This window comes from Heloderma suspectum, chromosome 3 (assembly GCF_057233095.1).
Source record: "Heloderma suspectum isolate Gila_16-S chromosome 3, 16-S_ref, whole genome shotgun sequence".
Taxonomy (NCBI): domain Eukaryota; kingdom Metazoa; phylum Chordata; class Lepidosauria; order Squamata; family Helodermatidae; genus Heloderma; species Heloderma suspectum.
This window is the reverse complement of record NC_139460.1, coordinates 56,476,585-56,585,000: the sequence shown is the minus strand read 5'-3', so window position 1 is coordinate 56,585,000 and position 108,416 is coordinate 56,476,585. Positions and strand designations below refer to the sequence as shown.

Here is a 108,416-nt window from a genome sequence, read left to right as displayed (position 1 = left end):
ATTTGGGCCTCAGGAACTCAGCTGACTTGCACCCCTGGTTTAGCAAGTCAACTGAAAGGAAAAGGTCGAGCACAGTTTTATCAGTCCAGCAAGAAGGCAGTTCAAAGCAAGCAAAGTCAGTAGGCAGGCAAAGGTCAAGAGCAGAGTATTATCAGTCAAGAAAGGAGAAGTCCAAGAGCAGGGTCTGAGGTATGGCCAAGGTCAATGTACCGGTAAGCAGTCTAACACAAATGCAGTCCAAAGAGCAGCATCCAGCAGGAGTCCAGAGGTCCGCAGTGAGAGATCAGGCCCAACAAGAAACAAGGTCAAGGAAGCAAGGTTTCAAGGCACTAGGAGCTGATGTCCCACCAGCAGTAGTTGTTAGACTGGACATGAAGGCTTATGTGGCTTGAGCTCCAGGAGCCCCACCCAGGGTTCGGCTACTCATGAGGAGGGCCGTGCTCACAAGGAGGCCTTTACTGTTAAGAAGTCCTTTTCTACAAGTGGACACTCCTTCACCTGCCCATGGCCTGAGACTGTACCTTCAGGCACTGGCGTTCTCGGGGGCTGGGTGGTGGCTCAGTATCCCCCTCTGACTCAGAAGAACAGCTGTCCACCTTTCAAGGGGGAAGATCTGAAGTCCTTTCTCCCAAGGGCCCAGGATCTTCTTGATCAGTGCCAGGGTCCCCTGAAGCGGTTTGTTCCCTGGGGACATCCAGCTCAGGAGGCTCCAGATCTGAAGATGCAGGGCAGGGGGGTGGGGGGATGACATGAATAGAAATGCAGTCCATGAGAGGCTGACTCCCTTTATTATACTTGCTTAATAGAACAGCCTTCATTCTGTACATAAAGCTATTGTACAGTTACTAGTGGTATAAACAGGAAAAGATCTCTTAGTTGCAGGTCCTGTTGGAATTGTAGTGCCACCCCTCCTCTTTTAGCTATGCCCACTCAGCATGATCCTTTGTCTCTGCCATTCTTTGCAGAATACAGATAAAATGCCTCTAAGCTTGTATGAAGTGCCCTTTGGATGCCAGGAAGCCATGGCACTGGTGTCTAATCTCCATATATTTATAATTACAGGAGCAGAGTTTCCTTCCCGAGGTGATGCCAGAGCCCTTCAGAAATTAAACACTGCTTCACCTCTCATGACAGCATTCAGCATTCTCTGACCCGGACTTGCATTTCTAAAGAAAGAGAAGCTACACTTGGGGGGGGGGGGAGAATCCAGATCAGGACTATGGTGCATGTGTGGGGGGAGTCCAACTTGGACCCGCACACACACTTCAAACATTGTCCTGTCCCCCTGCCTGCCGCCCCCGTCCTGGTGTACTGTTTTCTCTCCAAAAATTATCCTTTCCCAGTTCTGCTGTGCATGAGCCTTTAACTGGTGATGCCAGGAATGTATGCAAAATGAATGCTGTACCAACACAAATTGGTACAGCAGATGGGCGATTAATAAATTTAATAAATAAAATAAATAAATAAATAAAAATTCAGTACCAACACAAACAATCTATGTGTCCTCCCAATGGGGCTGTGTTTCATGCAAAGAAGTTCCACTGTCCCTACATGAAAACAGTGTCAAGAATTCAATTGTTCCATAGCTTCAGCCAGATGTTATTAACCTTCCTCAGGGCCAACCCTACCATTAGGCAGAGTGAGGCAGCAGCTCCTGGGAGGGGGAGCAAGGTGTGTCTCTGTGCACCGCACAACCCACCCTGTACCCCCTGCTCTCAGACACAGTGGAGAATATTGTCCTATCATCCATGTTACAGTAAGGTTCAACTTCAGTACCTGGAATGCAGTGGGAGAGGGGGGAGTTTTGTCCTTCACCACAGGCAGTACAATGTTTGCCATTATTCTGCTTTGGAAAATGTTAGAGCTCCTTTTGTAGAAGGGATGAGCAACACTATAAAAACAGCATGACACTGTTTCGATTTTTATTAGAGCGGAGGAACAAATAGAATAGTAGAGTGTAAAAAGGTATTAAAACCTGCAGTATATTTCAAAGGTGTGAATATATGTTTCAGTATTTTTCAAAGTATGAAGGACAACTTTCAAAAAAATTCCAGTCTATAGAACAACGTGGCCTTCAAGCCAGAAGTGCCATTGAAACAGAAATTACTTTGTGTGAAGTACAAATAAAGGCTGTACAAGAAAGACTTGAGCATCTTCGGGGGGAAATAGCACAATTGCTATTGAAAGTTCATCCAGTAAGTGCTACTATTTTATTCTAATGTTAGATGTAATTCAGGGTGCAGTCCCATGGGGATGGCCGTAAGCCTTCGAACTCAGAGGCTTATGGCCATCCAAAACAGAATGGGAGGGGCAGCATGGGCAGTCTTCACCTCCGCCACGTCTCCCGCTTTATATTTTTGCTAGACAGGCTTTTTGGCCCATCTAGCTGAGGCATTGGGGAGGGGGAGGGAAGGAGGCCTGGGGATATGGTGCAAGCCATTCCTTTCCCCTCTCTGCCCACTGGCAAGGCCTCTTTCCCCTCCCACCAAGGTCACCTTTGCAGCCTTGGAGAGGCAGCTGGCACAGTTCTCTCTGCACAAGCTACAAGGGGGCAGGGAGCGTGGACTCCTGGGTCCAAGGTCAGAGCACTGTTTCCAACCTTGGATCCAGGAATCTGAACTATCCTTTTGTTGTTCAGTCGTTAAGTTCTGTCTGACTCTTCATGACCCCATAGACCATAGCATGCCAGGCCTTCCTGTCCTCCGCTCTCTCCCAGAGTGTGCTTAAGTTATTTCATTATTTCATTCTTTTCTAACTTTAATACCAGTATTCTTTGATGACTGAGATGGGGTGTTCAAGAGCTCCTAAGCATTTTCCTGTCAGAATTCATGGGACAATTGGATTCAATAAACTGGACCAGGAGGCATGAGAAACTACATGTCCCTTGCAGCATGGCAGGAAATTACATCCCCTGAGCAGGTTTAGGAAAGTCCAGGCCTACAAAGTGATTGCTATATCCATCAAAGCCCCTTTGGAATGGTATGTTTGTTTGGGAAAAGCAGGAAGGGCTGGGTGCAAGTTCCTCCAGGCTTGTTTTTTCTAAGCTTCCTCAGAGAAAGCTCAGAAAGACCCAAGTTTTTCTGCAAGAATTCTCTAAGAAAGTTCAGAAAAACCAAACTCATTAAAAGACAATCTAGAGTATGCTTGCCTATCACTAATAGAAAAGGTCTACAGATCAAACACAAACAAAAGGACATTCATGTGCATAAAATTTTCATATGTGAATTGATACAAATTGATGCAAATTTAGAATTTTAAAAAATAATTTAAATAGAAATACAGCACATCTCACCATAGTGTGGATGACTACGATCAGGTGACCTGTATGCCTTGCTCAGTCTGCTTGTCCAGGTGCTGTTGATGGGCAACTTCAAGAAAGATTCTTTATCTTTAAACTGGACTTGGACCGAAAAGGCCTTCAAATAAATGATACCTTCAAAACAGAGGACAGTCCTCTGGCTGCCTTTCAAATAGAGGACTGTCATCTGTAAAAGAGGACACATGGCTGCCTTAAATGCACCAGCAGTTCTTAAGCCTGTTGACCACCTTTCTGATGTGCTTGGTGACAAATTCTGGAGATAAAACAGGATGGAAAAGTCTTTTATGAACAGAAGCATTAATTTAACAATTATTTTCTTTCATTTTCCATATGTAACCTGAAGTTAGTAGTGCTTTCTTTTTAAGCTGTGCCCCGTCCTTTCCAGTTCCAAAAAATAAAATTGCAAGGTTTATTTTCCAACTGATTAACGCTACTTGCATCTTTAAATTCACTTTTCCTTTCCCCACCCCCTTCAGTCATCCCTTGCTGATGGAAACATCAGCAACCCTCTGAGAATCTTCCCCAAAAGTAGCTGAGCTGCAGTTAGGGATGTATGGATTGTGTGAAAACTGTTCTGTCTGTGTTTCGCAGGTTGTCAGGTGCCTTTCATTCCATTGTCCACCCATCCATGGAATCGGATTTTTTTGTTTTTGAATGTGCGCAAATGCACATTTGCATGAATTCCCGTGTGAAAATGTGCAAATTCCCCCCAAATGCGCATTCTCACGCTTTTGCCTATGGGGGAAAATGCACATTTTGGCTGTGGAGTTTTTTTGGCATATTTTTCAACTTTGAAATTTGTGCAAAATTTGGGAAGTTAGAAAAGCGGTCCATGGAATCTGCTTGACAGGGGATAATCCATGGGTTGGATTCATGAAAATCTGGATTCATTTGGTCCCATTGCAGATTTCTCCAAGATCCCCAGCTGCAGTACTCAAACTGCTTATTCTGAAATAAGATTCCTGAAGCCAGTGTGACAATACCACAAGCTAGCAGTGTGAGGGTGACAGCTTAGCCACTTTGCCAACTACTCCATGCTTTTTTTTTTTCATAACCTTCTCTAACCATCAGTGTAAGAAATATTCTTTTCTTAGCACTAATAGTAGTTTCCCTAATTTCACTTTGGCTGTTTCTCCTGTGTGTTTCCCTTCATTTTGTCTTAATGAGAACCTATTCTCCTTGAATATAAAACTATGTACCCGTACTTACAAAACGATATAAGCATGCAAACACATGTTGTAACAGTGGCCCAATGGCCCTGTCAGAAAAGGAAAAGGTGAGATTCTTAATAGAGAGGGGGCTGGGGAAGGGCATTTAACACTTTCCCCAGCTGCCATTTCCCTGCTGCAAATACTGCTGTTTCCCCAATGGCTTTTCCTGTTTGCATATGCTTGCTGTACTACAGCTACTGGGCTACCATTACATACAGTTGTCTTTGATGTGCAGTTTGGGTCTAAGGAACTGATTGGCTGCTTACTCTCCCTGAGAGAGTTAACTCTCCCTGGAGCCTATTAATGTGTAACGTTAATGCCTTTATGCTGCCTTCTGTTTCAGCACCTTCTTATAAATAACCTGGAAGACATTGATAGCTTCCTAGAAGAGAGCCTGAAGTGTGAAAATCTAAGTACATTTGTCCCTGAAAATACAAGCACCATAGAAATAGGAGGACCTGCGTTTCTGGATGGAGAAATTGGGGAAGAGTTTTAACACTTGTGTGTGTGTGTGTACGGACGGACAGATTCTGCCCAGAATTGTCCTGCATAAGTCTTATATGTTACAGTGGAACTTGCAGAGGAAAAGATATCAGTAAACATTCCCAGATATGGTTTTGTGGTTTTATTTTTTACCACTGTATTTCAGTGATACTGGAACCAATCTCATACACACTGCTACTGTGCAATGTCCCCTTCATTTCAGTCGAATATTTCACACAAGTCCCATTGAAATGCAGGGATGTCATTCAGCAAAAAAGTGTGTGTTGAAATGGTATCTGTGTTCTGGTGAATATTCTGTTATGGAATTATTGAAAAATTTAAATTGAAGCTTTTAAAAGCAGCTTCTGTTTGTTTTGAAATAATACCCTCAGTAACCATATTTTGTTAGCTTGTAGCAGTATAAATACTGGATTATTTGTTTTAATTGTTGATATCGCTTACCTTGCATAATAAAGGAAGATAATTTACAGTTTATTTGACTAGCCAAGTGTTATGGATTGAAGTTAATTGACATGCACTTCTAAACTGAAACATTTAATCTGCAGGGATTAGTTTTAGTGCCTTCCCCAAGTAATAGATGCCAATTAGATATTAACAGTTCTAATCTAGGATTTTCATTACAAGCAAATAAATGCTTAAGATGAAGCGTTTGGGATGCTGCACCAAATCACTATGTTCTCATGTTGAGACTGGAGCAATGTTAATTTGGAATTTCAGGGCAGATGTGTCAGCATGGACATTGAGGGTGAGACATGCCAAAAAGTAAAAACAGGAGTTGCAACATATATTTCCCCACCATGCCAAGCACATATTCCCCATGCATTCATAATGCTAATTATTACTAATGCTAAACTACTAATCACTAATGAAATGCTAATTCAGTTAATTGTCTTGCCCTTCTCCCATATGCTTCAGGTGGCTGTCAATCAAAATCAATGCTTTTTTGGTTGTGGTGGTTGTTTTAAATGCAAATTCTGTGTGTGTGTGTTCACATGTTAATTCAGTAATATGCTCAGTATCACTTTATTTGTTTTGGGGGGGGTTAAACAATTTTTGTTGTTGTTTTAGAAAGTAAAAAAAAAGAAAAAAATAACTGTTCTAGAAAAGGGGGAAGAGGCCGCATGGCAGGATCATAGGAAACTGCCTTATAATGAGGCAGAGCATTGGTCCATTTAGCTCAGTACCGTCTACACTGACTGGCAGCAGCGCTCTAGGGTTTCAGGCAGGGATCATTCCCAGGCCTACCTGGAGGGGCTGAACCTGAGAATATCTGCATGCATGTACCACTAAACTATGGTCTTTCCCTGATGTCACTGGAACCAGTCAATCAGTGCTGTGCACAGCCAGGTTTAGTTGCAACCAGGAAAAGCAGGTTCCCCTAAGCATGTGTCTTAGGAACAGATTTTGCATTTGAACAAAATGCAGTCAGTGCACTTCCTCAGTGGTGTCTGTCAGGGTGGACACTGAGCCCATAGAATCCCAGAGTAGTTCTGATTCTGAGGAAGAGCAGGCGCTCCTGGGAGAGGAGCGCGCTCATCCTTCCCAGGGCCAACAGCTGGCAGAGATTCCTCCCACGGGCATTCCTGACATAGATAGCGCTCCCGGGAGTGAGAGAGCACGGGAAGAAGACTTACTGGACGCGCAACGCCGACGCAGGGAGCAGCACCAAATGGAGGGCACAGAAAGGAGGCGTAGTGCCCGGTTGGCGCGCAAACAATGGTTGTGCCCAGAGGATCCAAGGGAAAAGGGGAGGGACTCTCCCTAGCCTATAAGTTCGGGGTCTGCCAGTGATCCTCCTTCAAACGGGGACCAACTGTTCCAACTTAGGGCATAGGTACTCTGCTGATCATAGCTAGTTGCTAACAGTAGAGTTGTTAAGTTATAAAAGAGGAATAAAGCTTTGAAAATAATCCCTTTGTCTGTGTCTGGACTTGGCTACTGGATTCTAGGGATGGACGAAAGGGACTTACCTTGTCCCGCAGCTTGCTTCGCGATGGGGGGAGGCGCTTCGGTTCTCCCCCCGAAGTTCAGGCAAGGGGGGGAGGCTCCCCGCCTCGTCCGACCAAAATTCAGGCTGGGGGGGGAGGTGCCCCATCCCTCGCCGGCGAAATTCAGGCCGGGGAAGAGCGCCCCGTCTCCCCGGCCACGAAAAAAAAAGGTATAAAAAACCCCACACACCCGTGATAGGCTACGTAACGATTTGCATAGCCTATCACGGCTAGATTTCCAAAGTCAGCCATGATAGGCTACGTAAATCGTCACGTAGCCTATCACGGGTGACTTTGAAAAAAAAAAGCGCATATGCAAATGCGTTCCTTATTTGCGTTCCTTATTTTGGCATGTCTAGTCTACGTAAAGATTTACGTAGACTACGGCGAAAATAAGGGCAACATAAATAGCGTTCCCTTATTTTTTCCGTAGTCTACGTAAATCTTTACGTAGACTACCCGGGCCCAAATAAGGAACGCAAATGGCGGCGCCCATGGGCGCCGCCATTTGCATGCACGCTTTTTTTTTTCCAAAGTCACCCGTGATAGGCTACGTGACAATTTACATAGCCTATCACAGCTGACATTGGAAATCTAGCCGTAATAGGCTATGTAAATCGTCACGTAGCCTATCACGGGTGTGTGTTGTTTTTTTTTACTGTACTTTTTTATTTTGTAACGGCGGCGGCGGCAGCCGGTCGGGAGACCGGCCGCAGCCCCCGCCCCCGCCGAAACGCCGCCAAAACGCCGCTGGGACCTGCCGCCGAGAGGGACATTCGCCGAAGGTAAGTCCCATCCCGGGGGGCCGGCGGAGAATTTCCCCAACACTTTCGGGGGCCGAATGCATTGGCACTCGGCCTCCTGAAGATTCGTGGAGAAATCTCCGCCATCCCTAGATTAGACTGAAAGAGGCCGCCAAGGAGCCCTTGACAGTGTCACAATTAAAATATATGAATCTGGATGCACCCCTAGGATTGGTACACCATTGATTTAAGCCCCCAACAATGCAAACTTAAGCATGCATGTTTCCTCAGGAGTAAGTCCCATTGAAATCAATCCCTAATAAGTGTGCTTCGGGTTACAGCCCAAGTCATATTCAAAGGCCAGTTGCAGATATGGCAGTGCACGGATCCCCCGCTTTGCTTCATATGCCAATTCGGACCTTCCGAAGCAGCTCCACTTCACTTCAGACTGATTTGGACCCCATCCTCTTTGCTTCAGATTCAGATCCGATGCGAGATTCGAATATCCAAATCATTCAGACTTGACATTTTCCCATTGACTTGCATTGGAAAACAGAAATGGCCATACCTTTTCAGTTTTCATGATAAACAAATGCAGTTTCGCAACCTGTTGGCCCCCATGGAGGCCCACCCACAAAATTTCAGACAGTTTGGCCCAGTAGTTTTCGTGCTAGGTGAAGGTGAAATTTTATTTTTTCAACAAAAATTCTCAAAGCAAAGAGCTATAACTTTTCACTGTTTCCACAGAAGTACATGAAATTTGGTGACCTCTCAGAGCCCATAGAGGGGATCTCACCTGCCGAATTTCAGACAGTTTGGCCCAGTAGCTTTTGTGCTAGGCACAGATAAAATTTGCTGTTCTCAGAAACTCAAACCAAATGGCATAAAGGGATAATCAGATAAGTTTGTTGTTTAAGCGGTGATTAGGAGGAGGTCACTGTCCCTAATCTCTGCTGTAGATTAGGGGTGCACGAAAGCCACTTACCTGGTCTCGCAGCTTGCTTCGCGGTGGGGGGGAGGCGCTTCGCTGCTCCCCCCGAAGTTCAGGCCGGGGGGGGAGGCTTCCCTCCTCGCCCAGCCGAAATTCAGGCCGGGGGGGAGGCTTCCCGCCTCGCCCGGCCGAAATTCAGGCTGGGGAGGAGGCGCCTCGCCCGGCCGCGAAATAAAAAGTAAAAAAAAACGCCCCTGTGATAGGCTACGTGATGATTAACGTAGCCTATCACGGCTAGATCTGCAAAGTCAGCCGTGATAGGCTACGTTAATCGTCACGTAGCCTATCACGGGGTAGGGATGGCGGAGAATTTCTCCCCGAAACTTCGGGGGGCTGAGCGCTAACGTGTTAGGCCCCCCGAACAAGTTTCGGGGAGAAATTCTCCGGACCCCCCTGCCCCCCGCACCCACCCCCCGAGACGGGACTTACCTTTGCCAAATTTCCCTCCCGGCGGCGGGTCCGGCCGGCGGTTTGGCGGGTGTTCGTGCGGGGCGGGAGCGGCAGCCAGTCTTTCGACCAGCTGCCGCCACCGCCATTGCAATAAAAGAAAAAAAAAACGCCCCCATGATAGGCTACGTGACGATTAACATAGCCTATCACGGCTAGATCTGCAAAGTCAGCCATGATAGGCTATGTAAATCGTCACGTAGCCTATCACGGGGGCGTTTTTGTTTTTGTTTTAAACTTTGGAGTTCGCGGCCGGGCGAGGCGGGAAGCCTCCCCCCCGGCCTGAATTTTGGCCGGGCGAGGCAGGAAGCCTCCCCCCCGGCCTGAACTTTGCGGGGGGAGCAGCGAAGCGCCCCCCCCACCGCGAACAAGCTTCAAGGACAGGTAAGTGACTTTCATCCACCCCTATCACGGGGGCGCTTTTTTTTTTTTACTTTTATTGGAATGGCGGCGGCAGCAGCCTGTCGAAAGACCGGCTGCTGCCTCTGCCCCTGTCGAAGACCTGCCGAACCGCCACCGGGACCCGCCGCCGGGAGGGACATTCAGGAAAGGTAAGTCCCATCCCTGGGGGGGGCGGGGGGGCAGAGAATTTCTCCCCAAAACTACTTCGGGGGCCGAATACGTTGGCACTCGGCCCCCCGAAGTTTCAGGGAGAAATTCTCCCCCATCCCTACTGTAGATTTCTTCGAAGTTCAAATAACCTCTTTCCCCATTACTTTCCTATTCAGAATTAGGGATGTCAGAGAATTCTGCCACGAACCCCAATGAGGCCGGATTCTTGGAATCCAGCCCCATTGGGGTCCGTGGCAGAATGGAGCACTCACCTCCGTGCTCCTCTGGAATCCGTCCAGGCCGGCTCCTCCATGTGGTGATCCTGCGGAGCCGGCCATTTGCGTCCCTGTTTTTTCACGCAATAGGCTACACAAATATCCATGTAAATATAATTTGCATAGCCTACCGCGTGAAAACAGGGATGCAAATGGCGTAGTGGACGCCATTTGCATCCGGACTTAGCACAGCAATACGGCACAGCAATGGTGGCCGGCCATATCGCCAGCGCTGTGGAGCCGGCAGCCGGCTCCGCAGGATCACCACAGAGTGGAACCGGCCTGGATGGATTCCGGGGAGAGGGAGGGATTGCCTGCCCCCCCCACGGACCCCCCTAGCTGGAACGGGGTAAGTGATCCGCCGATCCCTATTCAGAATCACAGTTAATGACCACAAGCTCTTGGTTGTCTTGCTGACAAAGGCAGGAAGCAAACACAGCAACCCTGCCAGGAGGGCACATTAACTTCAGCTGAAAGCAACGACAGTTGTCCCATCTCACAGAGGCAGGAAGACGCAGCAATCCTGCCAGGCAGGCACATTGACTTGAACTGAGAGCAACAACGGTCTCCCCTCTTCCCCTACAGAAAGAGATGCTGCTCCTTTTGTAAGAGTGTTACCGCTGCTGCCTGCACCAGCCTCCTCAAACAGTGACCTCCGGGCACTGCGACTGGCCTCCACACTCTGCTGCCCTACACCAGGATGCACTATCCGGACTGGGGGTGACCCAGCTTGGCTACCAGTGCTGCTGGTCCCACCAGCCCATCGCCCACCTCTGACCCTGCCAAGACCTCAAAGATGCCTCATATTGGGCTTGCTTTGCCGCACAGTGTTGTATAAAGTTTAAATAATGTACGTTAATGTGTGTAGCACTTTGCCCACTGTTTTTTGAAATGTGGACTGTGTAGTGCTTTGCCCCACTGTTTGCTTGTCCACAACACAAGCACGCGTGCACACACAGACACACAAGAGCAAAACAAAAGCAAATATTGAACTACCTACAAGCAAAGACGGGGGTGGGGGGACGATCTATGATCCTAACAGAAGAAGAAAGAGCTATTTATTTATTTTAGAAAACCCTCCATTCTCCTCTTCACCCCCTCCCTGATCTTTTGCAAGTTGATACATTGAGAGACAGGCTGTCTTGGGTGGGAATAGCTTCAATAGCTCCAAGGGGCCTCAGCAACAAGCCACTTCGGCATGCGTCAGTGCTGTTCTGATCCGCTTCGGATCACGCCAAGGCAGCTCTGAAGCAGCCCACTTCGTTATTTAGAATTCAGACCAAAGCGGTGCACAGCCCTAGCTGCAGACATAAAACTCACTCCCTGCAAACCAGGTTTGCAAATCTAGGGATGGCGGAGAATTTCTCCCCGAAACTTCGGGGGGCCGAGCGCCAACATGTTCGGCCTCCCGAACAAGTTTCGGGGAGAAATCCTCCGGACCCCCCCCCCACACCCCGCACACACCCCCCGGGACGGGACTTACCTTCGCCGAATGTCCCTCCCGGCGGCGGGTCTGGCCGGCGGTTCGGCGGGTGTTCGAGCGGGGCGGGAGCGGCAGCCGGTCTTTCGACCGGCTGCTGCCCCCGCCATTCCAATAAAAGAAAAAAAAAAGCCCCCGTGATAGGCTACGTGACGATTAACGTAGCCTATCACGGCTAGATTTGCAAAGGCAGCCGTGATAGGCTACGTTAATCGTCACGTAGCCTATCACGGGTGACATTAAAAAAAAAAAAGCGCGTACGGATAATGACGGCCCCCATAGGGAGCCGCCATTCCCGTTCCTTATTTGGTCGCTGTAGTCTACGTAAAGATTTACGTAGACTACAGCGACTAAATAAGGAACGCGAATGGCGGCTCCCTATGGGGGCCGCCATTAGCGTAAGCGCTTTTTTTTTTTTTTAAGTCACCCGTGATAGGCTACGTGACGATTAACGTAGCCTATCACGGCTGACTTTGCAGATCTAGCCGTGATAGGCTACGTTAATCGTCACGTAGCCTATCACGGGGGCGTTTTTTTTTTTTTTAAACAATGGCGTTCGCGGCCGGGCAAGGTGGGAAGCCTCCTCCCCGGCCTGAATTTCGGCCGGGCGAGGCGGGAAGCCTCCCCCCCAGCCTGAACTTCGGGGGGAGAGCAGCGAAGCGCCTCCCCCCCACCGCAAACAAGCATCGACGAAAGGTAAGTGCCTTTCGTCCACCCCTATGCAAATCAGGATCCTCCCTTCTCTCTAGCATGCATTGTTAGCCATAACTATAATTTAGCATTACGTCTGCACCAGTGCTAACAATGGTTAATGCTAACCTGGATTCCTATCTGAACCTGGATTTAAATGAGGTTTGCAAACTCTGCTTAAAGTGTAAACTGGTTAGCATCAGTGCAGGTGGTAATGCTAAATCATGTTTAAGGCTGACAAGGGAAGGGAGGACAGAATTTGTATCGGAAAAGAGAAGGAAGGAGGGTGAGCAAGGATGGTTGTATATTTTTAAGCCGTGGTCCGTAATCTTTTCTATTCAAATCTACAAAATCTTTCTACTGCTAATTTCCTAAAGATTCTTCACAATGTATATACATTTAGAACTTCATTATTTTATTTCAGCACTACAGTTTCCTATTTTATGGCATTCAGTTTAAGTTTAAAATCATCAAAACATCAATACCTAGTGCTTGTGTACAGTCACCTGCCAACTCTGGAAACTCTCATATTCTTGATGACACTAGACAAGAATTGCTCCTGCTGTCTGTTTCACCTGCTCACTTCCATACTTCTTGAGGATATTCTGCTGTTTTTAATCTCTTTTATAGGCTTACAGTCTGTTGAAACCACATGGCACATGACAGAGTGCTGTTTTCAAAAGGATGTTGAGGTCAGAGTCTCAGAAAGACACCTTCTGTTTTTTGGCCTTACAATTCATTATTCCCAGAGGGAAACAGTAGGAGTGAGTTCCACTTGGGGCTTAATTTTTGAGCAGGTAATTTCACCTCAGTCTCCCTTTTAAAGATCAAGCCTACATCAAGCCAGTTTTCTATCACACATGGATCGTGCCGGGGGCAAAAAAAAACACATTTGTACTTTGTGCTGTTCAGAGTATAGGGGCTAACTGGCTGCCCAAATCCCAAGCATGGTGGCCTCAGCTTTGTAAATGAAAAAGACAGAGAACAGGAAATAGTGCCTGCAGTTTTGAATCCACTTTTTAACTATGCTTGTTGTGTGTGTCATTCTGACTTCTATACTGAAGGCACACTGAGGCTGCAAATAACATTAAAACTAAATGCAACCCTTGAAGATGTAACCCCAATCAGCTAAGCGGCAGAACCACACTGAAACGAGCAGAAGGGAAAACCCGGTACAGCAACTGGAGAACAGCTCCTTCCACAGACCCCAAATGCCTGCTGAAACAGCACCACTTCTGCCTGGTGTTGGAAGGCCAATGTCAAGGGGCTGGTTGTAGTGGAATCAGCTTCCCCAGGTTGTTAATCATAGAATCATAGAATAGTAGGGTTGGAAGGGGCCTACAAGGCCATCGAGTCCAACCCCCTGCTCAATGCAGGAATCCAAGTCAGAGCATCCCTGACAAATGGCTGTCCAGCCTCGTCTTGAAGGCCTCCAGTGTGGGAGAGCCCACCACCTCCCCAGGTAATTGGTTCCATTGCCGTATTGCTCTGACACTCAGGAAGTTTTTCCTGATGTTCAGTCGGAATCTGGCTTCCTGTAACTTGAGCCCATTATTCCGTGTCCTGCACTCTGGGATAATCAAGAAGAGATCCTGGCCTTCTTCTCTGTGACAACCTTTCAAGTACTTGAAGAGCGCTATCATATCTCCCCTCAGTCTTCTCTTCTCAAGGCTAAACATGCCCAGTTCTTTCAGTCTCTCTTCATAGGGCTTTGTTTCCAGTCCCCTGATCATCTTTGTTGCCCTCCTTTGAACCCTCTCCAGCTTGTCTGCATCCTTCTTAAAGTGTGGTGCCCAGAACTGGACACAGTACTCCAGATGAGGCCTAACCAGTGCTGAGTAGAGGGGAACTAGTACTTCCCGGGATTTGGAAGCGATGCTTCTATGAATGCAGCCCAAAATAGCATTTGCCTTTTTTGCAGCCACATCACATTGTTGGCTCATATTCAGCTTGTGATCGACGACAATTCCAAGATCCTTCTCGCTCGTAGTGTGGTTGAGCCACGTATCCCCCATCTTGTAACTGTGCATTTGGTTTCTTTTTCCTAGGTGCAGAACTTGGCATTTGTCCCTATTAAATGCCATTCTGTTGTTTTCTGCCCAGCACTCCAGTCTATCCAGATCACTTTGAATTTTGTTTCTGCCTTCCAAAGTATTAGCTATCCCTCCCAATTTTGTGTCATCTGCAAATTTGATCAGCATTCCCTGCACCTCCTCCTCCAAGTCATTAATAAAAATATTGAAGAGCACTGGGCCCAGGACTGAGCCCTGCGGTACCCCACTCGTTACCTCTCCCCAGCTTGAGAAGGTCCCATTGATAAGCACTCTTTGAGTCCGATTCTGTAGCCAACTGTGGATCCACATGATCGTTGTTTCATCTAGCCCACTTCGAGCTAGTTTGCTCATCAGGATATCATGGGGCACTTTGTCGAAAGCTTTGCTGAAGTCGAGGTATATGATGTCTACAGCATTCCCACGGTCTACAAGGGAGGTGACTTGATCAAAAAATGAGATCAGATTTGTCTGGCAGGACTTGTTTTTGACAAATCCATGTTGGCTTCGAGTAATCACTGCATTGTTGTCAAGGTGCTTCCAGATGGATTGCTTTATGATCTGCTCCAGAATTTTCCCAGGGATTGATGTCAGACTGACTGGTCTGTAGTTCCCAGGTTCCTCCTTTTTACCCTTTTTGAAGATAGGGACAACGTTAGCCCTCCTCCAGTCATCTGGCACTTCCCCGGTCCTCCATGATTTCTCAAAGAGAATAGACAGCGGTTCTGAGAGCTCTTCTGCCAGTTCCTTTATGACTCTAGGATGCAGTTCATCTGGCCCTGGAGATTTGAACTCATTCAAAGTAATGAGGTGTTCCTTGACCATATGCCTGTCGATCTCAAGCTGCAATCCTGCCCCTTCAGCCTGTACTTCGCCTTTGCCAGGGGGGTCATAGACCCTCTTTTGGGAGAAGACTGAGCCAAAGTAGGAATTGAGCACCTCTGCCTTTTCTTTGTCATCTGTTATCATTTTGCCATCCTTATTTAATAGCTGAACAACCATTTCTTTCCTCTGCCTTTTACTATGCACGTAGCTGAAGAAAGCCTTTTTGTTGTTTTTAGCATCCCTCGCTAACCTCACCTCGTTCTCCGCTTTAGCCTTCCTGACGCCATCCCTGCAATTCTGTGCTACCTGCCTGTACTCTTCCTTTGTTACTTGGCCTTCTTTCCACTTCCTATATGTGTCCTTTTTTGTTTTCAGGTCATCCCTAAGCTTTTTGTGAAGCCACATTGGCTTCTTCTGTTGTCTTCCACCTTTTCTTCTTGTTGGAATTGTTTGTGATTGTGCCTTGAGAATTTCCTTTTTTAAAAGTTCCCACCCATCTTGGACTCCTTTTCTCGCTAGCATTGCTTGCCATGGGACCTTACTGATCATTGTTCTGAGTTTATTAAAATCAGCTTTCCTAAAATCCAGGGTACGCGTTTGAGTACACTCGGCTTTTGCTTCCCTTAGAACCAAGAACTCAAGTACAACATGGTCGCTTTCCCCCAGAGTTCCTGTAACTGCTACTTTATCCACTAAGTCATCTCTGTTGGTTAGGATCAAGTCAAGGATAGCCGATCCTCTAGTTCCTTCCTCTACTTTCTGTAGGAGGAAGTTATCCGCCACACAAGTCAGGAATTTCCTGGAGGGGCCATGTTTTGCAGAATTTGTCTCCCAACAAATATCGGGGAAATTGAAGTCCCCCATTACTACTACATCATGCTTCCTTAAAACATTGGCTATTTGCTTTTCAAAAGTTTCATCCTTGGCTTCTCCTTGATTGGGTGGCCGGTAGTAGACTCCGACCACCAGGTTCCTTTTATTCTTTGCTCCATTTATTTCAACCCAGATGCTCTCGATGGGGCTACCAAGCTCCTCCTCCTGTATTTCTGTGCAGAGATATGTATTTTTCACATACAGTGCAACCCCGCCTCCCTTTCTGTTCCTCCTGTTCTTTTTGAACAAGTTATATCCTTCAACTGCTGTATTCCAGTCATGAGAGTCATCCCACCAAGTCTCAGTTATACCTATCAAGTCATAATTTCCCTCCTGTATTAAGAGTTCAAGTTCGTTCTGTTTGTTTCCCATACTCTGGGCATTAGTATATAGACATCGAAGACCATGTGCTTCATAGTCTGGCTTTCTTCCTACATGTGTCTGAAGACTATTATTGGGCGCTATCAGCGCTGTTCTCTCCATTGCAGTGCATGCGCCTACGTCCATTGTTACCCCCAACATTACATCTCCCTTCCCCATGTTTTCATATTTTCATATTATGAAATATGAAAACATATTTTCATATGACATCTCCCTGTTGTTGTTGTTCAGTCGTTCAGTCGTGTCCAACTCTTCGTGACCCCATGGACCACAGCACGCCAGGCCTTCCTGTCCTGCGCTCTCTCCCGGAGCGTGCTCAAGTTCATATTCATTGCATTGGTGATGCTATCTAGCCATCTCATCCTCTGCCGTCCCCTTCTCCTTTTGCCTTCAGTCTTTCCCAGCAACAGGGTCTTTTCCAGAGAGTTTTCTCTTCGCATTAGGTGGCCAAAATATTTGAGCTTCAGCTTCAGTATCTGTCCTTCCAATGAGCACTCAGGGTTGATTTCCTTTAGGATGGACTGATTTGACCTCCTTGCAGTCCAGGGGACTCGTAAGAGTCTTCTCCAGCACCACAGTTCGAAAGCATCAATTCTTCGGCGCTCAGCCTTCCTTATAGTCCAGCTCTCACAGCCATACATTACTACTGGGAAAACCATAGCTTTGATTAGACGGACCTTTGTCGGCAAGGTGATGTCTCTGCTTCTTACTATGCTGTCTAGGTTTGCCATAGCTTTCCTCCCAAGGAGCAAGCGTCTTTTAATTTCATGGCTACAGTCACCATCTGCGGTGATCTTGGAGCCCAAGAAAGTAAAATCTGTCACTGCTTCCATTTCTTCCCCTTCTATATGCCAGGAAGTGATGGGGCCAGATGCCATGATCTTCGTTTTTTTAATGTTGAGTTTCAAACCAGCTTTTACACTCTCCTCTTTCACTCTCAACAAGAGGCCCTTTAGATCCTCTTCGCTTTCTGCCATTAGGGTGGTATCGTCTGCATATCGGAGGTTGTTGATAATTCTCCCAGCAATCTTAATTCCGACCTCTGATTCATCCAACCCGGCGTTTCTCATGATGTACTCTGCATATAAGTTAAATAAGCAGGGTGACAATATGCAGCCTTGTCGTACTCCTTTCCCAATTTTGAACCACTCGGTTGTTCCATGTCTGGTTCTTACTGTTGCTTCTTGACCCTCGAACAGGTTTCTCAGGAGACAGATAAGGTGGTCTGGTACTCCCATCACTTTAAGAGTTTGCCACAGTTTGTTGTGATCCACACAATCAAAGGCTTTAGCATAGTCAATGAAGCAGAAATAGACGTTTTTCTGGAATTCTCTTGCTTTCTCCATGATGCAGCGAATGTTGGCGATTTGATCTCTAGTTCCTCTGCCTCTTCGAAACCCAGCTTGTACTTCCGGTAGTTCTCGGTTCGCATACTGCTGAAGCCTAGCTTGTAGGATTTTGAGCATCACCTTGCTGGCATGTGAAATGAGCGCCATTGTGCGGTAGTTTGAACACTCTTTGGCGTTGCCCTTCTTTGGAATTGGAATGTAAACTGACCTTTTCCAGTCTTGCGGCCATTGTTGAGTGTTCCAAATTTGTTGGCATATTGAATGCAGCACGTTAACAGCATCATCTTTTAGGATTTTAAATAGCTCAGCTGGAATACTGTCATCTCCGCTAGCTTTGTTGTTAGTCATGCTTCCTAAGGCCCACTTGACTTCACTCTCGAGGATGTCTGGCTCAAGTTCAGTGACCGCACTATCATGGCTATCAGGGACATTCAGATCTTTCCTGTATAGTTCTTCTGTGTATTCTTTCCACCTCTTCTTAATCTCATCTGCATCTGTTAGGTCCCTGCCTTCTTTATCCTTTATCATGCCCGTCTTTGCACAAAACGTTCCCATGAGATCTCCGATTTTCTTGAAGAGATTTCTAGTCTTTCCCATTCTGTTGTTTTCCTCGATTTCTTTGCATTGTTCATTTAAGAAGGCCTTCTTGTCTCTCCTTGCTATTCTCTGGAACTCTGCATTCAGTTGGATATATCTTCCCCTTTCTCCCTTGCTTTTCGCTTCCCTTCTTTCCTCAGCTACTTGGAAAGCCTCATCAGACAGCCACTTGGCTTTCTTGCATTTCTTTTTCTTTGGGATGGATTTAGTTGCTGCCTCCTGAACAATGTTACAGACCTCTGTCCATAGTTCCTCAGGCACTCTGTCTATCAGGTCTAATCCCTGAAATCTATTCCTCGCCTCCACTGTATATTCATAAGGGATATGATTTAGGTCATACCTGAATGGTTTAGTGGTTTTCCCTACTTTCTTCAATTTAAGCCAAAATTTTGCAACAAGAAGCTCATGATCTGAGCCACAGTCAGCTCCAGGTCTTGTTTTGACTGACTGTATAGAGCTTCTCCATCTTTGGCTGCAAAGGACATAATCAATCTGATTTCTATATTGACCATCTGGTGATGTCCATGTGTAGAGTGGTCTCTTGTGCTGTTGGAAAAGAGTGTTTGCTATGATCAGCGTGTTCTCTTGGCAAAACTCTATTAGCTTTTGTCCTGCTTCATTTTGTACACCAAGGCCATGCCTGCCTGTTATCCCAGTGATTTCTTGACTTCCTACTTTAGCATTCCAGTCCCCTATGATGAAGAGGACATCTTTTTTTGGTGTTAGTTCTAGAAGGTGTTGTAGGTCTTCATAGAACCGATCAACCTCAGCTTCTTCAGCATCAGTGGTTGGGGCATAGACTTGAATTACTGTGATGTTGAATAGTTTGCCTTGGATTCGTACTGAGATCATTCTATCATTTTTAAGATTGTACCCCAGTACTGCTTTTCCCACCCTTTTGTTGACTATGAGTGCTACTCCATTTCTTCTAAGGGATTCTTGCCCACAATAGTAGATAAGATGGTCACCTGAATTAAATTCGCCCATGACTGTCCATTTTAGTTCACTGATGCCCAAGATGTCGATGTTCAATCTTGCCATCTCATGTTTGACCACCTCCAGCTTACCTTGATTCATTGATCTGACATTCCAGGTTCCTAAACAATATTGTTCTTTACAACATCGGATTTAATTTTCACCACCAGACACATCCACAGCTGAGTGTCCTTTCGGCTTTGGCCCAGCCGCTTCACTCTTTCTGGCGCTACTTGGAAATACCCTCTGCTCTTCCCCAGTAGTATATTGGACACCTTCCGACCTGAGGGGATCATCTTCCGGCGTCATCTCTTTTAGCCTTGTGATACGTTCCATGGGGTTTTCTTGGCAAGAATACTGGAGTGGGTTGCCATTTTCTTCTCCAGTGGACCACATTTTGTCAGAAATCTCTGCCATGACCTGTCCGTCTTGGGTGGCCCTGCACGGCATAGCTTATGGCTTCACTGAGTTATGCAAGCCCCTTCGCCACAACAAGGCAGTGATCCATGAAGGGGTAGGAGGGAGGGAGTTCTAAAGGTGGGTAGTCTTCCACCTAGGGCCAGTTTGGGGGGGCAGGTGAGATGGGCACTTGCCCAGGGCACCTAGCTGAAAGGGGTGCCATTTGTATTGAGTCTACTCTGCAGTGAGCTTGGGCAAAGGAAAGTAGCAGGTGTCTTTAACCATTTTTTTTCAAAATTCTACAGGCTGCTTGGGTACTAATGATAAAAATGAATGTCCATCAGTTAGCTTTCAAGTACATTCTGTTTTCAATTTCCAGTTTAATGTCATTTATTTTAGATATTAAAAAAAAACCCGAGCAGACTTCAGCTTTACTTTGAGACAACATTATCAAGCACTATAAGAACTACTGATTCTATAAAGGGCTGTAGATAATAATAGAAGAAATTGTAATCTGACCAAGGTGGGGTGCTTGTGAGAGGCTTCCAAAGATCTTCAAAGACAGGGTAGGGGGTGGAGGCAATCCTCCCAACCTGATGCCCTCCATATGTGTTGGACTATAACTCCCAGCATCCCCCAGCCTAGATACGCATCCTTATAGGGGAAATCTGGGTTCAAAACTATGTTTGTGATGGTGCCTAGGAACCTGAGAGCAGAATTTAGTCTACATTACCAATTGTGGAGCATAATGCTGTGCTTGTTCTTGAAATTGAACATAAAAAGAAGAAGAAGCTGGACAGCTCTTGATCAGTAAGATGCAATCCTATACACCAGGGGTGGGGAAGCTTTCAGCTCAAGGGCTGCATTCCAGTGGTGGGTAGGATGTTTACCTGGTCTCGCAGCTTTTCGCGGTGGGGGGGAGGCGCTTCGCTGCTCTCCCCCCGAAGTTCAGGCCGGGGGGGAGGCTTCCCGCCTCGCCCGGCCGAAATTCAGGCCAGGGGGGAGGCGCCTCGTCTCGCCCGGCCGCGAACTAAAAAGTAAAAAAAAAAAACGCCCCCGTGATAGGCTACGTGACGATTAACGTAGCCTATCACGGCTAGATCTGCAAAGTCAGCCGTGATAGGCTACGTAAATCGTCACGTAGCCTATCACGGGTGACTTTAAAAAAAAAAAAAAGTGCGTACGCAAAACTAAAAAACACACACACGCCCCCGTGATAGGCTACGTGACAATTAACGTAGCCTATCATGGCTAGATTTGCAAAGTCAGCCGTGATAGGCTACGTAAATCGTCACGTAGCCTATCACGGGTGACTTTAAAAAAAAAAAGCGCGTACGGCTAATGGCGGCCCCCATAGGGAGCCACCATTCGCGTTCCTTATTTGGTCACTGTAGTCTACGTAAATCTTTACGTAGACTACGGCGAAAATAAGGGCAACGCAAATAGCGTTGCCCTTATTTTCGCCGTAGTCTACGTAATCTTTAACGTAGCCTATCATGGTAAATAAAGATTACGTAGACTACGGCGAAAATAAGGGCAACGCTATTTGCGTTGCCCTTATTTTCGCCGTAGTCTACGTAAAGATTTACGTAGACTACAGTGACCAAATAAGGAACGCGAATGGTGGCTCCCTATGGGGGCCGCCATTAGCCGTACGCGCTTTTTTTTTTTAAAGTCACCCGTGATAGGCTACGTGACGATTTACGTAGCCTATCACGGCTGACTTTGCAAATCTAGCCATGATAGGCTACGTTAATTGTCACGTAGCCTATCACGGGGGCGTGTGTGTGTTTTTTAGTTTTATTGGAATGGCGGCGGCGGCAGCCGGTCGAAAGATCGGCTGCCGCCCCCGCCCCTGACGAAGACCTGACGAACCGCCGCCGGGACCCGCTGCCGGGAGGGACATTCGGGAAAGGTAAGTCCCGTCCTGGGGGGGGGCGGGGGGGCGGAGAATTTCTCCCCGAAACTTCTTTGGGGGGCTGAACACGTTGGCGCTCGGCCCCTTGAAGTTTCGGGGAGAAATTCTCCGCCAACCCTAAATAAAACCAGCAACAATGATAACAGCACTAACAGCAACAACAGCAGTCATATCAAGAGAAGGCCAATGTAAAACAATATGTCTTCAAGGCCTTAAGAGCCTGCAATGACGGAGCATGGTGGACCTCCGATCACAGCTTGTTCCAAAGGCATGAAGGTCTTCTTCCACTGCTCAGCCCTGCCTTCAGGTTTACAGTCTAAAGGTAAATATATTACACATTAGGGAGCAACATCTAGAGGGGTTGCCATGAGCAGCTGTTGCATCATCCCAGGAAGGGGCTGCCCCATCCCTGCTGGTGCAGGGATAGCACAGTGCTTTGAAAACACAGGTTGGCACTGAGCTAGGCGGGTGATGGTGGTGATGGAACAGCGGGCAGCTTTCTTAGCAGCACTGTCAGCGGCTGCACAGCACCAGGGGTGGCACTGGCTGAGGGGAAGAGAGAGAAAAGGCTGGGAGAGCAAGGCACGGCTCCACACACTTTGGGCTCTGGCTCTGCCCACCACTGGATGTGGCCATTTTCCCTGCGGGTTATTGGCCCTTCCTAGAAAAATGGTTCCACACCCCTGGCATAAACTTTCATGGACTAGAATCCACCAGTCCATGAAAGTTTACCCCATAAGAAATACAGTCGTCTTCAAGATGCTGCAAGTCTACAAGGTAGGCATTATGCACCAGTTGCTACATGCCAAGTACAAGCAATCACATAACAAGGCCTCATTGTTCAACGAGATGTTCTAACAAACCGGGTTAGTTGATTTTATATATTTATATGCTGCCCCTCAGCATAACAGTTCACAGTATGGTCTACAAGAACATACAATCATAATTAAATCAGTATAAAATCTCTCTCTCTCTCTCTCTCTCTCACACACACACACACACACACACACAAATCTACAAGCATTAAATAACGATTACAATAAAACTCAGAACTTCAAAAGCCTGGGAGAACAAGAAGATGTTTGCATGGCACCAGAAAGATAGCAAGGGAGATGCCAAGCAAGTCTTTCTGGATAGAGAATTCCACAGACAGAAGGCGACTATTGAGAAAGCTCTTTCCTGGTCAGCAGACACCTCACTCAGATCTTCACTTCTGAAAGATACCAGTTTCTGCAATCCTCATGGCTAAAACACAACAACAACTAAGCAACATCCATCAAAAAGATAGCTGCAATTGCCATACAATACACTGTGGCAATGTCAGACTGTTTTTATCCTGGTTGAGGAAAGACTGCCACCCACTGATAAAAGCTTTCTGCATTTAAACTGGGGACTGAAGGTAATCTTGCTAGGAAGCTATATATACATAGCCTATCTCTGCAATGATCTGTAAAGAGGTTTATGGTAGCTCTTTCTTTATATGGCAAGTTGGTGTTTGCATGACAGCTGTTCACAAAGCCATTGCAACTGGACAGCACAATTGTTTGGATTAAATTATACTAAAAAAAAAAAAAAGGATACTTGGAATGTTGGACATTATGGGTGCCAATGGGTCAGCAGATGATATCAATGCTATGGAGATCCACCACTGGTATACAAAATTTATGAGGGAGTGCCCATCTGGGCAGCTTTGTCTACATGAATTTAAATCAGTCTTGGGTCTACAGGGACTCACTCCAGAAGCCAATAACTACATTGACCAGGTCTTTCATACTTTTGACATGAATAAGGTAAGGAGTAAGTCTCTTCTATGTTTGCATTGTTCCCATAGTATTTTGGCTATAAGTATCACCTTTAAACAATTCTTAATGCATTGTAAAGATGCATTAGCTTATTCCTGTAGCATTGAAAGCAATGCTTGGAAATTAATGAACAAAGTGCCAATTCATAACCAATGTTCTTCCTAAATAGAATTTCTTACTTGACAACAGACTTTCTATGGCTCTCTTCTATGGCTGTCTAATCAGATCACGCAAGCTTTGTTCAGTAATTCCTAGGAAGTTGTCCCAAACACTAAAGGTTGTAAGTGGCTTCTGGTGTGGAATACAACACTGTTGTTGTTGGGTTTCCTTGCTGGTTGTTGTTGGGTTTCCTTGCTGGTTGTTGTTGTTGTTTTTACTCTGATAATGAATTTTATTGATTAGATAGCATAAGAAGTTCAGGTATTATTAGTCTGCAGCACAAGATACAAAGTAATTTACTGTTTTATCTTGGTTGTCCACCCAACAGCTCTGTGAGATAGACAAGTATTCCACTTTAGAAGAGGAATGGGGGCTAAAAGATAGTGCTTTGCCCCAAGGCCCCTCAGCAAATTCTTGGCCTAAGAGGGATTAGAACCCATATCTGCTTAGTCTATATTTGAGAGATGTGTGGTATAATGGTTAGAGGGTCAGACTAGGACTTGGGTAGGACCAAGGTTTGAATCCCCACTCAGGAAGTTCACTGGGTGACTTAGGGCTAGTCACTCTCTCTAACCTTCCTCACAGGGTTGTTGTCATGATAAAAAGGAGGGACTACGTATGCCACCATGAGTTCAATGGAGGAAGTATGGGATGAAAATGCAAGAAATCCATTTGCTTCATGTATGGATCAATAGATGTAAATGTTTTATGGAAACCATGCATATGCTTTCAGTACAACCAGGCTACCTTTGTGACATTTCACACATTAGAAAATTTGCATGTACCCCCCATGTATCATATAGTGAATAGCGACAGGGCTACACTGCTTTGTTAGGCCACCTATATATGACATACACACTACCGGCATGGTCGGACCCCTTTTGTGTCCTTCCCAACCCGTCTTGCATACACCACTCTGCATGTAGGCATTTCCTACCACCAACCCCACCACTTCTCATTGGCAGCCAGCCCCCCAACGAGCACAGCTCTCCACTTGTGGAGGGCTGCCAATGGAGGAGGAGGATGGTGGCAGGCAACTCCTTATATGCAGAGCATGCATGTGGGAGTGGGTGGGGAGGATGCAATGTGGGACCGGATTTTGCCCCATATGTCCACAGTGCAGGGAGCTGGGATGGGTCCCAGCTCCCCATGACATGGATATGCAATATTAAAAAGGCAGCCATACATCTCATACTCTAAGGGGTGTGCTGCAGTTACCTTCTCATTTTGTTGAATGTGAAGCAGTCCTAATCAAACTTTAATGTGGCTACTACACAAAAACTTTGGGGAAAAGCAGGGCCAGAGCCACATGAATAGAAAGGGGGCAATGACTCTTGTCTTCCCCAGGTGTATTTGCAGAGAATTGAGGAAGTTCGTTTTATGATGGGAAAGATGAGAAAGAAAGAATACAAACTGCACTCTCTTATCTCCCTTGTTTCCTTTCCAGCTCTCAAATATGTGGGATCCCCAACCTTTTGGGGTTAGTGAGCACATCTGGAATTTTGACAGAATGTTGGCTGGTACTCTCAATAAATGGCTGCCTTTGAAATAAAAGTTTCAAATGTGCCTACTGACTCAAAAAGGTTGGGAACTCCTGAATTGGATATTAGGAAAACAGAGTACACAGGCTGTTTCTCCTGGACCATGGTTCACCCTTCCTTTTATAAACTTGTGCAGTTATCAAGCTATGGATATTGGGACATTGGAACAGTGTCAGAGTAGCAGTAAGGGGGATATTACTCCTTGTCCCAAGCAGTATTTCTTGCAGATCAATCCTTACCAAAGAAAAATGGAACCTTGATCAGTCCCCCAGGCTTACCCTGTACTACCATGTGTTTGGAATGGAAAATATAACCCTTGAACAGGCCCAGCATCAACACGAGGTTGGCCATGTGTCCTTTTTTACAACATTTGAAGGCATCCTCTATTTGAAGGGCTGTCCATTCCAAGTCCAGTAGAAAGATACTGGGCTTTGAAGCTGCCCATCAACAGCACCTAGAAAGCAGACTGAGCACATAGGTCACCTGGTCACCAACTTCCACACTATGGTGAAATGCAGTGTATTTCTATTTAAATTTTAATAATTATGTCTAACTTTGGATCCATACATATTAATTAATATATGCAAATTAATATATGCAAGTCTGTGGCCTCTTTTGGGGTGTTGCATTTCAAGTTTTTTGATGATTCTTAAGTGGCTACCCTAATCATCATACAGCACCCTCAGGAAATTATCAGGTCACAGCAGGACTCACTACTGATAGGGATGTTAGAAAAATCCATTGCGGATTCAAATGAAGCTGGATTCTTTGGAATCCGGCCTCAGGAATCCGTGGCGGATTGGCTCCACTTGCCTCCTCTCCTGGAGGATTCTGCACGGGGTGGCACAGCTGCTTGTTGCACCAGGAGCCATTCGTCTCCACGCCGATCGCCATTTTTCTTTAAAGGTGATCGGCAGGATGTCCCCATAGACTTATACACAAAATAGAGCCACCATGAATCTTGCGTATAAGTCTATGTAGACTTATACGCAAGATTCATGGCTCTATTTTGAGTATAAGTCTATGGGGACATCCTGCCAACAGCCTTTTTTTTTTTAACCGCAATCAGTGTGGAGGTGAAGGGGTCCAGTTGCAGGTAAGCAGCGGCCCTGAGCTCTGTGGAATCCTCGTGGAGAGGAGCCGCTCCGCGAGGATTCCAGGGGGGAGGAACAGATCGCTCCCCCCCCCCGCGGATTCCCCACCAGAACGGGCGGTGGGAATCCGTACATCCCTAGGTAGGCATGGCTGGGTACCTGAGGAGGGCCCACGCCCCAACAGAGCCCCCTGTACTTCCTCCTCTTCACTATTACAGCCTGGTTGCTCACCTGCCACTTGCTCCGACCCAGACAAGGAAGAGCAGTAGATGCCGCTGCCTACTTGTCGCTGGGTCTCTGCCTGTCAAGCAAGCAAATGGCAGCAATGATGAGAAAGAGGAGCAGCAGCAATAGGCAACAGCAGCTTTTGACAATGGCAGGGAGAAAGCAAACTCACTGAGGGAGCGGCGCTGATCTCCGTGTCCCACTGATAACTCCTGAACACAGCAAGGTAGCAACTTCTTTATTAGGCAGACATGTTGCTTGCTTGCCTGCTCACCTGCTTTGTTCTGCACTAATATACACACAGCATCTCTGCACCAGCCTAAAATCCCGTGTTTAAAACGGGCTTGCTGCTTCCGATTTACATGCAGGATCATGACAGACTCCCTTTACATGCGGACTCTCTTTACAGACTCCCTTTACATCCCCTCCTTCCCCTCTCCTTTTCCCCCTTATCTGAGTCTGCCAAATGTTTCATTGGTCTAGCTCCTCTTATTGCAGCTTTTCCTTTTTCATGGAAGGAACTCAAGCAGAACTCAAGCTATAATTTAATAGCTCCCTATCGCTGATCTTTTAAAAAATGGAATAAAGGTCATTTAGTGCAGGAGACGCCCTGGAGGTTCACGACGTCATCTAAAGGACCCACAAACTTCTGTGAGTGAGCAATCTAGTAGCATGATAAAAGCCCTGTGTGAAGAAGCCCACAGAGGCAGCATAAGCCCCCTAGAGGCTTGATATGGAACATGCACAACAATATGGACCTCTGTCACATCATGTCTAGTTTGGTCCTGAGAGTATATAATGCACCATTCTACAACCTGGAGCCAACCAGATGTTTTGGACTCCCATTAGCCCCAGCCAGCATGTTCAATGGTCAGGAATGCAGAAGTCCAAAACTTCTGGAGGGCACCAGGTTAGAGAGTCAATCGGAATTACGGTGCCTATCTAAAAGGTGACCTCATTGTTATAGAACAAACCCTTCCATGTTCATAGGATGGCCTCTTCATAGGATGGCAATGATTGTTCCCATATGAGGGCTTCTGTGCACAGCGTATCCTCCTGTAGGGGAGTTTGAACTTTTTGGTCTTCCCATTTCTATGGGGCAGGAATTGGAGACAGCAGTGCTAGCACTGGACCTGGGGGCTGAAATCCAGGGCCCCACAGCCCAGGGGAGCCCCAAATGAACACCCAGAGAGGAGCAGGTAATGGCAGCAGAGGCAAACAGGCCTCATGTTAGCTCCTGGTCCAGCGTGGGCCTGCTGGGGCCTACCAGAGCTGATGCTGCTCACCACAGAATCCTTTGTTTCTTATTCTTGAAGACATTTTACAGTTGGGTGGGGGGCAGCCTGGTGGGCAGGTAGATGGTTACAGATGGTCTTTTTATTATTTTTATTTTAAAAATAAATTATCATTTTCTTTAACAAAATGGTGCCTATTCACAAGTAAATGTCACTCAGCATCAAGGCAGCAGAAGAAAACTCTGTTTTATTCTTGTTCTCATCATGATGCTATGATTTAAGTGTGTATTTTAAAATGCAAAACTGCACATGCTCAGAGTTATTTCTTTTTTTATCGGGGTGGGCCAATGGTTTTTTGCTTGCTTGTTTTCCTCTAACATATCAGGATTGGGAATGTAGAAGCCATTGTAAAGCACGGAATGATGGTGGGGAGAACAGAAACGTTAGTTGTGTGCTTCATAGAATCATAGAATAGTAGGGTTGGAAGGGGCCTACAAGACCATTGAGTCCAACCCCCTGCTCATTGCAGGAATCCAAGTCAGAGCATCCCTGACAGATGGCTGTCCAGCCTCATCTTGAATGCCTCCAGTGTGGGAGAGCTCACCACCTCCCTAGGTAGTTGGTTCCATTGTCGTATTGCTCTAACAGTCAGGACGTTTTTCCTGATGTTCAGCCGGAATCTGGCTTCCTGTAACTTGAGCCCATTATTCCGTGTCCTGCACTCTGGGATGATCGAGAAGAAATCCTGTCCTTCCTCTCTGTGACAACTTTGTGACTGTAGTAATACACATGGCCACCTACTTACCAGGCTGCACTACTTGGAGTCAGAATTCCCCTTGTTTTCTTCTATTTTGCCCAAGTTATAACCCTGGAAACTGAGCATACTGGGCTAGAGCCAGACTTAGTTCTTATAGCAGACCAGTCTGAAAACAACAGGACTTAACTTAGACATGATGAACTTAAGTCCTATTTCTTTCAGTGGATCTGCTCTGTCTAAATTGGGATCCAACCCACTTCCTTATGAACAGCCAAAGAATCTGATCATGGCTTGTGATATGCTGCATCCAGCTTGGTACATCGCCTACGCAGACCTGGCATATCACCCATTTCCATGTTAAAATCAAATTGAGTTCATGTTTTTACATACCAGTGGATGGGGTTTGTTTTTATCCCTTCTCAAGCAACATGTGTGATACCTTCTATGTTAGGTACCTACTACTTTATTTACTTCTCTGAGTCAAGAGGTATGTTGTTGCTGTCGTTGTAGCCACTCATTCTCCTCTAGTGACTGCTTTTGCTTTACCTCATACACCTGGAATTTCCTCTAGACTGGTTTCCTGATCCTGAGTATAGAGGAGCTATTGGAAGCTTCATCTGGAGTTTCCCCCAGATCCTCCATTCAAACTATAAGCTTGGGTGGGGGGATGACATCTATGTAAAGCTCTTAAATGCCACTTAATTTGTAATTTATGGTGCAGAAATAATGTTCACAGTGGCTTTGAGTGGCTTTTATAGCAACAGTATATCTCACAAAACCATGCAAGAGATTACAACTAGCTGTAACTTTTCCCCCAGGGTGGGATGTGCAAGACTTCATCAGGAAAATGGCAGCAATTAAATTCTTATGAAACGGTCAGCAGAAATGGTAACGGTTGAGACAGTTACCACAGTAGCTTTATTGAATCAAATGAAGTTGTGGAAATATACAAAAGGAGGTATGGGTAGATTTTTCCATTTGTGTGTGTGCAGTGGGGATTTAGGTCTATGGTAGTGATTGCAGGCATCAAGAACCATGAGATGGAAATTATTCTGGCTTAATCCAGAACAAATATATATGATGATGTTATGTAAGCACCTATTGTTGCTGTAAGATCAAGGGAGGATTCTTGGTACACTCTGGTCATTACAATACAATTAAGCTGGGATTGTTCAATAGATTTTACAAAGACATTTCAAATTAAAACTACATTTGGGTGAGCCAAATGGGAGCATGCAAGACAGAACGGTCTCTGCATGGGAGCATGCAAGGCAGAACAGTGACAATAATACACTGAAAACACCATTCTTGCTTTCTGAGGTACTTTTCTACCTCTCTTCTTATTTGGAACCATGTCAAAGTGGCAGTGAACAGTCTCTCTTGCTCTCTCTCTCTCCTCCCCCCTCCCTCCCTCTCTCTCACACACACACAAAGTGCTTTGCCAACAACTTCTTCCACACTTTTTTATTATTATTATTTTGATCAATTTGACAGAAAAGAAATTGCTTTTAAAAAAATCAAAGAAGAATTAAAAAATAGTAAAATTCTTGCAGGGTGGCAAGGTTCTTGTGTTTATCTTGGTTACAAGGTGGCTGAGAGGTTTGTGTTGGTGTCCCCTCTTTAATTGTACAATCCTGCCCTTGGTGGTCTGCAGCCTCCTCAGCTTCCCACATTTCTATTAAAGCCAAGGTGAAGATGTCATAAGGTAATTTTTCCAGGGACTTTTTCAGATCAGGAAGCAGCCCAGGGGAGCGCTGCAGAGTGATGGAGAGATGTGTCAAAGAAAGGGGGGAAGCAGCATGCTCAGCCCCCTTGCAACAATAGGGTAAGTTCAAAAACTCCAAGAGCAATTTAAAAGAATGAGGGATTTTCCACACAGCACATTGCTCATGCACAGTTCCTTGCTCATGGTTCTTTGGGGTTCTTCATATGTTGTCATGACCCTCCAGTTTCACTTCTGTGTCTAACCAACACTTTAAGTAAGTTTTTTTAGAGCAGGGAAAATGCAGTATTGTTTGTGAAAGTAAGCACGGTTTCCTCTTGTGTATTTGCGCTATTCCGCTATACCATGATGCCACCTAGAGGTTATGTAGTGGAAAAGCAGGAAAGGAAATGCTCTTCGCATAGTGCTCAGATCTCAATTCTGAGACAAAACTGAAAGTAGATACAGTGAATTAACAACCTCATGTAGAAAAACTCTAAGATGGAAGCCTCTGTTATGCAGGACAAAATCTTCCAGGAAATTGGAGGGCAAATTTTGGCACAGCACCATCAGACACAAGCAACTCAACAGCTATTGAAAAAAATATAAAATATAGTTAAATAATAGTTGCTAGGTTCATGACAGTCTATGAGGGAGCCTTTCAAGTGACCTTTCATTTCCCTGACCTTCAGCCATCATTCAAGGCATGGTATGGGAAGAAGGGACAAGATGCAAGAAGTAATGATGTGCAGGAGATTCAGGGCTAGTTTTCATATTTTCATTCATCCACTCCACATAATGTGCATGTGTTTTAGAATGTTTATCCTCTCCAGCAGCTTTCAGCTTCAACAATCTACGCAAATGAAAATGGGAATGTGAGTGAAATGGGAAGGGAGATCAAAACACAATCTGACAGCCAAACAAGAGTCTTATAGATTGCTGCCCCTCAGAGAAGGGGGAAAATTGTGAAAGTTTTGATATAGAAATGTAGGTCTTTTATATGAACTGCAGTCTGACAGAGGAGGGGTGGGGGACACATTAGAGGATTGTTTCAATTTTAAGCAACCAGGAACTAATCCTAGTAATGTCAATAGCAGCTCATTCCATTAGTCCATTATAAAAAAAATTAGGGAGCCAGATGAAAAATTTATTACAGCCAAGAGTTAAGGGATTGATTTCTCCTTGTGAAAACTCAGCAGCTGGGAAAGCAATATAGTGGCACAATTATTTCCAATTTCAATACTCATTACTTTCCTTATGAAGACCCAAGCAACTCAGTGACAAAAAATCTTAAGGGCTTACTGGAATGTTACTGGGACAGTCCAATTTCTTTCTCTGACCATACTAAATATGGACATAGTAGAACATCTAATGATCATAATATCGATTAGATGGGACATCAGTTTCCCTTTGATCTGAACTATGCAACTTTTAACAGCACCACTTTTCAATTTCTTATAGCAGATTTTCTGGTATTACTGTAACCCAGAAGGGTTCGTCTATTGACAAAATCCATCTCTATTAAAATGGAGTGCTGATGATAATCCCACTCGGCTTCTATTTTTACTCAGCCTGCATCTAAAATGATCTGTAAGAGGTTTACAATAGATGTGGTCTGTAGTTTCTCTTTGTATCCCAATTGGATGTGAGCCATTTATAGTGAAGGTAGGTGCTTATGTGGAAGCAAACTTGAGTAAGGAGGATGAAGTGATATCAACAAGATGGGTGCCAATGAATCAGTGGAGGAGATCACTGCTATGGAAAACCACCACTGGTATGCAAAATTCATGAAAGAGTGCCCATCTGGACAACTCAGCATGTATGAATGCAAGAAGCTCCTTGGGTTTGAAAATCCAACTGCAGAGGCAAACACCTATGTTGAGAAAGTGTTTAATATATTTGACGCAAATAAGGTAAGAGTTCTTTCTAGAGTGCATTGCTTTGTTTAAATTGTATCTTATTTTTTAATTATCTGCATACTGAATAAGTCAAACATTTTAATTTGAAACCATATTTAGATTTACAGTTTCATTTCGGGATAACTGCATCTACATGAAATAAACCTAAACAGTAAAGAATCTGTGCCACCTTAAAACATTTTCAATATGCTGGCGATTAAAACAAATACTTTTTTAGACCTCTGAGATATTTCTCCTGATATTTCAGGCTGTGCGAGTCGAAAAATGCCATGCCAAGCATTAATATTTTATACTGATGTGCTTGGAATGACATTTCTTAGCAATGAAGCAGAAGAAAAAGAAAATTCTCAAGCTAAGAGAATCTAATAAAATCTATCAATGTTCCCTGCCCCCCCCCCCCACACACACACTAATTCTCAGCTAGGTTTTCTGATTCTATAGACATCTGGAAGAACTAAAAAGAGCCTTGCTGGTTCAGGCCAAAGGCCAATCAAGTCCAGCATCCTTTTTTCACAGTGGCCCCAACCAGATGCTTCTATGAAGCCTAAAAGCGGGACATGAGAGCAAAAGCCCTCTCCAACTGTTGTTCTCAACAACTGGTACTCCAAGGCATGCTCCCACCATTCTCAGGAAGGTAATCTTGTCCTCTATATGGAGACTTGTTTTTGTCCATCACTTAGAAAATTCTTTAAGTGATTCATAAATATTGTTAAATAAATAAGTCAATAAATATGTTAGCGTAACACTTTTTCTTCAGTGTCGCTAAAGGGACTCACAGCAAATCCAGTTCCCCGCTTACCGGGGAGCTGCCATTGTGAGCAGGCGCAGGTCCTGTAGCGGGAAAGGGAGGGAGCTGGCAAGAGCCGGGGCAGCAGCGGTGGAGGCACCTCCCCTCAGCATGAGCGCCAAGCCAACCAAAAGGCTGGCTGTCTCCACTGGTGGGAACAGTGGCAGGTAGTTCCCCTCTCTCGGCCGTCTGCTGGCGCCTTTGCTGTTGCCGGCTTCCCCACCCTGGTAATTAGCCACACCTGGTAATAGTAGATCTTGCAACGGACAGAAGTCAGTCACCAGTAACGGGGCTGGGAAGGAATTTTGTGTGCCTTCTAATTCGCAAGAAAGGGAGGGGCAGGGTTTTTGCCTTCCTCGCTGCAACAGTAGTCTGCATGAATATGTAGTAAGGTGAGCTGTTTGGCAGTGACAAGTAGCCTTAAAAGAAAAAACTATGCACATTTATTCAGTTGAAATAAGATCTTACCCATCAACAGAAAAATTAATTCAACAGTCTTCCAAATTCAGAAGAAACCAAGATGTCTGAACTAGTAACGTGTCACTCGATTGGAATCTTGCCTTATTTAAGAGATTAAGGGCACAATCCTATGCGTGTTTAGGCAGAGAAAAGGCTGGAGAGAATAGCTGGCTCAGGAATGCTGGGAGTTGTAGGCCTTTTCTCTGCCTACGCATGCATAGGATTGCGCCCTAAAGAAAGTTGCCTAGAAATGTAAATAGCTTAATCTGAGAGTTATAGTGTAGATGGTGTTTTGTTTTTGCCTTCATTAGGGGAAAAAAAGTTATTTTGAAGAGAAGTTTGAACTGGTTCCTCTTTTCGAAGACGGTGTAGCAGACCGGGGAAGAAAAAACAGAGTTGGAATAAAGGAGAAGTAAGCGTTTTTGATTCAGGCTTTACTAGGCCGCATTGTTGAAATCAACAAGCTTGCAAAGGAAAATAACAAGAGATGAGAAATACGCTTATCACTGAGAAATGATGGAGACTAATAATATTTTTAGAAGCAGAAAGTACAGATTACAGTTAGCAGCTTGGAAGTCTGTAACAGTCAGGAAGGGCAGTCTTGTGCTCATTCACAATTTTCTATCATTGTTGCTTGACTCTTCTGTAGTTGCTGCTGACTCCTCATTAACCCTTGCTAGTGAATCAGTAATCAGTTGATCAATAAGTCAAATAGGTCTATGATTCATATGTTAATTGCAAACCTATATAATCTATTCCTTGAGAATGGAAGGGGTGGAGCTTTGTACCACAGCCGGACTGCTGTGGTTGCATTGGTTCCCTCCCCAACCACTGTAGAGATGTGATTTTCTTTTGCCAATAAAAGTCTCTGAAGGAACTGTACTCCGAAATACATGAGTGGATTAATTTTTCTATGACACCATGATGGTGTCCAGGTTTGGACGACATGCCAACCCATTGTGGGTAAAACAACCCCTACAACAGCCATGATTTATCAGGGTGGGTTGTTTCCAAAACATAAACCACCCTGCGGAAAGCTGTCTGGCTTTGGACGACACACTTAACCCACCATTGGATGTTTCAGACCACAACCCATGATGGGTTGGCATGTCGTCTGAACCCAGTCACTGTGTGTGTATCTATTTTCCAGTGGAAAAATGCATTCTGTTAAGTAGTGGCTTTAGGATTCCTACATTCCTATGGAACTCTGTGTATAAGAAAATAACTCTATAAAATTATGCTGACTCTAGGAACCAGGAATATCTCGTAGCACTTACTGAGTTGTCTGCTGCTTTTCTTTCATTGTTTATCAAGTGAACAGTAGTGAAAAAGATGGCCCAAATCTTTCTTGCATTCCCCTCCCTAACCTTTGACTCTGTGATATGTGTTGACAGAATTTGGGGAGATTCCAGAAAGAAAATGGATGTGTCCTTCATAGGGTGGCCCACTTTCCAGAGGACAGTCCTCTATTTGATGGCATCTTTTTTTTTGAAGGGCTGTCCAGACCAAGTCCAGTCTAAAGATAAACCATCATAAGAAGGGAGAGCAGAGGCCTTGAAGTTGGCCATCATCAACAGTGACCACCTGGACAACAAACTGAGCAGGCACACAGCTCACCTGGTCACGGTAGGGATGTATGAAAGTCACTTACCTTTTTGTAGATTGATTCACGGTGGGGGGGGAAGCACTCCGTCCCTCCCCCCAGAATCCTCAACGGTGGGGAGGCGATTCAGTCCTCCCCCCTGGAATCCTGCCCAGCTGGCTCTGCTCCGCGGCGGGTCCGCAGAGCAGCCGGCCAGGGCCATCCGCAGCCAGAGTTCCAGCTGCAGACTGGCTGCTGCAGATGCAAATGGCGGCTGCCATAGCGGCCGCCATTTGCATCCAGCCAGGCTGCTGTAATAGGCTACGTAAGTATTTATGTAGCCTATCACAGCAAGCAGAAAAAAACCAAAACATTGTACACAAATGGTGGCGGCTACGGCGGCCGCCATTTGCGTTCCCTATTTTTTGCCGTTTTAGCCTACATAAATATTTACATAGGCTATTACGGCGAAAAAGAGGGGAACGCAAATAGCACAGTGGGCACTATTTGCGCTTCTTTTTTTCCCGCCATTTTAGCCTATGTAAATATTTACGTAGGCTAAAATGACGAAAAATAGGGAATGCAAATGGCGGCCGCCATAGCCGCCGCCATTTGCCTACGCTGTTTTTTGGAGGGGGGGGTTGCTTGCCGTGATAGGCTACATAAATACTTACGTAGCCTATCACGGCAAACAGCAGATGCAAATGGCGGCCGCAGCAGCCAGTCGAAAGACCAGCCGCCACCGCTGGAGCCGCCGCCGCCAGAACATCCGCACCAGGTGGGGGGAATCCACGGGGGGGGAACGGGGGGGGAGGCCGTTCCACCACGGATTTTGGGGGGCTGAATGCATTTGGCCTCACTGAAATCCATGGCAGAATTCTCCACCATCCCTAGGTCACGGTCTTTCCCACTATGATGAGATGTATTGTATGAACTGGTTCACACAATCAAACAAACCATGGGTTGTTTGTGAGCACACAGGAGTGAAAGAGTGTACTGGTTCCTGCCTGCTCCTGCTTTTCTAAATAACCCAGGAATGCCCCATTCCTGGGTTGTTATCGTGACTTCCAAACCCCGCACTCTGGGCTGCTGTCAGGATGCCCCTGTTGCCTACTGAATACTCCAATAGCCAAAATGAACACACAGACAAAAGGGCTGCTTTCCAAGGCTTTAATTCCATTTATCCTAATGAGGCATACAGATGCTAATTGCTTGAGACTCAGAGAAACTACAAAGGAACAGCTATCTAGGGGCTTCTAAGGGTTAGGACGTCAGTTGATTTCCATTTGGGAAAAACGTGGCAAATCTCTGAACTTAAGGGGTGGGAGGGGAAGAGCTCTCCTGTGATGCTTCTGGGCACAGCTTTTGACATCGAGCCAATCAGGCTGAGCGCCGAAGCTTGGCCCCTGTGATATCTCACTTGTGCCTGCGTCTGCGACTCGCGTTTAAAAGTTCTGGTTGTCCCTCCCTTTCCAGGCCTGGTTCACTGTTGCTCCCAAGGATGTGAGAAGGGGGGGGCTCCCCCTCCAGCTGCACCTCTGAAGTCTGAGAGAGTTCCTCCCCCATGAATTGTCTCTTCTCCTCAGAATCAGAACTGCTTTGGGACTCTATGGGCTCAGATACAACCCTGACAGCTATTAAGCAACTCTGGGTTAAACAACTCTAGGTTAAGCAGCTCTGGGTTATTTAACTCTAAACAACCCAGACTGCCAGGTTCAGATGTGAAATATGGATTTCAATTTACCCAAGACCACTCAGTTGATCAGGCTGAGAGATTTGGGATCTTATGAGGTGGAGAAGAACTCACAATGTAGGTGAAAGAAAAGATTTATTGAAATAAAAGAAATAAGCAAAAGTAGAACCTCCTCAGAGAGTTGCACGCTGTCTGAGGCTTAAGAGGTTGCATGCCTCCTAGGTACAAACCTAGTTACAAAGAAATCTCAAAGAGTTTCAGGCTCTTTGAAGCTTAAGAGGTTGTGCACCAGGAGGTAAGAGCTTAACACAAACAATCCTCAAGAAGCTGCGCCCTTCTTGATCAAAACGTAGTTATCCAATTGTGGTGCATTAAATGACTAAATATATTTAGTCATTTGCTCAGCTCCAGATCGGTCCACGCCGCAAATGGCCCACTAAGGCAACGGTGATACTGTCAGCCAGGCTTAAGCCTGCTGTCTTATATCCCAGACCCAAATGGTTAAGTATGTCAGAAGAAAGTTAACTGAGCCTTATCTAAGCCCAGACAGTAAAATCCTTTTCCTGAATTCTACCCAACACATACTCACCACACGCTATCAAGTACTTGGCCAGAGCACTTAATAAGTGTCCCGTGGATTGAGGGTGCTGTTAGTATGTGTACATACAAACGATCCAGATGCAACCATGCCCGTCCTGAACAATGGAGAGCTTGGGAGTTTTATACCCTTTTTCCCTCATTGGGGTTCATGAAATCAAAGAGGGGTTCAGTATGTTCTTTGTTGATAATACCCATGTCCTAAATTCCAGGATTGCCGTTGTTACTGACAGATTGACATCCCCTTCTGACTCCCCAACATTTCTCAAGGTTGTTTCTGTGGTCATAATGTGCCGTCCTCCTCTTTTATTGCCCATTTCCATCTCCTGTAACTGATACTTTGGCAATCTTCAGCACATACCAGAGCATCCCCATTTGGCCTTCCCGCAATAAAGCCATTAATTCTCCATTCAAACCTCCCCTTCCTGACCTGGGTTAGAATGCTTCATATGCACATGACATGGAATGGTTACAAATTAACCTTTTCACATTTCATTATATTCTCAATGGACACTTACATGTTTTGAGTTACAAAAGACATTTCAGGATGTTTACAATTCAGGCTTGTATTTAGGGTCAAACTGCATTCTATTTCTTTTCACACCACATTTGTTACATTGCAAAGAATAGGGATGTAAGAGAAATCCTCTGCGGATTCAAATGAGGCCGGATTCTTTGGAATCCAGCCTCAGAAATCCGCAGCGGATCAGGACCACTTACCTCCGCTCCAGGAGGACTGGAGGCGGAACAGCACTCGGCTGCTTCTTGCGAGCCAGAGCCAGTCGCCTCCTCCCTGTCCCTGCCAATTGCCATGTCTTTAAAAAAGAAAAAAAAATGGCAATAGGGAGGATGTGCCCATAGACTTATATGCAAACAGAGTCATGAATCTTGCGTATAAGTCTATGTGTCCATAGGCTTATATGCAAGATTCACGGCTCTATTTTGCATGTGAGTCTATAGGCACATCCTGCTGAACACCATTTTTTAAATAGAGCTGTGAATCTTACGTATAAGCCTATGGACACATAGACTTATATGCAAGATTCATGACTGTATTTGTGTATAAGTCTATGGGCACATCCTCCCAATTGCCTTAAAAAAAAAAAAAAAAAGACATAGCAATCGGCAGGGACAGGGAGGAGGTGAACGACTCTGGCTGGCAGGAGGGAAAGTAAGCGGCCCCCAAGCCAGTCCCCCCTCCCCCGGAATCCGAGCGAAGCGGAACCACTCTGAACGATTCCGGGGAGGAGGAACGGATCACCTCCCCCCCCCCCGGATTCCCCACCGGAACAGACGGTGGGGAATCTATACACCCCTAGCAAAGAAAAAAAGAGTACATTTTGGCACCTGAAGTCTACAAGGTATTCTACTAGGAGCAGGGAGAGAAGTTATAGAGGGAAGCAATCTTCATTGACAAAAATCAAGTAAAGGTGAATTTAAGAAATGAGAGAAATTAATAAAAGTGATAAGACATTAGAAGTAAGATATAAACTTAACTATTTAAGGGAAATATATGTAGATATAAGGAGATATAGGGGAGACGAAAAATTGGATGAAAAAATTGGAAAAATAAAATCACACTGTGTCACAGACGTCATGACAACAACCCAAGAACTAGGTGTTGCTGAATTGTTTAAGTAAGTCAAAGCAATGAGCACGCAGCATTCGCTTGCTGCCACATGGCCCCATATAACTATGGATTAAACAACCCATAGTTATCATTACGTGTGAACCAGGTCTATGTCTATTTAAATTATAGTAATTACTTCTATTTGCACAAATCATGCAAATTGCAGCTGCAATTTGAGCAAATATCAATTTAAGGGGGAAGAAAACCAATTTTTTTTTCCAGATTCTGGGAAACACCCAGGACTCGGCTTGTGAATGCAAGCCAAGCCATGTTGGCAGCGGGGATCCATCAGGCCCCAAAAGGGCCAGATTTGGAAACAACAGACATCCCTACTTCTAAATGTGCATTTTTATATATGAGTTAGCAGATGCAAATTTCATGCAACCTGTGTCCCCTTTTGTCCTCTTTTTTGGTAATGTGTTCCCTCTTTTAAGAGGGCACCCTAGCCTAGTTGAACTAGAACTTGTAGTCTGAGAGACAGATTTGTGCTTCGTTATGTGCCATGCTGTCTCAAGAACTACCCGTCTCAGATTTCGCATATGAAAATTTTATACAAATTTATGTCCTCATTTATCCTCTTCTTTGGGGGATGTGTAAGTGGCCATGGCTGCCACAACCTTTCAGGCAGTGGCACTGGGAAATGCTGTGATAATGCTAGTGAAAAGCCTAGCATTACATGGGCAGGACCAGGGCAAGATTTACAACTTGTGTCATATTGATACAATCCCATCATGGTGACGCTATATCCCTCTTGTGCACTGATACCTCATAGCACATACAATGACATCTGTTGCGGCAACTTAGATCATATGGAAGTGGGAAATAACACTAGAAAAGCGGTATACAGAATGTGTAATGTGCCCCAACAGTTATCAGTGCTCTTCAATACAATAAAAAGCACTAGCGTAGTTCTAGCCCAGTTGCACATCTCTTTTCCATCCAGCTGTTGCTTGTCCAATGTCAAGGTGGAAGGACACATACAATTGGCCTTAGGCCTTTAAGCAGGAAGGAAACACCGTGGGTTGCCACTGGTATAATGAATGGACAGTACCCAAGTGTAGAAATATCTAGTGCAAACATGTTTCTTTTCATTTTCTGGAAAATAGTATTAAGCTCCAAAGTTGGCTCGATCTACAGGGTACCACACAGAGAATAAAACTGCTGTGAATCTAGGCTTTCCAGGTATTATTTTGTCTAGCAACTGCAATTTCCACTGATCTTATTCTGGTCATCATTACTACTATTCATACTATTCCTTGCCTGGTCATGTTTCAGTCTTGCATGCAATACAGCTTGTAATCTCCCGTAACTCTGAGCTAGCAACTTCGTCATGATTTCTTTGTCATATTGCCATGACGTCTTCCTTTTTATTGGTTTTCTGCCAGCCATTGAAAACATTTCTCTTTAAACAAGCATTTGACTCTATGGTTGCTTAATTTCATTTCTTCATTTATTCCTTCTCTCTTTTGTGTTTTTGTCTTTGCTATTGCTTTTAGCTTGTTATGTACATTCATAATTGATCATTGTTGATTTTCTGTTTTTATATTTTGTAGCTGCTTTGAGCAACTCTTTCTTGGGCGGGGGGGGAGCAAGATAAACATTACTAGAATAAAATAAACTAAATCTTTACCTACCGAACCAATGAAACTCTTTTGGGAATCTAATCTATGATATGCTGTGCTTACTTTTATTTTAATATTTCCAAAACAAATCTAAAATGTTAATTTTCAAAATGCCTTTGGAATCATCTTCACAGCTCATTGTTAGAATCATGTCCCAGAGTTACAATCATGTCTATTCACTGGGTTCACACAACGTGATGTCATGTCATGCAAACCCAGACCAATTCCTGCAGGTGGCTTGTGCATGGGGAACAAGCCACTCTAACAACCTGTAGCTTTAGGGGTTGTTGTACGCGTGATGGGTTGGCATGTTGTCTGAACCTGGCACTGCCAACCCATTGTGTGTTGCAGACATCGGCAAGCCAAGCAAACTTGCCCATGTCACAGTAGTAGTGCCTCTACCATGCCCAAATGGCACTTTAGAGGGACTGTCACTCATTTGGTAAGCCCTTTTTTAAAAAATGCACCCTGCCACTTGTGCAAAATGGGCTGTTTCCCCCCCCCCGAGCCCTGGGAATGTGCGCAAACATCTTTGTAAGTTTGCATTTGTTTATTTTTGGTCAGTTTTTTGCAGTTGCAAAGGTGTACAATTGCAACAGTCAAACTATATATAGCCTTGTCTTGTCTATTGCCTTGTATGTTTCAGCTGTCAAAGGGAACAAAGTGTACTAGGAAATATACAAGGTAATTGACAAGATGGGGCTGCATATAAACTAGTTTGAAAGCCTTTGACATCTGACAGGTCTGGAGAGAAAGGGGACCAGATAAGCCCCTTAGCAAAGTTATCCTTGTGTTTAAAGTGTGGGATTTACCCTTGGGTAAAACCTCCTTCCATTCCACCTCTCCCCTAAGTCATTTTAACAGTGATCTAGGGTCCACCCCATTTTCAGAGTTCCCTTTTTACTGCAAATAGCAGCTCTGAAAATGGGGTGGACCCTAGATCACCCTTAAAATGACTCTGGGAAGACTCAGAAAGGGGTGGAAAGGAATGGGGACACCCAACGTAAGTTCCATACTTCAGAACGTGAGGATAACTGGGACTTTCAGTTGGAACCAATGTTGCCCTCGCAGCAGTCCGAGGAGCCTCCACGGGACACTATCTCAAACAGCTTTTTAAAAGGTTGAAAAACCTTTTCATCTCCCCCCTGGAATTAAAAGGGGGGGCAAGGCAGCAGCTGGATGAGATCTTGGAGAAAAGTACTCTCCGCGAAGAAGTGGGGGGGCTGGATTCCGAGACTACCCTCCCAGAGCATAAACATCGCAAAAAGCTGTTTTGAAACTCCTTTCTAATAGGAGAAAACAGGGCTGATATGTTCCATTGTAATATATGGATTAAGAAATATCAACAACATCTGAGGGATGGTTTAAGAAATATCAACAATATTTGAGAATATCTGAGGACCTGCAAGATTTGTTTGAAGAGAAACATGGCTACAGCGAGGAGAAAGAAAGGAACTGCATCCCCCTGAACTCACTCCCACCGTACCTCCATTGGCAAAGCTTCCGAGAACCGAAGGTATAGCAGAATTATTTACTTTGATAAAAACTTTATCTTTGTAATTTGCTGAGCAATCTAAGAAGTTGGATTCAATCCAAAATTCCATCACTGCCCTGCAAGGAACTGTGGATTTAATTAACACTTCTTGGCAAAAAATGGAGGCGAAGGTTAATGAGCTGCGAGATAGGCTGACAATGAATGAAACTATGACACAAGCTTTTTTCAAAAATTTCTCTGTCAGAATTTCCCAGCTGGAGGCCTTCACGCGCAGATACAATGTGCGTATTATTGGTATTAAAAATCTGCCTAGAGATGTAAATTTGCCTACCTTTGTAGACAAGTTTTTGCATGAGATACTCTCTGTGCCATCTGATTATTTATTTGATATTGAGCAGGCATTTCGTGTGCCAAATGCTAAAGGGACTGGCTATACCATTATAGTCCAATTTGCAAGAATCTCCACAAAGAATTATATCCTGCGTTTGGCAAGAGATGGAGGAAATCTTTTTTGGAAACAAGATAAAGTTATGTTATTTCCAGATTACATCAAAGAGGTGGCTGATAAAAGAAGGCGAAAATATGGCAAAACAAATGAACTTACAATGTCACTTAAAATATCCTGCTACATTTTCCATTGTTTCTGAAGGTCAGATGAAGAAGTTTCTAAATCATGAAATGGCGGAGGCATGGCTGAACGTAAAAATGAGTGAGACTTCTGTTCCAGCCCCATGAACTGGAATCTTTAAACAAGTTTTGTTAATTGTTTATATTTAGTCTGCATGATTCAGGCTAGGTCAGAGATAACTCATTATACATACATTCGTTTGCTCTCTTTCATTCTTCTTTTTTATTTTTCTTTAAATTCTCGTTATGATATGCTGCATTTAAATATATTGCTTGAGGGTGTATTGTGCACACTCACCTAGTATAAAATATATTACTGACTGTTGTAAGATGGCTTTCAAGCTTTATTATTATATAACATTATAATTTCATCTTTTTTGCTGTTGTTATTATTATTATTACTATTATTATCATTACTATAAGACTACTAAGTAAGATGTTTGGTTGGTTAAACTGTTAAGCTTTATTATTGCTATTATATTCTAACTTAAGGGCAATATATGGTTGCTGGGAATGAATTGTAGGCCTGCTTCCTTGCGATAAGGCTGATGATATGATATTGAAATGTAAGGCTGATTATTAAATTGTAATATTGCTAATGTTATAGGTATAGTTTCTAAATTAGGATGGGATTTGAAGCCCATGTGTACTGGAGTTTAAATTTAACCCTTTAAAAAAGAAGGGGGGATTATTTTCTTTTCTTTTTCTTTTTCCTTTCTTTTTTCCCCTTTCTTCTTCTTTTCAGTATTGTTGTGTCGTCCTAAGAATATTGTATTGTTGGGAAATAGTAGTTATTGATCAGGTTGTTGGTATTGTTTATTTCATTTATAAAGTCAAAAGTAAATAAAAAGTATTCTAAAAAAAAAAAAGCACTTGAGGATAACTGTGCTAAGGGTACGATCTGGTCCCATTTCCCCAACCTGTCAGTGGGTAAATTTGCACACAGTGACAGCTGTCAAACTCAGGAAGGGGGATCATATCTCACCCTTTGTAACCTCATTCCCAGGGTTTGAAGTGTATAACATACCCTTGGGGGTCCCCCCTTCCATTCCATCCTCCCTAAGTCTCCCCCAAGTCATTTTAAGGGTGATCTAGGTTCCACCCCATTTCCAGAGCTGCCCTTTGTTTTAGACTGGGAAGTCTTTGAATGCTAGCTTTGTACAGAGCTCAGCAGTTTGGAAGCACAATGGGGCCGCCCAAAATTAAGGTAATGGCTTCACTCTGAGTACAACTGAGGTATGAAGAAATATATATGTTTGTAAAACATAAAAGAAAAATAGCATGTTTAAACTCCCCAAATAGCCTAACAAGAGCTCTCTTCTGGTACTCTGGAAGTGTATGTGTGGAGGGGCTATGGGGTTCCATGCACCGCCCCCGAACCCTCAGCCCTCCTGCATGACAAGAAAAGTCCAAATGGGGATTGTGACCGTGTTCAGCTGAACCCAGTTTGCACAGCATTCCCAGTCCTATGGAGGGCTGTAAGCATGTTCAGTCAAACACACTTACAATCCCTCTTCCGACCTTCCCAGTCAATGTGGGGTACAGCCCCACAGCCCCTCCACACATACATTTTCAGAGCCAAGCTACACATTATGCCAACCACATAGCATGTAGCAGCAGGGTAGCTTTTTCTTCACTGTAGTGTAAGCAATTGCAGCCCTGATTCAGAGCCGGACCACTGCACTCCGGGAGAGGAAGATTAAACCTTCACCACCACCATTTGCTTCCCCAAATCCCGCCCCCATCCCTATTCTAAGCTGTTTAGGAGAGAACGGAAGTCTTTAAAAGAGGTGGTAATTAGGCCACTCCTGCAAAAGCCTAACCTGGCCCTGGAGGACGTTAATAACTATAGGCCAGTCACCAACCTCCCTTTCCTGGGCAAGGTGCTTGAGTGGTGGTTGCCAGACAACTTTTTGAATGAAATGCATAGGCATGGCGGAGAATTCCGCCATGGATTCCGGTGAGGCCAAATGCCAGCACATTCGGCCCCCCAAAATCCGTGACGGAACGAAGCCCCCTGCCCCCCTACTCCGCGAAATGGGCCCGGAACGGAGCCTACCTTTGTCGGCTGTTCCGGTGCTCCTCAAATCTTTCGAATGGCCATGATAGGCTACGTAAATACTTATGTAGCCTATCACGGCTAAGGCAGGGACGCCATTTGTGTCCCTACGGAGGCTGTGATAGGCTACATAAATATTTACATAGCCTATCACGGCAAAAAAAGGGAATGCAAATGGCGGAGGCTACGGCGGCTGCCATTTTTGTTCCCTTTTTCGCCGTGATAGGCTACGTAAATATTTACATAGCCTATCACAGCTAAAAAAGGGGACGCAAGTGGCAGCTGCCGTAGCTGCCGCCATTTGCGTTCCCTTTTTTTTTTGCCGTGATAGGCTACGTAAATATTTACATAGCCTATCACAGGCCGGCATAGGGACGCAAATGGCATCCCCTACACAGGACAACATTTGCGTCCGCAGCAGCCCAGCAGCGGCTGGAGGCCCCGCTGCGATTTGGCCCGGCCGGCAGCTCCGCGGCCTAGCTGCAGCCAGGCAGGATTCCGGGGGGAGGAACGGATCGCCTCCCCCCACCTGCAGAACCTGGCGGAGCCAGGTAAGAGGGGTTTCGTACACCCCTAGAAATGCATTATCTAGATCCATTTCAATTAGGCTTCATGCCTGATTTTGGAACGGAAACTGCCTTTGTTGCCCTGTGGGATGACCTTAGCCAGGAGAGGGACAGGGGGGGTGCGACCCTGTTGATTCTCTTGGACCTCTCAGCAGCTTTCAGTACCATCAACCACGGTATCCTTCTGGATAGGTTGTCTGGGATGGGAGTCGCAGGCACTGCACTGCAGTGGTTCTGCTCCTACTTAGATGGCCGATTCTAGAAGGTGGTGCTGGGGGATTACTGCTCTGTGCCATCGCAATTGTGCCATGGGGTTCCACAGGGCTCTATTTGATCCCCCATGCTGTTCAACATCTACATGAAACCGCTGGGGGAGGTTATCTGGAGGTGTGTGCTGAAGTGTCATCAATATGTGGATGACACCCAGCTCTGTCTCGCCTTTTCATCAAATCCAGGTGAGGCAGTGGCTGTTCTGAATCAGTGCCTGGGCATGGGAATAGACTGGATGAGGGCCAATAAACTGAGACTCAAGATGGAGGTACTGTTAGTAGCTGGTTCGTCTGCCCAGCTAAATGATGTTCGACCTGTTCTGGAGGGGGTTACACTCCCCCTAAAGGTTCAGGTTCATAGTTCGGGGGTGCTCTCAGACCCAGAATTGTCACTTGAGCCACAGGTGGACTCGGTGGTATGGAACAGCTTTTATCAGCTTAGGCTGATATACCAACTATGCCCTTATTTGGACAGAGATAGCCTAGCTACAGCTATCCATGCTCTGATAACCTCTCATCTGGATTACTGCAGTGTGTTATATGTGGGCTGCCTTTGAAACAGTCCAGAAATGTCAGCTGGTCCAAAATAGGGCAGCAAGACTGTTAATGGGGACTGACTGATCATATTATGCCACTACTTGTTCATCTGCACTGGCTTCCATTTCCGGACCCAATTCAAAGTCCTGGTATTAACATTCAAAGCCCTAAACTGCTTGCGGGGAGGTTATCTGAAGGATCAGCTTCTCTCATATGTATCTGCCCAGTCCCTAAGATCATCTGCAGATGTTCTTCTCCAGGATTCCCTGCCAAAGGAAGTGAGGTGGGTGGCTACCAAGAAGAGGGTATTTTCTGCTGTGACACTCCGGTTGTGGAATGAGCTCCCCAGAGAGGTTTGCCTGGCACCTATGTTGTGCTCTTTCCAGCACCAGGTGTAGACCTTTTTATTTTTCCAGGCATTTTAGTCTTTTAGCTCTGTTGTTTCAAATCTGTTATTGTATTTTAAATCTCTGCATTACTGCTAGGTTGTATTTTGTGTTGTACTTTTATACTGTAGTTTTACACTTTTACAGTTTACACTGTATTTTATTATATATTTTGTGGTTTTAATTGCTGTGAACCGCACAAACAGCTTCAGCTATTGGGCAGTATAGAAATAGAATAAATAAACTAATAATCACAGTAATTGTGAACTCAGCTGCTGAGTGCCAAAAGGATTGTAGCCAAAATAAGGCCACTGAGAAATGGGAAGAAAATATCAGGGAAAGCCCAAGGTTTGCAGAAATATAAAAAATATTTAGGGGGAAAAACATACTTCCCATAAGATCCCAATGAGGACTGAACATACTCAGTGGCACAGAATGCTGACTGACTAGGGGGCGGGGGAAGGGGAGAGATAGAAAACTGGTTGAAGGGGAAATGGAACGGAGTATCTTTCAAGAGGGCATGGCAAGGGATTCCACTGCGGGGAAATCGGGCCCTTTTTGGACTCGCCAGATATCCTTGATCCCCGTGGCTCAGCTTGTATTTGTGAGCCGGCCAATGGGCTTTTCCCAAAATCCAGGAACTTCCCTCATTTTTTCCCCATAAATAGCAATTTGCATAAATATTGGTCACAATTTGAGTAATTTGTGCAAATTTCAGTTGAAATTTGCACAAATCGCTATTTATGAAAAAAAAATACCCAAGCAAAGTTCTTGGATTTGGGGAAAAGCCTCCACTGCATCTGCCCCCACCCCATGCACTGCCGCATCTCCCAGCATCCTGGGGTGCTTCTCTCACCACATTTCCCTCCCACCCACCCCCGCTACTTCCCCCATTCAACACTGAGTCTGCCCCCGCCATATCTGTCAAGCCTCCATCATGTCTCCCCACATCTCCCAGCAACACACCACGTCTTCCAGCAATCTGACGCATCTCCCCCACACACACACACCCTGCACCCAATTCCCCACCAGGTATACCAGATCCCAACATGTCTCCCAAGTCCCAGCTCTGTTTACAACAACAACAAAAAGGGAACATCTGCAAACTGGCCCAACTCAATGCGATCCTGTCAGACCAGTTTGCAGGGAGGTGAGCCGAAGTCTGGGGGGCCAAACTTGGAAGTTTGGTGATCTTCACCCCCTGGACGGATTCCTCTGACATCCCTAGGCATGACTCCGTAGTTGAAACCCTGAGCAAGAACACTCCATACTGTAACATTTTGTTGCGAGCCCCACCTTAATAATAGTTGTAGCAGTAGTAGTACTAGTAGATGGGGGGGGGGGGAGATTCTGGAGCCCAGTCCTGCATGAAAGTAATGCCCTCTGATGTGAAAGCCCTTCCTTTAATCCCAAGTATGTACAGTCTCATTTGTTTACTTGGTGTGGATAAAAAGCACTTTGCACATATTCAGAGGTACTCTCATATTTCTTATTTACCTCATGCATTCCATGGCTAAGCATTTGAAAACAAATTCTGGGGCTAAGGCCTGGTAAGCCTTGCTAAACTAAACCCTGTTTTAGCAGCTTGAGCTACCACAAGTGCTAAAAGAACACTGTGGGGATCTCTAACTCAGCATTTGCCTTCTTTGTGGATGAACTGTTATCTTCTCTAACTATTAGGGTCAAACTATACGTTCCGTTAATTGTGCAGCGTGTGGGTATTTTTACTCAAGACCAGGGGTGAGCAACTTCAGGGTCAAGTTCCACACACACCCAGAACCCCTACAGGCCTCACTCCTGCCTAGGCCACCTACCACAGGCCATAGGCCTGCCTGGATCCCCCCCGCCAAAGTGGGCCATACTCCTGTCTGGGCTTCCCCCCCCCCCACAGGCCACACTCCTGGCTGGAACTCCCCCCATGGACTGCACTCCTGGCTAGACTTTCCCCACGGGCCACACTCCTTCCTAGACCCCCCAGTACCTACACTCCTGCCTGTCCCTCCCACGGGCCGCACTCCTGCCTGGATCATCTCCCACAGGCCACACTCCTGAAATGTGGTGACGCAGCATCGGCAAAAGAATCAGTGCTTTGCCACTGAATTTCATGGCAAACCACTACTGCAGCTTAAAAAGGACAAATGTAGCTTGTTTTCAAACTATCATTATGCTTTTGAAGCCTCCGGAGCAGTTTACCACCTAAATTTCATCGTAAACACCTTTTTTTGTGTGCTGCTGCTGCTGCTACTGCACCACTTAATTTTGGCAGCAGGGCAGCAATGGGGGCTGCACCAGACCACGGGACTGTGTGTTGCCCACTCCTGCTCTAGAGTAAATGTACATGCTCTGAATTGGATTGGCACCACTCCACACCAGGATGGAAGGATTAAACCTTCCCCCGTTTTTTTACAAAATCCATCCACATCCACAGACACATGCACACACACACGGTGGTTAAAAGGAGGGAAACTCTCCATGAGCATGAATAGAGGCTTTCCCTTCCCATTTTTTTAACCTCCCTCCTCCCCAGTTGCAGAGGAGATTTCAGGGGAAAATGGAGGGCAGGAAAATTTAATCCTCCCCTCCGTGTGTGTGTGTGTGCATGTGTGTGTGTGTGTGTTGGTCCTGCTCCATATTAGGTCTGCACAAACTTACTCTAGAGTAAAAGAAAAAAGATTATCCTCAGCTATATATGCTACACAATTAATGTAACATGTAATTATTTGACCCTTAGTTAAAGTAACTAAAAGAAAATGTGGTTTTATGGCTCATCTGAGCTTGATCTAAGAGCAGGGATGTCCGTCGTGGGAAAATCTGGCCCTTTTAGGGCCCAACAGATTCCCGCAATGCCCTTGGTTTGGCTTGCCTTTGTGAGCCAAGCCAGGGATTTGATCCCAAAATCCAGGAACTTTTCTTTTCTTTCTGTAAACACAATTCATGATTGCATTTACGGGAGGGGGGGGAGTTCCCACCGCCGCACAACTGTACCTCTCTCCCTGCTGGTGCCAACAAGGAGCATGGGAGGGGAGTGGGAGACGAGCGCCGTTCTGCTCCTCTCCCACACTGCTGCCACCTCCTCCATGCAACCGTCCCTCTCTCTCTGCTGGAGCCAGCACTGGGAAGGAGAGAAGGACGGTTGCATGGCAGCAATGGCAGTGTGGGAGGAGGGCACCATGGTGCTCTTGTCTCACACTGTTGCCACCACCACCACCACCACCACCATGCAATTGTCCTTCTTTCTCTATCAGAGCCAACACTGGCAGGGAGAGAGGGACAGTTGCATGGGGGGGGGGGCTGGCAGCACGGGGGCTGCAGCGACAATGTGGGAGGGGAGCAACATGGTGCTCCTCTTGTATGCTGTCACTGCCACTGCACAACCGTCCCCCTGTCTCTGCCGGGGCCAACAGTGGCAGGGAGAGAGGGACAGTTGTGTGACGGTGGGGGAAGCGTGGTGGCAGCAGTGACAGTGTGGGAAGGGAACGCCATGATGCTCCTCTTCTACATGGCGCTCCCAATTGCATGGTGGCAGCATGGTGGCATGCCGCTCCCCTCCTACGCTGTCGCCACTGTGGCACAACTGCCCTTTTTCCCTACTGGTGTTGGTCCCAGCAGAGAGAGAGGGACAGTTGCACAGTGATGCAGCAGCAATAGCATGGGAGGGGAGTGCCATGGGCCATGGCACTCCCCTCCCACCCTGCTGCCACTGTGCAAAGGCAGAAAATCTGCCAGCTGGTCCAACTCACTGTGGGCTGAGTCAGGCCAGCTGGCAGATGTTGGATTGGAGTTGGGAGGCCGAGTGGGTGAAAGGTTGCCGAGCTCCACCCCGCAAACAGCTTCCTTGACATCCCTATCTAAAAGCTGTCAGTGTTCCTCAAAATATCTGCATCCTATTTCTGAGCTCAGTGTCAGAGGCTGGCTTTCTTGCCAAATAAAATAGCGAGAAATCAAGTCAACCTCTCACCAATAGAATCTTAGACCTGGAAGCAACCTCAAAGATCATCCAGTCCAATATATGGATGTACAGATTTTGATAAATCTGTTCCATATGTGATTCATGGATTGTCAGGCATCTTTCGTTCCATCATCCTCTCATTGATGGAATTGGATTTTTTTTTTACCAGAATTTCATTCTACTTGTGCTAAAGTGCATTAATGCTAATGCACATTAGTGGTAATGTGCTAATCTGCATTAGTACTAATGCAAATAAGCACAAATCCCCCTCAAAAATTAAAAAAGTTCCACAAGAATCTGCATGACTTGGAAAAAGCCAGTCCGCTGCAGAATCCACAAGTCAGATTTATAGAAATCCAAACTGATTCGAATCCATTGTGGATTTCTCCAACATCCCTAGTCCAAGCCCCTGCCAATGCAGGAAATCTGCTGCTGCAGCTTCCGTCATAGATGGCCATCCAGCCTCTGCTTAAAAACCTCTGATGAAGGAAAGTCCACAACCTTACATGGCACGCTGGTCCACTGTCGGACTTCTCATACTGTCATGAAGTTCTTCCTAATGTTTAGTTGAAATCCTCTTTCTTGTTATTTGAACCTGTTGGTTTGGGTCCTCCTTCTGGGGCCCAACAGAAAACAAATGTATTCCATCATCTATGTGAGAGCTTGTTCGCTATTTGAAGATAGCTATCATATTGTATTTTAATTACCCCTTCTCCAGGCAAAACATACCCAAATCCTTTAAGGACTTGGTCTCCTATCTTTGTCGCCCTCCTCTGGACATAGTCGAATTTGTTACTATCCTTCTTATACTGGCCAGAACTGGACAGAGTACTCCACATGAAGTCTGACCCAGGCAGAATAAAATGGTATTGTTATTTTTTGTGATCTGGACACTATACTTCTGCTGATGAAGTTCAGCATGCTTGAACTGAATTTGCCTTTTTAGCACCACATCAGACTGATCAAAGCCCAACAAACCTATATAGCATGCCTCCAGACAAGGCTTTTATTGTGCAATCGCCCTGCCACCTTCATGGAATGTTATGGTGAGTCCAGATTATCTCATCTTCATTTTGTAATCCTCCCATGATTTCCCACTGCTTCTTTTCAATCTTTTGCCTTTTTTTTTAACCACAGAAAATCTGTTAGGGAGGGAAAGAGAGAAAGCTGTACAATTTCTTCTGATTGGTTGCACAAGGAACCATCCCTCTGGAAGCACTCATAGGCCATAAAGGGGCATCATCCACCTACAGTTTTTTCTCTGCTTCACCATCTCACTCTTTTCATTATCACTTCTTCCCTTGTCACTACAAGCACATGCTCATTGCTCTCTTGATCCTTCTCTTCTTAGTTACCGCATAGATGGTAGCTATTAGCTGCAACCACTTAGAGATCTGATTTTTGCCAGAAATAGTTCCAGAGGCCATCCAAGGGCAGGCTCCTTCTTTGAAAGGATAACAACTGCAGGTGGGATGGGGGTACAGAGATGCCTTCAAATTGCAGTGCACCACTTCAGGAGACTTCAGGAGAAATGACTAACATTTCATTTCTCCCAAGAGTGGCTCTTTTGACTTTAAACATGTTATAAAACTCTTCCAGTACAAAACTGGGGGCTGAAGATAATCTCTCACTTAAGATTCTATTCTTACTTAGCCTGTGTTTGCCCCCATCATGTAAGAGGTTTAGAATAGTTGTTAGCACAACATTTATGTGTGCATAGGAGCCATTGAAGATGAGAAATAAGGTGCACGAATAAGACACCGGAATTGAGGGTACCTGCTTTGTGATACAATGGGTGCCAATGAATCAGCACCTGGAGGTGATCTCATTAACCAAGAGGCCCATCACTGGTATACCAAATTTATGAAGGAGTGCCCATCAGGGCAAATGAGCCTGCATGAATTCAAGGCACTTCTGGGTCTGCATGGTATGAATCCACAGGCAAATCACTATGTCGATCAAGTGTTCAATACCTTTGACTTGAACAAGGTAAGCCCAGTTTTATTAATTGCATTTGCACTTAGCCACAGTAGCTCACATTTAATTCAATTCTAAAAGCAGAACTTTGCTTTGAGTGGCTCACATACCTATTCTGTGTAGTTAGTACTTTACTATGCTTAACCTGGCTGCATCTAAAAACATCTTTACTTATTGTAATTGCCTATTTCTGGGGAGTCATTTCACTTTTTTAAAAAATATTTATTTCAATGCATCTTTCGATTGACTGGGCTGGAATTCTTATACATTACACTTGTATTTATTTTTAAAGTCAGATATATATAGAAACCAAGTCTGAAAATTATATTAATTGCATTTTTTTCCTGTTAACCACCACCCCAGTTTCTGGCACTTGCTAATGCAGGATTGGATCCTCACTCATACTTAGAGTAGATGCATTGATTTCAGTGGATCTACTCTGACTAAGTCTAAACCCAACCTATAGTTTTAAAGTGCTTCAAAAATATCTAAGAATATATTCTAATTCACAATTCTAATCCACAGAAGTAGAGGGAAAAGATTGATTTATAGCCTGACTGATATATTGATTAACTGATTGCTGTTGAATTGAAGCACTGGATGAGAATTGCATGACCTGCTCAGAGCTACATTGAATATACAGAATCTTCACTCCTGCTCCATTAAAATTAATGGGAACTTCACTATTGTCCTGAAGTAGCCTTTCCCAACCTGGGGCCCTCCAAACTGAATCCCAGACAGCATGGCCAGCTGGGAGTTGTGGCCCAACTCATCTGGAGAGCACCAAGTTGGGGAACTCTGGCTAACATTGTCTAATGTCTTACGGTCTTACCCACAACACAGCAACTTTATTTGAAGACATCTTTTTTGCTGTTTTGATTCATTCCCACTGTCAAGTCAGTAGTATCTTCTATAATGGATGGGGAAGGTTTGGCCCTCCAGATGTTGTTGGACTACAAGTCCCATCAGCCCTAGCCAGCACAGCTAGCAGAAAAGGATGGTGGGAATTGCAGTCCAACAATAACTGGAGAGCAACACATTCCCCATCCCTGTTCTATCAGATAATCACATTTCAAAAATGTCGCTAAACAATGAGAAAATGTAGTGTTACTAGACAAATACATTTTAAATAAGCTTTTCACAGCCGTCTGTGGTGTGTGTGTGTTGTGCATGCACTGACTGTAAGCTTTCTTTCCACCAATAGTTATACCATGGTTTTCTCCATCTAAAAAAATATTAAAATGAAAATATGATACTCAAATACCACTGGCTTGAATTTCAAAACATTTTACCAGGATAATAATAGCACTAAACCTGCCTTCTACAGAAAGACTTGTAGAGGCCCATGCACATAATGCGTATCACACATATCAAGAAAAATTACACCGTTGTTTTATACAGCAGTCGGTTGACTTTAAGTTGCTAAAATCAGAAGTCACATCTTGCTCATCTTCCTATATAGAGATATAATAATACATAGGGCTGGATGCGCCTGATCTCGTCTGATCTTGGAAGCTGAGCAGGGTCAGCCCTGGTTAGTTGGATGGGAGATCGCCTGGGAATCAGGGTTCCTGCATTGAGCAGGGGGTTGGACTCGCTGGTCTTGCAGGCCCCTTCCAACACTATGATTCTATGATCTATGATATATAAGCAAAGTACAGAACACCCATATGCAAATACGAATAAGGCCAGATCTACACTTGTGTCATATCATTACGATCCCATCATGGTAACACTATAGGACACACAATGACATTTGTTGTGATATTTTGGATAATATGGAATAAAAAGCAGGAAAATAACACTACGATAGCAGTATATTGAATGTGTAATGTGCCCCAACAGTTATCAGTGCATTTCAATACTGCTATAAAGCAGTAGCATAGATCTAGCCTAAGAATTCACCTGCAGAACAAAGAGAAATGTAATAAATTTATGACTTGTAGCAAAACGTGACGGCAGTTAGGGATGTCAGAGAATTCTGCCACGGATCTCGGGGAGGCCGAATGCCAGCGCATTCGGCCCCCCGAAATCGGTGGCGGAACGGTCTGCCCCCCCGCCCTCCCCCGGGACAAGACTTACCTGGGGAGGATCTTCCTGGCGGCGGCGGCTCCAGCAGCGGTGCGGCGGCTGTGGCAGCTGGTCTTCCGACTTGCTGCTGCCGCTGCCATTTCCAGTTAAAAAAAAAAAGTGATAGGCTGCGTCAAGATTTACATAGCCTATCACAGCTAAGTTTAAAAAAAAAAACGTGATAGGCTACGTAAATGTTTACGTAGTCTGCTACGCTATTTACATTCCCCTTATTTTCACCGTATTAGTCTACATAAATCTTGACGTAGACTAAGACGTGCCAAAATAAGGAACACAAATGGCGGCGGCCATGGCCGCCGCCATTTGCATACGCGCGTTTTTTTGTGTTTTTTTAAAGTCAGCCGTGATAGGCTACATAAACATTTACGTAGCCTATCACGGCTGACTGAAGGACGCAAACGGCGGTGGCTACGGCCGTCGCCATTTGCGTCCCTGCTAGCCAGCGGCCGGATGTCCGGCTGCTGGCGGAGCTGGCCGGCGGCTCCGCAGAATCCCTGCGGAGCACAGCCGGCCGGCCAGGATTCCGGGGGGGGAGGAACGACGGCGCCTACCACCCCATCCAGGATTCCGCGGGGAGGGACGGAGCGCCTCCCCCCCACCATCAACATAATCCGCGAAAGGTAAGTGCCTTTCGTACATCCCTAATGGCAGTTTTGCTGTCATATACAAACAAGTGGTGTCTGAAACAAAATGTTGCCGCATGTAGTGCTGTTGTCCAGGATTCCAACCACTACATTCTGTTATCTCTCCCCCTTCCTTGGTTTACTGTTGTTTCCACTAACAGTCAGCCAGCATTCCATAATCACTGATCATGATCAGTTCTCATTAGGCTATGTTGGGGACACCTAGGTTTTTTCCTTTAAAAAAATTGTACTTTTGCAAACCTAGGAGTTTCCCCAGGCCTGATGAGACTTCCCCCCTTGTGCATGCATGATGCCATTTTGTCTAAATAGGCAATGGCACTCACACAACCAGAATACTGAAAATAGAGGGAATGATATTCTGAAGTACAAATGCAACTAAGAATAATTAAGGGTGCAACTCTATGCATGTTTAGGCAGAAAGAAGTACATGCTGGGAATTCCCAGATCCTGAACACTTGAACACAAGAAACTATTCAAGGCTATGAAACCAAAATGACTAACTAATGTAAGAGTTTTATTTAACATGGAAACCTGTAGTGCCCATGGCTTCCTAATTCCTTCTGAATCACACACGGCATTCAAGCTTATGGTACACTTACACCTTTTAAAATGGTTTAGAAGATTTCAAAGTGATTCATCGCTGCGGCTGCTTCAGTTTGGGGTAATCCACTTATCAATGTGCACCAGTACCTTAAGGATGTTTGAAGTAGTATTTCAGCTCAATCACGATTTGAAGAAGGGCCAATTATTTCTCCCTCCAAATAAATTCCAAACAGAAATGCAAGGGAAATTATAGATTAAAAAAATCAAACAAAGTATAAGGAAAAAAAATACAAGCTAGAGAGCAACCAAGTGCCAATTTAGTTACCATTTAATACAGACATACTCCTACTGACTGCGGTAGTACAATATTAATGTAAGTGACCATAGAATCATAATCATTCCCCTTGTTTTAGAAGCTAGGGTTTTTGTTACATTGCTCCCAAAGAGGGACGCATGCATCTAGAGCATTAAATAGAGAAAGCTAATGGCAAAGAGCATGTTCAGGAAGCTGGGAAGTCCTTAGTTCAAATTTCAGCTCAGACAGGAACTCAGTTGACAGGCCTAGGTGGACCACTAATTCTCAGCCCCCAGTTCCACAACCTGTAACATGGCAGTACTGGCTTGTTTTAAACTAGGGGTGCAGAATCTCTTTCAGCCCAAGGGCCAAATTACATTTGAAGGAGTTCTCGAGGCTGCATTCCAGCAGTGGGTGGGGCAAAAGGGGCAAGGCAAAAGACAAAAAGTGGGTGGAGAAGAATGTATGAATGGCGAAAGGGGCAGGGACAAAAATACCAGCATCTTTGAGCTTAAAGCTCTTACTGCCAGTAAATAAATTATATGGCAGGCATTTCAACCTTTTAGAATGGGAGGAAAAACTGCACAAAACCTGGGAAACCATGAACTATTGATGGTTGGGAGAAAGGGGGCATGGCCTTCGGGGGACCCCTAGAGGCTAGATTGGGACCCCCAGGGGGCTGAGTTCCCCCCCCCCGGCCTGAGAGTCTACACCCCTGCTTCACATGATTGTTGTAAAGAATGCTGAGATAATTTATGGCAGGGGCATCGGACATCTTTCAGCCTCATGACCAAATTGAGTTTGGGGGAAGCTCTCTGGTGTCACATTTCAGTGGTGGGTGGGACTGAAGAAGAAAGCAGGCAGGCCAAAGGCAAAAGCAGGCAGGGCCAAAATAAATTAACAAACACCTAAGTGTATTTTAACTCAAAGCTCGTACTGCCAGTAACTAAGACTTAGGACGAGAGGCATTTCAACCTTTTAGGATGGGAAAAAAATGTGCAAAAGGCAAGAAACCACCAAATGTTCAGTGGTTGGGGGAAAGGGTGGGGCCAAGGGAGGGCTGTGGCCAGGCTACACGTGATGTTAAATGTGCCTTTGCATTTAACATGCAGGTATTTTAAAATGCTAATTTTAAAAAATGCTACTTTCAGCTGATAATTAAGAGGATCAGAGCAAGCACCCGGGAGGGTTTTGCTGAGGAAAATCGCTGCACTCTTTGGAATTCCAGTAGTAGGAACAAGGAACTCCCCCGCCCCAAGCAACAATAAGCTTCAGGAAAGGGATTTTCCTCAGGACATCAGCAGGGGAAGAAAAGAGAGGAATGTCTAATAATTATTCCCCCCCCCACCAGCTGATGCAAGTTGCATATTTAAAATCCTGCTTGCTAAATGCAAAGATATATTTATTGTCATGTGCAGTTTGGCCCTCAGTGTGACAGAAGCATGCTTGCTTTCTCAGGCTTCTGTTCTCTATTTCTGAGAATGGACTACCAATGTCCTTGGTAATTAACCAAAGGATGTACTGGGCTCCTCAACGAATTCCCCCACAGCTACGTTTACCTCGGTAGTCTGCATGTTGTATTTTTTTCATACATTTGTCTACCTAAGTCCTTTTCTCATACTTCCTTTTGTTTAAGGAAACAAACAAAATGTTTGTCTGAATGTAGATTCTTCAGTCGTGTTCCTTTAGTTCCGCATAGGTCTTCTGCTGCTTGGTGTTACCCTGTCTAGGGTGTTGAGTTGAGATCCTTGGGAATTAGGGATGGACAGATCAGCCTTTTTTGATACGTGTCATTTTTGCATGTGTTCATTTAGAAGTCTGTTCACTTCTGTCCCGTTTCTGCAATGATCTGTGTTTTTACAGGTATATATCTGCATTTAAATATATGTCAAAATATGTATTTTTGAATGTATTTTCTTTCAAAATATGCAATCCAATACATGTCTACTAAGAACTAAATCCCACTGAGTTCAATGGGACGTACTCCCAGGTAAATGTGTATAGGATTGTAGCTTAAATGTATTTTCCCTCAAATATGCATTTTTAAATTATGTTGATGCATATTTTGAGCTGAGAATTGCATTGCACAATTCAGAGAAGGATAATGATCTTACAGTCCGCATATTAGGTTAGGTGTGCTTCCAGATGGAGGGATCCCAATGCTACCCCTCAAAAGGTATTGATTGGTATGCAGCTATTGTGTCTTTTCCTCCTTAACAGATTTTTTTGTAGAGCAAAAAAAAAGATGGAAGAATCAGTGGGAAAACACAGGAGGGTTCAAATAGAAGGTGACATTGTCTGGACACACACCCCATAAAATTCTGTGAATGAGGAAGGGCAACTGTCTGCATGATAAAAACCTCATCTGGAATCACCCCGGGAGGTACAGATCAGGAAATGAATTTGGAACGCCCCATGTTAACCACTGAAATGGGATGTATATAGATTTATTTGTGAGAAGTGCTCTGAGCATGTTGCAAAACAGCTTCAGGTTTCCCAAGCCTGTTTTGGACTTCAATTTCCATCATCCCCTCCAGCATGGCCAATGATTAGAAATGCTGAGATGTGTAGAGGGTCTGGAAAGTACCAGGTTGGGAAAGTTTCAGCAATATAAATACTAAACATTATTGGTAAACCTATTATTTCAGAGAACTCACCCCACTCCTAGCCCCCTCAAATATGGGAATAGGCGGTGGAGATTGGATTGAACTTGAAATGCTTAATTCAGTCCAAACATGTGAACCAACTTTCATTCCAATGCCTCAGTCTTAAAGGAAGACATTACATTTTTCCTGTCCCCAATAAAAATAGGTGTTGGGGTCTTGCAGAAGTTCAAATTTGAAACGCAAGATGTTGTTCTGAACATGCCCACCATATTTTCTTCCAATATCTCAATCTTCAAGGGAGATATTGCATCTTATTGCATTTTGAATTTTTCTCCCTGCATGAAAAATGGGTCAACCTATAGTCAACCTAGCATTTGAATTTGATATATAGAATTGTGTTCTGAACTTGTGCACCAAATGCATTCTAATATGTCAAAAAGAATTATTACATCATGCACAAAGAAAATTACAAAGAAATGGAATGCTGAACAATTCCATTAAACTAAAGGCCTTGTTTTGCTTGACTAATTATGCTCTTTAGTTCCAGGAATTCTTATGCTTATGTACCTAAGTCTGTTTGTTTGTTTATTTATTTGTTATTTAAAATATTTTAGGCTACTTTTTAGGGTACAGAACCTTCTCAAAACATCTAACAAAATAAAAACAATACACCATATATGGTAGGCAGTGGTATAGTAGCAAACTTTTAAGCATTAACATAAAACCTGGCAAGCATAATCTAGGACTCGGTCATGTAAAAAGCGTGTTAAATTCAGCTAGTCCAACCCTGTTTTGTATCATGAGAACATGGAAATGTAAAAGCCCTATTCAGGGGCTCCTTGCCATACTCTTCTCAATAATTTTTAAAAAATGGTCCATGAAAAAAAGCCAAAATCCATAGTAGGACAACACCTTTATTAGGACCAGCCAAAATACCACAAAAAAGAGTGCAGCATCTTTGTTGGTTCTGTTATTGTACTTCAAGTAAGTACTTCTGTTGAGGGGAGCTTGCAGTGCCAGCTCCAGGTTTCTGAAGGCCTGGGCAAGACAACCTCAACGGGGCCCCTCCCTAGAGCATCCACCTTTTCACTGCCGTTGTCACCAGCTGCTGTTGTTCATCCTCTTTTTCACCATTGCTACCACTTGTTTGCTTGACAGGCAGACAGCCAGTGAGTAAGTAGGTACCTCCTTCTCACTGCTGCTTCTACTCACGACGACTGTCGTTTCGGCCAGAGTGAAAGAAGGTGAACAAGAGAACTGAAATGGTGAAGAGGAGGAGCAACTCCACAGGGCCCTTGTCAGTGGCCCTGACAGAGGTGTGGGTCCTCGGCAGATGCATGACCATGCCTAACCTTGCCAGCCTGCTTTACACATATAGCCACCTTGAATGATTTTGAACCCAGAGCAATCAGGGTTCTAAACCACAGGAGGGGACTACACACGTAGAACAGACATACTATACAGTAGGGATGGCGGACAATTCCGCCATGGATTTCAGTGAGGCCGAATGCACCCCCCCCCCGCAGGTTCCCCCCGGGACGAAGCTTACCTGGGGTGGATGTTTCGGACGGCGGCGGCTCCGGTGGTGGCTTCAGCGGCGGCGGCTGGTCTTTCGACCAGCTGCCGCAGCTGCCATTTCCATTCTGGTCTTTGCCGTGATAGGCTATGTAAGTATTTACATAGCCTATTACGGCAAGCCAAGCAAAACAAAAAACAAAAAATGGCGTACACAAATGGCCGCCATTTGCATTCCCTATTTTTCGCCGTTTTATCCTACGTAAATATTTACATAGGCAATTACGGAGGGAAAAAAAGGGAAACGCAAATAGCGTAGTGGGCGCTATTTTTTTTTCTTTTTTTTTTGCCGTTTTATCCTACATAAATATTTACGTAGGCTTTTACAGCGAATAAGAAAAGAAATGCAAATAGCACCCACTACGCTATTTGCGGTTCCCTTTTTTTCACTGTAATTGCCTACGTAAATATTTACGTAGGATAAAATGGCGAAAAATAGGGAATGCAAATGGTGGCCGCCGTAGCCGCTGCCATTTGCGTATGCCATTTTGTGTTTTTTTTTGTTTTGGGCATGCTGTGATAGGCTACGTAAATACTTACGTAGCCTATCACAGCAGCCTGGAAGGACACAAATGGCGGCCGCTACAGCGGCCACCATTTGCGTCCACAGCAGCCCGTCCGCGGCTGGACATCCGGCTGTGGATGGCCCTGGCCGGCTGCTCCGCAGAGCCGCCGCAGAGCAGATCCGGCCGGGCAGGATTCTGGGGGGGAGGACCAGATCGCCTCCCCCCCATTGAGGATTCCGGGGGGAGGGACGGAGCGCCTCCCCCCCCCAGCAGATGCCCCAACCGGAACCAGGTAAGGGATTCATACATCCCTACTCTACAGACATCATTCCCAACATGTGGGCAGTAGGGGAATGAAGCTGGCAGAGATGCAGCTGCAAGAACAAGGCCAGAGGGCACAGGCTCACTCTTGCCCCTTATGTGATTGTTAACCGTTTGAGGGAGAGCGCATGAATAGGCTACCCAAGTAGTTGATTTGCTAACAGAGCAAGTAAGATTGGGATTTAGTATTGATACTAAATCAGCCTGCCTGATCACTGAGATCGTCAGATGAAGCACTGCTGGTGGTTCCCCTATACCTCAGTTGGAGTCCACCTGGAGTAGAGCCTTCAGTGTGGTAGTTCCCTCTCTGTGGAACTCCCTGCCTCTGGATGTCAGGCTGGCACCAACACTGTTTTGTTTCTGGCGCCTGCTGAAGGCATTTGTATTTCAATAAGCCTTCCCCAATAGACCAGCCATGATTTCTATTGGTATTCTGTTCCTAAAACCCCCTTTTAATATTGTGTTTTATTCCTTTTATCTTTTATTGTTCACTGCTCCGGAATCTATTCAGATGTGCGGTGGTATATAAATGTTGTAAATCAAAATATATATAAATAAAATGTTATTCCTCATGTAATTTTAGTTTCCTAAAACATGAACAAGTTCTTGTAAAATCATCTATGGTGTGATTTTTATTTTTATTATTTTTGCCATCCAATTTGAAAATGCAGATCAATTGTAAATGAAATGAAAATGCACTGGGAAAGTGGGGAAAATGACAAAATGAGTATTATATTAAAAGAGATTAATAACAAACATGAATGATTTTTAATTTCAACCTATTGTAAAAGGATAATAATAATAAATTAGGGTCAATTGTGTGCATGTGGTCATTGGACAGGCTCGAATAATATTAATCAGATTTGAAAAGCAGCAAATGTAGGAAGAATTGTAATGTATTCTGCAGGCACCGTGATTAGATTGAATGCTTAATGGAAGGATGGGGATGAAAAAACTTGTGGATGACAAGATGAAGTTGTGAAGGAATATTAATTTTGTACTTGGGAATATGATTATATTCCCAACTATATTTAGATAGTTTAGATAACACCTTTATTAGCACAAACTGCAAGTCAAACTTTTCCTCAGACTAAATGTAAACAAAGAAGGGGGTATAGAAAAAGAGGAAAAGATGTGAAACCTGAAAGCTAGCTTGTAATTTTCCGTTGGCCCATGAAGGTATTTTCCTACTGGTATTGTTTGGATTCAAAATAATGGATCAACGTTGCTGCTGCATATTGTTGTTTTCACATCACGAGTCTAGTATCTACCCAAGTTATTGGGCTGATTAGAAATGCAATAAATAAATAATTAATAAATACAATCAAACTGGATATTGAGAAGTTCCAGCAAAGTCCCACCCCACCCCCTTAGCTTACATCTCTCACTCTAGAGAGTTGTTCTTTATACCACAGTGATAGCTAATCACTCTCATTGTAAAGTCTGGGGCTACAATAAGGTCCTCTACGTTTAAAATGTCCTACTGATTTGTGTCAATCAAAGTCAGCTCCAGGGTATTAGAGAAGAAACATTGCATTCCAAAAGTCCCAAATTCAGTCCCTGGCATCTCCATTTAAAAGGACTAGATGATGGGAAGGAGCTCTGCCGGAGACCTGGAAGAGCTTCTGTCAGACTACACAGTAACAGCCAAGTGTAGATGAAAATTAGTCTGACCCATATAAGTCAGCAGACCTGGCACAAGCTCTCTCACCACTTGAGGTGGGAAAGAACCCACTCTGCTGCCACCCCTGCAACTGCATCGGGCCCTTTCCACCACTGCCACTGCCACATCATGCCCCCCTTCCCCTTACCTTTGCTGCCACAGCAGGAGAGCGGCTGGCAGGGCTCTCCAGAGCACCTGCTGGAGATGGTGTGGCAGCAGCAGCAGTGGATCCTCATGGTGGTGGAGGTAAGTCACCGTTCCTCTGTTTCTCCCACTCTGCTGCCTGATGCGGGCATCTTACCCTGCTTCGTTGGAGCACCTACCCTGTAAGGCAGTTTCTTGTGTCCCTAAGTTAAATCTTCAGAATAGAATTCTCAATTTCATATCAATGAACTATTCTGCTGTTACCAGTTCCTTATTAGGGATGGCGGAGAATTTCTCCACGAATCTTCGGGAGGCTGAGCGCCGAGGCATTCAGCCCCCCGAAAGTGTTGGGGAAATTCTCCGCCGGCCCCCCGCCCCCCCCCGGGATGGGACTTACCGTGGCCGAATGCCCCTCTCGGCGGCGGGTCCCGGTGGCGGTTCGGTGGCGGTTCGTCGGGGGTGGGGGCGGTGGCCAGTCTCCCGACCGGCTGCCGCCGCCACCATTACAAAATAAAAAAGTAAAAAACAACAACAACACACACACCCGTGATAGGCTACATGACGATTTACGTTGCCTATCACGGCTAGATTTCCAAAGTCAGCCGTGATAGGCTACGTAAATCGTCACGTAGCCTATCACGGGTGACTTGGGGGGGGAAGTGCGTACGCAAATGGCGGCGGCCCATGGGCGCCGCCATTTGCGTTCCTTATTTTGGCACGTCTAGTCTACGTAAAGATTTATGTAGACTACGGCGAAAATAAGGGCAACGCAAATAGCGTTCCCTTATTTTCGCTGTAGTCTACATAAATCTTTACGTAGACTAGACGTGCCAAAATAAGGAATGCAAATGGCGGCGCCCATGGGCCGCCGCCATTTGCATACGCGCTTTTTTTTTTTTCAAAAGTCACCCGTGATAGGCTACATGACGATTAACGTAGCCTATCACGGCTGACTTTGGAAATCTAGCCGTGATAGGCTACGTTAATCGTTACGTAGCCTATCACGGGGTTTTGTGTTTTTTTTCACTTTTTCTTTCGCGGCCGGGGAGACGGGGCGCTTCTCCCCGGCCTGAATTTCGGCCGGGCGAGGCGGGGCACCTCCCCCCCCTCGCCTGAACTTCGGGGGGAGAAGCGAAGCGCCTCCCCCCCACCGCGAAGCAAGCTGCGGGACAAGGTAAGTCCCTTTCGTGCATCCCTACTTATATACTGACATAGAACAGATATAGATTTTTTCCAAATAATAGCCATGGCAGAGTGATAATAGCATAAAATATCCATATAGCACTTTTTCTCAGAAGTAAATCTCACTTTGTTCAATGGGACTTTGGATCTTCCCACCCTCCCAGTAGAGTTGTTCTGCCAATAAGTAAGTCTTCAGAGTAAGTTTTTATATGCATTTTACCTCAGTAATCCTTACAACAGCCCTGTAATGCATTTTACCTCCGTAATCATTTTTTCTATCATTTTACCTCAGTAATGCATTTTACCTCAGTAATGGTTTACAACAGCCCCATTATCTTTGCTATACCATGGTGTAGGAAAGGAACCGAAGAGAGAATAGCGACTATTCAAAGGTCAGCCAGCAAGGTCATGTCTGAAGTGGGATTTGAGCAGGAGACTTCCTATTTTATCACCAACACATTTTTTCATCAACAATTAAGGTGCATAACTCTCAGCACACAGTTAAGGTGCATAATTATTTGTTGACACTGAGTACTCTCCTGGAAGGGAGCAAAGAAAGGAAAACTGTCAGATCACTGCATGGATGGAAAGGAAACTGAAGTACACAATAGAAGTTAATTTGGAAACTGTTAAGCTGCAATATCTGTTAAAGTGCAGCCAGAGAAACCAGGGACCCACCTACACGAGCTTTTTACTCCAGGGTGGCTGCGAGTCAAGGTCCCTCAGGACAGATGATGTAGTCGCCACTTCGCAGCCATCCACGGTTTTCTCCTGGAACATGCAGATTTCCAAGGAGGCGTTTTGCTGAGACGTTTTTCGTTTGCTGCGGGTTTCCCGCAGCCGTCTGTCCCTTCCCCAAACCGACTTTGCATTTTGCAGTGGGCATGTTGTAGGTGTGCATAGTGCTTGCGTCACTCTGTGACGTCCCTTTACTTCCCACGTCCCTTCGCAGCTGCGCAGTTACAGAGGCACAGAGAGGCTTTTCATTTATTTAATTACACCTTTGCACATTTTTGCAGCTTCGTATCTTTGCAATGGTTGTTTTGGACTCAGTGCCCAAGGGCCGGGGGGTCTTGCGGGAGGACCAGCTTTGCTCCGGCCACTATTTCGGCATGATGGGTAGGAACGTACCACTCATGCTTGTGAGTGCGAACCATCATGACAGTCTCAGTCTAGGGAACTGACAAACAGATGGTGTGGAAATGAAGGAGCACAGAACACCTACTTTTTACCTAATGAGGCATGGAAAGACACAACAGAACCCCTAAAATATAAAACAGCCACTGAGGTGTCACACCCTCACGCTCACAGGACTACACAGCTGCGCATTAAAGTATAATGGCAAAAAAAAAAAAATGGCACGGCGGAGTCTTTTAGGGAGGCCCGCAGTAAATCGCGAGTGTATCCCAGCAGAAGTTAATTTGAAGCTGAAATGCTGCACAGTCGCAACAGCATGAAGGATGAAAGCAGTGCCATGTAGACAGAGCCCAGAAATCCATCTTTAGGACACTTTGGGGGTAACAATGCTTTTCCCGATCATTTCAGTTAGCTTTCTGCTGCTTTGCGGTAATTATTTAAAGCCGCTCTGGGGCAATTTCTGCTCGAATTACCTGCTGATTACAATTAGTGGTGCTTAATACAATATTAAATGCCGTGTATGGCTCACAAACAGTGACAGCAACACCCAGCAACCTTCTGTGCTCCCCCCCACCCCGCACCCCAATATGGCTCACTTCAGACGTATCAACAGTATTAGGCAATAATAGAAGGCACACTGAAATCAATTTGCACTGAGGAAAATTACAAACGCGCAGCTCCAATGCTAAACTAATTTGCATTTAGTGTTTTGCTCAGTTAAGTCTGTTATTAGAACAAACATTTCTTCATGGAAGCATTTTGAGTGAGGATCTTTCCTGTTTGTAATATTCAGAAGTAGTGATGGTGAGTCTGCTTGTACTGCATGCATGTACGTTAATTACACCTGTTGCAGATACTGTTGGTTCTTCTACTGCATGTCAGGAAAGCTAGTGTTTCTATTTAACACATAGGACTTCACCAGTCCAACTTCAAAGGCTTATTGCATTGTTGTATTCAATTTACAGCACCTCAAGGTGCCAGATTTCATCTGAGTGGTAATTGCTCTGAGAACCTCCTACCCTTCTAGAGCAGGGGTGACTTTCAGTAGTAAGAAAGGCTGGCTCGTTGCTTTTCTTCTCTTGAAATAAAGCAAAACAAGGGTACTAATCTAGCGGGCATGCCTTGACTGCTGAAGGCCCAACATTTAATTTTATGACATACCTTTTATTTTGCATCCATTGTATTAGGTTTTTATTGTTAGCTAACTGTGTTGGGCAACAGAATTGGAAAGGTAGTATAGAAAATTGTAAAATAAAATAAAAATGACCGTGGCTTCTCTCCACCCTTGGCTCACTTTTCCCTTTTACACACTCTCTGGTTGGGCTGTGAGGCCACTAAAAGACTGAAATTCAGTAGAGTAAGGGCCAATCTACACTAATGGGATTATTTTTGCTTCCAATGAGGTTTCACCACCCATCTTTCACACTACGCAGTACCCGCCTCGAATTGGAACCAGAATTTCCCACTTCTGTGCTACCGCTTTCAATACCCTAATATCCCAGTATTTTCCCTTAATGTGCTCTGATTTTCCACGTTAATTACCATATCTGGTCGTAGTCCCCACCCATGCCTGTCCATATACGGTGGTGTTTGTTTTTCCCTCCTATCCAATCACAGCTCTCGACAGCCCCATGTTGTCTTCTGCCTACTGATTGCACAGCTTCCTCAGCACTCAACATTTCCTCAGCAAGAAGCAAAGGTCTGGATGTGCGCGTGCTTGTCTGATCTCGGAAGCTCAGCAGGGTCAGGCCCAGTCAGTACTTAAATGGGACACTGCCTGGGAATCAGGCTTCCTGCATTGAGCAGGGGGTTGTTCTATCCCTTCAGATGAGACTAAGTTTTACCCCTTTCTATCCCCTGCTTCGGGTTGTTTTGTTTTTTTAATTAAGGCGTTATCTTCAAATCTTCAAAGAAGCAAATCTTCGAAGAATCATAGCTTCTCCAGCCCGATTGCTTCACAAACTTGCCCAGGCAAGCGTAAATGTTTCACAGTCCCATCCATGCTCGCTGCATGGAAAGAAAAACACACACATATCCAGGCAGACAGTCCTCAGTGTCCACGGACTAACATCGATAAAAATGTCCATGGACAATTTTAACATCATCTCAGGAGCAGGGGACAAACACAGGGCGGTCTTCAAAGATGCTAAGCTTCGAAGCTTCAAAGCTGCTAGCAACCCCCCCAAACATGAGCGCTGGGTGCCACTGCTGCTGCTCCTCTTCCTCATGCCAGCTCGTGTGGGGAAAAGAGCATCGGCAGACACCCCCCAGCCTCTCACCCTGGCCTCCAGCAGGTGTGGGGCAGGAGAAGAGGATAGGTGCCTCCTTCTTCTCTCCACCCTAGTGATGTATGAATGTTATGAAATCCATTCCGTTTCTTTTTCGTAGGTTGTTAGGGATCTTTAATTCCGTCATCTGCAGTGATTTGAGAAAGTGTATTGAATCCAGTCCATGTTTTCTGGTTTGCTGTTTGCAAACTCCGGAGGTTTGCAGGTGTCTGCCTCTTTTCAAGGAGGGAGGGAAATCCCACTGACAGCAAATTGCCTTCTGATTTGGAGGTGACTGCTTTCCCACCCAAGCAGTGCCCTAAAGCAACTGATTTTTAAAAAATCTTAAAAGATGCCAACCTCTGCCAGATGAATTGCATGGCACAATCTTATGCATGTTTAAAAAGTCCTACAACTCCCATGCTGGCTGGGGAATGATGGGAGTTGTAGGACTTTTTTTCTGTCTAAACATGCATAGGGTTGTGCCCTAAATAGCCAGTGAAACCCAAACTTTAGACTTTCTCCTGCTTGGCTGAAAAAGAAGTCTCCCCCATTCACCCAGGGAGCCAATGTGTTGGGAGGTCCTTGGTAAAACAAGGGTACATCATAAAATCAAAAAAGGGATCCTCATATTTTCATGTGATTTTTAAAGGGGAGACCCACAAAACCAGTATCCATTCACAGAGCACATCTCCCTCCATTGACTGAAGTAAAAAAAAAATGCATCTGCCACCAGCCTACAATCCTGCATTTAAAATGGGGATTTCTGCTTCTGTTTTAAATGCAGGATCACAACTGACTGCCTTTACACATGCTCCCTTACCAACCTCCCCACCCGCCCTTCCTGTAGCTTAACTTCTGCTGTAGCATTTTTCTCGCGGCCCCAATCCTGGGCACTTACTTACTTGGGAGTAAGCCACATTGAACTACATGGGACTTACGTCTGAGTAGACATAAGATCACCCTGTAAGTCTGCAACCCTTGAGTAAGCCCCTTGGAACTTAATAGGGTGCTCGGATACAACAGAGGACATTGCTTCTGAGCTTGGAGGGGTGGGGGAGCAGATGTGTCTCCCTTCATTGCAGGGAGGCATTTTACCCTCTTCTCCTTCCAGTTGAGAAATGCAGAAGCAGGGGACGCAATTGGCAGGCACTTCTCTGTATTTGTCTGTATTTGTCCCAGCGACAGGCTAATGGCACCTGCCATTAGCGTATCGCCTTCCAGAGAGCCACTCTGCACGAAATTAGGGATGTACGAAAGTCACTTACCTTTTCGCGGATGTGATTTGCAGTGGGGGGGAGGCGCTCCGTCCCTTCCCCCGGAATCCTCGACAGGGGGGAGGCGATCCAGTCCTCCCCACCGGAATCCTGCCTGGCCAGCTCCGCTCCATGGCAGCTCCGCAGAGCAGCCGGCCAGGGCTGTCCACAGCCAGAGTTCTCGGTGGATCTCAGTGGCCGCCATTCGCTTCTTAATTATAGCCGTGATAGGCTACGTAAATACTTACATAGCCTATCACGGCTAATGCAGGGATGCCATTTGCATCCCTGCGGAAGCCATGATAGACTGCATATGTATTTACATAGCCTATCACGTAGTAAAAAAATGCTACGGCGGCCGCCATTTGCGTTCCCTTTTTTTTTTGGCCGTGATAGGCTACGTAAATATTTACGTAGGCTATTACGGCAAAAGAGAGGGGCGCAAATGGCGTAGTGGCCGCCATTTGTGCCCATCTCTTTTGCTGTAATAGGCTATGTAAATATTTACATAGCCTATCACGGCCAAAAAAAACAAGGGAACACAAATGGTGGCTGCTGTAGCCGCCACCATTTGCGTTCGCTGTTTTTTGTGTGTTTTTGCTGTAATAGTCTATGTAAATATTTACGTAGCCTATCACGGCAAAATACAGGGACTCAGGTCGCCGCCATTTGCATCCCTGCAGGCTGCCCAGCAGCCGGATGTCCGGCTGCAGGCAGCTCTGGCTGGCGGCTCCGCGGAATCACTGCGGAGTGGAGCCAGCTAGAGAGAATTTCGGGGGGAGGGACGGAGCACCTCCCCCCCACCGCGAATGTCACCCTTCGAAAAGGTAAGTGACTTACGTACATCCCTAACACTGATGATGCGATGGAAGGAAAGGAAGAAACGGTTCTTTGCCTTCTTGTCCAGTGCTATCCAGCTATGGATAGCTTCACCTATAGAATTTCCATTTATCTGTAGCTGATACAAGTACATGGAAAAACACGTGGCAAACCTATTTGCTCTTTCTCTTTCGTTTCATCTTGTCCTTGTACTTACATAAATACGGAGGGGGAAAGAGAGAGAGAGAGAGAGAGAGTCACTGTCTGTCTCACCACAGCTACATTGTCTCAGGGTAGAGGAAGAGAGAAGAATATTAGCCATAGGAAGCAATTATTCTTGATTTTAGAACGTTATGTGCGTAAAAAAAAATGCAATCTCAACACAGTAGGAAATGATGTGCTAAGCTGAGAAAGCGAAACTTGGATTAATGTATTCTTCTCAATATGATCACTGTGCATTAATCAACCGTGAACCACATATCCTATTTTTGTGACTTCTGTGGTGCAATAAGGAGGCATGGTTGCAACTGTTGCCTGGCCACATTTAAATGTTTGGAGGTTTTCTTCACGAGCTGTTCTCAGATTTGCTTTGGACGAACAAAGCTTATCACCCGCAAGAGCTGAATGAATTCAACCGCTACCCAGTCCTATCCCCTCTGAGCTGCCATGCCTCTCCATCTGTGTAACATACATGTTGGAACATGTGACAATCAGACTTCCATGCATTAATGCCACCCCTAAGTATAAAGACAGATATAACAGAAAACCAGAACTCACAGCAGGGGCATCTCTACACCAGCCTAAAATCCTGCATTTAAAATGAGGCTTTCTCATTTTAAATGCAAGATCACAGTGACTGCCTTTTTCACACGCTGCCCTTCCCCCTTCCTTCTCCCCATATCTGAGTCTTCCATTCTCTTTCATTGATCTCACTCCTCTTCTTGCTCCTTTTGCTCTTCTCAGGGAAGAAACTCAAGCGGAACACAACAGGGTAATTTGCTAGCTCATTATCTGTGATCTATTTAAAAATGGAACAACCGGCATTTAGTGCAGGAGACGCCCTGGAGGGTCACGGCGTCATGTAAGGAGCCTGCAAACTTCCGTGAGGGAGTAATCTCAATCTCCGGATAAAAGCTCCGTGTGAAGAAAGCCCAGATTCCAATCATCTCTCTCTCTCTCTCTCTCTCTCTCTCTCTCTCTGACTCAGAGAGAGAGAGAGAGAGAGAACAGGTGAATGGGAGTATAGTATAAGTGTGTGGCCTTCATGGATTTAATATTGCAAAATAATTTTTGCACCAGCTGACTACTCAATAGGCATGATCAACTTATTTATTAACCACTTTATAAAATGCATTCTCTAGGAAAACCTTTTGGGGTGAGGGAGCCACACTGGCAACCAAAGAGCCCTTCAGGCTGTACCAGTGCATGAGGCTAGTAGTGGTACGGGCCAGGACACATACACTTGCTCAAACCCATTCACACATTTTTTCTCTCTCTCTCTCTCTCTCACACACACACACACACACACACGGGACTGGAATCTGCTGTGAGTTCTGTTTTTATATTAAATTCATGACGGCTACAAACATATACTTACTTACCTGGGATTAGGCCCCATTGAACTCAATGGGACTTACTTTGGGGTAGACATGTACAGGATGGCAGTGGAAGGTTACATTTTCCAAATGCAAAATTCCAACAAGAGGTACCTGCTAGTTGCTTACCTGTTGTTTTTCCTGCAAAAGCAATATCTGCCTTTAGTGAGACATTTTCTGTGTCACAGTGCGAATGACGCTTGAATGCCAATGTCCTCTCCACACAGTGACACTGGCAGCCCTCCTTCCCTTCTGTGTGTTCATTCCTGAACAGAGGGAGAGAGTTTAGCAATAAAATGGACGATTGAACTGTGTGGGTACTACCTGTTAGAAGCACAATTTGCTTTAGTGACACAGATGGATCAAATGAAGGGTGTAAAATGTTGGAATTACCAGATGTTATTTGGCATTATAGCCATATCAGTTGCACATTAAAGTGAAGAGCAGGAAGGAAACATTAAAAATGCTGATTATTTCTCCAGGTGTGGACTGAACCGTACGGAAATTATGTTTCCTTCTAAAAGGGGAGGGGGCAGGATGTGGCACTGTAAATGTTTGCTTGTTTTCTGTTAGGCTTGCTTCGTGTGTGAGACTGCCTGAATGAAATTTGAAAGAACTATGTGTGCAATCTTCGCCCTGTGTTCAAGATGGCTAAAATCAAAGTACATAGAAGGAAAAAGCATTGTGGCAGCAGTCTCTTTCCACAACCTCTGTGTATTCAGGGTTCACTCCATGTGCTAGGGAAGCATGCTAAGGCAGGTTTCCTCCCTGGGTGCTGGAATCGTTGGACTTCCAACTCTCATCAGCCCCAGCCAGCATGATAAATAACCAGGGATAGTGGGAACTGTAGTCTAGCAAGATCTGGAAGGCCACAGGTTCCCCACCTCCAGGCTTGATGGACAAAACACCTGGTATAAGACAGCTTCCTACAGTGGTCATACACGTTAACAAATTAAAATCCCCCTTTGGGAAGATCCTATGGAATAGTTATAGTTAAGAAAAGGGGGTGCAGGGGTCTTCTGTTGCAGAGAACTAAACAAGATTTATAGCCTGGAGGAAGAGGGAAAGGGAAAGGAGAAGCCCAGACTGGAGTCACTGGCTGACAACAGTTTTTCGCTACTAGTGCTTGGAGAGCTTGGGACAAACCTGTCCTACTAAGAAAACAGAAGCAACATTGCTGAAACTATGCTGTTTGAGGCTCTTTGAGCCTTTGTACATGAGGCATTTATTGTGCACTCATGATTTCTTACTCATGGTAGTTTGCTGGTGCTTTACATGATGGCGTCATCTCCCAAGGGCTCTCCCATCCTTGGCAACCATTGGGCGGGGGGGCGTTCCTATCAAGGAATGTCTGGTATATCCGTGAATGGCGGCATGGAACTCTTGTGTATTTCTGCAATTCCACTATCCCACAGCACCACATAGTGGTTGTGTAATGGAACATATAGAAAGGCAGAGAAAGAAAATCATGTGTAAAGGATCTTAATCCCACAAAGAATCCGGAACCAGAAGCCTCGGTAAAGTGACAGGTTAAAAGCCTCATGTAGAAAAGCCCAGTATTTTGCTGGACTCATTTCTCCTTTTGTAATGGGAGAAGTACTCTGTTATGTATTTCCTTGTTTAAAGAAGAATATGCTGAATGCTTTGTAAACAGCATCATGGAATGTCATCGTGAGCTGGCAAATATATGTACGTGAGACATAGGTGTAGGGGAAAGATTTTTGTTGTTGTTGTTGTTTTGCAATGAGGAGAATGAAATTCAAGAAATACAGACAGTGCAGTGCTAATTACAATAAAGCTTATATGTAAAATAGTTACTGTGACCATTTAAAATAGTGTTGATGCACATCCTGATATTGATAACTTAATTGACTTCGCAGTGTAACTGTTTATTGTTATATTGTATAATCTGTGTATTTTAATGGCGGGGTTGTATTTTTATATGTAAACTGTTTAGAGATGTTATTAAATTAAGCGTGTCTGTGCGTGCACGTGCAGCAACCTGTCATTGATACCAACTCAGATAAGCATTTTGGTGAAGAATGTAGATTTGTTTTCTGAATGTTCTGGCAGTGTTGTTTTTTCTCCAGAGACTCTGTATATATATGCTTTTAATTCGTTCAGAAATCTGTCTTCACTGGTATAGTAAGTTCTAGTTGTTAAACTGGCATCTACCTTAACAATGAACAGACCATCAGATTTGTATCAGGGGGACTGGACACTTACTATCTAAAATTAACTGCCTTCAAAATACCCTCAAAAGACATGCTTATCAGCTATCCATCTTGCTCCTCCCCTCAATCTTCAGATGTGTTGTGTACTTTTTATTTATTTTTAGAGTGCAACATGAATATCTATTCATTTAAATGTCTGATCATCACTTAGGGAGCAATCCTATGGGGATAGTCGGCCGCCTCCAAACTCAGACTCTGACGCCTATCCAGTGCAGGGTGGGTGGAATGTGGAGGGGATCTTCTTCTCTGCGCTCCGGCCGCCTTGCATTTGCTGCTCAATGGCCGATTTCGGCTGTCTAGCCAGGGCACCTTGGAGCGGGGGGGCGGAGGCTGGATGGCGCATAGGAAGCGTTGTACTGGTGCTTCTGCGGTCCCCTCCCTGCTCCCAGGAACACCCCCTTTTTGGCTGCTCTGGGCTGCTCTTGTGAGCATGGAGCCAGGGATGGACTGTGCTGCCTACAATGCAGCAGGGGAGGAGAGCTGGAGTTCTGGGAACTGAGCTCAGAGCGCTGGCTCCAAGCTCAGTTCCCACAAACCGAAAAATCCTATGGCCATCTAGATGCTGTCTAGCAGCCATAGGACTGAGCCCTTAATTTCTTACAAACAGAATCCATTTTAAAATACCTGCAAAACTGTTCTGGTGGTGGAACATGGAAGTGATTCTAGTTTGTGACACTGCAAATACTGGCACAGTGTTTGCAGGCACAGACGATGTGATCAGAGCCTACATGTCTTGGAATCTGTTCTCTTCTCCTTGTATCTTTGAACCTTGGAGCTACATTTCCACGGATTCCCATTTCACCCTTAGTGTAGGCTTGAAAAAGCAGGAAATGGGGAATGTGCCTCCTGTTCGAAACCCCACATGCTAGGAAAGAACTTGGTTGCATTTTCTGTGCACTTACACATACCATGTTGTCTTTTATTGTCCTCCTTCTTTTTCACTACCAGTTAATGGGTGGGATGATGATACAGTGCTGACAAGAAAGAAAAAGTAGTCTTCTACTCCCTGTGTGTGTATAACAATTGCCCATCTTCTAATGCAATCTGTCCCATTCTCTTATGCCAGTGTCCTAGCCAAGGCCCTGGAGTAGAAATTATTCTATTTATTACCCCTTTCTCTCCTAAATAGGTGATTTCATACCAACCCTTGACCTTCCCTGCTGCCAATTTCTAGTCCATCATTACAGTCTCTGTTAATAGTTCAAACTTATGTTTCTCCGGGTTATTTTAAGCTACCACAGTCACTGCTATAAGACATTTTACTGTCTGTCCAACAATGCAGGTTACACTCTGCTAACTCCAGTGGAGTCAAGGAGAAACTCACCTCTGTCTGTAGCCTGTAAAAACAGCATTCCAAGTAAAATGAGGATCTTGCAACCGAGCTCTGATGAGTGTCCTCTGTTTGCCTGGCTCACTCCTTGTGCTGGGTACAGAGAGCTCACTTCCCAGCAGGATAAGTAGGGAAAATTTTCATCCAGGTATATGTGTTGCCCTGTCCTGCCCTGGTAAGTGCATGACTGAGAGACATATTATAGACTGTTCCGTTAAACTGAATACACTCGGCATTCTCTTTTGATCCTTTTGTTGGCACTGATCATTTAGTAGAGTCTTCCCCAACCTTGTGCCTTCCAGATGTTTAGGACTTCAACTCCCATAGCCCCAGACAGCATGGCCAATGGTCAGGAATGCTTGGAGTTGTAGTCCAAAACATCTAGAGGGCACCGGGTTGGGGAAGGCTGATTTTAGTATATGTTTTATACGTTGATCCATGATGATGATGATGTTGATGATGATATTATTATTATTATTATTATTATTATTATTTACATTTCTATACCGCCCCATAGCTGAAGCTCTCTGGATGGTTTACAAAAGTTAAAACATTAAAATGCAATATACAAAGTTTAAAAACCATTTACATAAAAACATATGGACAATATATACAGACAATGTGTAACTAAAAGGAACTTTGAAGTAAAAACTTAAAAAAAAAAAATCCAACAATAAAATACAGCTTAAAACAACACTGCTTAAAAATAGTATACAAAAGTCAGCAAAAGGAACAAGAGTTCTAAAAAGGGAAGGCCTGCCGCAATAACAGCACCTTTAATGCCTGCTTAAAAACCTTCAACGAGGTCAGCAGGCACATTTCAACTGGCAGGTCATTCCACAACTGAGGGGTAGGGATGTCCGAGAATTCCACCAAGGACCCCAATGAGGCCGGATTCCAATAATCCAGCCCCATTGGGGCCTGTAGCGGAATGGAGCACTCACCTCTGGCTCCCCTCGGAATCCGACCAGGCCAGCTCCCTCCCTGCAGTGAACCTGCAGAGCGGAGCTGGCCTGGACGGACTCTGGGGGGAGGGACGGATTGCCTCCCCCCCTGTGGATGCCCCCCCAGACCCAGAGGTAAGGCGTCTGCCCACCCCTACTGAGAGGTGGCAAAGGAAAAGGTCCCCTTGCATGTGGCTGCCAGTCTCACATTAGGCAGCCTCAGCAGATAGCCCTCAGAGGACCTTAGGTGGCTGACTGGGATGCAGGGGAGAAGGCGCTCCCTAAGGTACCTTGGACCTAGACCATGTAAGGCTTTAAAGGTAAGAACCAGCACTTAATATTTTGCTCAGAAACAGATTGGCAGCCAGTGTAATGATTTTAAAACCAGTGTAATATGGTCTACATGGGATGTCCCAGAGACCAACCTGGCTGCCATATTATGTACCAGTTGAAGTTTCTGAACTAAATATAAAAGCAGCCTGACGTACAGCTCATTACAGAAATCAAGCCTAGAGGTTACCAGCACCTGCACCATTACCAGGTCCACATGTTCCAGGAATGGGTGTAGCTGGAGTATCAGCCGAAGTTGATAACAGGCACTTCTCACCGTTGCCTCCACCTGGGATGCCAGGAGCAGGGTTGGATCAAGAAGCACTCCCAAGCTACAAACTTGCCCCTTCAGGGGGAGTGCATCCCCATCCAGAACTGGTTGACATACCTCAACACCTAGGACCCTTCACGATGAGCACCTCTGTCTTGCCTAGATTCAACTTCAGCTTGTTCTCCCTCATCCAGCCCATTACTGACTTCAGGCAGTAATTCAGAGGAGCCATACTTTCCTTGGATAAAGATGTTAAGGAGAAATAGATTTGGGTGTCCTCAGCAAACTGATAACACCCAGCCCCAAACCTCCTGATGATCTCTCCCAGTGATTTCATGTAGATATTAAACAGCATCGGGGATAGAATGGAGCCCTGAGGGGCTCCACATAATAGTTCCTTGTTTGAGGAACAACTATCCCCGAGCGACACCATCTGGAATTGTCCTGAGAGAAAGGAGCGGAACCACTGCATAATCAAATGTCCATCTTCAGCACTTTTAAATACTATTTGAAATATTGACATTAAATAGGGCCCCATGCACAGCACACTAGATTAGTAAAACAGAGTACTTAGTTACATTTCCCCATCACTGTTTATATATATTTTATATCTAATATAGTTCCACAAAATGGCAACAAACCTAGATGGCAAGAGTCTTGCCACAAATAGAAATTGCAATCCTATGGAATTTTTACACTCATTCTGATACCATGTTCTTCTTCTTCTTTGTATAAATTTAGTAAGAAATGTTGGGTTACTTTTTTTAAGCTGTCAGAATCCAGCACTTGGTCAGACCAAATATTAACCTCTTCCTCCTTTCTTATTGAGGCTTCTTAAGAAGTGTTTTAAACTTCTTGTATCCTTGTGCAATTGTGACTTAGCTTTTCATCTTTTCACTGTAGATAAATGATATTCTATGCTGTGATATGGGGATTATTTAACAAATGATGGTTTTGCTGGTTTTTAAATGGGTGACCGGGATGCCCAGAGAGGAAGCAGCTGCACCCCTACATATCAGGCCCTCCTTTTAGGCTAATACGGACCATTCCTATTCCCGCTCTATCCCCTTCACCCCCACTCCTAAATCTGAGTGTACTGCAGTCTATTAATCTACCTTCTTGTACAAAGAATCATACCATAAATCTCAAGATTGCCTTAAAATTGAAAGGGTCAAAAACAAAGCATTTTAAAGATGCACTTCCATCTTCTGGCTTACTATGAACAAATAGTAACCCAATGTGTGGTGTAGTGGTTAAAGTGTCAGACTTAGGCTGAGGAGATCCTGGTTCAAATCCCTATTCAGCCATAGAGCTCACTTAGTGACCTTGGGCTAGTCACTATCTCTCAGCTTAACCTACCTCACAGGGTTGCTGTGAGAATAAAGGTTAGACCATGTACACATGAGTGATTTGGAAGAAGGGTGAGATAAAAATTAGAATTCAGTCAATGACACTTTCCCCCAGGAACAGAATCAGCAACTGGTCTGTGACAACCCTGTGAATAATGGTAATTGAGTTCTGACCTAATGGATTCAGTTAATTCTTAGACCACATATATTTGGAATTGTGCAACATTTAGTTCTTTTTGTATTTCTTCTTACATGTTTTGTGAAAGTCCATTTTGCATGCATCTCAGCATTCTGTGGGTGGTCGGATTGTAGTCGCGTTATACATAGATAACACAGTAGATGTAGCTGATCAGAGTACTGAAAGAAAAGAAAAACCTTAACTGCCTGAACATCTGCTATGTTTCACAACCGTCTGGCACCTTTTTGTCACCTAGGTGCTAGTCCATCTCAGGGCCATTCTGATTCTTCGCCTTTGCCCTTCCAGTCCTCAGCATCATTTGTCCATAGTGCCATTTAATCTGATTGGCTGTGGAAATCCACACAATTAGTTTTTATGAGTGCCTGTGACATTACCACATCGCATGTAGTGGCATCATATTGTCAACAGCGTCGTGTGGGGTCACCAGAATCAATAGAGTTCAGTGAGGACAAGCAAGTCAAGAGGACAGTGAAGTCAAAGAAAAATGGCACCGAGAAAGGCAGCATCAAAAAAGCCCAGATGTGTTCACACAAGTTGCTGAAATTGGAAGCCACTTTTCAATGGTCATGAAAACAAACATGAAGCTAAATAAGGTTGACTCAACTCTGGTATACTCTGTGCCTAAAAAAATGTAGAAAAAAGGACTTTGCCAGATATTCACTTCACATAAACTTCAAAATGGTGGACTTATTTTCACCAGAACTATAGTGGTAAAAGAGAAACAAAGCAGTCAAACGGAAGGAAGTAAATACAACATAGGTGGGATCCAAGTCCAGGATTGTGCAAGGTATTTGATACCACCTCTGACAACTAGAACCCCCACCCATCCTTCTGATATCTGATGTTTTAGTAGATACTGCCCACATATTTCAAATCTTTCAAACCAAAATCAAGAGGACTGGCAGTTATTGCAAAATGAAATTAGGGATGCTGGAGAACCAAATGAGTTCAGATTTTGATTAATCTGACTGGTGGATTCTGAAGCAGACCAGCTTTTCCCCTGTCGGGTGGATTCTGCAGATTTGCGGATTATTTTTCTAATTTATCCAATTCTGCGCAAATTTCATCATAGAAAAATACACAAAAGATTAAAAAGAATGCTCCAAAATGTGCATTTCTCCATAGGCTAAAGCATGAAAATGACATTTTGGGGGATTTTGTGCATTTGGGGGGAATTTGTGCACATTTTCACATGTGCGAATTTGCACAAATGCGCATTTCTGCAAATTTGGAAACTAAAAATAAATCCAATTCTGATGATGGGCAGACAATGGAACAAAAGGCACCTGACAATCCGCGAAACGCAGACAGAACAGATTTTACACAATTCATACATTCCTAAATGAAATCAAGGTGGGCATTTTCTGTGGATTTGCCCTGAGAAATTAGGTTCATATGCTTGTGTTCTGCGGTCAAGTATCCCTTGAAGTATCTTAAATGACTGCAGAAAATTCCTCTGCTAATTTCAAATGTTTGAAAGTACTTTGCTATCAGACATGTGCCTGTCCACAAATTTACCATAGGGAAACTGCTGCCACCACTTGTCCTAAACATAGAGAAAGGGCAACAGGATGCCATCTCTCAGCGGATGACAGGCAGGGTGGTGGGTCTAACGGGGCAACTGGTCTCCTGCTACCCCACTTCCAATCCAACACATTACTCAGTGACTGCCTTTCCTAAGCACAAGACAAATTGGATATCCCTGTGCTTGAGCAGGAGGGTATTTGAGGGACAGTCCTGGATGCCTCTAATACAGCATGAATATATTCAATTTGCCTTGGAACTAGAACATACATGGTGAAATATTGGTCCAGAGGGAGACCGATTTTCTTCCAATGCCTCCCCTGAGCTAATGGAAAAGGAAGCCCAGATACACTCATGCTAAACAAAGAGGATGTAAAGAGGCAAAGGTATTAGGATCGCCTTCACCCTACACCTACAGCAGGAAGCAGCAAGGATCAGCCTTTCTATTTACCTGCCAGGTGAGTTCAGGAACCAAACCCTGTGACTGTTTGCCCTGGCTTCCATAAGATACCCTCTGCACTGCTCTTTGTATAGCATGAGGATAACAGGCTTATCTCAGGCAGGACAGGCTGTGGCATTGGGATAGAGAGCTGGCTCCAGGTTTTGAGGGCCTTTGGGCAAGACACCCTCAGTGAATCTACCTTCTTGCTGCCATTGTCACCAGCTGCTATTGCTCATCCTCTTTCTCATCATTGCTACTATTGCTGGCTTGACTGGCAGAGAGACAGTGAGCAAGTAGGCCGTGGTATCCGCTGCTCCTCCATTTCACCACCACTGTTGTCTGAGCCAGAGTGAGAGGCAGGTAAACAAAAGGTTGTAATGGTGAAGAGGAGGAGTAACCCCAGGGGGCTGTTGTCAGTTGGTCCCTGTTGGAGTATGGGCCCTTGGCAGGTACCCCACCATGCCTACCCCTGATATCAACCCTGTTGAGATAGGAAGAAAGAGTTGCGTGTGTTGTGTTACCATGTTGCAACTGTCTGGGGGAATAAATTACTGCTGTCTGTAATGAAAGACCTCCCAAGCTTCTTAGGCCCTGACTGAGTGATCCCCTTTTATAAATGTGTATGGACTTTTGTACATGCAGCCTCTTATAACATCTGAAGGCAGAGGAATGAAGAGAAGCTGTTCCTGACTGTGCTGCCTCCTCACCCCACTCCTCGCAGAGCTAATAGCGCCTGGGGGGGACTAATTCACATGAGGCCACAGGAGGGAGAATTAAATGCATTCCCTTATAAAAGGGTCCCCTTACAGGCAGACTGAAAAATCATTTTAAATAAAATGAATAAAAAATAATATGATGTCCCAATCTTCAAAGCAGCCCAAGGGGACTATTAATTAGCAAAACAGAAACCAAGAAGGATCCTAACCAAGATCTCCCTGTTGTCCCATATGGTTTGGACCTCAGGAGTAGTTGCCCATGTGATAGGGTGGCCAATTGGAATTACATTGCCAAAAAGAGAACTTGCCTCTCCCAAAAAAAGAGGACAAAAGAGGATACCAATTGGCATAAAATCTGTGTATGCAAATGTGTAAGTATAGGTGAAAATTTAGAAATAACTGCAATTTAAATAGATATATAATACATCTTACCATAGTGTAGAAGACTGACCAGGAGTCCTGTGTGCCTGCTCAATCTGCTGTCCAGGTGCAAAGAGGACACCTTCAAATAGGGGACTCTCCTCTGCCAGCTCCCCAAAATAGAGGACTGTCCTCTGTAATGTAAGACACCTGACTACACTACCATGTGATGCAAGGGACCTTCTGGGCCAAACAAAAAGCCATGTACACATCTTAGGATTCGGGCTATAGGAAACAGTCACTATGTGATTACACTACAACATCACAGAAGTAACTTGATTTCTAAACAAAAATGCTTTGGTATTTGGATTTCACCATCACAATATGGACATCTTAAGATTATTATTCTTAAAGGGATCTTTGAAATGATTGCTGTTTGGATCCCCTTAAAGAAGTGTGGGGATTATCAACACTGTTCTAAATATACAATAGAAGGATAATGGTCTCCTTAAGCTTCCAGTGCTTATCGCTTAACCCTTGCATAATATCCTAATGCCTTCCACATCCCATGTTACTTTTTATGGGCACAACTATCTCTGATGTCTGTGTGCAAGGACAGTGAGTGGGCTTTGACCTTCTATGACTGCAGAAACTGGACTTCTCCTACACAACTGTATAACCATTTCACAGGTTTTTCTTCCTCCAGAAATTCCATGATACTGCAGTCACGCCCTGCAAGTACAGAGTTGACAACAGGTGCAAATAATTCAGGATCCTGAGAAAATCAGCTTTTCTTTTTCTTTTTTTAAAAATGCAAGAGGATGATCCAGTCATTCACATCATTGTTCCCTTCTCCTTCCTGCATATTGAATTCTCTACCACCAACCTCATGTCTCCCAGGCATCCTTCTATTATGTGCTGGACACAAAACTCAAAAAGTGCTTCACAACAAGACATTGTGCAGAAAGCAAAATGGAGGATGCTGCAGTTCCCCTCCCCGCAAAAGAATTTCACCCAACCCCCCAAATATATCCAGAACAAAACAGCTGATTTTGAAGTGGGTGAAATGGCTGACAAATTGTCCTCGACAATTTGAGAGAGCCCTACTTTCTAGCAGTACACGCTGTTCAACAGTGAAACAGACTATGGCCTTGGAAGATGGTAGACCTTCCTGCAGAAGAGGTTTTTAAGCAGGGGTTGAATGCCCACATAACACAATTGCTATAGTAATGGATTTATTCTTACAGGGAGATGCAGGCACTTTAGTGTCCTACAGGCAGGTGCAGTAGAGCGAACCATGCTATTGTGGCCATCACCACCTCCCAAATATACTTCAAAGCTTTTGTTTGCTTAAACAGTAATAATCTACAACTTTCTTCAAAGTGGCTTTAGCTAGGAAATGTCATGTGATTCTTTCACCACTCAACTGGTTAGATCATGTAGTCTGCCTATATTGTACTGAGGGCTGGACTGGTCACTGTGGCTACGATCCTATGCACAGTTACACAGGAGTAAGCCCCCAGTGAACACGGTGGGCCATTCTTCTGAGTAAACATGCACAAATAATTGCCTGAATATAAAATCAGTCTGAAGGTGCAAGCATTAATATGATTCCCCAGTGTGCACAGCCTATAAAAGGAAAGAGATGAACGGCAGCAGCAGCTTCTTCTCCCCACATAGCTCGACAGCTTGCTTTTCCATAAGCACAAAATCCTTACCTTGGTATTATTACTAATGCATTTTTACAGATTACTTTGTTGAAAATTTTGAATATGTAATTGTGAACTTCTACAGAACTAGTGTGCCTCAGTGTCTTTGTCTGGAAATAAACTGATCAGATTGATAAAGGGGGTGGGGTGGGAGATTGGCATTCCACTCCATTGTTCACCCCTTTCCATTTTGGTTTTGGCATTTGTTCATTTTCAGCAATTTTTAATTTAATTAAAAATTTGATTTTTCACAACTTGCAGCTGTGTTAAGGTAGGTCATCTTGTTCATCACATGACATCTTACTAAATCCTATCTGATGGATTTGTTTATATATAGTCATCAGACCATCAGAAAACAAACATTTAATGAAAGATACTAGATTTCAATACAAAGATAACATCTTTATATAAAGTTAACACAAAACCCAAGTCATATACAATAAATTTCAAATTCTGGATCTCTAGCTAAAATAAATAAAATAACACACACTTGTATAAAAATACATCACTTTCAGTACTCAAAAAATCTGCCTGTTTAAGACTAGAGCTAAGGCTATCCTATGTTGGCTCAAGCTTCACAAAGCTAGGAAATTGGAAGCTAAAGCTGATTCTTTAACTGAAGTGCCCCGTGGTGTGTGCTTACAGCTTGCTGTCCACGCAGCCACATTTTTCCTTGGTCTTTCAAGCCCAAATCCAGATGGGGAGGATGGCATGCCTGGGACCAGCGAATATTCCTCACGTTGTCCTAGTCTGTCTTGCCTTATGAAGCATCTGAGCCTTACTAGAGGAATGCTCCTGTTAGTTGACCCATGCCAGTGTGCTGCTTACTTCAGTAGCTGGCAGGATGGATTAAACAGCCAGAGGGAGCCCTCTTCTAGCAGTAACACTAGATGCTTCATAAGGCAATACAGGATGAGAATAACAGCATAACATGGACCATCTTTGCTGATCAAGGAACATGTGGGTATAAGAAGGGTAAGTTGTACAACACCATCACTGATCACAGAACACGACAGTTAAGGTATCAGCTTCCAATTTCTTAGCTTCGAGGAGCTTGAGTCAACATGAGAAAGCCTTAACTCTGACCTTAAACTGGGAGGTTTAAGGATCATTGAACTTCACACTCGCGCGCACACACACACACATACACACACACACCTCTTTATCACCCTTTGGGCCTAAAATGGGCCCCCAAGGTGACTTACAAATTAAAACATAATTAACTGAAATATTGAAAAAAGAAATACAGGAATTCATTGAAAGTTTTCAAAAAGAAATGTATCTACATTTAATAACGATTGATTAAACCTTAATTTTATTAGCAGTTTAAGAAAGCAAAAAGCAATTCATGGAAAGCCTACTTTGTCTTAAACATCTACTGCTTAGTTTCCAAACATTTGTGGGATGATATGCAGTTTCCCTGCGTTTGTGCTTAAACTGAGCAGCCCAGCAATGAGAGCTGTAATAGTTAAACGTTCTTTCTCAGCAACAGAACTTAGGCTGGACCGGGGATGTATTTTTCAGAATATCAAAGGTGGTATCAAACTGGCATTGCTGGCCACAGTGGTACAAACATTCATCCCATTTGTAAGCAACTTTTTCAGAGGAAAATTTGGCGTTTGACTAGAGGTAACAGCAGAGGGGAAAGACGTGTGTTCCCAAGTCTGTATATCTCATAGCTGGCGACGGAAGTATTGATTGGTTGGTTTTCCATGATGGAGAGAATTATGAAAGGTCTGCACACTTGGGACTATGCCTGCATGGCTCCATACTCCATATAAACTGGATGTATTACCTGTCCATGGCCACAGTGCATGGGCAGCATGGCTGCCAGTTTGTGTGCTGCCTGCTCAGCCCCGGGGAGCCTCACTGTGACAAAATCACAATGCTTGCCATGTGGAGGCTAGATTCATGTTTATATGTGTTTGCTGTATCAAATAGAACCCAGGTAGGTTAGGGTCAATTGTCTGGTAGAGAGTGAGTGATAGGTGGGAGGGGTGTGTGTGTGTGTGTGTGTGTGTGTAGACTGAGTTTATAAAAGGGAGGAGCAGACAGGGCACAATCCTGTGGGGATAGGTGGCCGTATCTGAACTCAGAGGCGATCACCTATCCAATGCAGGGCAGGAGAAGCACAGAGGGGATCGTTCCGTCTGCGCTTCTCCTGCCCTGCATTTGCAGTGAGACAGATTTTGGCTGTCTAGTGGCGGGAAGGCAGAGTGGGGGAGGAGGCTGCTGGACAACACATAGGATGTGTTGTACTCACATTTCCACCTTCCCCGCCCCGGAACGCCCCCCCCCCCCGAATGCCCCGTTTTGGCCTCTCCCCGCTCTGAGAGGAACGTGGAACGCAGAGTTGTTCCACGCTACCTGAAAGACAGCATGGAAGGGGGGAAGGTCGGTTCTCCAACAACCAACCTCAGAGTGCAGGCTTCCCAGAAAACCAGATATCCTATGGCCGTCTAGCCACTGACTAGTGGCCATAGGATTGCTCCCCTCATTGGTTGGATGGAGATAGGAGAGAGGGCCTTAGGGTTTGATGAAGCTACATCTAGATAGTGGGGTTGTGGCAATAGGAGTAAGGAGGGGTAGAGTAGTCAGGGTAAGACAGAGAAGTGAGTGATTAATTACAAGATATAACATCTCCTGTATTAAATACACTTTAATTTGTTTACTTTTCAATTATAAAATCCTACATCTTGTTCATCTTTCTGCGCTACCAATAATGTTCATATTTCCTGGGTACTTCTCCTGGTTGGGTACAAGGAGCCAATTAGGTATATTATAGAATCATAGAATAGTAGGGTTGGAAGGGGCCTACAAGACCATCGAGTCCAACCCCCTGCTCAATGCAGGAATCCAAGTCAGAGCATCCCTGACAGATGGCTGTCCATTCCAGCCATATCCTGAATGCCTCCAGTGTGGGAGAGCCCACTACCTCCCTAGGGAATTGGTTCCATTGTCGTATTGCTCTTACAGTCAGCACGTTTTTCCTGATGTTCAGCCGGAATCTGGCTTCCTGTAACTTGAGCCCATTCTTCCGTGTCCTGCACTCTGGGATGATCGAGAAGATAACCTGGCCTTCCTCTCTGTGACAACCTTTCAAGTACTTGAACAGCGCTATCATATCTCCCCTCAGTCTTCTCAAGGCTAAACATGCCCAGTTCTTTCAGTCTCTCCTCATAAGGCTTTGTTTCCAGTCCCCTGATCATCTTTGTTGCCGTCCTCTGAACCGTCTCCGGCTTGTCTGCATCCTTCTTAAAGTGTGGTGCCCAGAACTGGACACAGTACTCCAGATGAGGCCTAACCAGTGCTGAGTAGAGGGGAACTAGTACTTCCCGGGATTTGGAAGCTATGCTTCTATTAATGCAGCCCAAAAGAGCACTGGCCTTTTTTGCAGCCACATCACATTGTTGGCTCATATTCAGCTTGTTATCTACAACAGTTCCAAGATCCTTCTCCCTTGTAGTGTTGTTGAGCCATGTATCCCCCATCTTGTATCTGTGCATTTGGTTTCTTTTTCCTAGGTGCTTGTGGGACAGTCAGGACTGCTATTCAAAAGCAGAGGCAGACAGACCGGGGGGGGGGGGCGGTGATGTCACACCCACCCACTTTTCCTGAATCAGCCGGGCTGCAGGGAAAAGACCCCTGTTCTGGCACTGCTATTAGTTTTAGTCTCTGCCACTCAGTGACCCCAATCAGCTGGGACTGCTGTTTCCCCACTACTAATGGCAGAGAGAAAACTGTGGTCTCTGAGGGAGGTTGCTGGGGAATAGGAGAAGCTTTATCCACCCCACCCCCCAGGTGATCCCATCTCAGAAGGGATTAGACTAGGGATACTGGAGAATTTAGAGATGGACTAAAATGAGTTCTGATTTCTAAGAATCCGACCTGCAAAATCCACTTCAGACCACCCCGCTCAGGCCGCATGGTGTCCATGGACTTCCGGATCTTTTTTTTTTTTACGCTCCCCAAATTTACACATATTTATTCATAGGAAAATACGCAAGTTTCTGCTGAGGAAAAGTTGAATGGAATGGGGGGGGGACAACACACTCAATGTTACGTACTAAGGTAAATTATGTAAATTATTGCGAAATCTCTTACAGAATTATTTGCGTATTTTTCGCATAACGAAAAAAAATCAAATCCATCTGTGAACAGATGACAGAACAAAAGGCACCTGACAATCCATGAAACACAGACAGAGCGGATTTTACATAATCTATATATCCCTAGATTACATTAGGATCCCCACTCACACGGAGGAGCTCCACGCATGTGCATCAGTACACACATGTAGCCCCTTTTCACACACACTGAAGACATGGATGGAAAGGCAGAGCTTGCTCCTTTAGGATAGGTGTAATAACATCAGGACAGAGGGTAAGTTGAACTGGATATTGCAGAGAGGACTTGACATGGGGTTGTCATTTTTGTAATGTTCTGTTCCGTTGCAAGAGCAGTTAAGTTTCTGGTGTTCACTGCTTGTTCTTTTTAAGGCTGGAGGAACAATCTGAAGCAGGGGATGAGAACTTAGCCTTTATCACTTTCAAATAAAACACAACATTTTTTAAAAAAAATCACAAAACAACGTAGACATGGGTGCGTGCGAGGGAAATAGTATTGCCAATCACTGTTCATGTTACAGGCAATAGGAATAGCAGTGGCTGTGTTTTTGGGAGGGAGAATGTCATTGCAATATGATTGCTCAGAAACTGCAGTGTCCCTGCACCAGAAGTGTTAAATATCTGGATCCCTTCCAACAAATGAGTAACAATTGTGCATTTACTGTGTGAAAAGGCAATGACGTAACTGAAAGACCCTAAGAACAAATGTTTTGACAGTGTATATGGAATTTCTGTTTTCCGTCCCAAAGATAATCTTAATGCCGCTAGTTCACGGGACAGGATGTGCCTTTATGTGTTAAACATTGTGTGTATTGCTTTTCTATGATCTGGTATGTTCACCTTTTAAAATGCCCTAGGGCAGGGGTGTGGTTTTCCTAGGAAGGGCTGTTGTCAATCGGGAACCACCGTTAATGGTGGGTGGTGTTTGCAGCATTACAAGGTTGCGCAGCTCTCGCTTTGTGTGCCACCCCACTTGAAATTAGGCCATGGGTTCCCTACCCCACGCCTAGGGGAATGTATGGCACTTTCTAAATAATCTTACATTATTTTTGCACCGGATGGCCCACGTAATAATATTATTAATAGAATAAATGAAAGACCACCCATGTTACAAGCGTACATTTCTTCCCTTCTTTAGGATGGATTTATCGACTTCTTGGAGTTTATAGCTGCAATAAATCTGGTCATACGAGGGAAAATTGACCAGAAACTGAAATGGTATTTTAAGCTATACGATGCTGACAGGAATGGAACTATTGACAAAAGAGAACTCGTAAACATATTCTCGGTAAGGAAATTGTATATATTAGCATATATTTGCCATGAAGCATTCTATGGGAATTCAGTTATTTAAATGTATCAGTGTTTTTGACTGGAGTTTAATAACTGCTTCTGTAATAATCTGGTATTTATATTTATTATGTATGTTGCCCTGAGAGCTTCAGCCAATGGGTGTCTCTAATAATAATAAGTCACGCATTGTTATCCTGTTGTCTTATGGATCAGTGGAAAAGGGGAGCATGGGCCTACACTGAGATTTCCACCTCCAATAGGAGAGGGAAGGAGTGAGGAGGTCATAAAGGGCCGGTATCAGCACCTGGTCTCCTTGTGGAGCTGACATGGTCCCAATTCCCTGGCAGGGCCCACAGCTGATACTAGGACTCCCTCCCTGGTTCCCTCCAGTGCAAATGGAGACATTTTTCTTTGTTTAACCCCTGTGTGTAGGGGGTGGGGTGGGGATTTCAGGAAGAAAATAGTGGTGCCGGGGAGGTTTACTTCTCCCCTCCTCATGTGCAATGGTCCAAATTCTTATCAGGGCTACACACATTTAATCTAGAGAATATAGATATATATTTATGTATGTTTCAGCTACATGCTACGCTATTAACTTAGCATATAGTTTGACACCCACCCCTTCTCTCTTCGTAAAGTCTGTCACATCATTAGGGACAAGATTACCCTCCACATCATTAGGTGGAGGGTAGGGACAAGAGTTACACAGAGCGGTTATGTCACATCTGGTATTGTTAGAGCTGGATGCTACACTTCATGTCTCAGTTATGATGTCCCTTTGAAAGAGCCTATTCAAGCATTCAGAAAAGGCATGTAATATAGATCTCCTGGGATGGTACTATGCCACTTCGGATGTAGCCTTCTTCCTAATGTGCTAGTTTACTGTGTACATGGTGCTTTGTACATGGGACATTGAGACATGGAGATATGTAATCTCCCAACTGCATTCCAACATCTCAGTGCAAATTTGAAACACACATGAGTGAGAATGTACAGTCCATTTTTAAATTGCTCCCTTCTACTACTCTCCTATGTAAACTCCCTTTGTGCGTGCACACATGCAAAGCGTAATGCTCAAAGGTACTTTTAGTATGCTTTGCTGAAGTTATTATGATAGTCACTTCATTAGGAGGATTATGTCAAACATAATTTTATTTGTGATGGGAAAAGTTGCTTAAGCCTTCACACCTTGTACATACAGCTGTGTACGATAATCCTGAATTTAAATGACACAGAACATCATGAAAGAACAAATTCTCTTGGGCGGGATAAAAATGTAGTTGCATTTCGGAATAAATCAAATGAGCTGATAGGGCCTTCAATGATATGCAGATTAAATCCATAATCCTTTAGGCTCTGTTATATTAATTTAATTTCTAAATTCTCACTATTGGAGATCTTACTGGAAATCATATCTACTCTCACCCCCACCCCACCCCACGCCTCAAAATGCTGAGTGGCACAGCAGCTCTCATTTATATTTGCAGTATGGAGATATGTTGACATATTTGCATTTTTATTTGTTCAGGCTATTCAAGCTATCAATGGCAACCAAGAAATGTCACCTGAAGAATTCACAAACATGGTATTCCAGAAGATAGATATAAACAATGATGGTGAGGCTATAGAGATCTTCAAATGATCCCCCCCCCCGCCCCCATGCTTGAAATAAACACAAAGAGGTTTATTTAGGATATTATAAATGCACTCTGGTGATTAAAGCTATAAAAGACTAGAAATATGCTTACTTCAAAGATAGGCCTTTGGTCTGATCCAGCATGGCTCTTCTCCCTTTCTTTTGCTGAAGTGTCTAGTTTACTTGGGTCTAATTCTGAATAGAAACATTTCCATGTGAGCATTGGCTAAAGCAGAACCTAATGCACACACAATAGTCCCTTTGATCAAGCTAGTTGTTCAGGCTGTATGGCCAGTGCCAACACCTCACTGATCTCTCTTTGTGGGATGGGCAGCCAGGAATAGAAGGGGTGGGAAGAGAAGGATAATTCACTCATTTCATCCATCACATTTGTATTCCAACTTTCCTCCAAAGAATACAGGCTGGAATGGGGATCCCATTTAATCCTCACAAAAACTGTGTGAGGTATTTTTGACTGAAAGATAATGGGCCTGTTTACACGATCACAGAGGGGGGAAATAAACCATGGTGGCTTATGTCCTCCACATGTGCCAGAGAAATTTGCATAATTGCCCTCACCTGTGCAGCTGGCTGTGTCATGTGAATCTGGTGAGGGTGGCTCATTTCTGTGGTTAACAAGCCACCCCAGAACTCTAAAACAGGCCATGGGTTCTGGATGGCTTGTTAACCACGGCAACAAGCCACCTCACTGGGTTTGCGCGACATAGTGAGCCGCGCTGGCAAGGATAATTATGCAAATCTCCCTGGCACACAGAGCAGAGGAAATAAGCCACCATGGCCTATTTCCCCCTCTGTGACTGTGCAAACCTGGTCAATGGCTTACCAAACCCCACCTAGCGAACGTCATGTCTGAGGCCCCAACTAGATGGGGCATGCAGTCATGTATATCTTTCTTCTGCCTTGTTTTTTAAATTTTTTAACCAAAGCAGCATGAGGAAGCTAGAGATTTAAGTGGAGGAATCATGGAAGAGGGGTAGCTTGACTCTTTCTCCTCCAGTTACTGCTTTAGATTCCCACCTACCCTGCAGCTGTTTTTCTTCCCACTATAGAAAATATATGATATCATGTCTACTTTGGATCTAAGCAGGGTCCCTCTGGCCTACGTCTAACACTCTACTAACCCATTGCACAACACTGGTTCTCTCTTTGGTCTGCCATCTTGGCATGTGCAGTACAGGATTCAGAAGTGCAGCAAACATATTTCCAAATCATTACCTCTGGGCAGTTTTTCTCAAGTGAATGCTAGATTTGGTACCAGTCAGGGTCCCGTCTCACATGGAGGAACTCTCTGCGTGTACATCAGTATGAGTGTAGAGCTCCATCACCAGATGCCATCTTTATCAGACACGGATGGGGATGTAACCCATGTTGCAACCCCATCACGAATTCTTTCAGAAGGGGTTGACTGAACCCCCACTCTAATCTTAGGGGACAATCCAGAGTCAGAAAGTTGTAGTTGCAGAAAACTTTTTATCCAATCATTTGTAATGTACCATCCAGCTGTTCACCAATCAAAGTAGATCATTCCTGCAGACCATCTGTTTGAAAAACTACTGTAGTGTGCCTGTCTCAAACATTTAGGGCACAATCCTATGGGGACAGTCAGCTGCTCTGAATTCGGAGGCGACCGACTATCCAATGCAGGGCAGGTGGAGTGGATCTTCTCCTCCCCGCTCTGGCCACCCTCCATTTGTGGCTAGATGGCCGATTTTGGCTGTCTAGCCAGGGCACCTCAGAGTGGTGGGGGGAGGCCGGACAGTGTATAGGAAGCTTCCACCATCCTCTCCCCACCCCCAGGAATGACCCTTTTTTGGCTGTTCCGCGCTGCTCTTCCGAGCGCAGAGCCAGGGACAAACCGTGCCACCTATGAGGAGGTGGGGGAGGGGGCAGGGAGTCAGTTTTCTGGGAACAGAGCTCAGAGAGCTTGCTCTGAGCTCAGTTCCCAGAAAATAAAAAATCCTATGGCCGTCTGGATGCTGTCTAGTGGCCATAGGATTGCGCCCTTAGTAATGTAAACAAACCCTTAAATTCTCACGTCACCTTTGCCAAGTCCTAAGGATGCTTTATAAATGTTTCAGTGACATGATGGTATTTTTCCTTAATTCTGAGAGTTATTGTGCCTCAATGAGAAGAGTTTGGAGATTGAAAGATCTGATATTTTGATACAGTTCTGCCTATAGTCACTTGTGCTGATTCCCAATCCTTATGCTTTTACTCTAGGGGAATTGACTTTAGAAGAGTTCATCAATGGAGTGGAAAGTGATGAACATCTCCTGGAAATGATTTCAAAGAGCTTTGACCTTTCCAATGTACTGAAAATTATACAAAGTGGGAGAAGACACAGTGTGTGAGACTTTCATATTGTAAATGGAACTTGTAATAAGAACGATGCAAGGAACCTATTAAGTATCAACACAGAATGCTACATTTCCCATCCACTGTTCAAAACAAGAAGATACAGGAGGGATTGTCACTTCAGACATGTCACTTGTCTATTTTCCCTTTTCTTTTCTTCCCAGTGGATGTGGCAGCCACTGTGAGAGCACAAAACATTGTCCACATGCATCACAAAAGCAATTTAGTGCAGTACACAGTGTATTAACACTTCTAATAGGGCAGGGTGGGGGAGGGAGGGAGGGAGGGAGGGAGAGAGAGAGAGAGAGAGGGAACACTGTACAAAAAATGAACCTCTCCAGAAGATACAGAGCTGATAAATTGCTTATTTTAAGTACCGTTTGTTTAACTTGCAATTTACAATGTAGTGATAAACCGCTAGATAGGATTGGTTTCTTTCCAGATCAATTAAGGATGAAGCATGGTTTGCGTTAACTTAACATTTGCACTAATCAGTGCTTAAAATAGTAATGGATTATCTGGGAAACACCTCAATCAGTTTATGGCCCCAAAGACACATATCCCCTTGGGAACGCTGTTTACCATTTTGGTATTATCGTTACATCTATAAGCTGACGTGACTTATGGCTTTGATGTTTCAACTTTTTTGCCTTTTAAAAAAACCTGTTATTGTAAGTTAAAAAAAAAAAAAAGGATTAACCTTTTTAGAGAAGCTTTACATTTGTGATGGAGTGACACCATTTTGGAGAAATAATTAAAACTTCAGAGGAGGCATTTCAAAACACTGGCTTTAGTGATCGAAGTTTAATTCCATGACTTTAAAACAAAATTATGTTTCTTTGATTCCAAAGAAAACTAATTCACACAATCCCCACCTCCTACAGTTTATAACAATACAAGCTGATTATTATATATATAAAAAAAATTCTAATAAGCTGATCATACTTTGGGGAGATACGTTCATAAGATTTGCTTTGATTACAACATCCCATGTTCCTATCTGAAAGTCCTGGAGGAAAAGCAAGTACTTTTCTCTGCTTATTGGGCCTCACGAATCTTAAAGCAGCATCTTTGGAAGCAGTGAGAATGTCCCATTCAGCTGAGCCATTTTCTCTGTTTGGAAGAAGACCTCTCACCACAACCTGTCTCTGCCCATTGGCTTCTGCTTACCCTAACTCCTTTTAAATCCTTTCAGCTCTTGCCTGACCAACAATTCAACATTGTGCTCATATTGTTTGATTGTTGGTCCAGCTTCTTTTCATTATCTTGGCTTCCCACCCAATTGTTCATTTGTTTGCCTAGTTCCTTCATTCCAGCTTTCTGGTGCAACAACAACCTCAGAGTTCTTTGCCTCCCCCCCTGCCCTGCCCCTTGGTTGGAGCCTGATTTGAGCACATATTTGGATGAAGGCAGATTTAGGGCACTGATAGGCAGATCTGTTAGTAATGTCTGAAGGAAACCTTTGCGAGTCCTCTTCCTATATTACATCGCTCTTGTCCTCCCTTGCAGGACAAACACCTTGGTGCTTGTTTTCTCAGAAGCCATACCAATGTGTGTCATTCACACAGCCTGGCAGGAAACCACTCCAATACTGAGAGCAGGGATGATGCAAAACTTCTCTACTTATTCAGATTACTTTGAATATTGCATTCGAAGTCCCAATGTGAATTCGGATTTTGCATTCAAAATCAGGTTTGAGTCAAGTTGGGCCTCACTCAAGAATTCTCCACTCCTGCTGAAGGGTAAAGAAAATATACCCGGTTGGGCACTGTTTCTTAGAGATTTCACTCTCCAGTGGTTTAGCAGGGAATTATAGGGATGTACAAAAGTCACTTACCTTTCCGCGGATTATGTTCATGGTGGGGGGGGAGGTGATCCGTTCCTCCCCCCCCGGAATCCTTGACGGCCGGCTGTGCTCCGCGGCGGCTCCGCAGAGCAGCTGGCCAGGCCCAGGCCAGGGCTGTCTGCAGCCGGATTTCCGGCCGCGGAGGGCTCTGGGTAAAAACAAACAAACAAATACGTGTACGCAAATGGCAGCGGCTACGGCTGCCGCCATTTGCGTTCCTTATTTTTCGCCGTCTTAGTCTATGTAAATATTTACGTAGACTATTACGGCAAAAATAAAGGGGAACGCAAATAGCGTAGTGGGCGCTATTTGCGTCCCTTTTTGTTCGCCATTTTAGCTTACATAAATATTTACATAGACTAAGACAGCGAAAAATAAGGTACGCAAATGGCGGTGGCCATAGCTGCCGCCATTTGTGTACGCATTTTGTTTGTTTTTTAATCAGGATGTGATAGGCTACATAAGTCTTTACATAGCCTATCACGTCTCTGTAAAAAAAAACAACAACAAAACGACAAGAGTGCAAATGGCGGCGGCGGCAGCCGGTCGGAAGACCAGCTGCCACCGCTGCCGGAGCCGCCGCCGGAGCCGCTGCCACCTGGAACATCCACCCCAGGTAAGCCTTGTCCCGGGGGGGATCCACGGGGGGGGCGGGGGGCAGGCCGTTCTGCCACAGATTTCAGGGGGCCGAATGCACTGGCATTTGGCCTCACCGAGATCCGTGGCGGAATTCTCTGACATCCCTAGAATTGAAGGCCTTAGTTAGGGATGGATTGCACTGGCATTTGGACCCCCGAAATCCATGGCGGAACGGTTTGCCACCCCCCCCCCTGCGGATCTCCTCCAGGATGAGACTTACCTGGGGCAGATGTTCGGGATGGCGGTGGCTCCAGTGGTGGCTTCGGCGGCAGCAGCAGCGGCTGGTCTTTTGACCAGCTGCCGCAGCCGCCATTTGCAGTCTGTGCTTAGCCGTGATAGGCTACGTAAGTCTTTACATAGCCTATCACATCTGGGTAAAAAAAAAAAAAGGCATACGCAAATGGCAGCGGCTACGGCGGCTGCCATTTGCATTCCTTATTTTTCGTCATTTTAGTCTACGTAAATATTTACATAGACTAATATGGCGAAAAAAAAGGGAAACGCAAATAGCATAATGGGCGCTATTTGCATTCCTTTTTTATTCGCCGTTTTAGCCTACGTAAATATTTACGTAGACTAAAACGGCGAAAAATAAGGAATGCAAATGGCGGCCGCCATAGCCGCCATTTGCATACGCTGTTGTTATTTTTTTTTACCCAGACGTGATAGGCTATGTAAAGACTTACATAGCCTATCACGGCTCCCTGGCTGGACGCAAATTGCGTCCGCACCAGCCAGTCCGTGGCCGGAAATCCAGCTGCGGATGGCCCTGGCCTGACCGGCTGCTCCATGGAGCTGCTGCAGAGCAGAGCCTTCCATCGAGGATTCTGGGGGGGAGGACCGGATCGCCTCCCCCCCCATCGAGGATTCCGGGGGGAGGGATGGAGCGCCCCCCCCAAACAGAATTTGTGAAAAGGTAAGTGACTTTCGTACATCCCTAGCCTTAGTACAGTCCTTCAGGCAGGAACAGAAATGTCTCCTGTCACTGCTCAGAAAGAAAATGGAAGCTTTTGCTAAATTGAGCCAGATACCTACAGGTGGAGCTAAAGCAACCTTTTGCTTAAGTGCAATGCAAACATATTTCTCCTTAATGTCTATGGAAAGTCAACTTCGCTTTCAGGTTTGCTGATAATATGTGGGAAAATAAGCACAGACATGAAATAAGACTGAATGTTGAGCATGACTAATCAATAACACAGTGATCATTATAATGGGTTGTAAGGATAATGAAAGATAGAGAATAGAAGGGAAGTCAAGAGGTGTTGCTTTGCGCTTTGGCAAGACCAGACCTAAGGGCTCGCCTATGGTGAAAATCTTGGAGAGGCCCAGCCCCAGAATCCATTTTAGCAGTATCCCGAGTTGAAACTGCACCTCCAAACCCTATCAAGAAATGCTTGAATTCTGCTGCAAGTAGCTGAAGGAGTAACAAGTTTGTGCAAGCTGTTTTTCCGATAGATGATCAAACCTAGGAAACGAAAGGAAAAAGACCCAAGTCTAATGATTAAACATTTGTTATTTGCTTTCAGAGTCACTTGACCTCTACATCTAGCTGCATATGAAATGTGCCACATCATCTGTAATTATTTTGCCAGTAGCTTGATCAATACAGCAGACAGCCATTGTATGCTGTGTATGATTTGACATTATAAGCAGTGTTGACATTGTAGCTTTGGCATTTAGATATTTTTCATATCCCACCACCCCTGCGCCCCGTGGAATAATGGATGAGAACTTTTACATTTTTCTGTTTGTTCAGCATAGTTACATTAATATATAACTGTCTGTCTCAGTATTTATCCAGCTGAGGAATGAACGCAACTTAGAGAGGAAGGGGACCAAAGGGATTAAATAAATGGAAGTTATACAGCCATAATGCGTATTCCACAGAAATGAATGGGGATTGTACAGCAACAGCACCTGCTATAACATACATCCCTTAAGAGAAACATTTTGGAGTTCTCAAAGTCTTTTTGGGCACAGTCCTATGGGATCTGCCCTTGATACCTGTAAGCCTCCGAACTTGGAGGCTTATGAGTATCGAGTGCAGACACGGTGGAGGCGATTCTTGCCTCCGCAGCACCTCCCACTCTGCATTTCAGCTAGGCGGGCTGAGGCATTGCAGAGGGGGAGGGAATGAGGCTAAAGAGGTTTCAGGATATGGCATAAGCCAGGCTGTCCAGTCCCCTCCCCTCCCCACCCATGGGAACGCCCCCTTTACCTTCCCTCCTAGGTCACAACCTTGGAGAAGCAGCCATGCCAGCTGCAAGCAGGAGAGAGGTCAGATACCTTGAATCCAGGAATCCAAATTATCCTATGGGCCCTCAGATTCTGTCTAGGGGCCACAGGATTGTTCTTTCCATTGCTCCAACGTTAATTTTGATTTGAAAGACAATGTGCAGACAGTGTGCACCAGTTCTATTAATGATCTAGGCAATTTGAATAAAATAAAATTATATTTTTCTGAACTTTAAAAAATGCAGTAAAAGAAAAGGCACTGAAAACTAGAGGAGGGAGGAAGAGAGAGAGAGATGTGGCCAACTGATCAAGATGTATGTATGTATTTATTTAAACTTAAAATTTTGCAAACCACTTTGGAAAGTTGCATACCCCCAAAGCGGTAAATAAATGCTTCAGGACACAATCCTATGCATGTTTAGACAGAGAAAAGCTGGGGAATGCTGGGAGTTGTAGGCCTTTTCTCCATCTAAACATGCATAGGATTGCGTCCTTATATACTGCTTTGGGGGTATGCAACTTTCCAAAGTGGTTTACAAAATGCTGAAAATGATACAGCTCTAATAAATACAATACTTAATATGACACAACAAAATAAGCTTACAGCAGATGAGCAATTGGAAACCAGATAAACCCACCAGTCAAAACTAATGATCCTAAAAAGCCCAAGTGAAAAAGTAGTCTTCACTAGATGCCTACAAGTTAACAGAGATGGTGCCAGGCAGCTTTCCTGGAAACACATCAAGAGGAGGCCATTCATGTGCAGGACACGGCATGTTCTGTATTCATTTGTATACTTTGATCCATTGAAGCAAGAAAAATTTCCGTTCTTTGAACAAGCACATTTTTCAGTGTGGTAACATCACAACTGCAGAGATGTTCAAATGTTTTCAGTGCAGACCAATATGCTTTGGATCAGTACTGAAACAAAGTAAATGGATTCTGTGAGAAGTGTTAATGTTTTCAGACTTTACTTTTTTCCGGCTTTTATAAATTGCAAGCTCCATATGAAAAGACCAGATAAGTACTGGGCTGAGGCTGCAATTGTATATAGACTTAACTGGGAGTAATTCCCACTGACCTCAATAGATCTTACTTCAAAGTAGACATGCATAGGATTTCAATAGATCCTTTTTTAGCAGTGCAAATTGCAGGCACAGGAGGCCTGATCTGGACTGGGACTTCAGTGGGGGGCAAAGGGTTGAAGCCCCCCCCCCCCCGCCGCATGCTAGGGTCCTGGTCCGGATCAGTTCCCTGCACTGCCAATTTGTAAAAAACAAATATAGCAATACCTGTTCTCAAGGTCAGAATTATACAGCTAAGCTAATGTGTAGCTTGGCACTTATAAGGACTGGGAAACCTCAACTTTTTCTAAGGCTTCACTGACTGAATATTGTATCTGTATCTTCCTTTGTAGCATTACTCTGAAAGCAGTATTTTACTTCTATGTTTCCATATTTTTTATGTCATTTCATGTTTGGAGCAACTAGTACAGGTGAGAAGGATAGCCCTGCCACCTGTTGAATGCTCATTCCTCCTTGTGTTTAATAGTCCAATACTTTCATTGTTTGTATAAGCTTAACTGAGTGAGAAATAAACACACTATTCTCTATTTGATGTTTTAATAATTTAAGATGTTGGTTAAAAACTTTTATGTTATTTAAACAGTCGTGTCTTATATAATTGTAAATTACAAGCACAGAAGGGGAAAGAGAGAGGATTTTTAACACTGGGTGGAAAAGTACAATGACTAAGGACACAATCTTATACACGTTTAGATGTTTAAAAAGATGTCCTGTGCTGGGAGTTGTAGAACTTTTTTTCCATCTAAACATGCATAGGAATGGCCCTAAATGTAGGATGGATTCCTGTAGGGATGGCAGAGAATTCCGCCACGGATTCCAGCGAGGCCAGATTCTTTAGAAGATTCTTTAGAATCCGGCCCCCCAGAATCCGTGGCGGAAGGGCCTCCTTCCCCCCGCCCCCCCCTGCGGAATCCTCCCGGGACGGCACTTACCTGGGGCGGATGCAGCAGATGTGGCAGCTCCGGCAGCGGCAGTGGCTGGTCTCCTGGCTGGCTGCAGCCGGGCTGCCGCCGCCGCCGCTCCCATCCTTGCAGCTGTGATAGGCTACGGAAGAATTTACATAGCCTATCACGGCTAACCCCCCCAAAAAAAACCCAGCGTACGCAAATGGTGGCAGCTGTGGCGGCCGCCATTTGTGTTCCCTATTTTTGCCGATTTATCTTACGTAAATATTTACGTAAGATAAAAGGGCGAAAAAAAGGGGAACGCAAATAGTGCCCGCTATGGTATTTGCGTTCCCCTTTTCTTCACCGTTTTATCTTACGTAAATATTTACGTATGATAAATCGGCGAAAAATAGGGAACGCAAATGGCGGCTGCCGTAGCCACCGCCATTTGCATATGCTGGGGGTTTGGGGGGGGTTAGCCATGATAAGCTACGTAAATTCTTACGTAGCCTATCACGGCTGCCTGGCTGGACGGAAATGGCAGCCACTACAGCAGCTGCCATTTGCGTCCACAGCAGCCCGTCCACGGCCAGAAATCTGGCTGCGGACGGCCCAGAGCCGGCTGTCGAGGATTTCGGGGGGGAGGACCGGATCGCCTCCCCCCTTGTGAAGGATTCTGGGGGGAGGGACGGAGCACCTCCCCCCCCACCATGAAAGATTCTGCAAAAAGTTAAGTGAGTTTCGTACATCCCTAGATTCCTGCACATCAGCCAACAGGCTGGTTTGGATGACACAACAAGCCACAGTTAAACAAACCATGAGTTGTTGTTTGGGAGTGAGTGTGCTGGCTCCTGACCGCTCACCCATTCCTGCTGCACTAAACAACACTCCATCCCTGGGTTGTTTAGCATGACATGCAAACCTGGAATTGTGGGTTGTTGCAACATCCAAACCAGATCACTATCTCCAATGAATGGGTACTCATCTTCTCTTTTTATTTCCAAGGGTGCTTCTAGATGGATAGTTCCTAGCACTACCAGTCCAAAGGCATTGTGCAGCTCTCCCACCTTTCCCTCCTTAATGGATTTTTTGTTGTAAGAAAAAAGACAGAAGGTGTGGTGGGAAAACCAGGGCGGTATTTCCACGACAACAGAAGGAGAAGCGAATGGAGGAGTACCGGATTTTTTAAAAAGGAATCAGCTTTGCTGCACTTTGGTCCATGCAGGGCTCCACGAGCAGGTTCTCCACACCAGTAAAAATTGCTTCACAGAACATACTTCTGCTGGGGGTGGGGGTTGGAGTGAATTATCTGACTGGCAGGGGATGCTGAACCAATGAGAGAGGCTTCCCCCCTCTCCCTCCCACCCCTTTCTCCGTTCCCCTGAAAGTCCAGATGCACCTGCATTTCAGGAGCAAGCCTCACTGAGCACAATGGGAGTTACTTCCAAGTAGACACACATATGCTTGCGCTGGAAGGTGGGGGGAGAACACAAAGACTGGAAACCAGCCCCCACAGTAACCCACAGGGTCTCTATAATGAAAGGTGGAAGTAGTTACGGCATAAGGCAATAAACCAAACAAAGGACAATCGGAGCCTCAAGATCACACTTTACCACACTTAGGGAATTGGTCTTTAAACTGTGCCATGTCGATTGAAGGGGATCTCTGTAAGTTCTGATGTGGGCATTCAGAGGGTAAGCCTCATTGACCACAAGGGGAGCTACTTCTGAGGAGACACTAATGTGATGGATGGATCCGGATGGTTTCCTGACGGCTCTTGGGGATTCTCCTGCTGCCTCGGCAGGCGATTCTGTCGAAGCCCTGGCTGATCTCTGGAACAAGGAAATGGCCGGGCGGTGGACACAATCGCTGCTGAGCGTCCCTCTCATGCAGTGGAGCCAGACCAGCACCCTGGTTCTCTAGGGAACTGGCAGCAATGAAGCGAATGAGACGGAGACTGGAGCGACATTAGTGGAAAACTCAGAACGAGTCCGATGGAACACGGGCTACAGCTTATTTGAAAGCCTACTCCGTGGCAGTGAGGGCAGCAAAGAAGTCTTTCTTGTCTGCCACCATTGCATCTGCAGGGAGTTGGCCAACAGAGCTGTTTCGAGTGGCCAGGGGCCTTCTACATCCTGGCCCATGTGATAAACATTCTGACCAGTCAACAACCCGCTGTGAACAATTTGCTCAGCACTTCGCTGAAAAAATCGCCCGGATCCATCCTGACTTGGATGCTGCAGTTGATGCAGATCCTGTGGATGTCATTTTGGCTCCTGCTTGTTCAGTGTTGATGGATTCTTTTCAATTTGTGCAGCCCGAGGATGTGGACAGGATCCTTGGAGTGGTGAGAGCCACCACATGTATGCTGGATCCTTGCCCCTCCTGGCTTATTAAAGAGGCCAGAGGAGGACTGGCTGAGTGGGTAATGGGAGTGGTTAATGCCTCTTTGGAACAAGGTATTGTTCCATTATGCTTAAAAGAGGCGGTTGTGAGGTCTCTGTTGAAGAAGCCTTCCCTGAATCCCACCATACTAGATAACTATCATCCAGTCTCTAATGTACCATTTGGGGGCAAGGTATTAGAGCATGTGGTGACCTCCCAGCTCCAGGGGCTCCTGGATGAAACGGATTATCTTGATCCATTTCAATCTGGTTTCAGGCCTGGATATGGGACAGAGACAGCGTTGGATGGATGACCTACGCCGGGAACTGGACAGGGGGAGTGTGTCCCTGTTAGTTCTGCTGGACCTCTCAGAGGCATTCAATACCATCAACCACGGTATTCTTCTGGGATGCCTCGCTGGCCTGGGATGGGACTTGGGGGCACTGTTTTACAGTGGCTCCATTCCTTCCTAGTGGGGCGAACTCAGAAGGTGGTGTTGGGGGATGCCTGCTGTGGGATGCCTGCTTCCATGGCTATTAGCTTGCAGGGTCCCTTGTCAGGGTGGACACTGAGCCCATAGAATCCCAGAGCAGTTCTGATTCTGAGGAAGAGGAGTCGCTCCTAGGAGAGGAGCGCACTCCTCTTTCCCAGGGCCAACAGCTGACGGAGATTCCTCCCACCAGCATTCCTAGCTTAAATAGCAATCCTGGGAGTGACAGAGCACGGGAAGCAGACTTGATGGACGCGCGACGCCGACGCAGAGAGCGGCGCCAAATGGAGGGCGCAGAAAGGAGGCGTAGTGCCCGGTTGGCACGCAAACAACGGCTGTGCCCAGAGGATCCAAGGGAAAAGGGGAGGGACTCTCCCTAGTCCTTAAGTTCAGGGGTCTGCCAGTAATTCCCTTTCAAACAGGGACCAACTGTTCCAACGTAGGGCATAGGTACTCTGCTGCTCATATCTAGTTGCTGACAGTAAAGTTGTTAAGTTGTAAAAGAGGAATAAAGCTTTGAAAAGAATCCATTTGTCTGTGTCTGGACTTGGCTACTGGATTAGACTGAGAGAGGCCTCCAAGGAGCCTTTGACATCCCTCAGGGTTCTGTTCTGTCCCCCATGCTATTTAAAATCTACATGAAACCACTGGGAGAGGTTGTCCGGAGTTGGAGTTTGGTGCCACCAATATGCTGATGACGCCCAGCTCTACTACTCCTTTCCACCAGATTCCAGGGAAGCTGTTTCTTTCCTTAACCAGCGTTTGGCATCAGTAACGGACTGGATGAGGGAGAACAAATTGAAACTTAATCCAGACAAGACAGAGGTGCTCCTGGTCAGTCAAAAGGCAGATCAGGGAATAGGGATTCAGCCTGTGTTGGATGGGGTTTCACTCCCCGTGAAGACTCAGGTTCACAGTTTGGGGGTGCTCCTGGGTTCAGCCCTAAGCCTGGATGCTCAGGTTTCAGCAGTGGCCAGGAGTGCTTTTGCACAGTTAAAACCAGTGCACCAACTGCACCTATTCCTGGAGATGTCTGATCTGGCCACGGTGACACATGCCTTAGTTACATCCCGTTTGGATTACTGCAATGCACTCTACGTGGGGCTGCCTATGAAGAGTGTTCAGAAACTGCAGCTGGTCCAAAGAACTGCTGCCAGGCTGCTGACTGGGGCTGGTTACAGGGAGCATACAACTCCCTTGTTAAAACAGCTTCACTGGCTTTCAGTAAGTTTCCGGGCACAAATCAAAGTGCTGGCTATGACCTATAAAGCCCTATATGGCTCCGGTCCAGGTTATCTGAAAGACCGTATCCTCCCTTATGAACCTGCCCATGTTCTGAGATCTTCTGGGGAGGTCCTTCTCTCAGTCCCACCACTGTCACTGGCACTTTTGGTGGGAACCCGGGAGAAGGCCTTCTCAGTGGTTGCCCCATGGTTGTGGAACACCCTTCCCAGGAAGGCTAGGATGGCTCCCTCCTTGATGTGTTTCCAGAGGCTGGCTAAAATATTCTTGTTCCAGTAGGCCTTTGGGACATAGTTGGTACCTGGGGGTAAGCTGCTAAAATGCTGTTTTAACCTTTAATATAATTTTAATGTATTCTTTTTTTAATTTATATTTTAACTTTTGTATATTTTCATGCGTTTTAATTGTATATGTTTTAATTTTTGTAAGCCACCTTGTGTCCCAGTACTGGGAAAAAGGCAAGGTATAAATAATAATAATAATAATAATAATAATAATAATAATAACAACAACATCAACAACAACATTAATAGTAATAATAATGTGTTTGTTGTAGGAAAGAGAGCAGTAAACACAAAGACAGAAACCAGCCCCCATCTGAACCCGCAGGATCTCTATTAAACCAAACAAAGGAGAATCGAAGCCTCAAGATCATGCTTTACTGCACTTAGGAAATTGGGCTTTAAACTGTGCCATGTCAGTTGAGGGGGATCTCTGTAACTTCTGATGTGGGCATTTAGAGGGCAAGCCTCATTCAACACAATGGGAGTTACTTCTGAGTAGACACTAATTGGTTTGTGCAGGGATGGGGAACACACAGGAAACACCCCTTGACCAGGGTCATGGTGAAAGGAACACCCCTGGGCAGAACTAGCATACCAGAGGTAAATGCGGGGGTTGGGGCACACAGCAACTATACTGAGAAGAACCCGACGTAAGGAAAAGAATCGGACTTTAAGCAGTCTCACTTTTTTCCCTGATAAGCTCCAGGATGGCTCCTGGATGGCTACAATGTTATGTATCCCTAATGACTTCAACATGCAGCCATCTCAGAGTAAATCGCTGGTGGAAACACACACACCCTGCCCCCCTGGATGTGTTACAAGTGGAAGACGATGTCTAGCCCGCCCAAAAAATTCCAAGAATGAGGTAGGCCAATTGCATAATAAAAGTCTCATCTGCAAACACCCCCAAAACCATGGCATCTCTTGACAATCTACACTAATCCAATCCCACAGTCTAAATGTTTGCTTAGCAGCTGCCTTCTACTCAATTTTTACCAGCTTTTGCTTAAGTAAACCATACAAAGAGCCAGAATCCATGTTTTCAAATGATAGTTAATCACATGAGTCAGAAAAGATGACATTCTAGAAAAAAAGCTCTTTCAAAGGTTGTAGGAGCATATGAGGTTCTGCAGCACCTCTGTAAGGTGCAGCATCTTTTTCTAGTATATGTTCACCACTGAAGAAAGCAGCCTCATATTTAACAACTTGCCTGGTCACCATAGGCAACAAGGACTTTCATGGAGGCAGGCTAGCGGACAAGATATGTTTTTCTCCATCTTTCTTTGCCAGTCCGTTTGGTTTCTCCACAGCTATGCTGGCCATGTAAAAAGAGCAGCCCCTTCCTCTGTAGCTAGTATGGAAACACAGCAGACTGGCCAAGGAGAGACGGGTCACTCCAGCCCAGCTACAGCAGCCTGCTTAGTAGGAAAAGGATTTATTGATTTTAGTAGCCTGCATTTCCATGCTTCCCCTCCTCTGTGGCTAGCTTGGAAACATGGGCAAGTTAAAAATAAATTGCAGGCTAGTAACTCCTGTGGGGTTCTTTACAAGTCTGGAAGAAAGAATAAAGCAGACAGAAAAGATTCACAGGCTAAGGAGAAAGAAAAGTGTGCTTTTATGCTCATTACGTACACTAATCTTGTTCTACATTTTGACATTCTAATAAGACTTCAAAGTACCCATTGTGGTATTCTGGAATCATTTATCAACTGTGATTAACGCTATAAATATATTATTATTATCATTATTATTATTATTATTACTGACAGAATAATTTGGCACATTATCAAGAAAGTGTCTTGCCTGCATGCTTACATCTAATTTGACATGAAACACAAGCAATGGAGGAAAAAATGCCTTCTTGTTTCTCAGTTGTAAATTCTACTCCAATCAACCAGGGAGTAGAAACATCAAAAATTTGGATTCGGTTATGGTTCAGATTCATTAGCATTCTTAAATTCTTCAGTTCTAGTTCAAACACTAACTTTAACAAAACGTTTAACCAATTTAGACACTCTGATCTAAAGTTACATGACAGGAAGAGTAAAACAAGCTTCTCTATGTCCCTTCAGCCTTTGGTGCAACTTGAGATCTTTTTGCACCAAGTCTCCATATCCTGTTTTTGCACCTCCCATATTCTGTTATAAGATTATCACAATCTGAGGACTTGGGCCTTTTTAACTCCACCCTGTAACATCCACCCCCAGCCCTTTTGCTTTTGTTTTTATGCTTATCATCCATGCCTGATGAAACAAAAAAAAAATGAACTTGAAAGCTTGCTCACTTCTTTATGACCTTTTCTTTCTTAGGATGCAATCCAATGGGGATAGTCAGCCACCTCCGAACTCGGAGACGGCCAGCTATCCAATGCAGGGCGGCTGGAGCACGGAGGGGATCTTCTCGTCCACGCTCCAGCTGTCCTGCATTTGTGGCTAGATAGCTGATTTCGGCTGTCTAGCTAGGGGACCTCGGAGCAGGGGGTGGGGGAGGCTGGACAGCGCATAGGAAGCATCATAATGGCGCTTCCGCCATCCCCTCTCCCAGGAATGCCCCACTTTCCCCCGCTCCGCACTGCTTTTCTGAGCATGGAATTGGGGATGACCCACGCCTCCTACGAGACTACGGGGGAGGGATGGGAAGGCAGTTTTCTGGGAACCGAGCTCTGAGGACTGGCTCCGAGTGCGGTTCCCACAAAACGAAAAATCCTATGGCTGTCTAGCCGCTGTCTAGCGGCCATAGGATTGTGCCCTTAAAGTATTTGTACCCCAAGTTTGATACACGGATCCACAAAGCGGCTAACAAGAAATGGAAAAACTACAAAACGTAACAAAAACAAAATAACTAAAAATTAATAAAACACAATCAAAAGACCCATGAAGCAGCAGAATCAATAAAGATATTACCAGCAGTACTTCGCTAATAAAATCAGCTGTCATCAAATTCCAAAAGCTTTATAAAAGAGAACTGTCCTTGCCTGGCACTGAAAGGCCTACAGTAATGAAGCAAGATAGATCTCCTTGGGAACAGTTTTCCACAATTTCAGTGCCACTATCAGAGATCCTGTCCTGTGTAGCCACCCACCATCAGGCAATTGGGGCATACAGAAGAGGTCTTAGTAGAAGGAAGATCTTAATGTATGGGTTTTCTTAAGGGAGAAGGCAGCCTGGACCCAGGCCATTAAAAGGCTATAAAGGTTAAATCGGCATTTTGAATTGGGATTGGAAACCAACTAAAAGCTAATGAAGGGCATCATATACTCCATGCAGCCTACTACAGCAGCCATGCAGCCTACTACTACTATACCTTAGGGGCCACATTCTGAACCGATTGTAGTTTCTGAACTACATGTGTCCCATGAAAAGCACATTACAATAGTCTAATCTGGATGAACTAAATCGGCATAAATTACCATGGCTAAATCATTTCTACCCAGGAAAGTGCGCTGCTGGTGAAGAAGCCTAAGGGAGCAATCCTATGGCTGCTAGTCAACAGCTGGACAGCCACAGGATACGTCGGTTCCCAGAGAACCAACCTCCCCCACACCTGCTGTGCCTTGCAGGCAGCTTGGAATGGCCCCATGCTCTGCACTCAGAAGAGGAGTGCAGAGCAGCAAAAACAGGGCGTTCGGAGAGGGGGGGGGATTCTGGGACTGAAAAGGTGGAAATGCCGATACGATACATCCTATGTGTGGTCCGGCAGCCTCCTCCTCTGCTCTGCCTTCCCGCGGCTAGACAGCCAAAATCAGCTGTCTAGCCGCAAATGTGGGGTGGCTAAAGCACTTCTCCTACCCTGCATTGGATAGGCAGTCACCTCTGAGTTTGGAGTAGGGATGGGCAGATTACTTACCCTGCTCCGGTCCGGGGCATCTGCGGAGCCGTCCCTCCCCCTGGAATCCTCTCTGGACGGCTCCGCTCCACAGCGAGTCTGCGGAGCCGCCGGCCGGGGCCCGCAGCCGGACTTCCATCCGCTGCCAGGCTGCGGCCACAAATGGCGTCCAGCATAGCAGGCGCCATTTGCGTCCCTGTGTTAGCCATGATAGGCTACGTATATATTTACGTAGCCTATCATAGCAAAGAGTAGCGATGCAAATGGCGTAGCGGATGCCATTTGTGTCCCTGCTTTTTGCCATTATAGGCTACATAAATACTTACGTAGCTTGTCACGGCTAAAGTAGGTAGGCAAATGGCAGCCGCAGACCGGGGACCAGGTAGGGTCTGTCCCGGGAAAGTTTCGCGGGGTGGCGGGGGGGAGTGCTCCATTCCGCCACAGACTCCGGGGGGCCAGGTTCTAAAGAATCCGGCCTCATTGGAGTCTGTGCTGGAATTCTCTAACATCCCTAGTTCAGAGGCAGCCGCCTATCCCCATAGGATTGCGCCCTCCATGCCTAAAAAAAGACTCTTGACCACTGCTATCACTGGAGCACCACTAGATCCAGGAACACACCCAAGCTGAAAACTTAAGCCTTAAGCAGGACACCCAACACATGCTGCATATCTATTCCAGGAACAAACACATACCCAACTGATAGTCCTTCCCCTTGTCTCAATGAAGTTTCAGTTCATTTACTATCATTCATTCTATAAAGTTGGTTGTTCTTAATAAAGCTATTATAAAACGGTTACTTTTGAATTATTTTTATTTATTTATTTATTAAATTTATTAATCGCCCATCTGACTGGTCACCCAGCCACTCTGGGCGATGTACAACCCACCATAAACAATTTAAAACAATAAAATTTTACCATAATTTTTTTTTAAAAAAAATACCCTAACCCACCCCAAATGCCTGCCTGAACAACCACGTTTTTAATGCACGACGGAAGCTCATTAAAGAGGGGGCATGACGGAGTTCCCTAGGGAGGGAGTTCCACAGAGTGGGGGCCACCACAGAGAAGGCCCTCTCCCTCGTCCCCACCAGTCTAGCTGTCCTGGCTGATGGGACAGAGAGAAGGCCATCCGAGGCTGATCTTGTTAAGCGGCCTGTCTGGTGTTGCTGGAGGCGCTCCTTAAGATAGGCTGGGCCGGAACCATATAGGGTTTTAAAGGTCAAAACCAACACCTTGAATTTGGCCCGGAAAACAACTGGTAACCAGTGCAACTCCTTCAGCACTGGAGTGATGTGATCTCGCCGGCGGCTTCCTTTAATCAGGCGAGCCGCCGCGTTCTGTACCAGCTGCAGTTTCTGAACCGTCTTCAAGGGTAACCCCACGTAGAGCGCATTACAGTAGTCTAAACGAGAGGAGACCAGGGCATGTACTACCGATGGGAGCAGATGGTCGGGAAGGTAGGGGCGCAGCCGCCGTATCAGATGGAGTTGATACAGCGCTGTCCGGCTCACAGCTGACACCTGAGCCTCCATGGACAGCTGGGAGTCCAAAATTTTAAGGTGAAACATGTTTTACATACTAAAACCATGAAATAGGCACAAAACAGGAAGAGTGCAATCTTTACAAATAACTGAACATGTCCTTGTATCTCACCCAGGTATGTGTTTAGCATGAGAAAATAGGAAGTATAATACATTTCAGCTGAGAGTCTTAAAAAGACTAACAAATCTGTCCCGCTACAATAGGGGTGGGCAACTTGTGACCCTCAGCCTCAT

At 45.0% G+C, this 108,416-nt stretch overlaps 2 protein-coding genes across 3 annotated transcripts in view; both read left to right on the top strand.

The window, feature by feature from the left end:
- The window catches only part of MORC1 (MORC family CW-type zinc finger 1), a 101,219-nt gene extending 95,705 nt beyond the window's left edge, over positions 1 to 5,514 (top strand). The window contains exons 26-27 of the mRNA XM_084843353.1: positions 2,013 to 2,195; positions 4,874 to 5,514. Of these exons, the coding sequence (XP_084699479.1) occupies positions 2,013 to 2,195; positions 4,874 to 5,026 (336 nt within the window). The 3' untranslated portion in view covers positions 5,027 to 5,514. The remainder of the gene's footprint in view (positions 1 to 2,012; positions 2,196 to 4,873) is intronic.
- Positions 5,515 to 23,154: 17,640 nt separating this feature from the next.
- Positions 23,155 to 91,717, top strand: GUCA1C (guanylate cyclase activator 1C). 2 transcript variants are annotated; one of them, XM_084841687.1, is made up of 4 exons: positions 23,155 to 23,358; positions 87,555 to 87,704; positions 89,238 to 89,325; positions 91,587 to 91,717. In XM_084841687.1, the coding sequence occupies exons 1-4, from the start codon at positions 23,155 to 23,157 to the stop codon at positions 91,715 to 91,717; spliced, it is 573 nt and encodes a 190-aa protein (XP_084697813.1). The 2 variants fall into 2 exon arrangements, with proteins under 2 accessions (XP_084697813.1, XP_084697814.1); XM_084841688.1 differs by lacking the exon at positions 23,155 to 23,358 and adding an exon at positions 52,052 to 52,249.
- The last annotated feature ends 16,699 nt before the right edge of the window (positions 91,718 to 108,416 follow it).

What these genes read in the sequence shown, in the direction of transcription:
- GUCA1C (XM_084841687.1), top strand. Translation starts at nt 23,155, where the DNA reads ATGTTGGACATTATGGGTGCCAATGGGTCAGCAGATGATATCAATGCT. An exon ending in ATACTTTTGACATGAATAAG is followed by an intron (nt 23,359 to 87,554) that starts GTAAGGAGTAAG and finishes TCCCTTCTTTAG; the next exon opens with GATGGATTTATCGACTTCTT. An exon ending in AACTCGTAAACATATTCTCG is followed by an intron (nt 87,705 to 89,237) that starts GTAAGGAAATTG and finishes TTATTTGTTCAG; the next exon opens with GCTATTCAAGCTATCAATGG.